The sequence below is a fragment of the Triticum aestivum genome, chromosome 3D (assembly GCF_018294505.1).
Source record: "Triticum aestivum cultivar Chinese Spring chromosome 3D, IWGSC CS RefSeq v2.1, whole genome shotgun sequence".
Lineage (NCBI taxonomy): Eukaryota > Viridiplantae > Streptophyta > Magnoliopsida > Poales > Poaceae > Triticum > Triticum aestivum.
The window spans coordinates 617,571,352-617,715,530 of record NC_057802.1 but is presented as its reverse complement, the minus strand read 5'-3'; the positions used below and the strand labels follow the sequence as shown (position 1 = coordinate 617,715,530).

The 144,179-nt window shown below is 47.2% G+C and overlaps 1 protein-coding gene across 1 annotated transcript; it reads left to right on the top strand.

Annotated features, from left to right (window-relative positions):
- Positions 1–74,003: 74,003 nt before the first annotated feature.
- On the top strand, positions 74,004–75,745 carry LOC123075991 (guanine nucleotide-binding protein alpha-1 subunit-like). Its single transcript, XM_044498467.1, has 6 exons — positions 74,004–74,126; positions 74,729–74,898; positions 74,995–75,088; positions 75,190–75,249; positions 75,351–75,433; positions 75,532–75,745. Exons 1-6 carry the CDS (start codon positions 74,004–74,006, stop codon positions 75,743–75,745), a joined length of 744 nt encoding a protein of 247 aa, XP_044354402.1.
- Positions 75,746–144,179: the final 68,434 nt, after the last annotated feature.

The following is a 144,179-nucleotide window of genomic DNA, read 5'->3' as shown; positions in this document are numbered from 1 at the left end:
TTTTTCCCTACTGCAAAGGAATAAATTTTATTTAACTGTCATGGTGATTGTTAAACATTGAGATGGTTGACAGCATCTCAATCCCAATTAAGTATCATCATTAACCCAACAAAATTAATTAAAGTAACATGGTGATGAGATTCACATGATAATCCAAGTACTAGATACTCAAGTTGTCCACTCTGCAGAGGTTTGCGCACTTTTCCCCACAAGACTCGATCGCCTCTGCTTGATTCTCGCACTACATGATGTTTGAGAAACGGATGACCGAGATACAGTCTTTCAGAAACAATAACTCTTTACTCCGGGTGGACAGTTACACCTACTTTCCCCTACATCTGCTAGCTCACCTCTTCAAGAGATCATGTAACCTACTCAACTATGCTAGAGCCCATAATAGCTTGTGGCTGCACACGGAAGTTTCAGCATGAATAATCTCATGATCCCTTTGAACCTGGGTGGCGGTCCTTAGAAAAACAGGCAACACTGGGTTCTTCAGGTGCCTCAATCCACCCAGATGTGAGTTTTAGTTGCCACCTTAAGTAAACCATTAATTAACAATCTCACATCTGTCGTGAATATCTCTCAAACCCAATCCACGTCTACTAGCATAGCATGACAATATAAGCAAACGTAAAAGTAACTCCCAAGGGTTTGATAATAAACAGGGCAATAGGTACTACCTCAACTACTTCCCAATACCCACAATTTAATTAGATCCTAACCATGCAATGTTTGAGGATTTTTCTAATGCAATAAAACTGGGTAGTAAAAGAGGTATGATCAAAGTGTTACTTGCCTTGCTGATGATCCGTGAAACTTAGCGATTCGAAGTAGCAAGCGGCGCACTCCGGGTACTCTATCGCAAACAAACAAGCATACAATAAGCACTCATCAAATGCACAGGTAAAACTCAAATGATGATCTAACCAGAAAGTTCAACTTAAGAACTCCGGTTTGCGAAAAGAATCAAATCAAACGAAGCAACGAAAGTCAAATGGCGAAAGAAACAAGCTTCGTTTACTAATCTGGATGTAGGTCAAATTTTACAGTAGCAAAAACTTGTTTGAGTGGGTTAAACGGAAAGAGAATTTCGAGACGAAACTCTAGGCGCTTGAATCGCCTGATTCCGATAAACGAGCGAAAAGATAAACGAAAACGAAAATCTGATCAGAAATCGCGATCTAGAATAATCGCGGAAAATCCGATGAAAAAAAAACTGACGAACAGTTAAACGAATGGACGTTCGTTAACAACGACTAACCGACGAACACGTTGGTTAAAACGAACGGGTCGGTGAACGTTCACTAATTAAATAAACCGATCGATAAAAAAAACTAGGGTTTCGAAAAAAATAAACCGAGGTTTTTTTTTGAAAGAAAAAAACCGGCTCGGCAGCGGCGGCTTGGCTACCTCGTCGGGCCGCTCCGGCGGGGTCGGTGCGGGGCTCCGGCGGGGTCGGACGGGGGCGGCGAAGGGCGGCGGGGCTGCGGGCGTCGTCGGGAGGCGGCGGGGCGACGAGGGCGGCGGCGTTCGGGGCTTCCCGCGGCGGCGGCGGCTCGGCTCCGGCGTCGGGCTTCGGCTCGGCGTTGGGCTCCTCGGGGTGGGGAACGGGGTGAGGGAGAGGGGGCGGGGTCGGGGGTACTTATAGGAGGGGAGTGGGTGGCGTGGAGGAGGGGGCAAGGCGGCGGCGGCGGTGTCCTAGCGGGACACGGCGGCGGCGGCGTCCGACTCCAGGAGGGAGACGAGGCGCGGGGCTGGCTGGGCCGTCGGCTGGGCTTCGGCCCAGTCGGCGCGCTCGGCGTTTTTTTTAAATAATTTCGCCGAATCTAAAAAAAATCATAGAAAAATAAATAAAAAACCAAAAATGCTAAAACAAACTTCCACCGTCTAATTAAAATAATTAGAACAAGATGAACATTTTTCTTGGCCCAAAATGCAGTTTTGAAAACGTGCAATTTTTCTAATGCATTTAAAATTGCAAATAAAACCTGAATAAAATCCAATATTTGATTTTAGTATTTTTCCTCCAATTTTTCAATTATTTTGGAGAAGTCATATTTTCTCCTCTCATTTATTTTAATATGAAATATTTTTTTTCGGAGAGAAAAATAATTAATACCAAAAATCCTCATTTTATTATTTGATAAAAATCAAATATGAAAACCCGGAAAAATCCCCAACTATCTTCGAGGGTCCTTGAGTTGCTTAGGATTTTCGAGGATTTGCGAGAATGCACTAAAATATGCTATGAATGATGATCTAATGTATAACATTTTAAATTGAAAATTTGGGATGTTACAGGCTCGCATCGCCTGCTCTCGTCGGGCCGAGGCCTCTCCCGATCTGGCACTCACCTCGCACGCTCAAGTTTTGGTCTCAGGCGCGCCTCGGCCCGATCTAGCTCGGGTCTCCTCTGCCTGACTGGCTGTTGACTTAAAAAAACAGAAAGCTCCTCATGTCTTCTTTGGGCTACGTCGTTGTTCCTTGGTGCTCGGTGATCTTTGATGGCACCAACTATGGTGAGTTGCTGGGTTTCATGGGTATCCATATGCACCGTCTTCTTTCATGGTGCGCTCTCTCTGGGGAGGTCCCCTGTCCGCCATACCCTGTTGCTCCCGTGGCTCCTACCCCGCCGGTGCTGCCGGTTCTTGCTTCTGATGCTTCCTAGGCTAATAGGGATGCAACCAAGGCTCTTGATGATACTACGCACTACTGGAATCTGGCATTTTGCCGTCTGCCAGCTGACGGCAAAGAGCCTCTTTGTCGTCCGCTTCCACAAAGCGGACGGCAAAGAAAGTGCAGATGGCAAAAAGGCTATTTGCCGTCAGCTGCTTCTTTGCCGTCAGCCAGCTGACGGCAAAGAGCTAGAACGCAGAGGGCAAGGAGACACGTGGGCCCCACAGGGCACGTGGTGGATAGGTCAGATTCTTTGCCGTCTGCCTAGTCTTCGTCGTCAGCCTTATGGACCTTTGTCGTCCGCCTGGCCCAGCTAACGGCTGTCTCCCCCTCCTATGCGCGCTCTCTGTCTCTCCGACCCCACCCCTCCTCTCTCCCCTCTCTCTCACCCCGCACCCCAACTCACCCGCGCCCGCGCCCGCACCACCGCCGGCGAGCACCGCCGCCCCACCCCGCCGCAGCACCACCCCGCCGCCCCGGCGCCTTGCGGCCCCGTCGCCACCACCGCCCGGCGCCCCCTCCGCCTGGCCAGCGCCGCCCCGCCGCCGCCCCCCACGCTGCCGCCGCACCACCCCGCAGCCCCGGAGCCCTGTCGCCACCACCGCCCGGCCAGCGCCCCTCCATCGCCGAGCAACCCTCCCGCCCTGCGCCCCTGGGCCTACCGCAGGCCGTCCCACCCTACCGCAGGGGTGAGCCCCGGCCGCACGCCTCTTCACCTCTTTTTTTTTCTATTTTTTTAGTTTAGATTACTTTTAGTTTTGTTTTAGATTTAGTTTAGTTTAGATTACTGTTAGTTTGGTTTTATATTTAGTTTAGTTTAGATTACTTTTAGTTTGGTCTTAGGTTTAGTTTAGTTTTAGGTTTATGTTTAGTAATGAAAAAAACTAAGAATAATTAGAAGAAGAGGAGGAGAAGAAGAATAGCTAGGTTTAGGTGTAGTTTTTTCCTGTTTTGTTTTAGGTTAATTAGTGCTAGGTTTAAGAAGAGGAAAAAGGAGGAGAAGAAGAAGAAGAAGAAGAAGAAGAAGAAGAAGAAAGAGAAGAGGAGGAGGAGGAGGAGAAGAAAGCTAGAGGAGAGGAGGAGAAGAAGAACACCACCGACACCCCGACCACCGACACCCCGACAGCTCACACCCCGACCACCGACACCGCGACCCCGACCACCAACACCCCGACCCCGACCCCGACACCCCGAGACCCTGAGACCCAGACAATCGACACCCCGACCCCCGACACCCTGACACCATACCCCGACCCTGACACCCTGACACCCCGACCCTGACACCCTGACACCCCGAACCTGACACCCTGACACCCCGACCCCGACACGACACCCCGACACGACACCCCAACACCCTGACACCACACCCCGACCGCGACCCCGACCACCGACACCCCCGACACCTGACACCCCGACCACCGACACCCCGACCCCGACCCCGACCACCGACACCCCGACACCCCGACACCCTGAGACCCCGACAATCGACACCCCGACCCCCCCCCCCACCCCGACCCCGACAATGATGATGATGCATTTAATGATCCCGGAGCATATATAGACGATTCGGAGTAATATTAGTAATGTGAGCTTTCAATTTTTTATTATGTTCATGATGATGATACACTGAAATTATATACATATTATTCATGTGAGGTATCCAAATTTTTTATGTTGTACTAATTTCGTTTACTTTTTGTCATTGCAGGTGTTGGCAGGATGGTGGGCAAGGGTCCAGAGCGCCCCGAACCTCCTGCGAGCGCTACTGGGAGGGGTGGTTCCATTATTCCAGCCCAGCCCCTCCGGAGAGCGCTACTAGACACTATGCAGACAGCTACGGCGGGCGCTTCTTCTTCGGCTAGGAGAGGTCGTGGGAGGACGAAGAAGGCTGTTAGAGGTGGACGTGGAATCGGGAGAGGTAGGAAGGCTGCTACGCCTTCCTCGCCGCCACCCTTAGCTGATTCACCCGACCACGTGGACCCGTCTCGGACTCGGGTCCACGAGCCTCCGGTCGCCGATCCTTCGCCCCACCACACTCGGGTCACCAATCCTTCTCCCCACCACACTCGTGTCGCCGATCCTTCGCCCCACGTGAGTCCGGTCCGAGAATCTTCGTCCCAGAAGGCTCCGGTCCCGGAGTCTTCGTCCCAGAAGACTCTGATCCCGGAGTCTTCTTTCCACGAGACTCCGGAGGCTAGTGGCCCTGATGATGGTAGCGAGGACATCTCTTCTGATGATAGCTACAACAACGACGAGATGGTTGAGAAGGGCAAGAAGGTTTACAAGCGTGGCTGTACAAAGCTCCCGCCCGTGCCGGCGACCCCCGACCAGAGGTGGTTGATTGCGCCTAAAGGGTTGAAGTAAGTGCATTTAACATTTTTTAACCTTTTGCCTTCATGTTCCTTCAAATTAATATCTAATGCGTTAGCCTTGTCATACTGCAGGGGCTGGGTACACCCCCGTGGTGTCCGCAGGCCCAACCAGGTCCTTGGTGTGATTTGCCAGCAGCACTTCCCTGGGTGGGTCACGTTGCCCGGTGAGGGTCAGTTTCCACAGCTAGCACTGAGCTGGGAGCTGTACTCGGTTGCCCCGGCCCCGCCGGGGGAGATGGTCGCCGGTGTCTTGTGCGAGACGGTGGCCGACATGGTGTTCCGTCAGTTTTGGGTAATTTCTCCTTTACACAATGAAAAGTCAACACTACCTAGTGATTACCTAGTGATTGTACTAATAAGTGTTTTCTTGTTTGATTGCAGACCTTCTACAGGGTTTCAGAGGAAGAGCAGGAGGCCACGTCTATGGTTGTCGAAACCGAGTGCAAGCGCCTACTTCAGAACTTACGGCACGAGGCTCGGGTGCAGGCCGTTCGAGACTACTACGCCTCGAAGGGTATTAGGAGGGCCAAGAAGAAGTGTCGCGGCAAGTTTCTGAGTAAGGAGAAGTACATGCAGGTAATTACCTATTCTTAAGGCCTTGGACTTAGTTTTCTTGATTTGATTCGTAGGCGTAGCGCTGAAATTTCTCTTGACTAACTTAGGTGCCCCCGAGATGGTGTGCGGATAAGATGGATTGTTGGGAGGCATTGGTAGATGCGTGGTGCTCTCCCGAATGGCTAGTCGAACACCAGAGGGCCAAGGATAAGCGTGACCAAATGGAAGGTGTGCCATACCATCAAGGGAGCGCTCCAACCTGTTTGAGTACGGGGATAACTGGGTATGTGGTTTGCTACATGATTCATGCAATTTCATTCTTCATGCTAGCATTTATCCCTTCCAAAATGACTTAATATGCTTAGTTAGTTAAAAAATGGCATAACTACCTTGGATAGTTCATTTATGACATATTTAGCTCCAAAATGACATAATAACCTTAGATAGCTCTATAAATGATTTCATATGCTTTAGTTGGTTAAAAAATGGCATAACTACCTTCGATAGCTCAATAACGACCTAAACTAATATTAGCTAGTTCATTCATGGCATAATTAGCTATAAAATGACATAATAACCTTAGACAGCTCTATAAAATGACTTAATATGCTAAGGTTAGTTAAAAAATGGCATAACTACCTTCGATAGCTCAATAACGACCTAAACTAATCTTAGCTAGTTCATTCATGACATAATTAGCTAAAATGACATAATAACCTTAGATAGCTCTATAAAATGACTTAATATGCTAAGGTTAGTTAAAAAATGGCATAATAATCTTGGTTACCTCAAAAATGACCTAAACTTAGCTTATTTTCCTGGAAAATGCCATAATAACCTTTCTTAGCTCCAAAATGACCTATTTACATAGCAATATCATTCTTCATGCTAGCTTGAGCCCTTAACTAATATTTTGTTCCTCTCTCTCACGCGCACCACCACAAGAAGCCTGTGCCAAATCTTCTCGACCTCTATGGCATGGCCCATATGGCCCCGCACAAGAAGGCCAAGCCATTCACGGATTCTGACGTAGATCATCCAGAGAGCTTCACGAACATCTCCTCCCACCACAAGCTTGTGAAGTTCAGAGACGAGGGGAAGACGAGGAAAGGGGAGGACTTTAACCTAGGCGAGGATCCTTTTGATACAGAGCTGGTGATGATATCTGGTGGTGGGAGGTCCCATGGCTCTCAAGCAATTGGTGATGGACTGATATGTTGTCCTAAGACTCTCCCGCGGATCAAGTAGCGCCTGAGTAGCTCTGATCCTGAGATAACGCCTCGTGCACTGCCCACGGAGCTCGCCATGGCGGTTAGTTATACGGACTCTCTCATCTTTCCTCCATTACAATGTGTGAGCGTCCGTCGATGATTACAATGCTAACGAGGAGTGGTGTGTTGCAGGCATTGGTTCAGAAAGAGAGATTGAAGACCCAGGCGCTTTTGGAGGAGGCAAAAAGGGAGGCGGCGGAGCGGGAGAGGGAGATGGAGGAGAGGACGGCTAAGCTGTTGGAGGAGGAGAGGAACCAGAACGACAGCGCTAACCGGGCCGTATACGAGCTCATCGTGGTACGTTTCTCATGCATATTCAGCCCAATCATGCACGTAATGTTCGCATTACTACCTAATATGAATGACTCGTGAGAACCAAATGTCCAGACCATGTGCGAGAAAAACGGTCAGGCCCCTCCGCCGATGCCCCAGATTGCTCCGGCGACCACGGTGAGTTTGATTTGAATGGTCGTTAGTTCCTACTATTCACATTTCAGTTTGCGAACTTGCTAATGAGAAATTATTGGAAATGATCTTTGGTGCAGCATGGCCCCCGACAAGCATCGCCCAATCCTTCTGCGTCTGCCAATGCCGGAACCCTAACCGGTCCTTCACCTCCGCCTGGCACTGGCGCAGCCCCGACCATTCATACACCTCCGTGATAATGGTATTTTTCTTCTTATTTAGCCTGTTTAGTCCATTTTTTACATAATTTAGCCTATTTAGTCCACAAAGGACATAATAAGATGAAGAAAAGAAGGAATAGGAAGAAAAGAAGAAGAAGAAGAATAAGACTAGAAGAAGAATTCTTCTTCTTCTAGTTTTCTTCTTCATCTTCTCCAAAATGAAGTTAGCTCTAAGTTATATCCAAATGGCATAATATTCTTAGTTAGGTAAAAAATGGCATAATTACCTAGGTAAGCTCAAAAATGGTATTTTTCTTTCTATTTAGCCTATTTAGTCCATTTATGACATAATTTAGCCTATTTAGTCCAAAAATGACATAATAAGATGAAGAAAATCCAGGAAGAGGAAGAAAAGAAGGAATAGGAAGAAAAGAAGAAGAATAAGAAGAAGAAGAAGAAGAAGAAGAAGAAGAAGAAAAGAAGAAGAACTTCTTCTTCTTTTCTTCTTCTTCTTCTTCTAGTCTTCTTCTTCTTCTAGTTTTCTTCTTCTTCTTCTCCAAAATGAAGTTAGCTCTAAGTTATATCAAAAATGGCATAATATGCTTAGTTCACTCAAAAATGGCATAATTAGCTAGGTTAACTCCATTTGACCTAAGTATGCTTACTTCTTCTTCTTCTTCATTTTCTTCTTCTTCTTCTGATTCTAGTCTTCTTCTTCTTCTAACTTTGTTTCCCATTTTGCAGATTTAATTCACTATATGGAAGCTTGCATGGATGGAGTGCTTGTTTCCCTTTTCTTTTTTTCATTTGTATCGATGCAAAATGTGGAACTTGTTATATGGATGCATGGAACAATGTGTTGGATGAACATTGTGACGTTACTGTAATATGTATGGATGGAACTCTGTTTCTTATGTATTTATGTTGTCATGGATGGAGCTATGTGTTGGATACATCACATGTCTGATGTGCATGTGAAAAAAAATATGTATATCTGTGTGTGAATTCTTGAGAAATTAAATGGATTCAAAGAAAAACAGGGGATATATATATAGCCTCTTTGCCGTCTGCTAGCAGAAGACGAAGCTCTTTGCCGTCTGCTAGCAGACGGCAAAGAGGACACGTGACAGCTACCTGTAGAAACTGGGAACACTGGCTGCCTATTTGGTCACTTTGCCATCTGCCAGCAGACGGCAAAGATTCAAATCACTTTGTCGTCCGCTGGCAGACGGCATAGCTGGCCACGTGGCAGCTTCCCAGTGCTGCCTAGCTGAGCTCTTTGTCGTCTGTTAGCGGACGACAAAGAGCTTTGAATCTTTGCCGTCCGCTGGCAGACGGCAAAGAGCGCCGTTAACCCCCTAACGGATCTCACCCCACCCCACTTCCATCCGTTATCTTTGCCGTCTGCTGGCCTCGGATGGCGGATGACACAATCCTTTGCCGTCCGTTTCTAATAAACGGACGACAAAGAAGGCCTTTGTTGGCACGTGTTCAGACGGACAGTTTGCCGTCTGCTGGCGGACGACATATAAATTTGCTCTCCGTGATCTATGCCTTTGCCGTCTACCATGATGAGCGGCAAAGAAGCTGATTCCAGTAGTGACGGTTGATGCTTATGATCAGAAGGTATCAGCTTATTCAGATGTTATTTCTGTCTACCGCGATGATCTGTCTGCTTTCACTCAGTGGTGCAATGATGATGCTCAAGCTGCTGTTGTTCTCAGTATGAGTGTCCTCCCTCAGTTGGCTTCGGAGTTCATGGCTTCATGGGCCTCGGCACCGTTGGAACGATATGGTCTTATCTTTGTCAGCGCTATCAGCCCTCTGGTGATGCTCTTTATTTATTTGTCGTGCGTCAGGAGCATGCTCTTCTGTAGGGTCACTCTTCTGTTGATGAGTTCTACACACAGTGGTCGGCCATCTAGCACCAGCTTGACTCTCTTCGGACATTTGTTTGTGGAGCTTGTCATTGCTGCCAGACTATGCACTCTGACTTGGAGTTTCAACGTGTTCATGATTTCTTATCTCGCTTCCGTTCCGAGTTTGGGCCTCGACGTGCTCACTTGCTTGCTTGTGGTTGTGTTCCTATCTCGGAGGTGCGTGCTGAGCTTCGTGCTAAGGAGGCCCGCCTTCGTTCTGCTGGGTTGCTTGCGGTTCCTTCTGTGTTGGCTGCTCGAGCTCCTGTGTCGTTTGCTTGTCCCACCGCTCCACCGCTACTGCCCACACCTTCCAGGGGTGGTCACCCTCCTTATGCGGAGAAGGGCAAGACGCGCCGTGACACCTTCTATGGCTACTGCTCCCGGCCAGGTTACCCATAGTCTGATTGTCGCCAGAAGCAACAAGACTAGAGGCGCTCCTCTTCCAGTGGGACTCATGCATCTTCCTCGACCCCATCACTCACTGGCCAGGACATCATGTGGCTCAAGCGGCAACTGGCTTCCTCCAGCTCTTCATCGATGGGTTCCATTGCCTCTGTGACTGCTGCCACCCCTCCAGCACTGCCAGCACCTACACCATCAGGTATATCTTCGTGGATTATGGATTCTAGAGCTTCTTTTCATATGTCTTCTGATTCTTCCACGTTGTCTTATCTTCAACCTCTTGATTCTCCTATTAATTTTCTCACTGCCGATGGCACACCACTTCCTGTTGCTAGTCGTGGCACTATTGATTCTCCTATTAATGTTCCACGTCTTACCATGAATCTTTTTTCCGCTGCCCAACATACTGATTCTGGTTGTCGTGTAGTTCTTGATTCCGACTCTTGTTCTGTTCAGGATCTCCGCACCAAAGCTCTTGTTGGTGCTGGTCCTCAGCGCCGTATGTCAGAGGGCCTTTGGGAGGTTGATTGGCTTCGAGTTCCTTCTGCTACCATGACCTCTGCCAGTTCCCATTCTCTTGTTGCCTCCTCTTCTGTGTCCTTCCAGCGGTGGCATCACCGACTTAGTCACATGTGTGGCTCCCGCATATCGTTGTGGGTGCGTTGGGGTGTCTTAGGGTCTGTCTCTAGAGATGTTTCTTTACATTGTGATGGTTGTAGACTTGGAAAACTGACCCAATCACCTTAAGCTAATAGTGAGTCGGTGTGTCGACATCCTTTTGATTTAGTTCATTCTGATGTATGGGGTCGTGCTCCCTTTGATTCGAAAGGTTGTCATCGCTACTATGTTCTATTTATTGATGATTTCTCTCGCTACACTTGGCCATACTTTATGAAATCTCGTAGTGAGGTTATCTCTATATACAAACCATTCACTGCCATGGTTCACACCCAGTTCTCCCAGATGCTGCATGTTTTCTCGCGGAACAGGGTACTCTTACCCAGTTCTCATGTCCAGGTCCCCATGCTCGGAATGGCGCTGCGGAACGTAAGCATCGTCAACTGCTTGAGACGGCTCATGCGCTGATGATCGCCGCTTCCCTTCCACCCCACTTTTGGGCTAAGGCCGTTTCTGCATCCACCTATCTCATCAACATTAAGACATCGACTGCCTTGTTGGGTGGTATTCCTATGGAGTGTCTCACCAGTCATTCTCCTGACTAGTCAGCTCTTCGTATGTCTGGATGTGTGTGCTATATTCGTCTTGCCCCGCGAGACCGCACCAACACTACTTGGGAAATGCCTATACACAGGAGCTTAGTAGTAGCTTTTTATAAGAAAACGCTACTACTACTTATCAGTAGTGCTTGTACATGGTAAGTGCTGCTACTATGTGCTACCTCTTGAGCATGCGTTGGTTTTCCCTTGAAGAGGAAAGGGTGATACAGCAAAGTAGCGTAAGTATTTCCCTCAGATTTTGAGAACCAAGGTATGAAACCAGTTGGAGGCCACACGCAAGTCCCTCGTACCTACACAAACAAATAAGAACCGTGTAACCAACGCGATAAAGGGGTTGTCAATCCCTTCACGGCCACTTGCAAAACTAAGATCTGATAGAGATGATAAGATATTATTTTTGCTATTTTTATGATAAAGATTAAATGTAAAGAAAGCAAAATAAACGGCGACAGAAATAGCTAGTTGACGGAAGATTAATATGATGGAAAATAGACCTGGGGGCTATAGGTTTCACTAGTGGCTTCTCTCAAGATAGCATAAGTATTACGGTGGGTGAACAAATTACTGTCGAGCAATTGATAGAAAAGTACATAACTATGAGAATATCTAGGTTTGATCATGTATATAGGCATCACGTCCGCGACAAGTAGACTGAAACGATTCTGCATCTACTACTATTACTCCACACATCGACCGCTATCCAGCATGCATCTAGAGTATTAAGTTCATAAGAACAGAGTAACACATTAGGCAAGATTGTTGGGGAAAGTAGTAATTTAAAAAAAAATCCTACGCACACACAGGATCATAGCAACGAGAGGGGAGAGTGTTGTCCACGTACCCTCGTAGACCGAAAGCGGAAGCGTTAGCACAACGCGGTTGATGTAGTCGTACGTCTTCACGATCCGATCGATCAAGTACCGAACGCACGGCACCTCCGAGTTCTGCACACGTTCAACTTGATGACGTCCCTCGAACTCCGATCCTGCCGAGCTTTGAGGTAGAGTTCCGTAAGCACGACGGCATGGTGACGATGATGATGTTCTACCGACGCAGGGCTTCGCCTAAGCACCGCTACGATATTATCGAGGTGGATTATGGTGGTGGAGGGCACCGCACACGGCTAAGAGATCAAGAGATCAATTGTTGTGTCTATGGGGTGCCCCCCTCCGTATATAAAGGGGGGAGGAAGAGGGGGACGGCCGAGGGGAGGTGGCGCGCCCAAGGGGGGGCAATCCTACTCCAAGTGGGTTTTGCCCACCTTTCCTATTCCAACTAGGAGAAGGGGGAAGGAGGAGGTGGAGAGAAGGAAGGAGAAGGGGGGCCGCCGCCCCCTTCCCTTTCCCAATTTGGATTGGGGCAAGGGGGCCGCGCGCCACCTCCTGGCCGCCTCTCCTCTTCCACCACTTGGGCCCATGAGGCCTAATAACCCCCGGTACTCCGGTATATATCCGATAACCCCCGGAACCATTCCGGTGTCCGAATATAGTCGTCCAATATATCAATCTTCATGTCTCGACCATTTTGAGACTCCTCGTCATGTCAGTGATCACATCCGGGACTGCGAACTTCCTTCGGTACATTAAAACACATAAACTCATAATATAACCGTCATCGAACTTTAAGCGTGCGGACCCTACGGGTTCGAGAACTATGTAGACATGACCGAGACATGTCTCCAGTCAATAACCAATAGCGGAACCTGGATGCTCATATTGGCTCCCACATATTCTACGAAGATCTTTGTCGGTCAAACCGCATAACAACATACATTGTTCCCTTTGTCATCGGTATGTTACTTGCCCGAGATTAGATCGACGGTATCTCAATACCTAGTTCAATCTCGTTACTGGGAAGTCTCTTTACTCGTTCCGTAATACATCATCCCTCAACTAACTCATTAGTTGCAATGCTTGCAAGGCTTATAGTGATGTGCATTACCGAGTGGTCCCAGAGATACCCCTCCGACAATCGGAGTGACAAATCCTAATCTCGAAATACGCCAACCCAACAAGTACCTTTGCAGACACCTGTAGAGCACCTTTATAATCACCCAGTTACGTTGTGTCGTTTGGTAGCACACAAAGTGTTCCTCCGGTAAACGGGAGTTGCATAATCTCATAGTCATAGGAACATGTATAAGTCATGAAGAAAGCAATAGCAGAATACTAAACTATCGAGTGCTAAGCTAACGGAATGGGTCAAGTCAATCACATCATTCTCCTAATGATGTCATCCCGTTAATCAAATGACAACTCATGTCAATGGCTAGGAAACATAACTGTCTTTGATCAACGAGCTAGTCAAGTAGAGGCATACTAGTGACAGTCTGTTTGTCTATGTATTCACACAAGTATTATGTTTCGGGTTAATACAATTCTAGCATGAATAATAAACATTTATCATGATGTAAGGAAATAAATAATAACATTATTATTGCCTCTAGGGCATATTTCCTTCAAAGATGACATCATGTAGAGGGATAAACTCAAGCAATATGATATAAACCCCATCTTTCTATCCTCGATGGAAACAATACAATACGTGTCGTTTCCCCTGCTGTCACTGGGATGGAGCACCGCAAGATTGAACCCAAAGCTAAGCACTTCTCCCATTGCAAGAAAGATCAATCTAGTAGGCCAAACCAAACTGATGATTCGAAGAGACTTGCAAAGATAACAAATCATACATAAAAGAATTCAAAGGAGATTCAAATATTGTTCATAGATAATCTTGATCATAAACCAACAATTCATCGGATCTCGACAAACACACCGCAAAAAGAGTTAGACCGAATAGATCTCCAAGAAGATCGAGGAGAACTTTGAATTGAGATCCAAAGAGAGGGAAGAAACCATCTAGCTAATAACTATGGACCCGAAGGTCTGAGGTAAACTACTCACACATCATCGTAGAGGCTATGGTGTTGATGTAGAAGCCCTCCGTGGTCGATTCCCCCTCCGGCGAAGCGCCGGAAAAGGCCCCAAGATGCGATCTCATGGGTACAGAAGGTTGCGGCGGGGAAATAGGGTTTCGTGGTGCTCCTGGATGGTTTCGGGGTATATGGGTATATATAGGAGGAAGAAGTAGGTCGGTGGAGCTGCGTGGGGCCCACGAGGGTGGGGGGCACGCCCAGGGGGCAGGCGCGCCTCCCTGCCTCGTGGTCGCCTCGCTTCTTTCTTGAAGTCCACTCCAAGTCCCCTGGATCACATTTGTTCCAAAAATAAATCTCCCGAAGGTTTCATTCCGTTTGGATTCCGTTTGATATTCCTTTTCTGCGAAACACTGAAATAAGCAAAAAAACAGAAATTTGCACTGGGCCTTGTGTTAGTATGTTAGTCCCAAAAATAAATATAAAAGTGTGTAATAAAGCCCATTAAACATCCAAAACAGATAATATAATAGCATGGAACAACCAAAAATTATAGATACGTTGGAGACGTATCAAGCATCCCCAAGCATAATTCTCGCTCGTCCTCGAGTAGGTAAATGATAAAAACAGAATTTTTGATGTTGAATGCTACCTAGTATAATTCTCAATGTAATTTTCTTTATTGTGTCATGAATGTTCAGATCCAAAAGATTCAAGATAAAAGTTTAATATTGACATGAAAATAATAATACTTCAAGCAAACTAACAAAGTAATCATGTCTTCTCAAAATAACATGGCCAAAGAAAGTTATCCCTACAAAATCATATAGTCTGGCTATGCTCTATCTTCATCACACAAAGTATTTAATCATGCACAACCCCGATGACAAGCCAAGCAATTGTTTCATACTTTTGATGTTCTCAAACTTTTTCAATCTTCACGTAATACATGAGCGTGAGCCATGGACATAGCACTATATGTGGAATAGAATGGTGGTTCTGAGAAGACAAAAAGGAGAAGATAGTCTCACATCAACTAGGTGTATCAACGGGCTATGGAGATGCCCATCAATAGATATCAATGTGAGTGAGTAGGGATTGCCATGCAACGGAAGCACTAGAGCTATAAATGTATGAAAGCTCAACAAAAGAAACTAAGTGGGTGTGCATCCAACTCGCTTGCTCACGAAGACCTAGGGTATTTTGAGGAAGCCCATCATTTGAATATACAAGCCAAGTTCTATAATGTAAAATTCCCACTAATATATGAAAGTGACAACATAGGAGACTCTCTATCATGAAGATCATGGTGCTACTTTGAAGCACAAGTGTGGAAAAAGGATACTAACATTGTCCCTTCTCTCTTTTTCTCTTATTTTTTATTTTTTTATTTGGGCCTTTCTCCCCTTTTTATTTTACGGCCTCTTTTTTTTCTTTTTTTTGTCCGGAGTCTCATCCTGACTTGTGGAGGAATCATAGTCTCCATCTTCCTTTCCTCACTTGTGACAATGCTCTAATAATGATGATTATCACACTTTTATTTTCTTACAATTCGAAAATTACAACTCAATACTTGGAAAAAAATATGACTCTATGTGAATGCCTCCGGCGGTGTACCGGGATATGCAATGAATCAAGAGTGACATGTATGAAAGAATTATGAATGGTGGATTTGCCACAAATACGATGTCAACTACATGATCATGCAAAGCAATATGACAATGATGAAACATGTCATAACAACGGAACGGTGGTAAGTTGCATGGCAATATATCTCGGAATGGCTATGGAAATGCCATAATAGGTAGGTATGGTGGCTGTTTTGAGGAAGGTACATGGTGGGAGTATGATACCGGCGAAAGGTGCGCGGTATTAGAGAGGATAGCAATGGTGGAAGGGTGAGAGTGCGTATAATCCATGGACTCAACATTAGTCATAAAGAACTCACATACTTATTGCAAAATTTTATTAGTTATCGAAACGAAGTACTACGCGCATGCTCCTAGGGTGCTAGATTGGTTGGAAAAGACCATCGCTCTTCCCCGACTGCCACTCATAAGGAAGACAATCAATAAAAAAATCATGCTCCGACTTCATCACATAACGGTTCACTATACGTGCATGCTACGGGAATCACAAACTTTAGAACAATTAATTCTCAAATTCACAACTACTCAACTAGCATGACTCTAATATCAACATCTTCATATCTCAAAACAATTATCAAGTATCAAACTTCTCATAGTATTCAATGCACTCCATACGATAGTTTCTATTATACCCATCTTGGACGTTCATCATACTAGGACTAATTTTATAGCCAAAGCAAACTACCATGCTGTTCTAAAAGACTCTCAAAATAATATAAGTGAAGCATGAGAGATCAATAATTTCTATAAAATAAAACCACCACCGTGCTCTAAAAAGATATAAGTGAAGCACTAGAGCAAAATTGTTTAGCTCAAAAGATATAAGTGAAGCACATAGAGTATTCTGATAAATTCCGATTAATGTATGTCTCTCCCAAAAGGTGTGTACAGCAAGTATGATTGTGGTGAACTAAAAATAAAATACTTAAATCATACAAGACGCTCCAAGGAAAACACATATCATGTGGTGAATAAAAATATAGCTCCAAGTAAAGTTACCGATGGACGAAGACAAAAGAGGGGATGCCTTCCGGGGCATCCCCAAGATTAGGCTTTTGGTTGTCCTTGGATTTTACCTTGGGGTGCCTTGGGCATCCCCAAGCTTAGGCTCTTTCCACTCCTTGTTCCATAATCCATCAAATCTTTACCCAAAACTTGAAAACTTCACAACACAAAACTTAACAGAAAATCTCATGAGCTCCGTTAGCAAAAGAAAACAAACCACCACTTCAAGGTACTGTAATTAACTCATTATTTATTTATATTGGTGTTAAACATTCTGTATTTCAACTTCTCCATGGTTCATAACCTCCGATACTAGCCATAGATTCATCAAAATAAGCAAACAACACACGGAAAACAGAATCTGTCAAAAACAGAACAGTCTGTAGTAATCTGTATCAAACGTATACCTATGGAACTCCAAAAATTCTAAAATAAATTGCTCGATGTGAGTAATTTATCTATTAATAATCTGAAAAAATAATCAACTAAATATCACTCTCCAGTAAAAATTTGTAGCTAATCTCGTGAGCGCTCAAGTTTCTGTTTTTTACAGCAAGATCAAAAAGACTTCACCCAAGTCTTCCCAAAGGTTCTACTTGGCACAAACACTAATTAAAACATAAAAACAAATCTAACCAGAGGCTATATCAAAGATTTATTACTAAACAGAACCAAAAATTAAGAAACAAAAATAAAATTGGGTTGCCTCCCAACAAGCGTTATCGTTTAACGCCCCTAGCTAGGCATAAAGGCAAGGATAGATCTAGGTATTGTCATCTTTGGCATGCAATCCATAAGTGGCTCTCATAATAGATTCATCAGGTAATTTTATTTTATTTCTAGGAAAGTGTTCCATGCCTTTCCTTAACGGAAATTGGAATCTAATATTTCCTTCTTTCATATCAATAATTGCACCGATCGTTCTAAGGAAAGGTCTACCAAGAATAATAGGACATGAAGGATTGCAATCTACATCAAGAACAATGAAATCTATGGGCACATAATTCCTATTTGCAACAATAAGAACATCATTAATTCTTCCCATAGGTTTCTTAATGGTGGAATCCGCAAGGTGCAAGTTTAAAGAACAATCATCAAATTCACGGAAACCTAACATATCACACAAAGTTTTTGGAATCGTGGAAACACTAGCACCCAACTCACACGAAGCATAGCATTCATGATCTTTAATTTTAATTTTAATAGTAGGTTCCCAATCATCATAAAGTTTTCTAGGGACAGAAACTTCCAATTCAAGCTTTTCTTCATAAGATTGCATTAAAGCATCAACGGTATGTTTGGTAAAAGCCTTATTTTGACTATAAGCATGCGGAGAATTTAGCACGGATTGCAACAAGGAAATACAATCTATTAAAGAACAATTATCATAATTAAATTCCTTGAAATCCAAAATAGTGGGTTCATTGCTATGTAAAGTTTTGACCTCTTCAATCCCACTTTTATCAACTTTTCCATCAAGATCTAAAAACTCCGAATCATTGGGACGCCTTTTAACTAAAGTTGACTCATCTCCAGTCCCATAATTATCAAGATTCGTATTGCAAAACAAAGATTTAATAGGAGACACATCAATCACTTTTAGATCTTCATCCTTATTTTCATGAAAACTAGAAGAACACGCTTTCACAAAGCAATCTTTTTTAGCACGCATCCTAGCGGTCCTTTATTTGCACTCATCAATGGAAAGTCTCATAGCTTTGAGAGGCTCATTGATATCATGCTTAGGAGGAATAGATATAAGTTTCAAAGAATCAACATCAAGAGAAATTCTATCCATGTTCCTAGCCAACTCATCAATCTTAGGCAATTTTTCTCCAAGCAAAGCATTGAAATTATTTTGAGAAATCATAAATTCTTTAACACTAGTCTCAAAATCATAGGGCATCTTATTAAAATTTCCATAAGAGTTGTTGTAGGAATTACCATAATTATTAGAGGAATTACTAGGATACGGCCTAGGATTAAAGCTTCCTCTATAAGCATTGTTACCAAAATTGTACCTACCAACAAAATTCACATCCATAGATTCATTATTATTCTCAATCAAAGTAGACAAAGGCATATCATTGGGATCAGAAGAAACACTCTTATTAGCAAACAATTTCATAAGTTCATCCATCTTTCCACTCAAAACATTAATCTCTTCAATTGCATGCACCTTTTTACTAGTAGATCTTTCAGTGTGCCATCGAGAATAATTAACCATAATATTATCTAGGAGTTTAGTAGCTTCTCCTAAAGTGATTTCCATAAAAGTGCCTCCTGAGTCCGAATCTAAAAGATTTCTAGAAGCAATATTCAATCCGGCATAAATTTTTTGAATAATCATCCATAGATTCAAACCATGTGTAGGGCAATTACGTATCATTAATTTCATCCGCTCCCAAGCTTGTGCAACATGTTCATGATCAAGTTGCTTAAAATTCATAATATCATTTCTAAGAGAGATGATCTTAGCGGGATAAAAGCATCTTTGCACTTATTCCATGAATCAATACTATTTTTAGGCAAAGACGAAAACCAAGTTTTAGCATGATCTGTAAGTGAAAAAGGAAATAGCTTTAAACAATATCATTATCCACATCTTTCTTCTTTTGCATATCACACAAATCAACAAAGCTGTTTAGATGGGTAGCGGCATCTTCACTAGCAAGGCCGGCGAATTGATCTTTCATGACGAGATTCAACAAGGAATCATTGATTTCACAAGATTCAGCAACGGTAATAGGAGCAATCAGGGTGCTAAGAAAATCATTGTTTTTGGTATTGGAAAAGTCACACAATTTAGTATTATCTTGAGCCATCGTGACAAGCAAGCAATCCAACACACAAGAAAACAAGAAGCAAGCGAAAAAGAGGCGAACGGAAAGAGAGGGCAAATAAAACGGCAAGGGTGAAGTGGGGGAGAGGAAAACGAGAGGCAAATGGCAAATAATGTAATGCGAGGGATAAGAGTTTGTGATGGGTACTTGGTATGTCTTGACTTGTGCGTAGACTCCCCGGCAACGGCACTAGAAATCCTTCTTGCTACCTCTTGAGCATGCATTGGTTTTCCCTTGAAGAGGAAAGGGTGATGCAGCAAAGTAGCGTAAGTATTTCCCTCAGTTTTTGAGAACCAAGGTATCAATCCAGTAGGAGGCCACACGCAAGTCCCTCGTACCTACACAAACAAATAAGAACCTTGCAACCAACGTGATAAAGGGGTTGTCAATCCCTTCACGGCCACTTGCAAAAGTGAGATCTGATAGAGATGATAAGATAGTATTTTTGGTATTTTTCTGATAAAGATTAAAAGTAAAGAAAGCAAAATAAACAGCAACAGAAATAGCTAGTTGACAGAAGATTAATATGATGGAAAATAGACCCGGGGGCCATAGGTTTCACTAGTGGCTTCTCTCAAGATAGCATAAGTATTACGGTGGGTGAACAAATTACTGTCGAGCAATTTATAGAAAAGTGCATAATTATGAGAATATCTAGGCATGATCATGTATATAGGCATCACGTCCGCGACAAGTAGACCGAAATGATTCTGCATCTTCTACTATTACTCCACATATCGACCGCTATCCAGCATGCATCTAGAGTATTAAGTTCATAAGAACAGAGTAACGCATTAGGTAAGATGACATGATGTAGAGGGATAAACTCAAGCAATATGATATAAACCCCATCTTTCTATCCTCGATGGAAACAATACAATACGTGTCGTTTCCCCTGCTGTCACTGGGATGGAGCACCGCAAGATTGAACCCAAAGCTAAGCACTTCTCCCATTGCAAGACAGATCAATCTAGTAGGCCAAACCAAACTGATAATTCGAAGAGACTTGCAAAGATAACAAATCATACATAAAAGAATTCAGAGGAGATTCAAATATTGTTCATAGATAATCTTGATCATAAACCAACAATTCATCGGATCTCGACAAACACACCGCAAAAAGAGTTAGACCGAATAGATCTCCAAGAAGATCGAGGAGAACTTTGAATTGAGATCCAAAGAGAGGGAAGAAAACTTCTAGCTAATAACTATGGACCCGAAGGTCTGAGGTAAACTACTCACACATCATCGTAGAGGCTATGGTGTTGATGTAGAAGCCCTCCGTGATCGATTCCCCCTCCGGTGGAGCACCAGAAAAGGCCCCAAGATGGGATCTCACGGGTACAGAAGGTTGCGGCGGTGGAAATAGGGTTTCGTGGTGCTCCTGGATGGTTTCAGGGTATATGGGTATATATAGGAGGAAGAAGTAGGTCGGTGGAGCTGCCAGGGGCCCACGAGGGTGGGGGCGTGCCCAGGGGGCTGGCGCGCCTCCCTGCCTCGTGGCTGCCTTGCTTCTTTCTTGACGTCCACTCCAAGTCCCCTGGATCACGTTTGTTCCAAAAATAACTCTCCCGAAGGTTTCATTCCGTTTGGATTCCGTCTGATATTCCTTTTCTGCGAAACACTGAAATAGGCAAAAAAAACAACAATTTGCATTGGGCCTTGGGTTAGTAGGTTAGTCCCATAAATAATATAAAAGTGTATAATAAAGCCCATTAAACATCCAAAACAGATAATATAATAGCATGGAACAATAAAAAATTATAGATACGTTGGAGACGTATCACTATGCACTTACCAGTAGCGTTGTGTTCATCAAACTCGCTACTACTACAACTCCCAGACCGTTGCCGGCAGGCCAGGCATAGTAGTAGCCCTTTTATGCAGAAAGCGCTACTAGTATTGAACGTAGCAGTAGTGCTTTCTACATAAAAGTGCTACTACTACGGGTTCCTTATCCAGACCAACGGCCCGCGCTCGACCTCACTCTCCCTCACACACTCTCACTCGCGCGCCTCCGCTGCGCGCCGTGGCTGCAGCCGTCCCCCGTGCCGGTCTTCTCCCGCCGACAACCCTCGCCCGCGCCGGCTCTCCTCCCCCGCTGGCCACCCTCCCCCGTGCTGGCCTCCTCCCGCGACGGCCGACCTCCCGTGCCGGATGTCGTCCCCCGCCGGCCGCTCCCCCTCCCCCCGCGCCGGATGTCGTCCCCCGCCGGCCGCTCCCCCTCCCCCCGCGCCGGTCGTCCTCCACCGAGAGGTACTCCTCCTCCCTCCTCCTCCCTCTAGGTTAATTAGGTTAACTAAGTGAACTAAGTGAACTAGCAACGTTAATTTGGTTTACTAACTAGGTTATAATTAGATGTTTTGTAATGCTCGGTTACCTAATTTGGTTAACTAAGTAGATGTTAATTAGGTTAGGGCACTAGTGGTACTGTTAATTAGATGTTTTTTAGTTAGGGAAGTAGGTTAGGTAACTAAGTAGATGTTAATTAGGTTATGTAACTAAGTAGATGTTAATTTAGGGTAACAGTGTTTAGTTTAGAGAAAAAAATCAATATAGTTTTTCCTGTTTTTTAGTAAGTGTTTAATAGAATTAGTAAGAAAATTAATAGAACTAGTTGAACAAGTTTATTTTTAGTAAGTACTAGTTTATTTTTATTTATAGTAACTGCTTAGTTGAACTAGTTGAATTAATAGAACTAGTTTATTTTTAGTAAGAAAATTTAGGTATATGAGATTCGATGATCTAATTAAAATTTTACTACAGAACTAGTTTATTTTTAGTAAGAAAATTAATAAAATAATTTAGTTTTTTAGTTAAAGCAATTATTCCTGCATCGAGGTCGACGATGCCTATCCTGCATCCTCATCGTCGACTCCGCTGAGGACACCTGCTTGATCAGAGGGGCCTTGTCCGAGACTGGGATCCGCCAGGCTGGTACTGGGAGGTGCTACCTTCAAGGGGGCGCAACTTGGTGAGGAGCCAGTCCGTCGTTGACCCGAACCTTCTTTGGTGGCGGTCGCGTGGGCCAGTGACGGTGTGGAGGCTTTCGTCCCCCGCGGAGGTGGTACATCACCGTGTCAGCGAGGAGGACGAGCACGTCCGTCGCTACATCATTGCGTTGGAGGGCATGTTCTCCAATACCTGGCAGGCTCTTCAGGCATCTCACTTGGTCTATGATCCTGTGATGGTTCCTTCTCTTTGGGTGTCCACCGCCTGCGCCGACACCCTTCGTTCGCTAGGGTTTTAGTTGTATTAGTGATGTTATATGTATGATACTATTCGAGATGTATTAGTGATAATATTCGACGATGTACGGACGCAAGAGATGATTTAGTTTTGCTTATTGAATGCATGGTAATTTTAATACTTATTTATTTTACGATTTGGTTTTGCTTATTGAATGCTCAAATTGGACCCCACTATGCAAGGAGTATGCATTTGATTAGTTGATAGCTTATAGGGTTTTTTGTTTTTGCATAAATCAAGGAGCCCCTCCATCATCCCCGCCGTCGTCCCCGTTACCGACCCCCTCTGACCTCGAGGTGATACTAGCCAAATCTCCATGTCAATATGAGTCCTATAAGATATTTTGATTTTTTTATATTTTCAACCATTGAAATGCAATGACCATCAAGTTTGAATGCTCTTATGATGTAGATATAAACATGTATATCTTGTGTTGCTCAAATAGGATATGTGCTTGCCAAAGTGGCCGGCCATGTTTGCAGGTTACACCTCCGAGTGGCCTATGTTTTGCCGGAGTGTTGATTAATTTCCGTTCCGGCAAATTTCAGATGCTCGATATGTCCTTTTTTAGCAAAGGTCATGCCGGATTTTTCTGTGAATGCTGGCATGACTTGTGCTAGAATATGTAGGAAATATCGAGTGGCCTGGATTTTCTAGAAAAATAATTAAACGACATTTCGGGTTGTCTTTACGTCTGTTGCGGCTCCATACATGACAGTCAACAAATGAGTAAGGGAGAAAGTCTACACCATATATGAAAGAAGAAGAATCCCGACTGTTGTCGTGGGGGTCGTTTTTCCTTCTTCTCCTTGTGCTAGACCTTTGTTATGCACTAGGGGAAGGAGGAATAAGGACCATCACCGACAGTCAACAAATCGGTGAGGGAGTGTATCCACCAAATATGGAGAGGACGAAGAATCCCGACTGTTGTCGTCGGGGTCGTTTCTGCTTCTTCTCCTTGTGCTAGACCTTTGTTATGCACTAGGGGAAGGAGGAGTAACGACAATCACCGACGATCGCAAATTCCAGAGAGGAATAAGTGAGTGAGAGTCTCCACCACATATGAGAGGACAAAAAATCCGGACTGTTGTCGTGGGGTCGCTTCTCCTTCATTCTCGTATGCTAGAAATTTTGGTGTAATGCACTCGGGGATGAAGGGAGGAGCGATCATCACCGACGGTCGAATATATACACCATGTGAGCTGACAGTTTTCAAGAAAAGACTCAACAGACCGATAGTCAACCCGTGATGAATAATAATGATCTAATTTAGTTTTTGTAGTACATATTTTTAATTGTACAAGTTTAATCTTTGAAATATATGAATCTAGGAAATGTCGTCATCGGACGACAAAAGTCTCCGGGGGGAGTGTGACTGGTGCAACGACGACCGGGGTCTGTGCGACAGACCTCACCTGGACGAAGGTCAGCTCTTCAGCATTAAGCTCCAGGAGACCTTCGATGTTGAAACGGTACGCAACGACGAAAAGTTTTTTTTCGTAATTAAGCACGACTTCTACTACTTCAATGTGTAATTTTCATCTTTTACAATTTGACTAGCTTATCACATGCCATCCAAGACGCTATGCCTTGGAGGGGCTGGATTTTGAAGATCATGAAACTATGGAAACAAAGAAATTTCACCTAAGGACCCATCATGGTATGGATTTTGAAGTAAATATGTACAATTCTGAGAGCGTAACCCATTTTGGTTGCACAAATTGGGAAGCACTTTGCAAGATGTATGGTTTTTATGAGGGTATGCTTGTCACCATGGATCTTGGTGATCCTGACATCGCCGAAGACAATTTGGACATTTGGGTCCTTGTTGATACGCTTCCAATTCTACTGCTATGTGAGTTTCTCAAACATAGTTATTAAGTAATTTATATTGTTTATTTCAAAATAGTTGACAGCTTATTTCCATTGACAGCTTATTTTCATTCTTCAAAGAATATGAGGAAGATGGTAGACAGAACCTACTACACCGATGGCTCAGAATTAACTTATTAGGAGAAAAATCATCAGATCGCATTTTGTACTGATCTTAAGAATTACAATATCTATTATCAAACTCCTCCACATTATGGTCGATACGTGCCACTAGTGCACGTGTTGAACTACGGTAACATCCATGGAGATGCCATGGTAAGAATTTTTACTATTACAACATGCGTGCATGTTTTGCATAAATTCTTCTAAAACTGAACTACATTGCTAATTACGAAGTCATTACTATGTTTTCAACAGAAAATCCCGAAGGATTGTGTGCCTCATCTGATGCTTCAGAATGGTTGCCTTGATGTTTCGAACATACGGCCAGGTCATCCTACGAATCACACCTGTCCATATCGAATTTCTAAAGGGATTTTTACATCTGTGCCCCTGGTTCCTTAGCTCTATTCATTCATACCCGCGCTCTTAAATTTTGCTCAATTTTCCCCACTCCCTTGCCAGAAACCCTCATAACTGGGCACAACGGACGTTGCCGTCGGGTCAAAGGCTTGACCATTAACTCTGACTAGTGGGGCCACGCTAGACTGTGCCGCGTTGGGTGGTGTCGCTGTTCTACCATTGGGCCGTGGTTTCGTTTGGGCGCCCCTTGCATTAAACGTCTGTGCGCGCCGCCAGGACAGAAGCCTGCTATGCATGCACCTAGCAAACCCTGCCTGCATGCGTCGATCGAGCCTGCATGCGCCGATGCCAATATGTAGCTTAAATATCCATAGTGCTACGTGTTATTTGGTCGTGGCAATAACGGGGTCAAATGTGAAGTTAGTAGCCCATTTTCAAACCAACCGCAGCATCGAGAGTGTACACGCGTGGGAAACGGTGGTTTCAAAAGAAGCAGAAAAATAAGCTAATTGCACGCGTGGGAATCTGTGGTCATACCCTATATTATATGAACAAAAAGAGACAATTTTTGAAGAGCTTGTGGCCATTTTGAATGATAAAAATAAATTTGGCCCTTAAAAATTTGGTCATTTTGCATGATAAAAAGAGATAGAGGGCTTGTGGCCATTATACAAATGCAAAATGACCCATTTTTTGATAGTTTGTGGCCATTTTACATGATCAAAATAAATTTAGCCCTTATAAATTTGGTCAGTTTACATTTGTATAGAACAAAAAGAACGATGCAAAAAACAGAGCAAACGATGCAAAAATACAGAGCCAGCACGTTCACAAAAAACAGAGCAAACGATGCAAAAAAAAAGACAAAATTCGACGGCCCAGAGCTTGGTTTCCTTTTGGGCCCAATAACAACTTTTTTTCACGGAGTCAGTGGTGGGCGAGCAGCCGAGCACAACCAATAGGATCGCCTCTCGTGGATCGCCCCACGATCCAACGATGTGGAGCCGTCCTTGTGATCCAACGGCGCGGAGCCTGCACACAGCAAGCCCACCTAGTTCCTTCTAGAAGGCCAGATCTGTGGGCTGTCGCTTGGCGCGAGGGTATGATCGGACGGCTGACATTGGGAGCTAGGGTTAGGCGAAACCCCGCGGGGTTTAGAGGAGTTTTGAACTGGTCAACGGGATTTCGAAGGCTTTGACTGAGCATAACTAATTTAAAAAAAATAGAAAAAAATTGAAACCTTCGCCTTTCGTCGTTTTATAAGACAAACTAACGAGGAAAAATACTAAACCTTGTCTATGGTCATTTTCATGAATAAACCCTAGGTGGCACGATTGAGGTCAAATGAGCACCATTAATTTAAAAAAATCAAAAAATATAAAACCTGCTCACAATGTTGTCTTATGTGACACATGTTACCAACCAAAAATCATAAACTTGCTCTATGGTCATTTTCACGAGAAAACCTTCACACATATGAGCTATCATGTACATGATTTCATAGAGTTCAAGGAGAGGAGGTGGTGTTACCTTCTGTTTTTGAATTTTTTTTTAAAAATCAAAATTAGTGAGACTTCGAATCTACACTATGGAAAGTGAATAATAAAAAAACATTTGGCTCATTTAGAGTAGATTCAAAAAAACTTGATTACAAATGGGCAGTTTACCCTAGCCTGGGAGCTCATTTGGAGCACATTTTCTCAAATTCAAATTTATTTGACCTTCTCTAAATCACTTCAAATTTGCGCCCCAAATGCATCGGTGCGGACGTCGAACGGACGCCACATGCGACTTCTCGCTGTCCGCCGTGTCCCCACCTGGCGGCCGCCCACTCGCGGTCAGCTTAATTTATGACCGCGGGCCCACGCGTCAGCGATGACGGTCGCCCTTTTTTAAGCCGACCGTGCGGTGGGGCCATCCTCATCAAAACTCGCCGTCCCCATATAGGCAAGCTCACTCCCCCATCGCTGGCAAACCCTGGCAAAAACCATATCCAACCCTAGCCAAATGGGCTCTTCTTCGGCGCCGGCAGCAGCCCGTCCCTTTCCCCTCTGAGTTCGTACCGCCTTCGCCGGCGTCGGCTCGCCGGCAGAGGGTGCGAGTGAGCGTGCCAGTGCACCAGGCGGAGTGGCACTGGCAGCACCGCGTCCCTCTGCTGTACCCCGACGTCACCCTGCCGCACGGCTGGCATCTAGATCCAAAGAGGATCCCAGTGCCGGCGGCGCGGCGGTCGACTAGGGCACGTGGAGGAGGTGCGGCGCCGGCGGGCAATGCTGACGCCGAAGCAGTGCCGCGATGCCACCTACGCCACTGACTCGCCTAACTGGGCGAGGTGGTTCGCCTTCGAGCACGAGGAGGCGAGGCGACGCGGCGTCACGCCGCCCCCGCTCGTCGTCCGGGAGGAAGACCAGGCGGCCCTTGAGGCAGTCTACCGCGAGAGCGAGGAGGACCAGCGGCGCAGGATGGAAGCGGTAGAGGAAGAGGAGGCTCTCTACGAGGCGGCCATGGCGCAGGCCCTCGCCCTCTCCGCGGCCGGCGATTGCGTCGTGCCGCCGGTGGCCCCGCCGTCCCCTCCCCGACGGCTCGTCAAGGCCGACCCGGAGCCGTAGCCGGAGCCCGAGCATGAGCCGGAGCCCATCGCGCGCTTCTCTTGGACGGGAGTGGTGCGCGAGTGGGTGTCCACGCCACCGGTTTGGATGGGGGCGACCCGGAGCATGAGGCGGCGTACCTTGAGATGTGGCGCCAGCGACGGCTCGCCAAGGAGTGCCATCACGGCGAGTACGAGGAGATGCTCGAGCACGACCTCGAGGAGGAGGCGCGCGAGGCTGAGGAGGAGGCGCGCCAAGCCGCGGCTGCACAAGCGGCCGCACAGCCCCCCGCGCCGCCAGTGCCCCCGCCGGAACACCTGCCCGCGGCCTACATCGCCGCCGCCTGGAACACGGCGTTCCCCTGGGCCGGCCCTGCGCCGACGCTCATCGACCTCACCCACCCCAACAACGACGACGACGCCACCTAGGGTGCGCTAGGTAGCGCGTCGCCTCGTAGTTAGGTTGTTTTTAATTTCTTTTAATGCTAATGTGGAATCGTGGACTCTCGCCGGCCTTCCTGGCCGGCTTTAATGTTTAATTAAGTTGTTTTTATTTTAAATATGCATGCACAGATTTTTTTGTCGACGCCGTCAAAATGGGTCGGGCCAGCGTTGGGCGCACGAGCCGACCCAAATGCGTTGGGCGCAGGGAGGGGATTTGTGGAAAATGGTAGGGGCGATGGAGGTGGTTGCCCTCTTTATATGATGTGCTACCCCACGACCGCGGTCTTGCATGCGCCCACCTATACACGGCCCCACAAGTCAGCTAACAGTCAAAGGCATAGCTAACATTCAAAGGCATTGACCCGACGGCAATGTCCGTTATAACCAGTTGTGAGGGTTTCGGGCAAGGGAGTGGGCAAAAGTGAGCAAAAGTTAACAGAGTGGGGTTGAATGAGTAGAGCTAAGGAACCAGGGGCATAGAAATAAAAATCCCATTTCTAAAACCGGTGAAGACATGCCAATCAAAGAATGGAAAAAATGTATGGTCAGTCGTAGTGAGCTACTTGGAAGCAACATTGTCCGAAAGGCAAGAATTGAAGACATGATAATCTCCATTCTCCATAATGGAGAGTCAGGGCCTATCTTGTTTTATGCTATTTTACCAAAGAGAAGGTAGTAGGTCCTAGCTAATACTCATATGATCATGTGCTAAGAACAACTAAGTGGATTAGTTAGATGACTATGGTGATGATGAGTATGACTTGTTATTATGGTATCGAGTAGAAGTTGTATGATCGATAATGATGTGTATGACTTGTTATTATGATACCAATGATGACTTATTTATTATTATGATCGATGATGCATGATGCTAAGTTGTTATATGAGTATGATGAGTTATTATATATATATATATATATATATATATATATATATATATATATATAGATGAAATGAATATGGATTAGATTCAAGTGGAGGGAACATGTGGTGCACATCGAAAGTACTACTAATCCAAACTAGATCAAGTTTGGATTAGTAGTACTTTCGATATGCACCACATGTTGCCTCCACATGAATCGACTTCACGTTCATTTCACCCACTGTTATATATATTAACTAATCATGGTCATAAAATCATATGATGAAAGTACTGTATATGAAACCACAACGAAAATAAGTTGTATTTTAAAAAATACAGGAAAAGTTAGCAGCAGCGCTTTTCAGAAGAAATGCTGCTGCTACTTACTACTATAAGCAGCGCTTTCCCAACAAAAGCGCTATTACTAACTAGGTATAGCAGTAGCACTCCCTTTCCAGCGCTACTGCTACTAGTTAGCTGTAGCGCCTTAGTGGTAGCGCTCTTACAAGCGATACTGCTAGCTATAAAATAAGCGCTACTACTAGGGTTTTCCCTAGTAGTGCAAACTGACTGCTCAGTCGCTTGAGTGTGTTTTTCTTGGCTACAGTGTTGAGCCCAAGGGCTATCGATGTTGGGATCCTGTTGGTCGTCGGCTGTGCATTTCGCATGATGTGACTTCTGATGAGTCTCATTCTTACTACCCGCATCCTTCCTCGTCAAGCTTCTATGTGGATGATATTTCTTTTCTTCTCCTTCCAGATACACCCTCCTATGTGCCTCATGCCTCCCTCCACTACTAGGGAAAACAGCTAAAGGTTAGTAGTAGCGTTTGTTCACCCGCGCTACTGCTTAGCGCATCCTGCAAAAGGCACTACTGGTAATTACTAGTAGCGTGTCTCGCTGCCCGCGCTACTACTATTATTCCGTATTCTATTTTTATTTATTTCATGTCGTATTCATACACCTTTATACAAGTTTTCATACAGTAGCAATTTATAGATTGTTTTTACATTATAATGAGTTATTAAATCACTAGGTGAAAGAACCGCAGATTAGTTTCAAGTGGATGGATCCTAAGTGACCAAGTCATGGATTATCGTGATAATCCATGACTTGGTCACTTAGGATCCATCCACTCGAAACTAATCCGTGGTTCTTTCACCCAATATAATAACTCATCATCATCATCATCATATTAATATAAAAACGCTTGGATCATATCATCACCAACAACACTAGCTAATGATCATCATAATCATTACCACCAACACTATTTAATCATCATAGCCATAGTGTAGCTATCTAATCACCACCAACACTAGCTAATAATAATCATCATAGTCATTACCACCAACACTAGCTATTTAATCATGATACTCATAGTGTAGCACATCATCATCTTCAAACTCATTCTAGCTAGTTAATCACTCCTGCTCCTCTCTCTCAGGTAAAATAGCATAGAACATGCGTAGCACTCCTGCTTCATCATATTGGAGCATGCAGATGAACCTGTCTCCTAATTGTGGGATGCACTTCTGATTGTTGCCCCCTAGTACTTCTCTGCGATCCTTCATAATTTTTCTCCAGTCTTTGACTATTAAGACTTGCTCGTTTTTAGAAATCCTAAATGCACTCATGTGCGATGTAGGATGTCTTGGTCGTAAGCTAACCAGTTTCATGCGACCTTTAGCCTCGATCCAATGAGGCACAACTATCATCGGGAGTCCCTGTTGAAGAACAACGTAGTAACATACTTAGCAATGAAGTTTAGCTTAAAAAACAACGTATGCAAAAGATGCACTGAGGTCAAATAGTAAAAATCTTACCATCTTTCCTAAATAGATGTGACCCTAGTTCAATATGTACCCTAGTGGTTGCACGTTTTGAGTATTAATATTTTGAAGTCCAGTATCCAGATCCTGAAGCCATGAAACATAATGACTTATCTCCTCGCAGTTTAGTTCAGCCCCGGGATAGTAGTAGGTCATGTCTACCAAGCGCCGGAAATAAGCTGTCAATAGAAATTAGTTGTCAACTATTTTTTAATAAACAATATCCAAGACATACATATGGTTGAGAAACTCACATAATGGTAGAACTGGAGGCGTCTCCACATCGACCCAGATGTTGATATTACCTTCAACTTCATGTTCTGGACGAATATCAAAGGTGATAAGCATGTTAGGGTCAAATGCATAAGCCTTGCATTGTGCTCTCATTTTTTGCATTCACAATAGGTGTAGGTGTCTGCATTGTATAATTTTACGGCAAAAGAATAACCATGCTCGGTCCTCAAGTGAACTCTCTTTACCTCCATAGTTTCCATAGTACTGAAACCAACCTTATCCAAGATATACATTCTTGCATGGCAGGGGATACGCTAGTAGAATAGTAAAAAAATAAAAATTATAAGTTGAAGCAAAAGAAGCAGAAGTCATGCTTAATTACAAAAAAAGACTTGTTGATGTGACTTACTGTATCCACTTCGAAGGTCTCATCTAGCTTGATGCTGAAGCGCCTACCACCAACTAGGTGAGGCTTGTCGCACAGGCCGCGCTCGCCTTCGCAGTATTCTCACATACCGAAATCCTTTTCGTCATCAGACATTTCCAATGTTCATAGTTGAAACATTAATTGAAAATCGATCAAAGGCCACTACCAGGAAACTCAACACACAAATCACTATTACTCAATATACAATGGGTTGACTTTAGGTCTGTCGAGTCTTCCTTCCTAAACTCTCATCTCACATATATGGTAGGCACTCGCTCTCTGATATTGCGACCATCGGTGATGGTCGCTACTCCTCATTTCCCTAGTGCATTACAAATATCTAGCACAAGGAAAAGAAAGAGAAGCGACCCCCACGACAACAGTCGACATTCTTCTTCTCTCGTATATGGTGGACATTCCCTCACCGATTTTTCGACGTTCAATGATGGTCGCTACTCCTTCTTCCCCTAGTGCATAACAAAGGTCTAGAACAAAGAGAAGGAGAAGCAACCCGCACGACAATAGTCGACATTCTTCTTCTCTGATATATGGTGGAGACTCTCCCTAACCGATTTTTTAACTGTCATGTATGGAGCCCTGACACACTTAAAGTCAACTCGAATTGTCGTTTAATTCTCTTTCTAGCAAATCCGGGGCACTCGATATTTCCTACATATTCTGGCACAAGTCATGCTTAAATTCACGGAAAAATCCGGCATGACCTTTGCTAAAATAGGACACATCGAGCGCCTGAAATTTGCCGGAGCGGAAATGAATCAACACTACGGCAAAACATAGGCCACTCGGATTTTCCCTGCGATACAAAGATGTCCATATACATACAGCGATGCTTAAACTTGCAATTCCATCCGGATCAATTATCATAAGCATTCGCACAAGAGCTCACCGACTAAATACCCTAGTTCTACTATATTAAACACACCGAGGAGTGGAGAAGGAGGAGGTGGACTGTTAGCTCACCGACTCGTGTGTAGAGGAAGTAGAGGTAGCTCGGATGACAATCACTCCAAGGAGACATGACTCTACAAAGCCTGCATATTCCACGAAGTAAAATTTTAGATCATCAAATCTCATATAGTATTATTTGATGACAAAGTGATAATGACCTAAAAATAATTAATTTTTCCAATACATTTTTATATTGAAAAAAAATAAAAAAATTCTATACCTAAATTTTCTTACTAAAAATAAACTAGTTCTATTAATTCAACTAGTTCCACTAAGCACTTACTATAAATAAAAATAATTAATTTTCTTACTAATTCAACTAGTTCTATTAACCACTTAAATTCTATGTACATTCTACAAAATTCTACCTATCTATACTATTGAAAAAACATAGATTCTACCAATCTATACTATCAACTAAATCAACTCCTGCTTTTTTTGTGTTTATGTGGTCGGGTTAATAGCTAGAAGTCCTTCCCGGGAACGGAAAGCATTGTGTATCCCTACTGATGTTCTACCAAGTCTCCAACCTCTTTTCTCGCTCGCCCGATCCTTCTTTTCTAAGTCAAGGGTTACCACAATGACATAATTGCTAAGGGAATGCTCTAAGCTGACAAGGTAGGTGAGCACATTAAATGCATAGTGATGTTTCAAAGTCTTCTATCTTCCGAGAACGAACTCCAGTCCTGTCACCCCCGCCCTTGGTGATACTATAGCATGGTGGCGCCACACATTGAGGTGGGTGGGCTAGTGAATCACCCCTAGCGACCGACGCATCTTCACAGCCCAAGCCGCGTGCTCGCAACATGACGCGACCGTCTTGACGAGGCAGAGCCGCCGCACCGCACATGGAAGAGCCTTGTTGGTGTGCCTTCGATGGTAAGGAAGCCCAACCATTGATGGAGGTTCTATTCCCGGCTCTTGGGTACTTGATGGTTTCGGCCAAGGAGAGAGCCACATGTGGTCCATGCGTGGTTGACCTTGTGAACCAACCATTCACGGCACCGACAACAGCATAGCACCAGTGGCCGACCAACGTAGCATCTGCTTGGTAGGGGGCACGGGGAGGAGCGTGTACGCCGTCGGCTCTCCATGGCGGCGATGAGCAGGTTGGGGTGCTTGGAGATGAGATGCTCGAAGCAGTGGCGGGAGGAGAAGTTGCTCGCAAATTAGGCCGCCGCCATGGTCGCCGTCCACAAATGAGGGAGAGGGGGAACAGGAGGTCGATGAGGGGAGAGGAAGAGCTCGCGTGTGATGGGATATATAAGAGATAACGAGGCTGGGAATGACCTCGCGGGTGAGGTGCACGATTGCGCCCTCGGACGTGTCCATGTGAAGTGTTTTCATCCCTGGAATCGCCCGCACAATGTCTATGTCCTAACCACCAGCTTGGCCTCCATCACTTTGAGTTCAATTCACATCCGCGCATCTTGGTCACTGAAACGAGCGCCCAGTTGGTGACGATGCATGTGACGCCGCCCTCCTTGACGATCGGGGCATAGATGGGGAAGGCATTGTAGAGCTTCAAGTTGGCCAGTGCGGCGTGCTTGATGTCGATATAGCGGAGGGGAGATAAAATGGGGAACGAATGGGGAGGAAACGCTTAGTCAGGAAAAGGGGGGTTGAGGACGGGGAGCATGGAGGGAAGCCCGGGGAGGTGCTAGTCTAGGAGCTTCCACACGACGGCAGCGTAAGAAACCCTAGCGTGTGCGGGTGTAATTAGGGAGAGGATCAACCCACGTGCGGAGAGAGAGGAGAGCGGCTCGTGCGCTCGGGTTCTTTGCGGGAGAGGGTGAAAAAAAAACGGTTGGACTTGAAGTGGAAAATGTCGGTGGGAGAAGATTAACTAGAGTGGAGGCGACGCTACCAACTCCCATTTAATATTAGAGATTCATGGCCCAATTTGAGATTTCAAAAATTGCACATGGGTTAAGCCCATAACTTCTAAGACCTAATACTACACATGAAATTGCTGAAACCATCTTGGTCTTTGTGCGGCGAGGAGGGTGTGACATAAAACTTTGCATACACTTCAGTTAAAAACAAGGTTCAGGAATGAAATGCAAAACGACTCAATCCCGTACGACGGAGCCATAGCCGACATGTCTGAACCGTACAATGCCGGAAAGGAATCGAACCGTGAAGGAGAGCTGCATGTGATCATTATAGGACTTATAGATGGTTCGAACCCTATAATATGCCGAATTCCGAAAACAATTTTTTACAGATATACAGATGCTTCACTAGTCTTATACCCGTAGTTTGTTTAAATTGAATGTTGTTGTCGGAGATGCGCGCGTGAAAGATAACTGTTCTCAATGGATGACTAAAAAGAGACCAAGGACCTTCGAGGCGCCCATAGAAGCAAGTCCCACCATGGTAAGGTCCCTAGCGCATTTAGGCTGACATCGCACTTCTGCTTCGCCACACCATTGACAATGGATGGATTAGATAGTACAAATGGCACAACATTCTCCCTCCATATCCGGATCAGCTCTTTCACATTGCTCGCATCCGAAAACACCTGGCTTTTTTGTTTTACTCCAACATCTCATAACAACTAATTGTACATACGTGGGTAACAATTGATTGAGGAATGACTTTTCAGATAAATAATAATTACTGAAATGCCTCGCTACTACCTCAGGACCACGTGCTTTCATCTAGTATAGCTATAGCTAGCCAACTTACTACTACAATATATTATTGAGTACAGGAAGAAAGATGCACACATTCCGATGGACTATATATATGCCAGCCAAATGCCGAGCTAAATCATCCGATATCCATGTACATTGTCATGAGTATTATCACTGCCCACCTAGCTGGATGCAGTTCGTTCATGCTTTATAGTGTAGTTTTCTCCTTCTCTTCACATGACGAATGCATGCATAACATCTGTGGCTCTCACTCGAAACGGACGCGCTGTTGCTGCTGCGTAGGTTTCGATCTCACAAAATTAACCATGCATTTTCATTAGAGTTTGATGTAATCAGAAGAGGAGCCGGTGCAGTGGCACGACAGATTTTTTTCCGGTGGTCATGCTTTGTCTTCGAATTATTTTTTCTTTGTCTTATATTTATTATTAGATGCTTTTCACATTATACCATACCAGGAGTATTAGTTTACTCTGTAGAATTAATCACCCCTAGTCTGCTTCATGCACGTACAGAACATGCATGCATGCATGCTGCGTGACTATTTCGACGGTACAGAACATGCATGCATTGCTTTTGCTGTTGCTTGGATCGGGGTCGTCCTGAAGCTTCCACTTCTAGGACCTCGTTGACTCCGCAACATCCCAGCATGTACATTCACGACAAGGAGCGACGAAACCATACAATTTTTGGTCGTTTTGTTCATTGAAGATTCGCAAAGCTGCATATCAGCGATGGAGACGCGTCGAGTTCGGGTTAGAAGGTGATCCATCATTTTTTTTCCGATGACTGTTGTGCTGGTGCTGGAGGCAGGTGACGTTGGTGTCAAGCTTAAAGACGTTCTGCTATTTTTTCAGTTTTGTCATATCGGTCTTTATGTGACTTATATTTTAATATTTGTGATATGAATGAAACAGATATTATCATGCAAAAAAAAAAAAAACTCCATCCATCCTATATCCGTGTGTGCAAGACACATCATATATATGTATGTATACCTACGCGCAGACAAGTACGTACCAAGCTAGCTGGTTCGTGATGCCAGGGAGCAACTAGCAGGTACCTACAGATCGACGTGCGTGCCTTGGAAGATGAGCAAGACAGTACCGTGTACCATGTACGTCTGGTGCTTCATACATATACTAGTACCCAACCAATGAAGCAAGCTAGCACGCACGATACGACAACCTCTGACCAGAACATGAGTATATCTACGCTAGCATGTACGTACGACCATCAAATGTCATGGTCCTTTTGAGGGAAAACTGAGACGCATACCCAGCTTTTGGTTTATTTCATCTACATTTTAATGTATGTCTAATAGGTAGACAAGCATGATTGGTACTCAGGCTGTTGCGCATGCATTGCATCATGTAATGCTTGTTCGGGATTTCTTAGGGGTGAGATATCGGAATGATCTCTGAGGAGCCCAAACCCACAAGCTCGCTTAAGGTAAGAGTCACACATATGTCGTGCATGCATGCATTCTTCGTGTAAACAGAACAAGTAAGCAATATAAAGCATGAACGAATTGTGTGCTGCGATATACGAATGACTAATATGCATAGCTATCGGATGTTCTAGGTAGGCATTTGGCTGGTGTGCATATATATAGTCCACTACAAGTGTACATCTTCCTTCCTCCCGTAAAAATACTCCCTCTGTAAACTAATATAGTCCATCACAAGTAGTAACAAGTCAGGTAGTTGTATCCTAAATTTAGATGAAAGCATGTAGTCTTGGAGTGGTAGATATTCCGATAAATTGCAATGAGATTCTGGAGTGAAACAAACAAGCCATGTGTTCTCCAATACAAGCAGGATTTAAGAGTTGATCATAGCACTCGCGAATGAGACCAAGAGTCCAGCGTTCTTGTCTTAAGCACTCCCATGGTGAGAGAGAGAGCCAGAAGTACTGCGGCAACCAAGTGTGCAGGAGGGACATGTCCTTTGGCAGCGACAAAGCGAGCCGCTGCTTCATCGTCTACAAGAACCACGACTGCTTCATCAAAGGCGGATAAGGACCTTAGTAGGGGGGAAGCTTCTTTGTCAACGAGAACCTTAATCGGCGGAGACTTTTCACGGTGCCCATTGGCGTGGTGCGGAGAGATTCTTCCCGAAGCCAATTGCACTGGGTTTCGACAGTAGCTCCGGGACTCTGTTAGGATGATGGAGTAATCTTCAGTACGTGCCATTAGGGAAAATTTCGGTAGAGCAGGCAGTTTCAACACTCTATTGCTCTAACGTCGCAAGCAGGGCAACAAGGAAAGCTATTAAGAAGTCAACAGGTAGTATCGCTATTAAGAGGTCAACAGGCAGTATCTATGCTACCAATATACATAGCATAGCAAAAACATAGGTTTCGATCTCACAAAATTAACCTTGCATTTTCACCAGGGTTTGTGGTGTAATCAGAAGAGGCGCCGGTGCAGTGGCGGGGTAGATTATTTTGGGTGGTCATGCTTTGTGTTTGAATTATTTCTTTCTTAGTCTTAGATGCTCTTAACATTATCGACATACCGGGAGTATTAGTCTACTCGGTCGAATTAATCACCCCTAGTTTGTTTCATGCATGTACAAAAAATGCATACATGCATGCTGCGTGACTATTTCGACGGCGCTGCGTTGCTTTTGCTGTTGCTTGGATCGGCGGTGGCCTGCACCTTCCACTTCTAGGAGCTGTTGACTCCGCAACATTCTAGCACGTACGTACACATCAAAGAGCTAGCAAACCTTACATTTGTGAGTGAAATCTTTTTTAAACCTTGAGGTTGTAGACCACGGCGCAAATGAACCCTAACGTCTGAATCCCTGAAGTCCACATCATATTCTCTTCAATCCCAGTCAATCTAAACCCTACACCGGTCTTATACCTGTTTGGATGTATAATCCCGATCGGGATGAACCGTTTCTCTCACCGTCCACACGGGCCTACGTGTCATATTTTATCTTCGTCCACAATCTTTGCTTCTCTCTCTCGTTGCCCTACTGGCTTAGCCCGAGCCCCTTCCCCAGCCACAGTACCATGGGGTTCCCCAAAGAAGGCTGGCAGAAGTGGTCTGCCGTCGCGCGGAAGTCGGGCATCAGCGCGGAGGCGCCGGAGCTGTTGTTGCTGCTGCCGGCCAGATTCTCTTGCCCTCACGGCCGCAACGACTGGAGCAGCGCGGCCATTAGCGTGCCTTCTCGCGCCACTGCAGGATGGAGAGGCTGAGTGTGAGGAAATGACACGAAGCAGCTTGCTGACCATGCGGCCGACGACCTGATCACGGGCACGGGGCATGCGCATGGCGCTGAGTTGGGTGCGCGGGTGGCCTCGACAGCACGAGCGTGAACTACTAATTGCGGAGGTCAAATTTGACGGACTACAGCACGAGCTTCACAACCAATGGCCGATCCGTGAGCTCGGGTGGCGGGCCTAGTCCATGTACCTCATGTATGCCAACACCATCGCCAACACCGTGCTTGTGACCTTGTGTTCGGTGTTGTGCATGGGCCTCGACCGACGTTGGCAACGTGTTCACGGCCACCGCTTTCAGGCTGAGCTGTCCGCACGCACGTGCTACTCTTATTTCTCTGCCATTGCAAATCACGCGAGCACGCATTTCTCCTCCCCTGCCCTCCGCAGGTCCGACAGCGTGTCGCCATGGGGGTTGCGCCGACAAAGGAGCTGTTTATCGCCTGCGCACACAGCGAAGATGCGCTGTATGAGTGCCTCGCAGCACCTAGGTGTAGTGGGGCTTGTATCCTGTAGATGACCGGGCAACGGGCAGCCGCAGCCGGCGTGGCAGCTTGAGGTAGGAGAAGTCGACAAGCCCAACACGGACGCCGGCGCCTCCTGCGGAGAGAGATAGAGAGATCGGGGATGGATTAGAAGATTAATATGACACATGGGCTCGGGCTGCCACTGACTGTGCAGAATGATCTCGGCCCGGATCTTTATTTTCCTGGTGCGCCAAATGGATGCAGGGTTTAGATTGACTGGGATAGACGACTACAAGGTACCGACTTCATTGAATTCAAAATGAAGGTTCATTCACGTCGTGCTCTATAACATTAGGGTTTAAAATAGACTTCACTCCAGCTGGCTTATGTAGTCGTATATGGGCCGATTACTACCTAGTAACTTTTTTGCGCATTTGGGCTGGGGGGGCCACGGCCCCCTCAGACTTCTATATAGCTCTGCCGGAACTTCCCTCCTTTCTCCGTTTCTCTTTTTATATTTCCATTTTCTCTCTCTTGTGTAGGCACTAGCTGCTTTGGTTTTGTTCGTGTGGAGACCGATCTAGGGAGACAGAGTGTCACTTGTGCTGCTCAATGAGCCCCTCGTACCCAAGGATGCCGAGCAAGACGGGCTGTTGAGGTCGCGAATGACTGCGACGATCGGGACGAGCGTGCCGGAGGCGGTTAGGAGCTGAAGCGCATTGATGGTGTTGGGATAAACCCGAAGCACGTAGTCGATCCGCCAAGGACCAAACAATTACACCAGAGACAAAATCAAGATTTGTTAACGAGGTTCACAGATATGGCTACATCCCAGGACATGATTACGGGCCACCTCCTCGTGACACCGTCACAATATCGCGCCCCAGGGCCCTGGGCGGCGGCACACGCCGCCACCGGCATCACCTGCGTGTCTGTGCTATTATGTTGGCATACGTTAGATCATGTGTCTTCCATGCATTATATGATGATACAAGTGTCCTACTAGGACACGACTCCATGCCCTGTAAACACAATACAACTCAAAGTCCAACTTTAACCTACTTTAAAAAAATATTTGACACAATTCTAACAAACTCCGCCTAGACGAATATTCTCCATCACATTGGATTCGTCAATGCATCAAACTTTCATGTATATTGGACTTGAGTTTATCCTGCAAAAACTCCATGTGGCTTCACCTGCAACTTGTAGTGTCTGCTTTTGTTGACCACAGTGAACGCTCGAGCAAAATTAAGTTCCTCTTTACTCTAGTTTGTGCTCCCAACTTCTAGAGTATCCGGTTAGTCCCATGACACACTGATCACTGACCTGCGTGAAAGTGAACAGCTCACATATTGGTGCCACACGTAAGAGTTATCTGAACTCAACATCACTGCTTTTTCCTTGACCACCTATATGAAATTTGAAGGAATTTCACCATTTCTTGTAGTCATCCGAAGTCAAATTCGCAGTTGGGGTCGCGAAATCACCTCACTCAATTCCCAGTGCAGAGTACCACCGATCATCATCGACCGACGACGAGTTTCACACTTCCATCAGACCATTGTGCTCCAATCCGAATCACGTGTCCCTCGCTTTTTCCGCTGAAATACCCTCCGACTCTACGAGCTGTTACGCCGTAGCCCATCAATCAACACCGAGTGAAGTGTTTCGTCCGACCTCAGCTTCACCTTCAACATGATTGCATGGTGGTTGTACCTACCACCCCATGCTTCGTTGACTCCAAGCTCTCATGTGCGCCGTCTTGAATCAACCCTGCATCATAGACTTATCGAAGCCACACAAACCCTCAGGCATGTGCCATGTGTTTCCAAGCCCAGAAGTCGGTCACCATCGGCATCACGTCCTATGTCATCGTCGCCAATCCCACCACCGTCTTCTACACAAACCGACATCCATGTCGATTTGTTAGACTATCTAGTCCGACCCAGTCGAAGCTTGTCCAACTGCACGATACGCTCGAGGCTCCCAAACAGTCTTCTGTGTATTTCCATCTGTCACATGATAATTTCATCTTAGCTGACATGAGTTCCCGCAACGCTTTCAAGCATTTCTATTGTGCCAACAAATCTTTCATGCTTGTCTGCCATAACCTCAAACCTGATACTCGTTGGTGCCATGGTCCTTTGTAACACTAAACTTCCAAAATAGTATTTGTGCTTTCCCGGAGATGCCCCAAGTACACAAGCAGACACTAGTAGAAAACAGGGCTTTCGTTCGGGCATGGCAAGCCCATTAGTCCCGGTTCAGTCACGAACCGGGACCCATGGGGGCATTCGTCCCGGTTCGTGAGCCCAGGGGGCCGACCGGGGCCTCGTGGGCATTGGTCCTGGTTCGTGTGGAACCATTTGTCCCGGTTCGAGGCACGAACCGGGACTAATGGGCCTCGCTCATGGCCCACAACCATTGGTCCCGGTTCTTCGCATGAACCGGGACAGAAGGCCCGGATTTTGTACCGGTTCTAGCCACGAACCGGGACAAATGAGCTGCCTATATATACCCCATCGCCGCAGCAGAGCACTCCACCGTGCTCTATTTTTTCTGGCCGTCGAGGGGAGGGCATTTGGTGCTCTAGCTCACCTCCTATGCACATGAGGTGTTCGATGAAATGTCTGAGCCACACTAGTTAATCTTTCTCCTCTCGAAACTCGACCTCCGAGCTCCATTTCCTCCGAGATTTGTCTAGGTTTAGCGGTCCGTCACGTCCCATTCCCGTCTTCAGCGCCGTCGATCGCCCGCGCCGATCTCGTCGCCAGCACCACTGTGGTGAGCCTCTTGTTCTTATCTTCTTTCTGAAAGAAAAAAAAATTCTTACTTCAGATAGATACTTGTCTAATTTTGTTACTTTTATTATTCCTTCTTATTATATAGTGCGATGGTTTTGGTATCCGCCCCCGTCGGCCCTCGTCCTGTCTATGATTCGGATGTGGTATATATTATCTTTATAACTATTGGTTCATTTATTGTTTATGAAAATTTTGCCGACCAACGTGACATAGATTTTATTTATCTAGGAGGTATGTGAACCGGAAATTCCAACCGACCCTATTGTCGAGAGGTTAAATTTAGTTGTAGAAGAAAACAATTTCTTGAAGGAAAAAATAAAAAAAATTGAGGAGGAGAAGATGATATTGGAGTTGCATGTTGCGGATGTCGTCGATGATCACAAGATCAAGATGGATGCAATGCGCTTGAAGATTAGAAAGATTAGAAAATATGCCATTCATACCGAGGCTTGGTATCATTATGCCGTTGGATCAATTGTTACCTTGGTTGCGATTATGATCGCATTTGTTTTCGCATTGAAATGTTTTACATAGTTTCAATGTATGGTATTATTAATTAGATGCTCTGGAGAGCTATATATATGTTGTTAGATGAGAACTATGTATGTACTTTGGTTTTAATGTGATGATGAACTTCTATTAATTTGGTCACTTAATTATCTATTCATGATGTTCTGTAATGGTTTTTGACACAGTTAATTATATATAATGCACGCAGATGAACCGGCAATGGATGTACGGTGACAGACACACCTCCGAGTACATTAAGGGCGTGCATGATTTTCTCGAAGTGGCTGAGGCAAACAAGCAGAATGGTTTTATGTGTTGTCCATGCCCTACATGTGGGAATACGAAGTCTTACTCTGACCGGAAAATCCTTCACACCCACCTGCTTTACAAGGGTTTCATGCCACACTATAATGTTTGGACGAGGCACGGAGAAATAGGGGTTATGATGGAAGACGGCGAAGAAGAAGAGGACGATGACAACTATGTGCCCCCTGAATACGGCGATGCTGCAACGGGGGAAGCTGCTGAAGATCAAGAGGGACCAGACGATGTGCCCAATGATGCTGCAACGGGGGAAGCTGCTGAAGATCAAGAGGAACCAGTGCCCGATGATGATGATCTCCGGCGGGTCATTGTCGATGCAAGGACGCAATGCGAAAGTCAAAAGGAGAAGCTGAAGTTCGATCGCATGTTAGAGGATCACAAAAAAGGGTTGTACCCCAATTGCGAAGATGGCAACACAAAGCTCGGTACCGTACTGGAATTGCTGCAGTGGAAGGCAGAGAATGTTGTGCCTGACAATGGATTTGAGAAGCTATTGAAAATATTGAAGAAGAAGCTTCCAAAGGATAACGAATTGCCCGACAGTACATACGCAGCAAAGAAGGTCGTATGCCCTCTAGGATTGGAGGTGCAGAAGATACATGCATGCCCTAATGACTGCATCCTCTACCGCAGTGCGTAGAAGGATCTGAACGCATGCCCAATATGCGGTGCATTGCGGTATAAGATCAGACGAGATGACTCTGGTGATGTTGACGGCGAGCCCCCAGGAAGAGGGTTCCTGCGAAGGTGATGTGGTATGCTCCTATAATACCACGGTTGAAACGTCTGTTCAGAAACGAAGAGCATGCCAAGTTGATGCGATGGCACAGTGAGGACCGTAAGAAAGACCGGAAGTTGAGAGCACCCGCTGACGGGTCGTAGTGGGGAAAAATCGAGAGAAAGTACTGGGCTGAGTTTGGAGCTGACCCAAGGAACGTATGGTTTGGTTTAAGCGCGGATGGCATTAATCCTTTCGGGGAGCAGAGCAGCAATCACAGAACCTGGCCCGCGACTCTATGTATGTATAACCTTCCTCCTTGGAGGTGCATCAAGCGGAAGTTCATTGTGATGCCAGTTCTCATCCAAGGCCCTAAGCAACCCGGCAACGACATTGATGTGTACCTAAGGCCATTAGTTGAAGAACTTTTACAGCTATGGAATGGAAACGGTGTACGTACGTGGGATGAGCACAAACAGGAGGAATTTAACCTGCACGCGTTGCTGTTTGTAACCATCAACGATTGGCCCGCTCTCAGTAACCTTTCAGGACAGACAAACAAGGGATACCACGCATGCACGCACTGTTTAGATGACACTGAAAGTATATACCTGGACAAATGCAGGAAGAATGTGTACCTGGGCGATCGTCGATTTCTTCCGACCAACCATCAATGTCGAAAGAAAGGCAAGCATTTCAAAGGCGAGGCAGGTCACCGGAAGAAGCCCGCCATGCGTACCAGTGATCACGTACTTGCTATGGTCAATGATTTACACGTAATCTTTAGAAAGGGCCCGGCGGACTAGCTGTTCCGAATGACGTTGAGGGACACGCACCCATGTGGAAGAAGAAATCTATATTTTGGGACCTGCCCTACTGGAAGGACCTAGAGGACCGCTCTTCAATCAACGTGATGCACGTGACGAAGAACCTTTGCGTGAACCTGCTAGGCTTCTTGGGCGTGTATGGGAAGACAAAAGATACACCTGAGGCACGTGATGACCTGCAACGTTTGCATGAAAAAGACGGCATGCCTCCGAAGCAGTATGAAGGTCCTGCCAGCTACGCTCTTACGAAAGAAGAGAAAGAAATCTTCTTTGAATGCCTGCTCCGTATGGAGGTCCCGACTGGCTTCTCGTCGAATATAAAGGGAATAAGAAATATGGCAAATAGTTCTAGAACCTAAAGTCTCATGACTGCCACGTGATTATGACGCAACTGCTTCCGGTTGCATTGAGGGGGCTTCTACCGGAAAACGTCCGATTAGCCATTGTGAAGCTATGTGCATTCCTCAATGCAATCTCTCAGAAGATGATCGATCCAGAAATCATACCAAGGCTAAGGAGTGATGTGCCGCAATGTCTTGTCAGTTTCGAGCTGGTGTTCCCACCATCCTTCTTCAATATCATGACGCACGTCCTAGTTCATCTCGGAGACGAGATTGTCATTCTGGGGCCCGTATTTCTACACAATATGTTCCCCTTTGAGAGGTTCACGGGAGTCCTAAAGAAATATGTCCATAACCGCGCTAGGCCAGAAGGAAGCATCTCCATGGGCCATCAAACAGAGGATGTCATTGGGTTTTGTGTTGACTTCATTCCTGGTCTTAAGAAGATAGGTCTCCCTAAATCGCGGTATGAGGGGAAACTGACTGGAAAAGGCACGCTAGGAGCGGACTCAATAATATGCAGGGACGGGCATTCTTGGTCTCAAGCACACTACACAGTTCTACAGAACTCTACCTTGGTGACCCCGTATGTCGATGAACACAAGAACAGTCTGCGCTCTAAACACCTGGAGCAGTGTGACGACTGGATTACATGTGAACACATCAGGACTTTCAGCAGTTGGTTGGAAACACGTCTCAGAGGTGACACCACTTTTTTTGATGAGTTGTACTCGTTGTCCAGGGGACCATCTTCGACTGTATTGACTTACAAAGGATATGAGATAAATGGGAATATATTTTACACGATCGCCCAAGATCAAAAGAGCACCAACCAAAACAGCGGTGTCCGCTTTGATGCAGCAACCGAGAGGGGAAAGGACACATATTATGGTTACATAATGGACATATGGGAACTTGACTATGGACATGATTTTAAGGTCCCTTTGTTTAAGTGCAAATGGGTCAATCTGTCAGGAGGCGGGGTACAGGTAGACCCACAATACGGAATGACAACAGTGGATCTGAACAATCTTCGGTACACTGACGAACCGTTCGTCCTAGCCAATGATGTGGCACGGGTTATCTATGTGAAGGACATGTCTACCAGACCGAGAAAAAGAAAATATAAGGAAGCGAATACATCATACGATGAGCCAAAGCGCCACATAGTTCTTTTAGGAAAAAGGGACATTGTGGGAGTGGAGGGCAAGACAGACATGTCTGAAGATTATGAAAAGTTTCATGAAATTCCTCCCTTCAAAGTCAAGGCTGACTCAAGCATCCTGATAAACGATGAAGATTATCCATGGTTACGGCGCAATAAGCAAATGACACAAGCGAAGAAAAAGTGAAGACTTTCTCCCGCAACTATTATGATGATACCATGCCAACTTTGTAACAGACGAGTATGATACCATTGTCTGTTTTGTACACGAAGTGCATCTAGTTTTTGCCGTAACCCTCTCAACTTTATTGCACATGCTATGTGGATGAAATGATGATACCATGCCAACTTTCAACCTTTTCAGAGTTCATTTGAAATGCTTTTCAATTTTAGGGTCTTATAGCTCAAAATAATTAGTAAATGCGTGAAAAATGGTGCATGAAAAATAAAAATAAAATAAATAAGTAATTAGTAACAAAATAATATAAAATTTATTAAAATATATAAGTAGAAACAAAATAAAATAAAATTTAATAAAATTTATGAAACTAAAATTAACAAGGTATTTTCTGTTCAAAACATTATAAGAAACCTCTAGTATTATTGAAACTAAAATCATATAAAATTGATGGAACTAAAATTATCGAAGTATTTTCTGTTCAAAATCATTAAAAGCAAAAAGAATTTTCATAAAGAACTTTTTTTGATAGAAACTTTAATAGCAAAAAGAATTATCATAAAGTAAAATAAATAAGTAATTAGAAACAAAATAAAATAAAATAAATAAGTATTTTGTTGTAAGTAGAAACAAAATAAAATAAATAAAGCAAAAATAAAACAAAGAAACAGGGAAAAAATAAAAAATGCCACCTACTGGGCCACCACGGCCTGAATACGACTAGAAACCCATCCATGGGCCAGGATTCAGGCCCGCAGAAGGCCCAGCAGGCCCACAGGCATGTACAGAGAGGGTAAGCCCGTAAGCCTGCTTTAGAGAGGAGCTCGACAGCTTAGGCGCACCGCACCTTATAAACAGGTGCGGCTCTCTCTCAGCTAGCGAGGTGGGACTAAACTCCCACCACCACGCCGCTGTGCAAGGCTTTCCGTCCCGGTTGGTGGCACCAACCGGGACGAAAGGGTGCCTTTGGTCCTGGTTGGTGGCACCAACAGGGACCAATGCCCCCCTTTAGTCCCGGTCGGTGCCACCAACCGGGACCAAAGGCCGCCGCTTCCCGTCCTTTGGGCTGCTGAAAAGAGGCCTTTGGTACCGGTTGGTGGCGCCAACCAGGACTAAAGGTAGCATTGGTCCCGGTTGGTGCCACCAACCAGTACCAATGCTCTTTGTATATAAGCAAACACTTAGCAGTTTCGACCAAATCCATCACTTCTTCACCCCCAACGCCCCTGCTCCTCCTCGCCGTCGCCGCCCGACGCCCCTGCTTCACGTTGTCGTCGCCGCCGCCACCGACGCCGTCAGGCTGCTCGACGTCGCCATCGCCGCCGCCACCGACGCCGTCAGGCTGCTCAACGTCGCCGCCGCCGCCGCTTTCGCCCTCTGCCCCGACGCCCATGCTCCTCCGAGTCGCTTTGACCGCCCTCTGCGGTCGCCGTCGCCCCTGCTCCACCGTGCCCCGCCGCCCCCTGTGAGCACCAGCCTGCTCCCGCGCCCCTCCCCTGTCCCGCGCCCCTGCGCCCCGCCCCGCCGGCGCCGGCGCCGGCCCCTCCGCCGTGCCCCTCCGCCCCTGCGCAGTGCACTTAGATGTTTTTACATGTTTTTTAAATTATTTTAGTTTATGTTTAGTTTAGTTTTAAGATTAGGAAAATTTCAGATGTGTAGTAATATTTATTTAGATGTGTAGTTAATTTAGATGTTGTAATTTGTTCATAAAAATTGTGCACTTTTGTATAGAAACTTTATTTTTTCATATGTACGAAAATGTAGAGTGAAATCGAAAACAAACATATAAGAAAAAACAAAGGAAAAAATGAAGAAGGAAAAGAAAACCGCCCGGCCCGGCCACCACCGCATTTTCATAGTGTTTCCACCGAGTCCACGTTGCACCGATCGAGCACCCCCCGCCGTCGCCATCGCCAGACGCCCCCGCTGTGAGCCGCCACGCCGGTCCGGCTTTGTTTTTATTTTGTATTAGATTAATTTTTTGTTCATATATATAAAATGTATATTTGTATGTATGTGGCTATATGTAAGTTCAGAGCATGTTTTTTATTAGATTAATTTCTTATTAGATTTATTACATTAATTTTTTTGTTCACAACATGTTTTTGTTCATATATGTATTTTTTGTTCATATGTGTATTAATGTTTTTGTTGTATATATGTAATTTTTTTTCAATGTATATATGTATGTGGTAGCTATATATGCATGATGGTCGATATACCCCCTCCCCGATAATTTCAACATGAGGGGAGGTCGATACCTCCTCCCCGATAACATTTTTTAGAAAAGTTTATATATCTAGCTAGGAAGAAAGGAAGAAGGAATGAACTAAGAAGAGGATTAAGAAGAAAAATAAGAGGAGAAGAAGAATTTTTTTCTTCTTCTCCACTTTTTTTAGCTTCTACTTCCTCTTCTTAATTTTTATCGGGAACTCCATTCCAAAATAACTTTGACATGATGGGCGGTCGATATATATACCCCCTCTCGACCGTGATAACTTATACCACGGGAGCACCCCCCGGCCCTCTCGCTCGACCAAAACTCTCGAGGACACCCAAACCCTAGGAAAAAATGATGTCGGTCTCCTACCCCCTGCCGCCGCGCCCCTACCCTTGAAGCGTTGCCGAGGCCACCCCAAACCCGGAATAAGCTAGGTCTACGTTTGCACTAATATATCCACCTGCTGTCATGTTTGTGTAATAATTGCCATGTTGTAATATTTGCAGAAACATATGAGCACGGACGAGACGAGGAAGCAGAAGAGGTGTTGGGGGACATAATCTTAGCCGGAGGTGATGTCTTGTCGTATCTTAACGACAATGATGGTCTGGAAGAATAGGGTGAAGAAGCAGGCTACGATGATCGAAGAGTGGAGGAGGAAAGTCATGATTATGATGGCTCCGGTGACCCAATGCTGGTGCAAGAAGGAGCCCGTGGTGACGGCTCCGGTGACCGAACAGAGTCCGGCCAGGTAAATATATTAGTTAAGCCTGTGCTGACTAGCTAATTGATGCATTCATTGTTTTGGTATGTACACATATTAATTAACTCTCGTCTTTCTTCTTTTTTCTAGCCCTCCGGATTGAGCACAACTTCGGTAAAGAGACGAGGCCCGAAGAGAAAGTTGCGCTCGGATGAAAGGTTTGAGTTCACAGCAATCGCGCGCGACGGCCAACCGATTGAACCCGTCCGGACAAAGGAAGCATTTGCTGCTCAGTGCGGGGTTCTTGTTAGGGACAAGATCCCGATCAGCATCCACCAATGGTATAAGCCTAAGAAGGAAGACCCTGAGGTGTCTTATGTCAATGATATGCAGAAAGATGATCTTTGGACTGAGCTTAAGGCAAATTTCACCCTACCGCCAGAGGAGGATCCGGAGAAGCCATTTAAAGAGCAATTAATCAAGTCTCATGCTCTTAAGAAGATGCCAGACCTATTCAGGAGGTGGAAGAATGAGCTGAAAACGTTTGTCGACAAAGAAGGGACACCAGAATTCATCGGCCAGTATGAGAAGATCAGAGATCACTAGCCCGCATTTGTGGCCCACAAGACATCGGAAAAGAGTAAGAAGATGTCAGCGACAAACAAGAAGAAGCTTCACCATCGCACGGGGTCAGGTGGCTACCTCAAAGCCCGGCCTAAGTGGGCCAAGGCTGAGAATGATCTGCTTGATAAAGGGATCGAACCAGTGACAATGAACTGGCCAGACCGTTGCCGGACTTGGTTCTTCGGGGCTGGCGGAAAATTGGACCCTGTATCAGGGAGGTGCGTTTGGACGGACGAGCTTTTGAGAATACCAGTCAAGAGGCTTCAGCACTATATCAATGCAGCGCAGCACGGGACGTTCGTTCCAAACAGAGGGAACGACGAGCTCACAATGGCCCTCGGGAATTCCGAGCACCCTGGACGGACACGAGGCACGCTAGGCTCCGTTCCGTGGAAGGCTGGTTTTCCGGACGCAGGCGGTTACAAAAGCCAGGAGAGGAGGAAAAAAGTGGAGCAGACCCAAATTTAGAAGCTGCACAAAAGGGTTCAAGCGCTAGAGGAACGAGACGCCAATCGACATGCCGAAACTACCCCGCCATCTCAGCAGAGAAGCAGCGTGGCTTCCACCGAGCTGCTTCTGCCGGAGCATGTCTTGACGGCTCCTGCTAGCTACCCCGTGGATGCTATCACGGAGTCTCAACATTGCCACCTTATGACGCAATGGCAGAACTTCAAAGTCAAGGCGGCTGTTGACTCTGTTTTCTGAACCCGGCGCAACCTACCACTGCCGGCCGATTCCAGAAGGATATGCTAGGGTGATGGTGGATGAAATAACGGAGGGATTTGAGGACCTCCGGCTTGACCACCCTACCGGTGAAGGGGAGACTCGGCTGGGTTCTGCTCTAAAGACTCCATGCCTATGGCGGAAGGAGCTCATCAACCTTCCGAACTGGACGCCTCCGGCGAGTAAGGGCACTCCGCCTCCTCCTTCGGTGAGTGATCAGGGCACTCAGCCTCCTTCTCCGGCGCGTGGTGGCACTCCGCCTCCTCCTCCGCCGAATGATCAGGGCACTCAGCCTCCTTCTCCGGCGCGTGGCGGCACTTCGCCTCCTTCTCCGCCTGCGCCGGCGCGCCAGAGCAGCCAGCCTCCTCCTTCTCCGCCTCGTCAGCAAGGGCGGAAGAGACCCGCCGCCGCTCCGGCTGCTCCGGCGCGTCATAGTCCTTCTCCTACGCCTCATAAGCAAGGAAAGAAGACAGCCGCAGCCGCTCCGTCTGCTCTGCCGGCGTCTCGCAGTACTGCCAGAGGCGGGAGGCAATACAGATTCGGTCCTTCTCTGAAGACTCCAGAGAAGTTACCATACGAGAGGACAGAGGAGGAAACCAGGAAGATCGTGCGAGCCGAAGTGACGAACTTCTTTGAAGGGGTGAAAGCAAATAAACATCCACCTCAGGAGAAGGTAGATCCGGTGAAAGCGAAGCGCACTCTGGCTGCCCTGACAAAACCACCAAAGTCTCCGCCGAAAGGCAACTATGAGCACATTATTGCAAAGACATTTGCCGAAGCGGAGCGGTCGGGAAGTACTGTCAGTGATCAAAGGTTAAAAGAACGACGAGCTGGGAAAAAATTGCCCAGCTCGGCGAACAAGTGAACCAATCATGCCCCCCGCTCAAGGTGTCTAGCGACATCGTCGCTAATGATCCGAGGATGGTGCACAGTTATAGCAATCTTGGAGACTACCTGCCCGACGATGTACATTATGATATCTTGGAGGTGGACGAACACAAATACCATTACGGGAAGCCTCTCGTCGAAGATGAAAGATCTCTAACAACGATGATGCGAAGATTACATGATTGGTACATGAAAACCTGCAGAGAGTCTGGGGGGAGGGATACTTTGACGCTGAGAGTTAAATCGGAGCATGACCTCGTTGGAATTGAACTGTTAAATGTTCCATTTGAGGACTTCTTCCAGTTTTTCAATCAAAAGGCCCTCGATAAATCAACGGTCACTTGCTCCTGTCTGTAAGTAGTACTACTTCTGTCATTAAGTCTCTCTATATAGGTCAGCTCTTTCATTGCATGTATTTATAATTATCCTCACAATATTATGCAGATTGAAGATCGCCGAATTGAAGAGAAGACAAATCGATGATATTGGGTTCATTAACACAAATCTCATAGATGCAACTGAGGTTAAATATCATGCCGAAAATACCGAGGCCAACTTGCTACGATTGTTGGTAATAAATGAAAACAAAGATATAATACTCTTTCCTTACAACTTCAAGTGAGTGTTACTGTCTTGTGCATATTCGGTTTTCCTTATTAGTCCAGGTTATAGTAATGTAATTGATGACTTATGCATGCGTGCGCAACTTCCACTATATTCACCTAGAGATTAAGCTTGAGCAGGCATTTGTAACCGTCTTAGACTCGAGACGAAAAGATCCCCAAGACTATGCGGACATGACTCAAATGCTCGAGAAGTAAGTTAAATCAATCATTATCCACCATATCAGCAACTTTGTTCATTTCCTGATATCAAGTAATTGTTTTCTTTGTTTGGCAGGGTTTGCAGAAAATTCACCAAAAAAGCTCCGGGACTGCCGAAGAAGCTGCAATTTAAACACCCGAAAGGAAGTACTATAGTAGCATGTTCCGCGCATCTCCTAGTGATTCAAGCGCTAGTTTCAGCAATACCATTTAGCATGCTTGCTTATCAGTTTGATTGACCTCTATTTCTTGTAAAGTGGTTGTGGCAGGAACCCGGGAATAATTACTGTGTATACTACGTTTGCGAGTCCATCCGCTACACGACCTGTGAGCGGGGCTACTCTGACGAACAATATGAAGTGCGTAAGTAATAATTTTCCCAATTTTATTTTATTACCATCATTTGTGTTGAGTTTCATTTATTCATATGTATATGTATTGACCCCCTTCTTCAAATTAGATGTTTCGGAAGCGGGATGAACTCCTAGCACCAGATCGTATGCGAGCAATTCAAGAGGGATTGGCGGCATTCTTCCTTGACCACGTGATCGCTGAAGACGGAGAATACCATGTGGACCCTGTGTTCTTACAATTTAATTAGGAGATTGTATTGTAAGAGATAATTATTGTATATATGTAGCCGGTAGTGTCGGATAGATATACGAGAACTTGTTGTTCGACCAATCTCTCGTAGAAGGAGAGGTGGTCGATATCACTTCTCTCTGTATGCATATGTTCATGACGATCTTCTGTTTCCTTCATTTGATTACTAGTTAGCGTGTCTAGTCCTCTCCATACGTATATAGTATGTAGCGTCGACCAAGCATGAAGATAAGAGAGGACACTTCTCTCTATTAATGAGCTAGCTAACAAAAGGTCCTTACCAACCGGACAATAGGCCCTTTTTCTACTAGGGTGAGCCACCGGTCCTCCAGGTAGCAATTCCAAATGTTTGGTCTTCACGTTGAATTTGCCTCCTGTCTTGGCTCAACCTCCCAATGCTAGCTACTATTTGATTTGCCATGTCGACCATCCCCTTTCCAATGGATGCGTATCTTTTGATGGATTTTTCTCTCCGCTAAATCGATCTGCCTCGTCTCTGTGTCACGTCAGGACTCGGCCTCTTTTTGTCTTCAAACAATTCTTCCTTGCCTTGCATATCCAGCAGCAGTCTTCACGTACACGCGAAAGGCCGGGAAAGGCCCGCTGCACCGCAGCCAGCAGCTGCCTTGCGCCACCGGCCTTGCTGCCTCGGCCAGCCCTTCGCCGCGCCCCCGCATGGCCTGCAGCTGCCTGCGATTCTATGCTCTGCTGCCCCCACGCGTCCGCTGTTACGATGCGGCTGAGAACCGTGATCGCCCACTGCTCCGATAATCTGATTGCTATTACGCCGCTTCCGAATAGATCTCGTTGCATTGCACCGTTTCGATCTGCCCGATTGGTTTCAACTCTATAACTGCGTTCTCTTGGCTTCGCTTCCTCTAGGTCAACAACCAACAGGGGCGGAGCCAGGATTTTGTGGGGGGGGGGGGGGGGGGGGGGGGGGCAAGATGACGATTTTCATACATTTTTTTAGTTAAATGACCATACAGGAGCAACACGAGATACTATATATTTTGTACATAGAAAATATGTATTATCAAAAAACGTCTTACATTATGGGACAGAAGGAGTAGATTTTTATTAGTTTGGATGTAGCACTAACACCAAAAAACACATGTAACAAATTCAGAATCTCATATTGTGAACTTTTTTTGAATTTTTTTGAATTTTATATTGTGAAGTTTGGATTCTAGTTTATTGTGCAATTTCTGTTTGTGCTAAATATTCGAATGGCAGTATGTATATAAACTAAATATATGATATTGGGGCTATTATGTATATAGACAATATGTATAATCTATAACCGACCAGACAAACGTTATCTAGCATCTAGCAGTTTTATACAGATCTAGTAATAATAACACATATCATCCAAGACATGAAATCATAATATGATTACCTTAGATCTAGCGTGAGTTGTATAGTGTTGTTCTGATTGTAAAATCTGAAGCGCGTGACACAGGGATATCACGAAATTGGCGCATAGACAGGCCGCAGGCTGCCGGACGTTGGCGATGCCCTAGCATACGCGGCTGACAGACTATGAATACACGCACCGCCGCCGGACGCTGGCGATGCCCTAGCGCACAGGGGAGACAATCAAGGAGCACAGGGATCGCCGCCACACGCTGGCGATGCCCTAGCGCACGGGGCCGACTGCTGGTATAGTCAACTAATCCATCATCATCACGTAGTGCAGGTGCATTCGGTCCAGAAGACAAAAGTTACGTATCCATCTAATGGGCCGACGTCGGTTGCTTCCTAGGCTTATACCAACTTATACCAAATAGTAATTACTTCGATGATATGGTATCTCTACTTTTAATGAAGCAGTTGGTAGCCTGTTACTCCGGTTTTATATTGGGACTGGTTTTATTTTCTTCCCACCTCCCACCATCCCTCCCACGCTGGTTTTCTTATCTATCGATTTATTTTTCTCTCCACTCTTTTATTGCGAATCGGCACTTTCCTAATGTATAAAAAAAATCATGGATCTAACTTTCCTAATTTATCCAAATAAACGATCCTTTCATTAGTGAAATTTATTTTAGGAAGCAAATAACAGAATTTCAGAAAACAAATAATCTCTACTCTACGTACGTCATTCGTTAGTTCCGTCCCTCGCACGACCATCTCACCTGCCGATTTTTTCCATCGATACCACCACCCGTTCTCCCACGCCGATTTTTTACGCCCCCAACTCTCACTTCCGATCTTTTTATACCTGGTTTCTTCCTCGTGATTTTCCTTCGCTCCCTATTTATACATCACCACTATTAGAGTATAGGGCTATTCGTATTGTAATCTATCTCTATTAGTCTAGTCTTTGATCCCAAGCTTTGTAATATATATATAAACAGCCCTTTGAGGCCCCAATCAATACAACAATTATTCTCCAAATATCTCCAACTATCATGGTATCCGACGCCTAGGTTTTCCGCATCAGGTATGGCATCGCCACCCGCACCGCCGCCCCGGCTGACTCGGCCCCTCTTCTCCATGGCCGAGTTCCGCGCCGCCGGTGCCCCGCCCTCTACCTCCTCCTCTACAACTACCCAAACAACTCCCGCTCCAATCCCCATGTTCTCCCTAGCTGACACTATTGCCGACATCTCCCCCTTCATACCGATCTCATTAGACCTCGGCATCCACAACTACTACCATTGGCGCCACCTCTTCATCATCCACCTCGGGCGCTGCGGCCTCCGCCACCATATTGACCCATCCTACCCTCTGCAGACCGCCAATCCTCGCTGGGTGAAAGATGATCTCGCCATCATCTAGTGGATTTACACACCATCTCCACGGAGCTCTTCAATCTGGTTTTCGACGATGATGCCACCGCCGCCGATATCTGGGCCTCCCTTCAACAGCTGTTCCAGGACAACTCTGACGCGCGCATCAACGCGCTCAACACCGAGCTACGCACGACCACCCAGGGAGATGCCCCAGTCTCCATCTTCTGCCAGCGAATCAAGGTTATCGGCGACGAACTTCGTGAACTCGACGATCACGTCGAGGATCGCACTCTCATCAACGCCCTCCTCGTTGGTCTCGGTGATCAATTCGAGAAGCAGCAGTCCTTCATCTACATGCTCAAGCCCTACCCCACCTTCAAGGAGGTCCGCTCCATCCTCCGGCAAGAAGAGAAGAACCAGGCTCGCAAGGCGCAACGGGCGCCGCAGGTGTTTCATGCTGTCGCTCCCTCTATTGCAGCTCTACACCGCCCCCAGGCTGGCGCCCGAGCCCCAACTACAGGGGGGAGAATCCCATCTACCGGCCTCCTGCATCTCGTTCTGCCGGACCTGCACCAGCCCCGTCATCTACTGCTCCGTTGCCACCAGCTCTGTCGCCATGGCCTCCTCAGCATGACCCTTGGACCGGCCTCGTACAAGCTTGGTCGATGCCCTGGTCGGCCCCTTGGCCGTACGGTGCCCCTCCCGCATACACGGGCACGTGGAGCCCAGGTCTTCGTCCAGCCACCGACTCTCCTAGACTTCTTGGACCCAGGCCCCCGGCGCACGTCTACACCGCCACTCCTACTCCGCCTCCCAGCACGCCAGGACTCCTGTCGCCCTACCACACCAAGCCGGCTTGCTACGGCACCATGCAGGCCCCGTCCGCATACTACCAGCCAGCTCTCCCCTACGTCAACATGCAAGCTCCTCGCTCCTCTGCTCCTCCACAATAGCCGGCTTGGGATCAAGCCGCCTTCATCAACGCCATGAACAATTTTACCATCAACGACGTAGGTACGGATTAGATTTTCGATTCCGGTGCATCATTGCATATGTCTTCAAATATGAATTTACTGTCAGCTTGTCTTCCTTCTGCTTTTTCCACGATCACCATTGGTGATGGCTCCACCATCCCTGTTTCCTGCACCGGTCACTCTTACATCCCTTCCTCTCCTGCCAATTTTCTTATACGCAATATTCTTGTTGTCCCTTCCATAAATAAAAATCGTATTTCTGTTCGACAATTTTGCAGTGACAAAAAAAGTTGATCTATGGCATCGTCGTCTCGGTCACCCTAATAAAACCACTTTGTCATCTTTACTTCAAGAATTTTGTATCCCTCACGCTAGTACTCCTCATAATCCCTCTCTCTGTAACGCCTGTCAACGCGGCAAACATGCTAGATTACCTTTTGGAACCTCTACTACCATTAGCACATTTCTGTTTGTGTTACTTCACTGTGATTTATGGACCTCTTCAGTCCCTAGTGTTTCTGGTTATAAATATTATCTTGTGATCTTGGATGATTATTCTCATTATACTTGGACTTTTCCTATTCTTGCTAAATCTGAAGTACATGCAATCTTTCTCAATTTTCGACAATATGTACTCACAGACTTTGGCTTGCAAATTCGGTTCATTCAATGTGATAATGGTCGTGAATTTGACAACACTCAAAACCGCAACTTTTTTCTCTCTCAAGGCATTCTTCTTCATTTTTCATGTCCTTATACATCTTCTCAAAACGGTAAAGCTGAACGCTCTCTTCGCTCCATTAATGATGTTCTTCGCACATTGCTTTTACAAGCTTCTCTTCCTTCCCGTTTTTGGGCTGAAGCCCTTCGCACCGCCACACTACTTCTAAATATTCGACCAACCAAAACTTGCCCTCTTTGTTCGCCTTTTCAATCTCTTTTTCTCTCCCACCCCGACTATTCCTTTTTGCGTGTCTTTGGCTTTCTATGCTTTCCCAACATCGCTTCTACCGCCTCCAACAAACTAGAACCATGCTCACTACCTTGCATTCATCTTGGTCTTTCTGATGACCACAAAGGAGATATCGTTGCTTTGATCCATCTTTTGGTCGCGTCCTTGTCTCTCGTCATGTCACATTCGATGAAAATACTTTTCCCTTTTCTGTCACTACAACCACAACACCAACTCCACCACAATCCGCCCACAACCAAAACCTCTCCCCTAGTTCATCCTTCGGTCATCTCTGCTGCCATGAACTCTTGCCCCTTTTCTCAGCCTGGGCTGCCTACCGCTGTAGACTTTTCCTCCACCAGCTTTGTTACGGCAGACCACTCTCCTGCCCGTCCCCCAACTCTGCCGCGACTACAGCCTCTCCCGCGGCCGTCTCCCCTTCACCACATCCTACCACGGCAGCCAACTCCACACCCACCCCCTCTGCTTCTTCTTCCTCACCATCTCCTCCATCCGAACCTCCCCTCCCACCCAATGTCGTACTTATCCCACCACCCACCAATGATCATGTCATGTGCACCTGTGGAAAACGAGGATTTCTTCTCCCCACAAAATGTCTCAATCTTACAGCCACCCCAACCATCTGTCCTATTCCTACCACTTCTAAACAAGCTCTCCTTGAACCTCTTTGGCTTTCCGCTATGCGCGATGAATTTGAAGCTCTTCAGCAAAATAATACATGGACTCTTGTTTCCAAAACTCATGGTGTTAACATTGTTTCTGGAAAATGGGTTTTTCGCCATAAATTTCATTCTGATGGCACCCTTGCTCGTTACAAAGCTCGTTGGGTGTGTCGTGGTTTCTCTCAGCAACATGACATTAACTTTGATGAGACTTTTTCTCCCGTTGTTAAACCGAGCACTATTCGTGTTGTTCTTACTCTTGTTGTTTCCCCCTCTTGGCCCATTCATCAACTCGATGTTAAAAATGCTTTTCTTCATGGCACTCTCAACGAAACAGTTTATTGTCAACAACCATCTGGTTTTGAGAATCCCTCCTCTCCAAATTTTGTTTGTCTCCTCAACAAATCTCTTTATGGTCTTGAACAAGCTCCTCGTGCATGGTTTGAACGCTTTGCTACTTTCATTCAAACAATAGGCTTTATTCCCTCCAAATCCGATTCTTCTCTTTTTGTTTATCAGTCTCCTACTCACACTGCCTACCTCCTGCTTTATGTTGATGATATCATTCTCATGGCTAGTTCTGACTCTTTTCTCCAACATATAATCTCTTCTCTCAATCGTGAATTTTCCATGACTGATCTTGGTCCTCTTCATCATTTTCTCGGAATTACTATTTCTCGCACAAAGTCTTCACTTTTTCTTTCTCAACGATCATACCTTTTAGACTTGCTTTCTCGTTCCGGCATGTCTGATTGTCAACCCGCTCATACTCCAGCCGACATTGGTGCTAAATTGTCGGCTGATGGTGCTCCTGTTTCCGATCCCACTCTATATCATAGCATCACTGGCGTCTTCAATATGCCACTCTTACTCGCCCTGATATTTCATATTCTGTTTAGCAAGCCTGTCTCTTTATGCATGTCCCTCGTGCTCCCCATCTTGCTCACGTCAGACGCATTCTTCGCTATTTAAAAGGCACTCTTGATCACGGCCTACTTATTAATTCTTCTTCTCCAACAAGCTTGACAGTTTATTCTGATGCAGACTGGGCAGGTTGTCCAGATACTCGATGATCTACATCCGGATTTTGTGTTTATTTGGGTGATAATATTGTTTCTTGGTGTTCTAAAAGGCAGGTAACAGTTTCCAGGTCTTCTGCTGAGGCTGAGTATAGGGCGATTGCTCATGCTGTGGCTGAGGCGGTGTGGCTGCGTCAGCTTCTCGTTGAACTTCATCGCCCACTTGAGCGTGCTACAATAGTTTACTGTGATAACATCTTTGCAGTCTACATGGCTTCCAATCTAGTTCAACATCGTGGCACCAAGCATATTGAGATTCACATTCACTTTGTTCGTGAGAAGGTGGCTCTTGGCGAGGTTCGTGTTCTTCATGTTCCTACCAATGCCCAATTTGCTAAATTTTTTCCCAAAGGACTTCCAACTGCATCGTTCACCGACATACGCTCCAGTCTCAACATCGTTTCTCTTATTGTAATCTATCTCTATTAGTCTGGTTTTGAAGCCCAAGCTTTGTAATCTATATAAAAAGCCCTTTGAGGCCCCAATCAATACAACAATTATTCTCCAAATATCTCCAACTATCAACCACGCTACTAATTTTCCCTCAAACGCACAAACCCCACCCCACGCCCTCCCGTGCCCTTCTGGAGTCCACCCCATGCCCTTCTAGAGTCCACTAATGGACTCTTTTTCCATCTCAGCTCGGATCAAGGGTAGCAACGGTGACATCCCTCGTACTCGTTTATCCCGCTGCGGCTCTACACGGGGCGGCCAGTGCGCGCGCGTGGCCCCAACCCGACGCTGAGCAGGGGCGCCGGCATGAGACCGGCCTCTCGCAGCGACGACCGGAGGGTGATCACAAGCGACGATGAGCGGGCGATGGCTAGAGTGCTGGACGGCTCGACAAAGAGGGCAGGACAACATCTAACTTGTATTCACACTCCCACATAAACTGTCTCTAACTTGATGCAAAAGAAGCACAATAGTTCAGTGATGATTAGGTTCGTTTTTTCCTTGTTAAGAATTTCAGCTTGTGTGTGTACACTGTCTCTAGCAAAATAACCATGTACATGTTTATATGGGGAAAGTTGGGATATAGATCGTGGTCATCAATCGAGTTCACTTTTTGTGGTGTATAAGCATGGACATTAGGCAGTAAATTTAGCCAAATATAAAAATTCCTATTAGGTTTACAAAAGGAATATAGAAATTCACATAGCATTTTAGTTGTAATTATGCAAACCGCCGAGTGAGGTTAAGTACGAAACATTATAATATTCAAAATATGCAGCGACATGGCTAATGCAAAAATTTCTGTAGTGGCTTTCCTGCTTGCCTTGACAACAAAAAAAAAATCACATTTTCTGGATTTATTGGTAAGTTTGGATGTTTTGGACTGATCCACTTTGCTAAGTCATGCTTGCCTGCAAGCTGATGAATTTTATGCATATACCAATATATGGAACCATGGCGATGGGTGGCATATCTATGGTGGTTACGAGGTAACCTCCGGACATAGTAAGTTGTATTATGATGGTGTACACATGTTGCATGCTAGTATCGTGACTATTCATGTCTCGAGTAACATGCTCATGCCATGTTCATCTGATATTGTTCTAGCGGTATTTTGATCACCATGTTCATGCCATGTTGTTCTAGTTGTATCATGTTCATCTTTGTTTAACCTGTAAATGCCATGCTATTGTTTTTCTTGATTGCTTTGAGCTTCCGAGTACATTTTAAGTACTCACTTGGCGTGTCATGCCAGTTTTTAGGTCATGCCGTGATTGCTAGTTTGTTGAGGATCCGGAGTTGCGAGCTAGGATAAGCGTTCTAGCCAGAGTACCTGCGGAGTGGAGTCCACACTAGTAGAAAACTAGGCTTTGTTCACAGGGCAATACTCACATTAGTCCCGGTTCAGTCACGAACCGGGACTAATGCGAGCATTGGTCCCGGTTCGTGCGGCCAGGGGCCTGCCGGGCCTCGTGGGGGCATTGGTCCCGGTTCGTACGGCCCCTTTGGTCCCGCTTGGTGGGACAAACCGGGACCAATGGGCCACGCTCCTGGCCCACCACCCTTTAGTCCCGGTTCATACCACAAACCGGGACTAAAGGGCTGGTCCTAGTTGCGGCCAGTGTTTAGTCCCACCTCGCCAACCGAAGGGCGCTCACACCAGTTTATAAGCCCGTCCCTCTCTGCCTTGTTGAGCTCCTCTCAAAGTGAAAAAAGATGCCCTTATACAGGGAATTTGACCTAAATTCACAGTAAATTTCTTTGAATTTAATAGAAATTTATTATGAATTTAGGTTGAATTTTCTCTATAGGCGCATCTATGTTCATTTTCTATAGTAAATAAAATAAATAAACCTTAATAAAATAAATAAAAATAAATAAACCTTAATAAAATAAAAGAAAATAAACTATAGTAACTAAAATAAATAAACCTTAATAAATTAAATTAAAAATAGTAGCAGTAAAATAAATAAAAATAGCAGTAGTAAAAGAAATATAAATAAAATAATTAAATTAAAATACATAAGTAATTAGAAATAAAATAAATAAGTATTTTGTTGTAAGTAGAAACAAAATAAAACAAATAAAGCAAAAGAGAAAACAAAAAACAGAGAAAACAATTATGCCACCTACTGGGCCACCACGGCCTGAATACGACTTGAAACCCATCCGTGGGCCAGGATTCAGGCCCGCAGAAGGCCCAGTAGGCCCCACAGGAAAAGAGAACGGTTAGGCCCGAAAGCCTGCAGTTGAGAGCAGCTCGAGAGGGTGGGCGCAGCAGCGCTTATAAACCACTCTCGAGCCCTCTCAACTAGCGAGGTGGGACTAAACTTTTGACGCGGGGCAGCACAAGGCCTTTGGTCCCGGTTGGTGCCACCAACCGGGACTAAAGGGGGCATTGGTCCCGGTTCGTGGCACCAACCGGGACTAAAGGGCCTTTAGTCCCGGTTGGTGCCACGAACCGGGACCAATGAGTTCCCTATATATACCCCATCGCCACGGCAGAGCACTCCACAGTGCTCTGTTTTTTCTGGCCGGCGAGGGGAGGGCATTTGGGTGCTCTAGCTCACCTCCTATGCACATGAGGTGCTCGATGAAATTTCTGAGCCACACTAGTTAATCTTTCTCCTCTCGAAACTCGACCTCCGAGCTCCATTTTCCCCGAGATTTGTCTAGGTTTAGCGGCCCGTCACGTCCCGTCCCCGTCTTCACCGCCGTCGATCGCCCGCGCCGATCTCGTCGCCAGCACCACCTTGGTGAGCCTCTTGTTCTTATCTTCTTTCTGAAAGGAAAAAATTCTTACTTTAGATAGTTACTTGTCTAATTTTGTTACTTTTATTATTCCTTCTTATTACATAGTGCGATGGTTTTGGTATCCGCCCCCGTTGGCCCTCGTCCTGTCTATGATTCGGATGTGGTATATATTATCTTTTTATAACTATTTGGTTCCTTTATTGTTTATGATAAATATACCGACCAACGTGACATAGATTTTATTTATCTAGGAGGAGGTTGTCGAGAGGTTAAATTTAGTTGAAGAAGAAAACAATTACTTGAAGGAAAAAATAAAAAAATTGAGGAGGAGAAGATGATATTGGAGTTGCATGTTGCGCATGTCGTCGATGATCACAAGATCAAGATGGATACAATGCGCTTGAAGATTAGAAAGATTAGAAAATATGACATTCATACCGAGGCTTGGTATCATTATGCCGTTGGATCAATTGTTACCTTGGTTGCGATTATGATCGCATTTGTTTTCGCATTGAAATGTTTTACATAGTTTCAATGTATGGTTTAATTAATTAGATGCTCTGGAGAGCTATATATATGTTGTTAGATGAGAACTATGTATGTACTTTGGTTTTAATGTGATGATGAACTTCTATTAATTTGGTCACTTAATTATCTATTCATGATGTTCTGTAATGGTTTTTGACACACTTAATTATATATAATGCACGCAGATGAACTGGCAATGGATGTACGGTGACAGACACACCTCCGAGTACATTAAGGGCGTGCATGATTTTCTCGAAGTGGCTGAGGCAAACAAGCAGAATGGTTTTATGTGTTGTCCATGCCCTATATGTGGGAATACGAAGTCTTACTCTGACCGGAAAATCCTTCACACCCACCTGCTTTACAAGGGTTTCATGCCACACTATAATGTTTGGACGAGGCACGGAGAAATAGGGGTTATGATGGAAGACGGCGAAGAAGAAGAGGACGATGACAACTATGTGCCCCCTGAATACGGTGATGCTGCAACGGGGGAAGCTGCTGAAGATCAAGAGGAACCAAACGATGTGCCCAATGATGCTGCAAGGGGGGGAGCTGCTGAAGATCAAGAGGAACCAGTGCCCGATGATGATGATCTCCGCCGGGTCATTGTCGATGCAAGGACGCAATGCAAAAGTCAAAAGGAGAAGCTGAAGTTCGATCGCATGTTAGAGGATCACAAAAAGGGTTGTACCCCAATTGCGAAGATGGCAACACAAAGCTCGGTACCGTACTGGAATTGCTGCAGTGGAAGGCAGAGAATGCTGTGCCTGACAAAGGATTTGAGAAGCTATTGAAAATATTGAAGAAGAAGCTTCCAAAGGATAACGAATTGCCCGACAGTACATACGCAGCAAAGAAGGTCGTATGCCCTCTAGGATTGGAGGTGCAGAAGATACATGCATGCCCTAATGACTGCATCCTCTACCGCGGTGCGTACAAGGATTTGAACGCATGCCCGGTATGCGGTGCATTGCGGTATAAGATCAGAAGAGATGACCCTGGTGATGTTGACGGCCAGCCCCCCAGGAAGAGGGTTCCTGCGAAGGTGATGTGGTATGCTCCTATAATACCACGGTTGAAACGTCTGTTCAGAAACGAAGAGCATGCCAAGTTGATGCGATGGCACAGTGAGGACCGTAAGAAAGACGGGAAGTTGAGAGCACCCGCTGACGGGTCACAGTGGAGAAAAATCGAGAGAAAGTACTGGGCTGAGTTTGCAGCTGACCCAAGGAACGTATGGTTTGGTTTAAGCGCGGATGGCATTAATCCTTTCGGGGAGCAGAGCAGCAATCACAGCACCTGGCCCGTGACTCTATGTATTTATAACCTTCCTCCTTGGATGTGCATGAAGCGGAAGTTCATTATGATGCCAGTTCTCATCCAAGGCCCTAAGCAACCCGGCAACGACATTGATGTGTACCTAAGGCCATTAGTTGAAGAAATTTTACAGCTGTGGAATGGAAACGGTGTACGTACGTGGGATGAGCACAAACAGGAGGAATTTAACCTGCACGCGTTGCTGTTTGTAACCATCAACGATTGGCCCGCTCTCAGTAACCTTTCAGGACAGACAAACAAGGGATACCACGCATGCACGCACTGTTTAGATGACACTGAAAGTATATACCTGGACAAATGCAGGAAGAATGTGTACCTGGGCCATCGTTGATTTCTTCCGACCAACCATCAATGTCGAAAGAAAGGCAAGCATTTCAAAGGCGAGGCAGATCACCGGAAGAAGCCCGCCATGCGTACCGGTGATCACGTACTTGCTATTGTCAATGATTTACACGTAATCTTTGGAAAGGGTCCCGGCGGACTAGCTGTTCCGAATGACGCTGAGGGACACGCACCCATGTGGAAGAAGAAATCTATATTTTGGGACCTACCCTACTGGAAAGAGCTAGAGGTCCGCTCTTCAATCGACGTGATGCACGTGACGAAGAACCTTTGCTTCAACCTGCTAGGCTTCTTGGGCGTGTATGGAAAGACAAAAGATACACCTGAGGCACCGGAGGACCTGCAACGTTTGCACGAAAAAGACGGCATGCCTCCGAAGCAGTATGAAGGTCCTGCCAGCTACGCTCTTACGAAAGAAGAGAAAGAAATCTTCTTTGAATGCCTGCTCAGTATGAAGGTCCCGACTAGCTTCTCGTCGAATATAAAGGGAATAATAAATATGCCAGAGAAAAAGTTCCAGAACCTAAAGTCTCATTACTGCCACGTGATTATGATGCAACTGCTTCCGGTCGCATTGAGGGGGCTTCTACCGAAAAACGTCCGATTAGCCATTGTGAAGCTATGTGCATTCCTCAATGCAATCTCTCAGAAGGTGATCGATCCAGAAATCATACCAAGGCTAAGGAGTGATGTGGCGCAATGCCTTCTCAGTTTCGAGCTGGTGTTCCCACCATCCTTCTTCAATATCATGACGCACGTCCTAGTTCATCTAGTCGACGAGATTGTCATTGTGGGGCCGTATTTCTACACAATATGTTCCCCTTTGAGAGGTTCATGGGAGTCCTAAAGAAATATGTCCGTAACCGCGCTAGGCCAGAAGGAAGCATCTCCATGGGCCATCAAACAGAGGATGTCATTGGGTTTTGTGTTGACTTCATTCCTGGCCTTAAGAAGATAGGTCTCCCTAAATCGCGGTATGAGGGGAGACTAACTGGAAAAGGCACGCTTGGAGGGGACTCAATAATATGCAAGGACGGATATTCTTGGTCTCAAGCACACTACACAGTTCTACAGAACTCTACCTTGGTGACCCCGTATGTCGATGAACACAAGAACAGTCTGCGCTCCAAACGCCCGGAGCAGTGTGACGACTGGATTACATGTGAACACATCATGACTTTCAGCAGTTGGTTGGAAACACGTCTCAGAGGTGACACCACTGTTTGTGATGAGTTGTACTGGTTGTACAGGGGACCATCTTCGACTGTATTGAGTTACAAAGGATACGGGATAAATGGGAATACATTTTACACGATCGCCCAAGATCAAAAGAGCACCACCCAAAACAGCGGTGTCCGCTTTGATGCAGCAACCGAGAGGGGAAAGGACACATATTATGGTTACATAATGGACATATGGGAACTTGACTACGGACATGATTTTAAGGTCCCTTTGTTTAAGTGCAAATGGGTCAATCTGTCAGGAGGCGGGGTACAGGTAGACCCACAGTATGGAATGACAACAGTGGATCTGAACAATCTTGGGTACACTGACGAACCGTTCGTCCTAGCCAATGATGTGGCACAGGTTATCTATGTGAAGGACATGTCTACCAGACCGAGAAAAAGAAAAGATAAGGAAGCGAATACATCATACGATGAGCCAAAGCGCCACATAGTTCTTTCAGGAAAAAGGGACATTGTGGGAGTGGAGGGCAAGACAGACATGTCTGATGATTATGAAAAGTTTCATGAAATTCCTTCCTTCAAAGTCAAGGCTGACCCAAGCATCCTGATAAACGATGAAGATTATCCATGGTTACGGCGCAATAAGCAAATGACACAAGCGAAGAAAAAGTAAAGACTTTCTCCCGCAACTATTATGATGATACCATGCCAACTTTGTAACAGACGAGTATGATACCATTGTCCGTTTTGTACACGAAGTGCATCTAGTTTTTGCCGTAACCCTCTCAACTTTCTTGCACATGCTATGTGGATGAAATGATGATACCATGCCAACTTTCAACCTTTTCAGAGTTCATTTGAAATGATTTTCAATTTTAGGGTCTTATAGCTCAAAATAATTAGTAAATGCATGCAAAGTAACAGGCCAAAAATTAAAAATTATGCCACCTACTGGGCCACAACGGCCTGAATACGATTAGAAACCCATCCATGGGCCAGGATTCAGGCCCGCAGAAGGCCCAGTAGGCCCACAGGCATGTACAGAGAGGTTCGGCCCGTAAGCCTGCTTTAGAGAGGAGCTCGACAGCTCAGGCGCACCGCACCTTATAAACAGGTGCGGCTCTCTCTCAGCTAGCGAGGTGGGACTAAACTCCCACCACCACGCCGCTGTGCAAGGCCAGTGGTCCCGGTTGGTGGCACGAACCAGGACCAATTCCACCCTTTGGTCCTGGTTGGTGCCACGAACCGGTACTAATGAGGCTGTGGCCCCACGAGCACCTTTAGTACCGGTTCGTGGCACGAACCGGTACTAGAACTTTTTTTGATAGAAACTTTAATAGCAAAAAGAATTATCATAAAGTAAAATAAATAAGTAATTAGAAACAAAATAAAATAAAATAAATAAGTTTTTTGTTGTAAGTAGAAACAAAACAAAATAAATAAAGCAAAAAAGAAAAAGAAAAAACTAAAAACAGCAAAAAGAATTTTCATAAAGAACTTTTTTTATAGAAACTTTAATAGCAAAAAGAATTATCATAAAGTAAAATAAATAAGTAATTACAAACAAAATAAAATAAAATAAATAAGTTTTTTGTTGTAAGTAGAAACAAAACAAAATAATTAAAGCGAACAAAAAAAACTAAATACAGCAAAAAAAATTGTTGGGGCGCTGCCCGCTGGGCCTTCCAACCCTCGGGTTTGCAAATACAGGCCCCGAAGGGCTAGAAGGCTCAACGGGCAGCACGCCAAAGTTAGGCCTAGAAGCCTGCTATAGAGAGGAGTTCGAGACAGCAGCCGCGCCGGGGCTTTTAAACTGGTGCGGTCGCCCCTCGGCTAGCGAGGTGGGACTAAACTTTTGGCCCCGACGCGGCAACAAGAGGCCTTTGGTCCCGGTTGGTGCCACCAACCGGGACTAAAGGTGGGCATTGGTCCCGGTTGGTGCCACGAACCGGGACCAATGCCCCCCTTTAGTCCCGGTTGGTGCCACCAACCGGGACCAAAGGCCGCCGACCGGGACCAAAGGCCGCCGCTTCCCGCCCTTTGGGCTGCTGAAAAGAGGGCTTTGGTCCCGGTTGGTGGCACCAACGGGACTAATGCCTACCTTTAGTCCCGGTTGGTGCCATGAACCGGGACTAAAGGCTTTGCTATATAAGCAAACACTTAGGAAATTTTTCAGAGTTCATCTGCAGTTTGCCCCGATGACGCCGACGCCGCCAGGCTGCCCCGACGCCGCCCGCCGCCCCGACGCCGCCAGGCTGCCCCGACGCCGCCCGCCGCCCCCGCCGTCGCCGTCGCCGTCGCCCGTGCCCGTCGTCGCCGTCGCCGTTGCCCGCGCCCTCGCCGTCAGCCGCGCGCCGCCCCGGCCGGTCCCCGTCGTCGCCGTCGCCCTGCCCCGCCCTTCGCCGCCGTCGCCCCCTACCCCGAGCGCGCGCCCACTGCCTCGTCGCCATCCTTGCCGCCGACCCCGCGGTCCTCCTCACCTTGGTCCGGCCGGCGCCCTTTTTTCATATATATATGCTTGTTTTTTTCATATATATGCTTGTTTTTTTATATATATGATGATATGTTCATGTATGAGTATATGTGTTCTCTGTGTATATATATGTTCATGTATATATGCAAAAGATAGATTTTTAGAAAAGTTAGGATTTTGTTCTGTTCATAGATTTTTTTGCTGATATTAATTATTGTAGAATATGCAAATGTTCGTATATTCATATGAACAATGCATTAGGCAAAACTTTTACTTTTTTCGAAATTTTCTATTTGAACTTTTTTATGAATGAGAGGAAAAGGTAAAATAAGAAGAGGAAGAAAGGAGAAGAAGAGGAGAGGAAGAAGAGGAGAAATAAATAAGAAGAGGAAAAAAGAAGAAAAAGAAGAGGAGAAGAAGAAAGGAATAGAAGAGAAGAAGAAAAAATAGAATTTCTCTCCTCTATTCCTTTCTTCTTCTCCTCTTTTTTTTTGCTGATATTAATTATTGTAGAATATGCAAATGTTTGTATATTCATATGAACAATGCATTAGGCAAAACTTTTACTTTTTTCGAAATTTTATATTTGAACATTTTTTATGAATGAGAGGAAAAGGTAAAATAAGAAGAGGAAGAAAGGAGAAGAAGAGGAGAGGAAGAAGAGGAGAAATAAATAAGAAGAGGAAAAAAGAAGAAAAAGAAGAGGAGAAGAAGAAAGGAATAGAAGAGAAGAAGAAAAAATAGAATTTCTCTCCTCTATTCCTTTCTTCTTCTCCTCTTTTTTTTCTTCGATCTTCTCCTCTATTCCTTTTCTTCTTCTCCTCTTTTTATTTCTTCTTTGTTTTCTTATGTTTTATCGGGTCTATCGTCGTCAATATACCCCTCTCCCGATAACTTCAACACGAGGGGGGGGGGTCGATATACCCCCTCCCCGATAATATTATTTTCCCATGTACGTATGTCGTCGCTGTCGATATAACCCCCTCCCGATAACTTCAACACGTGGGGGGGGGGTCGATATACCCCTCCCCGATAACATTATTTTCCCATGAATGTATGTCGTCGTTGTCGATATATATAACTCCCTCCTAGATAACTTCGACATGATGGACGGTCGATATTTATACCCCCTCTCGACCGTGATAACTTATACCACGGGAGCACCCCCCGGCCCTCTCGGTTGACCAAAACTCTCAAGGACACCCAAACCCTAGAAAAAAATGATGTCGGTCTCCTACCCCCTCTCGCCGCGCCCCTACCCTTGAAGCGTTGCCGAGGCCACCCCAAACCCGGAATAAACTAGGTCTATGTTTGCACTAACCACCTGCTGTCATGTTTGTGTAATAATTGCCATGTTGTAATATTTGCAGAAACAATGGAGCAGGGACGAGACGAGCAAGCAGAAGAGATGTTGGGGGACATAATATTAGCCGGAGATGATATCTTGTCGTATCTTAACGACAATGATGGTCTGGAAGAACAGGGTGAAGAAGCAGGCTACGGTGATTGAATAGTGGAGGAGGAGAGACATGATTATGATGGCTCCGGTGACCCAATGCTGGTGCAAGAAGGAGCCCGTGGTGACGGCTCCGGTGACCGAACAGAGTCCGGCCAGGTAAATATATTAGTTAAGCCTATCCTGACTAGCTAATTGATGCATTCATTGTTTTGGTATGTACACATATTAATTAACACTCGTCTTTCTTCTTTTTTCTAGCCCTCCGGATCGAGCACAACTGCGGTAAAGAGACGAGGCCCGAAGAGAAAGTTGCGCTCGAATGAAAGGTTTGAGATCACAGCAATCGCGCGCGACGGCCAACCGATTGAACCCATCCGGACAAAGGATGCATTTGCTGCTCAGTGCGGAGTTCTAGTTAGGGACAAGATCCCGATCAGCATCCAGCAATGGTATAAGCCTAAGAAAGAAGACCCTGAGGTGTCTTATGTCAATGATATGCAGAAAGATGATCTTTGGATTGAGCTGAAGGCAAATTTCACCCTACCGCCAGAGGAGGATCCGGAGAAGCCAGTTAAAGAGCAATTAATCAAGTCTCATGCTCTTAAGAAGATGGCAGACCTATTCAGGAGGTGGAAGAATGAGCTGAAAACGTTTGTCGACAAAGAAGAGACAGCCGGTATGAGAAGATCAGAGATCACTGGCCCGCATTTGTGGCCCACAAGACATCAGAAAAGAGTAAGAAGATGTCAGCGACAAACAAGAAGAATGCTGCGAAGAAGAAGCTTCACCATCGCACGGGGTCAGGTGGCTACCTCAAAGCCCGGCCTAAGTGGGCCAAGGCTGAGAATGATCTGCTTGAAAAAGGGATCGAACCACAGACAATGAACTGGACAGACCGTTGCCGGACTTGGTTCTTCGGGGCTGGCGGAACCTTGGACCCTTTATCAGGGAGGTGCGTTTGGACGAACGAGTTTTTGAGAATACCAGTCAAGAAGATTCAGCAATATATCGATGCAGCGCAGGAAGGGACGTTCGTTCCAGACAAAGAGAACGACGAGCTCACAATGGCCCTCGGGAATCCTGAGCACCCTGGATGAACACGAGGCACGCCAGGCTCCGTTCCGTGGAAGGCTGGTTTTCCGGACGCATGCGGTTAGAAAAGCCAGGAGAGGAGGAAAAAAATGGAGCAGACCCAAATTCAGAAGTTGCACGAAAGGGTTCAAGCGCTAGAGGAACGAGACAGCAATCGACATGCCGAAACTACCCCCGAAGCTACCCCGCCATCTCAGCGGAGAAGCAGCGTGGCTTACACCGAGCTGCTTCAGCTGGAGCATGTCTTTACGGCTCCTGCTAGCTACCCCGTGGATGCTATCACGGAGTCTCAACATTGCCACCTTATGGCGCAATGGCAGAACTTCAAAGTCAAGGCGGCTGTTGGCTCTGTTTTACCTCCTGAACCCGGCGCAACCTACCACTGCTGGCCGATTCTAGAAGGATATGCTAGGGTGATGGTGGATGAAATAACGGAGGGATTTGAGGACCTCCAGCTTGACCACCCTACCGGTGAAGGGGAGACTCGGCTGGGTTTAGCTCTGAAGACTCCGTGCCTATGGCGGAAGGAGCTCATCAACCTTCCGAACTGGATGGCTCCGGCGAGTAAGGGCACTCCGCCTCCTCCTCCGCCTCCTCCTCCGGCGAGTGATCAAGGCACTCAGCCTCCTTCTCTGGCGCGTGGCGGCACTCCGCCTCCTCCTCCGCCTCCTCCTCCGGTGAGTGATCAGGGCACTCAGCCTCCTTCTCCGGCACGTGGCGGCACTCCGCCTCCTTCTCCGCCTGCGCCGGCGCGCCAGAGCAGCCAGCCTCCTCCTTCTCCGCCTCGTCAGCAAGGGCGGAAGAGACCCGCCGCCGCTCCGGCTGCTCCGGCGCGTCGTAGTCCTTCTCCTCCGCCTCGTAAGCAAGGAAAGAAGACAGCCGCAGCCGCTCCGTCTGCTCTGCCGGCGTCTCGCAGTACAGCTGCCAGAGGCGGGAGGCAATACAGATTCGGTCCTTCTCTGAAGACTCCAGATAAGTTACCATACGAGAGGACCGAGGAGGAAACCAGGAAGATCGTGCGAGCCGAAGTGACGAACTTCTTTGAAGGGGTGAAAGCAAAGAAACATCCACCTCCGGAGGAGAAGGTAGATCCGGTGAAAGCAAAGCGCACTCTGGCTGCCAAGACAAAACCACCAAAGTCTCCGCCGAGAGGCAACTATGAGCGCATTCTTGCAAAGACATATGCCGAAGCGGAGCGGTCGGGAAGTACTGTCAGTGATCAAAGGTTAAAAGAACGACGAGCTGGGAAAAAATTGCCCAGCTCGGCGAACAAGCGAACCAATCGTGCCCCCCGCTCAAGGTATCAAAAGACATCGTCGCTAATGATCCGAGGATGGTGGCCGGTTATAGCAATCTTGGAGATTACCTGCCCGATGATGTACATTATGAAATCATGGAGGTGGGCGAACACAAATACCATTACGGGAAGCCTCTCGTCAAAGATGAAAGATCTCTAACAACGATGATGCGAAGATTACATGATTGGTACATGAAAACCTGCAGAGAGTCTGATGGGATGAGTACTTTGACGCTGAGAGTTAAACTGGAGAATGACCTCGTTGGAATTGAACTGCTGAATGTTCCATTTGAGGATTTCTTCCAGTTTTACAATCAAAAGGCCCTCGATAAAACAACGATCACTTGCTACTGTCTGTAAGTAGTACTACTTCTGTCATTAAGTCTCTCTATATAGGTCAGCTCTTTCATTGCATGTATTTATAATTATCCTCACTATATTATGCGGATTGAAGATCGCCGAATTGAAGAAAAGACAAATCGGTGATATTGGGTTCATTAACACAAATCTCATAGATGCATATACGGTTGAAAAACATGCCAAAGAAGCCGAGGCCAACTTGCTACGATCGTTGGTATTAAATCAAAACAAAGATATAATACTCTTTCCTTACAACTTCAAATGAGTGTTACTGTCTTGTGCATATTCGGTTTCCCTTATTAGTCCAGGTTGTGGTAATGTAATTGATGACTTATGCATGCATGCACAGCTTCCACTATATTCTCCTAGAGATTAAGCTTGAGCAGGGAGTAGTAACCGTCTTAGACTCGAGACGAAAAGATCCCCAGGACTATGCGAACATGACTCAAATGCTCGAGAAGTAAGTTAAATCGATCATTATCCACCATATCAGCAACTTTGTTCATTTCCTGATATCAAGTAATTGTTTTCTTTGTCTGGCAGGGTTTGGAGAAAATTCACCACAAAAGCTCCGGGACTGTCGAAGAAGCTGCAATTTAAACACCCGAACTAAGTACTATAGCAGCATGTTCCGCGCATCTCCTAGTGATTCAAGCGCTAGTTTCATCAATACCATTTAGCATGCTTGCTTATCAGTTTGATTGACCTCTATTTCTTGTAAAGTGGTTGTGGCAGGAACCCGGGAGTAATTACTGTGGATACTACGTTTGCGAGTCCATCCGCTACACGACTTGTGAGCGGGGCTACTCTGACGAACAATATGAACTGCGTAAGCAATAATATTCACAATTTTATTTTATTACCATCATTTGTGTTGAGTTTCATTTATTCATATATATATGTATTGACCCCTTTCTTCAAATTAGATGTTTCGGAAGCGGGATGAACTCCTAGCACGAGATCGTATGCGAGCAATTCAAGAGGAATTGGCGGCATTCTTCCTTGACCACGTGATCGCTGAAAACGGAGAATACTATGTGGACCCTGTGTTCTTACAATTTAATTAGGAGATTGTATTGTAAGAGATAATTATTGTATATATGTAGCCGGTAGTGTCGGATAGATATACGAGAACTTGTTGTTCGACCAATCTCTCGGAGAAGGAGAGGTGGTCGATATCACTTCTCTCTGTATGCATATGTTCATGACGATCTTCTGTTTCCTTCATTTGATTACTAGCTAGCGTGTCTAGTCCTCTCCATACGTATATAGTACGTAGCGTCGACCAAGCACGGAGATAAGAGAGGACACTTCTCTCTATTAATGAGCTAGCTAACACAATATATGAAAAACCTAAATTAACCCCCCAACCCCCCCCCCTTCAAAAAAACAAAAAGCCCAGCCCCTGAAATGCTGACGCGTGGATGCCTATTGGTACCGGTTGGTGACACCAACCGGGACAAAAGGCCCTGCCTATTGGTCCCGGTTGGTGGCACCAACCGGGACCAAAGGCCCCCCTGCCTGGGCTGGCAGCAGCGGCCACGTGGAGGACCTTCTGTCCCGGTTCGTGTAAGAATCGGGACTAAAGGGTTAGGGCTTTAGTAACGACCCTTTAGTCCCGGTTCAAAAACCGGGACAAAAGGCCCTTACAAACCGGGGTAAAAGCCCCTTTTCCTACTAGTGCCATTACTGTCGTCGTCGTTCCGCTACTAGAAGTTATTCCGCTGCTAAGAGTGTTCTGCTGCTAGCATAGGGCAACCTTGGCAGATGTATTGTCGCCGTGCCGATGTAATTCCCTATTATATCGGAACCCTTGTATCCATATCTATTGTAATAAAGAGCTGATTTGTTCTATGCCAAGCAGTGTTGTATTCCAGAAGACTTGATCTTTAGGATGGAATACAGGGTATTCCGGTCTCTCTAAGCCCGGGTGCCACAACAGTTCGAAAGAAAAGACATTCTTGTTGCCCACACGGGTCTTCTCTGTGAATCCAGCCGAGATGCGTGAGGGAATCATCCTAGGGTTTGGCGTTAGTGACCGAGGAGGTGGAGGCGCCGCCGATGGTGCGCAAGCCGTGCACGAGGCCATGGCGACTCCACAAAGACTGCTCCGCTCTCCAGAACCCTCAACCACGTGCTCTCCGACCACCACTCCCTCCTCCGCTCCAACTTCGCTGCATCGCTGCGCTCCACATCACCATGCCAACGATGTGAGTTTCACCACTCTGACACTCTCTCAGGCCTTTTCCCATCCCCTCTCCTTTTCTCCTAATATTTTTGGCAGTATTTGTGGTTGTTTGATTAGGAATGAGGTTAGCTGATGAGATGATAACATGTTCAGAATTATTGACTATATTAATGTTGCTCACATATGAGTATATGACATACGATGATACTCCTTGTTCTTTCGTAAATTGTTGGAAGCTAATATTTTGAAATTGAATATTTAACGGAGGAGCGACCATTACACTGTATAACTAGGGTCAGTAGAATGATGAGCACCAAATAAAGAAACTAAACTGTAAACCGTCGATCAAAAGTAAGTTGTTCAGATGATGAACACCAAACTGCTGATCAGAACCTTTACACTTCTGCTTGTTCAATGATGAACACCAAATTGCCGGTGGATGTTCTGCTTTTCTTACTCAAGGATACATCTGCAGTATTTCTCTTTTTAACATTTTAAGATATTTTCCAGGAGGATGTGCTCCATGCAAGAGTACGGACGAATGGGGTTGTAGAAATTCAGTTAGGTAATATGCTTACCTGAGGTTTGCATATTTATCTCTCTCGATTCGATACAGAATGACAGACTGAAGTTAAGCGGGCAGTTTGTCTCTCTGTGCACACCCCATGGAGAGACAAAATAGGCGGAGAGGTGTACAGGCTGTACGACGTAGGGGGTCAAAGAAGTGAGAGGAGGAAGTGGATTCATCTCTTTGAAGGTGTTAACGTCGTTATAACTTGTGCAGCCATTAGAGAGTAAGTATGGTTTCGAAATTACACCGAATGCTCGTGCATGCGAACACATGAGTGCGTGCATCCTTTCGTCTAAGGTTTGGAGGCTATTACTGTCAGGTACGATCATTTGTTACTTGAGGACAAGACGCCGAACAGAATGATGGAGACCAAGGAGCTGTTCGACTGGGTGTTAAAGCAAAGATGTTTGGAGGTCTGTGTATATAGTACATGCATCCGTCCATCGCAAATTTTCCATTTTAACCTCAAGCTATTTTCATTTCTGATCCTACTTGATGCGATGTTGCTTTCCAGAAAACATCATTCATGCTGTTCCTCAACAAATTCGACATATTCGAGAGGAAAATACAAAAGGTATATAATGAGAGCACCTTTTTCATACCTTCTTCAGGCGGAGTAATTAATGTGAGCATAGTAGGTAATACTCGAGCTACTTTGCACGTTTGCATATGTAGGTCTCTTTGACCGTGTGCGAGTGGTTTAAAGACTATGAGCCGATTGCGCCTGGCAAAGTACAGGATGTGGAACATCCCTATGAGTGAGTGCTTGCACCCCTGCCACTTTTACCACATCAGAAATTTGTGAGCTACCTAGCTTATGGTATGGAGGGATGTGTTGTGTTTTACTCAAGTACAGGTTTGTGAAGAAGAAGTTTGAGGAGGTCTTCAAGAGCAGCAAGCACGACCATATTGACCGGGTGTTCAAGATCTATAAAACGATGGCGTTGGACCGGAAACTTTTAAAGAAGACGTTCAGGCTGATCGACAAGAGCATGAGACGCTCAAAGGAGGGAAACAGGAGCGTGATTGATCATTCTGTGCTTAAATTTAAGTGGAACTTTTCTCACTAATAAATGATACAGACAAAGCATCAATAGACAGATTATCACTGAAGCAGAATTGTCACTTCTGAAAGAAAGGCAAAAGTGAATAATTGAGCAGTGGGAGCGTGAGAAGTCAGCGATGACAAGAATTCAATCTATTAAGGAAGAGGTATTATGTAGATTGACACGTACGGTTGCTGTTGCCAATTGATCTGACTTGCATTTAACTGTTGCAACTTGCAACTTGCAACAGATTGTCAGGTTAAATGTGGAGATCCAGCAGTCGTGCGGCTGAACTCAAGTATGGTAGTCTGAATGCATTGCAGCGGCATTTTCAAATAACTGAGGATGAGCTAAATGAACATCAAAGTTCTGCGAAATCCATGCTAAAGAAGAGTTGCTCCAAGCCAAGATGATCTCGCATAGATGGTGAGCACGTGGACAGGCATTCCAGTTTCCAAGTTGAAGCAATCTGACAGAGAGAAGCTGCTGTATCCTGAGAACGAACTGCACAAGCGTGTGGTGGAGCAGGATCTTGGAGTCAAAGCAGTTGCAGAGATCCTGAGCTGGTTTTTCAGATCCAGACCAGCCCATTGCCAGCTTCATGTTCATGGGACCTACATGATCCTTCATGTTCAACACTGAGGACGCTGTCGTCAGGATCCACATGAGGACTGACGAGAAACACTCGGTGTTAAAACTGATCGGTGCACCACCGTACCAGGTTATGTTGGGTATGAAGAGGGTGGTCAGCTCACAGAGGCCTTATTCTGTGGTCGTGTTTGATGAGATTGAGAAAGCCAACTCAGACGCGTATTGAGTGTCTTCCTTCAAGAAACAGTATCATCATCATGACATCCATAACCCTTTTCAATTTCTTCTAGGTTTTGCAAGGGAAACTTCGTGTGGTTAATGGGCATTTTAGACCTATCAATCATTGGAATTTAATCATGATGATCAAGGCAGCATGGAAATTCTTCTTCCTATGTCGTTCTTCGTTTTACATAATTAGGCGTTAATGCTATCTGCTAGCCATTTGCCACTGTACACCTCATATATATATATGAAATGTAAATTTATAGCCCATACAGTAACCACATATATACACGGATCCATCTGTTGTCTTGAGATGGTTTGTGTTGCTGAATTACTCTTTTATTTGGAATATGAGATGCATACAGCGGAAATGCATGATATCAGGAGAGATGCATGTTTTGCACATGACTATTCTTCTGGACCCTATTCTTTTTTTTTGCGAGAAAACTTCTGATTTATTCATCAATTGTCATGGTAGTACAAAGAACACCAGAAGTAAAATTTACATCTAGGGCCATAGAACATCTAGCGACAACTACAAGCACTGAAGCGAGCCGAAGGCGTGCCGCCGTCCTCGCCCCTTCCTCGTCGGAGCCGGGCAAACATTGTTGTAGTAGACAGTCGGGAAGTTGTCGTGCTAAGGCCCCATAGGACAAGTGCACCAGAACAGCAATCGCCGCCGATGAAGCGAAGCATAGACCGGAAGGATCCCACCTGCAGATACACCAACGTAGACGAACGAAGTGCGGATCCAGTCGGATCCACCGAAGGCAAACGCCGACCGGATCCCATGAGATCCGCAGGAGACCAACCTCCACACGCCTTTCGACGATGCTTGAAACATCACCGGGAGAAGGGCTAGGCGGGGAGGACCTTATTCTATCTTCAAAAAGCTGCCGCCGCCTCGTCTTCTTGAGCATGGCACAAACCCTAACAAAACTCAGAAAAACATCCAAAAATGGAGCCCTCCAGCCGGCAAGGGCCGGGATCCACCGTGCCTCCTCATCAAATTTGAGTCATTCAACATAGGAGATGAGGCGGACCGGCGGCGCTGGCGAGAGGCAAGGAAACCCTAGATGAAAGTTCGCACGTGGGCAGGAGCAAAGGGTGAGGGCGTATCCTCTGAACCCTATTCTACAGTGCTAGAAAAATTATCTAAATTACTACCAGCAAATAGGAAGACAAACGAAATGTTGATTGACTCAAATTTTGTATGGAATTTGCAGATAAATAAAGGAATAGTTCACTGGCCTATTTCACTATCCAAATCTTGTAACATGGCCACTTCATGCTACACAAACATTGATATTATCATGATTATCTAATTTGTCAGCTCTAACCAAATTTGATGAGGCTTTTTTCTCAAGAACTAACCAACAAGGTGCAAATTAAAAACAAATCAGACGTATCACAGGAGCTTGTCACATCCTGTAATGCCACATATATTTACAAATACATAGCATTATATTGTTAAAATAGATGGGCGCGTCAACGCGTGCCATCAATGATCTAGTCCTGTACTACGGCTACCAGCAATTTCTTTGGTGTGAGAAAGCGCACACGAGTCCACATATTCACCATATCAATATACCACTATGGATCCACTTCAAGTTATCTATGAACAATGTAAGCTTTCCAAGTAGTCCATATCCGCGGACGCGGCTATTCGAATAGATCATATTACCCTGCAGGGGTGTATATCTTCACACACGCTCTCACCACTTATCGCCGTTTACATGATATGCACTCGGCAACCTTCAAGCGGAAGCCCAGCGAAGGTGTCGGCCACGACTTGACTAACCACACAAGACTCTAGTCCAGGTTTATCGCCTATTTGAGTTACATTCGCAAGGAAGTCCGACCGAGGCTTCCACCATGGCCCCAAACGATGAGATCAGGGTTCCCAAGAGCACCATTCGGGTGTCATCCCGATACATCGTGCCTTGTATCTCTACCGCATCATAGCCCACCCTAGGGTCAGCGCTACGCACGGCCTCCAACACAGGTCCTACAAACACCAGAAAGTAGTTGCAACTCCTGGACAGAGATCAAGGTGATTAATAAGTCGAGAGGCTCAATTAAGTATCCCAAAGCGTGGTAGTAGCTGTCTTGGATCACAAACACAGAACTCAGTTCCTAAGGACGGTCCCAATGAGACAACCCAACATGTACTCCTACATAGCCTCTCATCACTACCTTTACCAAATCGTGTTCACACACTTAGCTCTCAACAGTAGGACATGTTCACACCATTCTAATCCATCCCGATGGATCAGACCTGACACAACTCTAAGCATAGCAAGCATAACAAACAAGGATGAATGAGTAGGCACATCATGGGTCAAACAACTCCTACTCATTATTGTGTAGTATTATACCCATGCCTACATAGATGCCTATTCGATGATCAAGACACTAGAGCCAATAACTGGTTCAGGAAACAAATTTGATAGCCATTCATTACATTAAGTAGTGGGTTTGATTAACTCTTACCTTTTTACCTCCCGTTTGGGACACACATGTTATGTGTGCAGCTGGAGTGAGGTGCAGTAATATACTCATGACTACATACATAGCATTTGCATGATTTAGGCATGCAGCTTCTATATATAAAGTCCCCCAAAGCAAAGCGATAGTGGCATTCCTTCCTCCCGTAACAATTCTATTAAGTCAGCTATGGCTATACATAGCTTTAGACAAAAGCTTGTCCATGGATCTTGACTAGCTAGAGTATGAATTTTCCCGTTGTAATTAGTTCTTACTTCTATCGAAATCATTATTCTGTGATCACGTTGATTATTAGCTGTCTACTACAAACCGACTGCTATGAGATACTGGGGTGAAACAAACAAGGGCTGTTTTTTCCTATACGAGCAGTGTGAAAGAGTCAACCCGACAACAAAGAGAGACCTCCGCCGTATCATCGAATCCATAAAATTGTGATTCCGTGCACAGGGTCCAAAGACGGCGTGGTTTACTGTCACAACACGCAAAATCGTCCATGTGTCCACATTCAGCCCAGCCAGCTACCCGTCAGCATATTAAATCCAGCTAGTTGCAATTAGTTGTCTATTTCTATTTAATTTAAATTAGAGGTTCTGACGGATATGGTCGCTCTTCATTATTTTTATCAGACTCTTCCACTAAGTATAAAGCTGCCTTGTTATTATGTGCATGCAATATGATGTATCTGATAATTGGTATATTACTAGTTATGGATTTCCCTCACATTTTGTGCTGGTACGTATTTTTATACCACTTTGTGTTGCATTGCCTCACTTGTACGTGTGGCAAGTGGATTTTTGTGGTGTTTCTAGACTTTGATATCACACACAAAAGAGCCTTCCCGACGAGTGGGAAGCCTCTACCTCTCCAGCTACTCTCCATGTCCACCATTGTCGCTTACGTCCCTCGAAGTCAACTGCCCCCGGATTTGGCAGCAGCTCCTTGTTCGGATTATGGCATCGAGGGTTGACCCACTCAAGCTCGCTCACTTCCTGCTTAACTAATTAGCATATGGTTTAAGCGTGAAATTGATAGTTCGTTGACTTGTTTTTATCAAACTAACTAGCAAATTGGCCTGAGCAAATACCACAACTAGAACTGAGCAGTGCACTTTGCCGACGGCACACGGCAAATGAACAAAATCTGTCTGGAAAATGGTTAGCTGACTTGGCACTCAACAAACAAGATTGGGTAGGAATTCTCTCCTAGAAAAGGCAAGTTTGCTGAGTTTTTTGGGATAATTAATTTTATGCCCCTAGTTGTGTCCCAGTCAGTTGTTTTACCCCTAATTTCCAAAAACCCTCGGTTCTTCCCAAACCACTTCCCTCCTCTTATGCTTTTGCCCTTTGACTGTTTGACCATCACTTTGAGAACTTCATAACAAATTCATACTAGCTCCCACAAATGCAAATAAGATATTAAAATGTTTAGAAAAACATTACCTATATGTGCTTGTCATTTGCATACATGAAAAAATTATTGAAAAAAATGAGTGGGCGACGGTGTCTAGCAGGCGTCGAGGAACTAGAGAAATTGAAAAAACGTGAATACGAATGAGTATTGGCGTGACACTATAGAAGAAGAGTTGAGGTCGATGCACGACTACAATGCATGGGAGCTTGTGGATCTTCCGAACAATGAAAAAGTCATGGATCTCAAGTGGGAAATCAAGATGAAGAAAGATGCTGAAGGGTCAGTGAAGCACAAAACGAGGCTACTAGCCAAAGAGTACATGCAAGAGGAAGGTCTGGATTTCGAAGAAGTGTTCATTCCTGTTGCAAGGATGGAATCGGTGAGATTACTCATCGCTCTTGCGGTTCAATAATCATGGAAGACAAATCACATGGATGTAAAATCCACGTTTTTGAACGGAGAGTTAGAAGGAGAGTTTTATGTGAACCAACCACAAGGATTCATCAAAAGTGGAGAAAAACACATGGTACTAAAGCTACACAAAGTCTTGTATGGGCTACGGCAAGACCCTCGGGCATGGAACAACAAACTTGATCAGACATTGATTTCTCTTGGATTTGACAAAAGCCCCACTAGAGCATCCAATGTACAAGAGAGGTGAAGGAAGGGATCATCTACTAGTTGGCATCTACGTCGACGACCTATTGATAACTGGAGCATATGAAGAGGTTATTGCAAAGTTCAAGCTGCAAATGAAGGACCTTTTCAAGATGGATGACCTAGGTCTATTGAGGTACTACCTCGGGATCGAGGTAAAGCAAAAGCCAGAAGGGGTCACGCTATGCCAGAAGGCATATGCAAGAAAGGTACTTGAAAGTTGTGGCATGGAGATTGCAATTCAATTGATGATTCAATGGAACCTTGTCTTGAGCTGAGCAAGAAGGAGATGGTGAAACTACTCGGCTATAGTGAAAGTGACAAGGAAGGAATTGTTGATGACCATAAGAGTACCTCGGTCGTGGCATATATTCTTGGTGGAAGCATAGTAAGCTGGCTATCACGAAAGCAGAAAGTGGTGACATCGACTTCAAGTGAAGTAGAGTGTCAAGGTGTGTGGCTAGGGCGGCTACATGACGATCTCATGAATCGAGATCCGGAACAAGTGGTGCTCAACGATGACAGTGACTATAACATTCCTACCAGAGAATCCAGTGCGACAGGATAGGGGCAAGCACAATTATACGATCACTACATGAAGGACGGCATGGAAGAAGCTAAAGCATAGGTCAACTACATTAGCACCGATAATCAGCTGGCGGACATCCTGACCAAAGCTTTGCATCGGAAGAAGATCACAAAGTTTCGAAGAAGGACCGGGGTCAAACTGTAAAATTACGACGTCGTGTTTAGGGGGTAATTGCAGGAAATAACCACGGCGTATGTGGTGCCGTGTTCGGCTAGGATACGGATACACCCATCGAGTAGAGGATTAGAAATAGTTTTAATCGAGTAGGTTATTACTCCTACTGCTATATATACATCTCTCTATATATATATACCTATACTAATTAGGCACTCCCTAGAAATTCCCACATTAATCAATAATTAGTGGCCCCTAATCCGGTGGGACCGAGTTATTATACAGTGGTGATTTATCTGGCGAACAGTCAATTTGCATCATTATTTTTTTCTTTATCCAGAACTATTTGCGTCATGCATGTGCCTTCTATAGCCCGACCCAACTTTAGCAGGCTGGTTCATCTCTTTCGCACAGGATCACCAACCTGGCGAAGGCCCAATTTAACTCCCACATGTTCCATTTGTCCTTCTAACGATAGAGCCACCACTAAAAAAAATCTATCAATACAGCCATGCACAAGATTGCATCGCCGGTCTGCCTTTCATCGCTTCCAACTTCCGGCTATCACAACCTGCAGGATCTCTCGGTCAAGACGATCAGAGGCAGCACAACACGTCGGCCAGCGCCAGCGTCTACCGAGGAAATTAGATATGGGAGGAAGTGCAGAAGTGCAGCAGGGGCCGAGTCAGCCGGTGACGCCGACGGCCGCTACAGGAAGGGCAGCCATTAGGTATGTTAATTAAACAATCATTTTTTGTCTAAGTTTGTAGACTGCAAACCAGAAAATTACCAATCTATCTTCGAGCTTTGATTAAGACATGCATGACTGGAAACGTCAGAACTGAATCATGTCTTGCCTCAAGGAGTACTGAACACGGACGTGTGAACAGTGAAGCCATGAGGACAGTACTGCATGAGGATGAGTGCCGGTCAGCTCGACGACACCTGTTGTATGTCGTTCCATGCCGCCGACTCGGTCTTGCGTCTTTGAAGTAATGCCAGCGTCCAGGTTTGATCTATACAACTCTATAAACGTATACGCATGCTAATGCAAAATCTGAAAACGTTGGCTATTATTCTGCTTTACTTTCTTGCTTTTTGCGTGGGTTTCAGTTGTTTTGTCGTATGTCTCATCTCTTATCCCTCCCTACACTGAAACCCTAGGTTTCATGGCCAGAGAGAGCAACTTATTACAAGCATTGCGATACCATCAGTTGTACGGATGGCCATCAAGCACACGGACGAATCAGACATCGAAGGCGAGGGTAACCCAACTCTCATTCTTTTCAGGGGCTAATTGAGATCCACAAGAAGAAACAACAATTTCTGGACATCAAAAAGTTTGAAATGAAATTTTAACTGTGTGCCCAGATATTGTTCACATTCTATGTGAAATGACCAAGTATATGTACAACATGGACCTGCTGTACTAAACAGCAAATACGCACGTGGTAAGAAATCCAATCTATTTAAAAAATAGTAAATACACATGGGGTCATTAGCACGCAGACCTTCATCACGTTGGTGTTGCGAGCCAAAATTAGTCGCAAAGCCAGACCTGATTTCTAATAGTCTTCAGCCTTTTAAGTCTCTGAGGCGGCGTCGGCGGATCCTGGATGTGCTGGTTGTGGTTGGTGAGCTGGAGTTGTCCCCGGCCGTGGGGAGGTGGAAGCTGGACTGCGTGTCCTCGGCGTGCAGGGTGTTGGTGTTCAGTGCACTTTCATCACGATCGCGAGGTGCTGCGGCCACGGCGGTTTGTTCCAGCACTGACAATGGCCTCAATTCTTCGCGAGGGGTGGGAGGTGGCTGACTCTACGGATGAAAATCCTGCCCGTCTTCGGTCGGTGTTAGCGGCGGCGGCGCTTGTGGGCATCGTTTCCCTCCTTCTCCTCCAAAAAAGGGTTTCCCTTCGCTCTGTATTCCAAAGCAACCGACCGATACATCACAGTCACGTCCAAAAGAAACGGAAAAGAAAATACAAAAGAAAGGAATGACAATAGAATCGGATCAACGAAAACAATGATGATGCGCAACCACTGCGCCCTTCGAAGAAATCCACCACACTCCTAGCGCCTCGGACCAACGCGTACCAAGCAACACCTTCAAGAAGGAATGCGATGATGATGACGCTGCTGCCCGGAGAGGTCCTAGGGTTTCCCCCGGTACGCGAGAGGGGAGTGGGTGAGGGGGATACCCGACGCCCTTCAGGAAGGAACGACGGCGCCCACGGGCGTCACTGCATCAGTGCCGGCCAAGCCAACCGGGATTTCTCCCGTCCACCACACACCCACCACCCGACCGATTCGGCACGCTCCACCAAACTCGCCGCCTATCCAACATGCGCCACCACGGTCTTGGAGCCACCACCGTTGTCTCTCCAGGGGGAACGAAGCGGGACCGACGGGATGAGAGGGAGCAGCCGGGAACAAGGAGCGGCAGAGTCAGCCGTGACGCGGGAGGGAACCACCTCCACCGCCATCGGCGGTCACCGACCGGACGCAGCAAGAGGAGCACACCAGACACAAAGGCCCGGCCGAACTTGAAATCGCTCGTGAAGCTCCCGTCGCCGCGCTGCAGTAGGCGTGCCACCGTCTCCGCAACCCCCCTGCACGAGCCACATCTCCATCCATCGGAGCTAACACAGGCGATGGCCGAGCCAGGCCCGCGCCCCGAAGGGCCCAGATATGGGCCCGGAGGGCGCCGCCGCCAGCCGCCGCGCCAGCCCGCCACCAAGTGGCCGCGCCACCGCACCGTCACCACCCGAGGCTGCGCCGCCCGAAGAACCGCGTCGCTGTCGGAACCACCGTTGCCCGAGCAGACCCGCCGCACACCTACGACGGGAAGATCCATCCGCCGCCGCCGGGAGCCCGAAACCGGACCCCAACCGCCGCCCATACCGCCCTCAGCCCGCGCCGCCTGGCTACAGATCCGCCGCCCAACGCCACCGAGCCGCTCCCACGCACGCACCACGGGAGAGCACCGCAGCCCTCGTCATCCGCCGGCCAGATCCAGTCGCAGCCCAGGCATGCCCCGCCACCGACGGTGTCTGCCACCGTGCGCAGCCGCCACGCCCGCCCATCGCTACGCCGTCGCGCCCACCGCCGCGCCACGCTCCGGCTCAGGGGAGCACGCCCGCGGTGCCCTGCCACGTGGGTGGACGCAAGGGCCCCGCCGGTGCCGGCGCCGATCGGGCTTCGCCGGGCCATGCCCTGTGGCGGCGGTGAAGCACGGGAGGGGAGGAGGGGGGAGACGCTCGCGGCGGATCTGGTCGCCCTCTCGGTCGCCTCGCGGGGGCGACGCGAGAGGGAAGGGGGGATTTCCTCCGTGGTTTTCCATCATTTCCCTCCTTGGAGGCGGCGCTTAAGTGTGTCGGCATCTCTCCCTCTTGCTTGGTTGTGGTCTCCGGGCGAAAGCCTAGGTCTTGGACTAGCGATGGCGGCGTTCTGGCACCGTTTCTCTGTTGGGAGCATCGTGGATGGAGACATGGCTTGTTCGGTGCTGCGGTCCTCCGGTGGGTGTCGCTCGTCTGAGTAGAGGTTCTTGGGCGCAATGTACGTCGACGCCGGTGAGTCCAAGACGGTGGCTTTCGCGGGGCCAACCGAGTCCCTCCACCCACTCGCCATCTCCTTGCGGCAATCAAGGGTGGTTGGTCCGTCGGCAAGGGAAGTGCTTTTAAAGCTGCCCCTCTTCGAGAAGATCGGTGTAGGTCGAGACGCGGCCTTGTTGCTCTTCAGGACAACTTCCTTTGCGTTGTGTTTGTAATGTGTGCGGAGGCTTCTCTTCGGATTAGCTTGGTGTGTTGTTGGTACTACACTTGTTGTTTGCAACGAGTTGTAGTCTCTGCTAATTGTCTTCTGCCTTCTATAAAAATATGGTACGCCTTTGGCGTACTCTTGAAAAAAAAGATGTACAACCATCTGCTCATGCTGCAGAGACATGTTACAATGCCCTGGGTTATATGTAAAATTTTAGTTAGCTTATTTGTGTTTAAATCTTCAAGAAAATTATGTTATTATCTAAAATATATTATAAAGAAAAAATGTAGAAAGTAGTGTGAATTCCAGTTAGCTCCGTTATATCTTAAAAAATTATACTGCCAAGATTGCAGGTAGTAATTTGGGATTTAAATAGTAGCTTGGCAGTACAGTATTTCCTATATCTGCATTGGGATAAATTTCATAAAGCTCTACAATTAGAATTGCATATGCTTATACTATTATCTGTCAATATTTACCATCCTATATATATTCGACTACTACATTTTTATTATCTTTTTGCTTCAAAACTATTCATTTTAAGTTTTCTACCCCTCACACTATTATATTGTCGTTTCAGGTGACAAGAGGCTGCACATATTGTAGTGAAACCAATAGAATTTACTGGTGGTGAAAACTACTAAGAAAATCACTAGCCCGTGCAAATGCACGGGTTGACGACTAGTGGATATAACCCTTGTACTTTGAACCATGGAAAGCAATACAAAGAAAACAACACGCACTAGACGTAAAGCACTTCGTCGAGTTGGTCGGCGAACTTTGTTCGTCATCGTCGTTCTATTAGTCGTTGCCGTCACTGCAAAGTACTCGGCGTCAGGACAGGGCTAACATGTGTTTTCCTTATGCTCATCTATTATTATGGTAGGCCACTTCGTTTTGCTCCCTCACTTCCAGTGAATAACGCGCGTACTTATCCCAAGATGCAACGCCGGTCGTGCATATAGCGAGAAAAAACAACGCTTTTGTGTGGAAGTCCGAGCAAGCGCCTCTCCGGTAGACGAACTCGCACACGAAGTGCGAGAGCAATAGGACAAGCGTGCCATCTGTTGGAACACGCCACAAGCTCTTTCACGTACAGCAGGATAACGCCTACGCCCTGGTCTCTAGGATCGCTAACAGCATCTCTGCATGAGCACGTTCGTCCCGCATGTATAGCAGATCGTGGCCTTCGTGCCGTTGTATACTCTCTCCCTCTCTTGTACTTCTCTCTCGTGTATGTATATAAGCGCGCCCACACTGTGAATACAATCAGGGTCAGAGTTGCATAACCTAGCTTGGTATCAGACGCATTTTCCGATCCCCTCTCTCTGCTTCCACCATCAACCGCCTTCTCCGCCGCACCCGCTCGGCGGACCTCGACTCACCGCCGGCAAACCCGTTCGCCCCGATCCCCGCTCGCGTCGCGCCCGCCACACCGGCAGCCGCCACCCCGACCTCAGCTCCACCCGCGCCGCGCCGCTCGTCCGTCGCCGACCGCGGCAAGGCCGACGTTCCCGCGACGGCCGTGGCCCCTTCTTCGTTTTCCTCGGGCTCGCGCGTGGTCCTCCCCAACCCTCCGCCTGACGCGGGGATCCTCCGGACCGCGAGCAGCACTCCCGTTCGCCGCCTCGCACTCGGCGGCGCCAGCGGCGCCCTTGTCCCTCACCTCGGGCACGGCAGCACCGACGCCGGCCCCTCCTCCGCGGCCGGTGCCCTGCCGCCCTATGTCGTACACTACTTCTCGTCCAAGCTTCAGCTCGAGTAGGGTAACTAGTCTCGGTGGCGTCGGCTCTTTTATGTTATCGCCTGCAAATACGAAGTTCAGCACCACCTCGACGTTGCCACCGAGCCACTCGTGCAGAGTGCCGTGTGGCGAAGCAGCGACCTCACCGTCGTGCTATGGTTGCACGGTGTGGTCGATGAGGAGCTCATGGACGTCGTGGCGTCCCCAGACGGCTCCGCCTACGACATCTGGTCGCAACTGCACGTCCTTTTCATGGACAACCTGCCCGGGCGTGCAGTTGTTCTCAGTGCCGAGTTTCGCAATCTCGTCCAGGGCGATCTCACGATCGCCGAGTACAGCCGGCGGCTCAAAACGCTCGCGGACGCGCTCAAGGATGTGGGTGAGCGCATCTCTGATCAAACCCTAACCCTGCAGCTCATTCGCGGTCTCAACCGCAAGTTTCATGTCATGGTGACGCTGCTCCCGACGCAGTCGCCGTTCCCCAACTTCGTCCAGGCTCGCTCCCGGCTTCTCATGGAGGAGATCTCCCTCAACGAGTGGGCCCGCCTGGATGGGCGCCCGAAGGACACCGCTACCGCCCTCACCATCAACTCGGTCGCTGGCGGCGGGTCTACCCCCTCCGACCGCCTCTCCTCCGACAAGGGCAAGACTCCGGCGCCCTCCAACAATGGCGACAGGGGCGGCCGTGGGTGCGGGCGTGGTCGTGGCCGCGGGTCCTCCTCTAGCTGCGGCAGTGCCCCTCCTCCCGCACAAGCACCACAGACCGGCTACTTCGCTCCCTATGGCGCCATGACCTCGGCCCCGACGCTTCCCCAACCACGGGCGCCATGGGCCGCGCCGAACGCAGCCGGCGTCCTCGGGCCGCGCCCACCCCCAGCCCATTAGGCGTACCACGCCGCGGCTCCTTCGCCAAACCAGCAGCGGGCCTACCTGGGAGCAGTACAACCAACTCTATGCCGCACTCCAGAACCTATCAATGCAGCAGCACACTGCCGGTGGTTAGGAATGGTTCCTGGACACGGGTGCCCCTTTGCATGTGGCTGGTAAGACAGACCTCCTCACTAAGTTTTGCTCTCCGTCTTGGCATCACACCCAGGGCATAGTAGTTGGCGATGGTTCCCGTCTCCCTGTACAGCCGTTGGTTCCACCTCTCTCTCTCTTCGTTCTCCCTTAATGATGTTCTTCTCTCACCCACCATCATCAAGAACCTAATCTCCGTTCGTCGTTTTACTATCGATAATTCTTCTAGTGGAGAATTTGACCCCATTGGTCTTACCGTGGAGGAACTAGCCACTAGGCGGATCATCATGAGGTCCAGTAGCCACGGCGATCTGTGCCCCTTCTTCAACAACTCCAAGATCCAGGTGGCGCTCTCGGTGGTCGGTGACGTTTGGCATCGACATTTGGGGCATCCCAGCTCCAAGACTATTTTCGTTTTAGCTCGTGATTTCCTTCATCATGTAATAATGGCACGACCAAGACTCATGTTTGTTCCTCATGCCAATTAGGCAAGCAACCCAAGCTGCCATTTTCATTATCGCGTTCTAAAACTACTGCCCCGTTTCAATTACTCCATTGTGACTTGTGGACTTCTCCCGTTTGTAGTTTTTCGGGGTTTCAATATTATCTCGTCATTCTCGACGACTACACCTAGTACTCGTGGACCTTCCCCCTACGACACAAGTCCGACACCGCGGATGTCCTACACCGTTTCCATACGTACGTCTACACACAGTTCCATGTCCACATACAATGCGTCCAATGAGACAATGGGGGTGAATTTCTCACCACCTCTCTTCGCGACCTCTTCTCTCGATACGGCGCCTAGTTTCGACTGTCTTGCCCACATACATCCGTGCAAAACGGCAAGGCCGAGCGCCTCATACGCACCACGAACGACATTCTTCGTGTCCTTCTCATACACACGCATCTTCCACCTCCTTTTTGGGTGGCAGCCCTTCATACAGCGACACATCTCCTCAACCGATGACCTTTTACGACCATCAACTAAGAATCCCCATACTTCCGCCTCCTTGGCCAAACACCCTCCTATGATCATCTGAGAGTCTTTGGGTGCCTTTGTTTTCCCAATGCCCTAGCCACAAGCCCTCACAAACTCTCTCCCCGGTTGTCTCGATGTTTTTTCCTCGGGTACCCCCTCGAACACAAAGGCTATCGCTGCCTCGATCTCACCACCCGCAAGGTTATTATCTCTCGACATGTTGCGTTCGATGAAACACAATTTCCCTACTTTCCAGCCGCTGCCACACACCACCCAACACCACAACCAGCCACAGCTAATCCTGGCGTCGAGATCCTCCCCGAGCCACGCGCCATACCTACCTCGTACCCGTCCCACCCGCGATCTTCAGCCGGATCCGAGCGTCTCGGATCGCCCACCACCATGCTATCCGCTTCCTCGGGTGTCCCATCGGCACGGCCCACCACACCACGTACGCCATGCAAACCCATGCACGTCCCCCGCGTGCCTTGCACGCCACACGCCAGTCTGCCCAACTCCCCTCAGCCGGCCCGCTCCAGGGGCCCCGCGCTTTCGGCGCCCACCAGCAGCGGCCCCACCTCATCCCGAGCCGCCCGTCGCTCCCCTTCCTCCACGCGCTGTCGCTGTCAACCCTCCAACCAACCTGCATGGCATGCACACTCGTAGCAAAACCGGTTTCTCCCAACCAAAACCGATCGTCTCCCTCCACGCCTCCTCTTCTATGATCAGCCCTATTCCTTCTTCCTACCGAGCGGCCCTAAGACCCGAAGTGGTACAACGCTATGCTCGAAGAGTTTAATGTACTGACGCGGAATAAAACTTGGTGTCTAGTGTCTCATCCTGCAGGTGCCAATGTTGTTACAGGGAAGTGGATATTCCGGCACAAATTCAAACCCGATGGCTCCCTCTCTAGGTACGAAGCACGGTGGGTGCTCCGCGGTTTCAATCAGGAGGCTGGGGTGGACTACGGCGAGACTTTCAGTCCGGTTGTCAAACCGACCACTATCTGCACCGTCTTGAGCATTACTGCGGGGCAGTCATGGCCTATCCATCAGCTCGACGTGAAGAACACCTTTCTTCACGACCACCTCGCCTAAACCGTGTACAGTCACCAACCGTCCGGCTTCGTCGACTCTACCTCGCCATCTCATGTGTGCCGCCTGAACCGTTCCTTGTACGGTCTCAAGCAAGCACCACAGGTGTGGTTCACCCGGTTCGCCGCCTACCTCCGCACGCTTGGCTTCGTCAACTCGCGGGCTAACTCGTCGCTCTTCATCTTGCGACACGGGAACCAGCTCGCGTACCTGTTGTTGTACGTGGATGACATCATCCTCACTGCCAACTCGCGTGCTGCCCTCGACTCCATCATTCGGGCTTTGCAACGTCAGTTCGCCATGATGGATCTCGGAGCCCTTCATCACATTCTAGGGATTAACGTCACAACCACCGACCGTGAGTTGTTTTTCTCCCAAGAGAAGTATGCACTTGAGATCCTTGATCGGGCCGGCATGCTCAACTGCAAGCCGATTTCTACTCCTATCGACACTCTCGCCAAGATCTCCATCAACACCGGGGAGCTCTTCCACGACCCGTCGCTCTACCGCAGTTTGGCCGGGGCGCTTCAGTACCTTACACTAACCCTCCCTAATCTATCCTACGCCGTCCAGCAGTATTGCCTCTTCATGCACACTCCTCGCGACTGCCACTTCCAGCTCGTGAAACGGATCTTACGGTACCTTCGCGGCACCACGCACCTTGGACTCCCGCTTCATCGCGCCCCCACCGCCGAGTTGGTGGCCTACTCCGACGCTGACTGGGCCGGGTGTCCTGACACACGCAAATCACCTGGTCGTCGAAGAGACAACACACCGTCTCACGTGCTAGTGCGGAGGCCGAGTACCGAGCGGTCACCCACGCCGTCGCCGAGTCCGTCTGGCTTCGTCAACTTCTCAGCGAGCTCCATCATACCCTGTCACGTGCTACGGTGGTCTACTGTGACAACGTGAGCGTTGTGTACATGTCAAGCAAACCCGGTGCAACATCAACGCACGAAGCATATCTAGATCGATCTCCACTTCGTGCGTGACTAATCCTTGAATTGTCAGTTTGGTGTAAAGAAACTTCACCACATGTCTTACTAGTACTAGGCTGCTGAAGGCTAACCCCTCGGGTGGAGCAGATAAGTCACACTCCTGGCCTATTCATGAGCTTACTAGAGATCACCCAATCTCATAGACTGTGACCAGCAGTCGGCCTCACATAGGTGTGCTCCTCCAAAGATTGCTCTGTAGGATAGCATCTTGCTTACATAAGCTTCGGAACACATTAAGATAGTAGTCATCCTACCATACTTTATCGAGAGTATTGCATCTCCAACGGAGTGGGTTAGTATAGTTACTCTCCTCAGTTCACCACTGGCTTGTTTTCCCAGGTCCTACTTCACGGGATCTCCGATCACATAAGTTGGGTTACCACCATGGCAACTCAGGTGGGTCTCATACCCATCTCCCTCGATGCATTATCTATCACAACACCTGATAGGCCTTTTGTAAAGAGATCTGCCAGATTCTTAGCCGTATGGACATACTCCAACGCTATCACTCCGGAGTTTCTTAATTTTCTGACAGCTTTTAATCTCAATCTTATGTGTCTTGGACTTCATGTTGTCCTTTGAACTCTTCACCTTGGTGATGACAGTCTGATTGTCACAATTCATAAGGATAGCCGGAACCGGTTAATCAACCAATGGCAAGTCTATCAAAAGATATCGAAGCCATCCTGCTTCGACACCAGATGTATCTAATGCTGTTAATTCTGCTTCCACTGTCGATGTCTTTAAGATGGTTTGCTTGCAAGACTTACAGGAAACAGCGCCACCTCCAAGAGTAAGCATATACCCAGTTGTGGCCTTCATCTCATAAGCATCAGAGATCCAATTTGCATCACTATACCCTTCAAGTACCGACGGTTATCCGGTATAGTCAAGTCCATAGTTCATAGTACCTTTTAGATAGCACATAACTCTTTCAATAGCATGCCAATGTACATCACCTGGTTTGGAAACAAACCGGCTCAGTTTGCTCCCAGCAAATGCGATGTCACGCATCGTTGCGCTTGCTAGGTACATGAGTGAACCAATGATTTGAGAGTATCTCAGTTGTTCTTTTGCCGTGCCTTCAAATTTTCGAATCAACACGCTAGGATCATATGGTGTTTGAGATGGCGTGCAATCCGAATATCCAAAACGACTCAACACCTTCTCAACATAATGGGATTGCAGAATTGTAATCCCACCGTCATCATCTCTCAGTAGCTTGATGTTCAAGGTAACATCAGCCACACCAAGGTCTTTCATCTCAAGGTTCTGAGACAGAAACGACTTGACCTCCTCAATGACTTTGAGGTTGGTCTCGAATATCAGTATGTCATCAACATACAAGCACAATATAACTCCTTCGCCCCTGGCGATAGTATACACATTTGTCAGCTTCATTAACAACGAAGCCAATAGATATCAGAGTTATATTAAACTTATCATGCCATTGCTTAGGTGCTTGTTTCAGGCCATATAAAGATTTTAGCAACCTACACACCTTTCTTTCCTGACCATCAATCACAAAGCCATCTGGCTGTTGAATGTAGATTTCCTCGTTTAGCTCTCCATTCAGAAAAGCCGTCTTAACATCCATCCGGTGGACGAGAAGTCCATGCGAGGCCACCAATGAGAGTAATACTCGAAGGTGGTCAGTCTGGCCACAGGTGAATCAGTATCGAAGAAATCTTCATCCTTTTTCTGTTCATAGCCCTTGGCCACAAGCCTAGCCGTGTACTTTTCAATCGTACCATCGGGCCTAAACTCCTTTTTGAACACCCACTTAGATCCCAATGGTTTGCAACCATAGGGACGCTCTGTGATCTCCCATGTCCCGTTAACCATGATGGAATCCATCTCGCTACGGACCACATCCTTCCAGTAGTCAGCTTCTGGAGAGGCATACGCTTCTGAAATAGAAGTGGGAGTATCATCCAAGAGGTACACGAAGAAATCATCACCAAATGTCTTTGCAGTCCTTTTTCTCTTGCCACTACAAAGGGTTTCCTCGTCATCCTCGTCAGGATTTTCATCATGTGTTCATTCATAATATTCCATAGGAATGGCAGGCTCAGGAGTCTCCTCAGATTTCTGTCTAGAAGTGCTTTGCATATCTCTCATAGAAAAAATATCCTCGAAGAATGTAGCATCCTTAGACTCCATAATTGTACAAACCTTCTGGACAGGTACCTCAAATTTCATTACTAGAAATCTATATCCAACGCCGTTCTTACCGTAGCCCAAACTAACACAGTCGACAATCTTGGGTCCAAGCTTACGCTTTTTGGGGATCGGCACATTTACTTTCCCCAAACAACCCCAAGTACGCAAGTACGAGAGTGTTGTCCTTCTCTTCGCCCATTTTCTCATAGGGACTGATCTCATTATCCTTTGTCGGAACTTTATTCCGGACATGACATGCCATCAATATAGCCTCCCCCCACCATGCCTTGGATAAACCCGATGTATCTAACATGGCGTTAACCAAATCAGTTAGAGTACGGTTTTTCCGCTCGGCAACCCCGTTGGACTGTGGTGAATAGGGAGGCATCCTCTCATGAATAGCATGTAGAAGAGAAACCCTTATAAAGAGGTCGAACTCCTTCTCCACTAGCGGGGTGGGAATAACTTCCCACTACACCTAGTGCCACATAACTAACATGGGCCCTTAGAGATTTTCTGAAATTGATGGATGGGCCTAAGGCCCACCCCATATTTCAACACGTCCCTCATGTCTTGCGGCAGCGGCAGAGCCGCTTCTCCGGTGAGATGCGAAAGGAGAGAGAGGAGGACAAGAGAGCGCTTTGGAGAGAGAACGAGTGGAGGAGGTGCTGCGGCTAGAGATAGGAAAAGGGGAAAAGTGGGATAAGCGGTAGATGCTCCCACTGGACGCGTGTCGGGGAGCTCCTATTGGACGCTCTTTGCGTCAAACTGGCGTTGTCACGCACAAGGGAGGTAGCGAGGCCGAGGTGCTGCGGCTAGATATAGGAAAAGGGGAAAAGTGGGATAAGCGGTAGATGGTCCCACTGGATGCGTGTCGGGGAGCTTCTATTGAAACTGAACAATTTTGAAACTCCTGGAAAAATGAAAACATGCACATTTTTTAAATTTTCGAACAATATTTTAAAACGGGAAAATGTTTTCAACTGCCCGAACATTTTTTGAAAACTGTGAACAAAAAAATGAAATTGAACAATTTCGAAACTCCTGAAAAAAATTAAAACATGCACATTTTTTAAATTTGCGAACAATTTTTTAAAATGGGAACATGTTTTGTACCGCCCGAACATTTTTTGAAATTTGTGAACAAAAATTTGGAACTGAACAATTTTGAAACTCAAAACGAAAATGTGCAATTTTTTTTTGAAATATGCGAACAATTTATTTAAAACGGGAACATGTTTTGAACCGCCCGAACATTTTTTGAAATTTGTGAACCAAAATTTGAAACTGAACAATTTCAAAACTCCTGAAAAAATGAAAACATGCACATTTTTTGGAATTTACAAACATTTTTTTTAAATGGGAACTATTTTGAAACTAGAACAATATTTTAAAATGGAACATTTTCTAAATTTATGACCAAAATTTGAACTCACAAACAAATTTTAAATTTGAACATTTCTAAGTCTTTGGAACTTTTTTTAAAATGTGAAAAAGTTGAGGAAAGAAAAAAAAACTCAAAAGAGATAAGGGAAATAAAAAACAGAAAAAAGGAAATAGAAAGGAGAAAAAGAAACTGAAAATGACAAAAAGAAAAAGGGAAAAAGGAAAAAACATAAATTAAAAGAAAAACCGGTCAGAGAAAATAAACCGGTTCATGGAACCTTCTGGAATGTTTCTAAAACCAGATGATATAGTACAGGAAGTCCGTACCTATATTGGGCCGGCTCATCGCGTCGCTCTGTGCGAAGCGCCGACAGCTTGACGCAGCGCGCATCTACCCGCGTGTCACTCGGGCGATGCGGCTGGCGATGGGGATGCTTGCATCGGGCTGAATATAAGTAGTTTCCTATAAATATGCAGAACCAACCGACCCAATACAAAGCCTATCGTACACGGATTTGCTTTTGGATTCCAAAAGCATACACGGGCACGCCAAACAATACCAATAACTTGGACTCCTAATCTCGTACACGTACCTGACTCATGAGCTGACTCACGGAAACTTGCCGGACTAGTACAGGGAAATAGCCACGTACATAACGCACTAGTACTCGAACTGGACTCTGACGCTTCGGCGAGAAAACTTTCATTCTATTCATCTTGAATCATGGCAGTAGAATAAACACAAGAAATAAAAATTACATCTAGATGATAGGCACCTAGCGACGACTACAAGCACTGAAGCGAGCCGAAGGCGCGCCGCCGTCATCGCCCCTCCATCGCCGGAGTCGGGCACAACTTGTTATAGCAGACAGTCGGGAAGTCGTCGTGTTAAGGCCTCATAGGACCAGCACCCCAGAACAGCAACCGCCGCCGATGAAAAATAACATAGATCGGAATGATCCAAATCGAAGACACACGAAGGTAGACGAACAACAACGAGATCCGAGCAAATCTTTCAAAGATAGATCCGCCGGAGACACACCTCCACAAGCCCACCAATGATGCTAGACGCACCGCCAGAACGGCGGCTAGGTGGAGAGACCTTTATTCCATCTTCAGGGAGCCAGCGCCGTCTCGCCTTCCTGAGCAGGACAGAAACCCTAGCAAAATAGGATAAAACGACTAACAACGGAGCCCTTCTGCCGGCCCTTGCCAGGATCCACCGCGCCTCCATGGCCCTATGACCATCGGAGACGAGGTGGACCAGCGCCGGTGCCGACGAGAGGCACGAACCCTAACTTTCTTTCTTGGAGAGCATGCTAAACACTACTTAATCGTCAAGATTACTCTAACACACGTTAGAAATAACGTCTAAAAGTAATATTCTTTCCTCCCAAGTGTGGCTTAGTAAATATTTGGCCTCTAAAGTCAAATAATTCTTGCCATGCTCATACCCTTACTAGTTGTTAATATTGAATATTCAAAAATTCCAAGCCTCAGTCTGTGACCTCTCACGATGATGTGGACATTAGGGAAGTTGGTAATAGACTGAGTCTCTTAATGAAGCCCCTTGCGTTGTTCCAGTGGACGCAAGAGTGGTAGAGTGAATACTTGTATTAATGGCAATGTTTTAAATAGCGGGCTATGGCATTTAGCGGCAGCCCTTAAAAACAGCTATAGCTGGGCTATAGAGGGCTGTAGCGGCAAATTGTATATGAAATCATTTAGCGGCAACACCCTCAAACAGCTATAGCCGGCTATTTAAAACTATGATTAATGGCAGTAGGATCATATGATCCAACGACTTCTGTTACTCACTAAATAACTTTGCTCAAACTGAACTTCAACAGAGTACCCACTTACATCACTTAAAGCAAAAACTAGAACTGAAACTGAGTTTTTCACAGCATTGTCATTACTTAAATAAAGTACTTAATCTGACATTACACAAACTAAAGGTTCCTGCATAACAAACTGACATGTTGCACCCTACCCTCCATACGGTCATTGAGTTAACTAAGCACTGACAAAGCCATGCACTAGTGGAAAAAGGGCTAATGTGAAACTCATTAGTCCCGGTTTGGTATTGAACCGGCACTAATGTGACCATTAATGCCGGTTCCAACGGCCAGGCGGGCGGCGCTCATTAGTACCGGTTCGTGGTGAACCTTTAGTACCGGTTCGTGCCACAAACCGGTACTAAAGAGGTGGTGGCCTTTAGTACGGGTTGGTGGCTCCAACCGGTACTAAAGACCCCCCCTTTAGTACCGGTTGGAGCCACCAACCGGTACTAAAGGTGGTGCGCTGCCACCCACAGTGCACAATGTTTAGTCCCACCTCGCTAGTTGAGAGAAGCTCGCACCGGTTTATAAGCCCCGCCGCGGCTACCGTGTCGAGCTCCTCTCTAAGCAGGCCTTTGTGGGCCTATTGCAAGTCTTCTGCCCTGTGGGGCCTACTGGGCCGCACAGGCCTGCATCCTGGCCCAACTGGAGATTGGGTTTCTAGTCGTATGCAGGCCGTGCCGGCCCAGTAGGCTGACTGTTTTTGCTTTATTTCAAAAATAAAAATAAAAAAAATCCTTACCAACTTTTAGTCCCATTTTTTAGTACCGGTTCCAGAACCGGTACTAAAGGTCCTTACAAACCGGTATTAAAAGTCGTTTTTCTACTAGTGATGGTCAATAGGCCCAGTGCCTTCGAATCTTGCGGCGGGGTCATGTGTATTTGTTGGACGATGCCTCGAGATGACTCCCGGTGAGTAGATATCAACTATCAAGCACAATGGAGCAGGCTTGTCTTGTGGGGGTACATGGAAGCTGGCCGAGGGTATGTGAGATGGTGTACAAATGTATAATGGCTGCTCCTATGCACTGTCTCTGTATGGCTCAAGACAAGCTTCACGAGTCCCAAGCTTTACTGCTTATGGCTGATGAAAGGGGTGAGGAAGGCGACTACTCGCGGTGGATGGTGCATGTGGAGTTTCCTATTGCTGAGATATCCACGCGCAAGCGGAGAGGAGAAGAACCACTTCTGAAGTTCATGCGCCCGTGTTCTCAGCCACTGGGTGGTCAACCCAGGTGACCCGGAGAGACAGAGCGGTGGGGCAACTTGTTAAGCGCATCGGGCATAGGAAGAAGCTTGAGCCAAGAAGGTATGGAACTGCATTGTTGTTACTCATGCTAGAAAAGTTTTGCAACAATGCATGTTCCCTTCCAATCTCCTGATGATTGTGTGAACTTTTAGCTGACTTGACCGTTGCTTGCTCTATTCTGCTGAAACAAAATTGCACCACCAACAATGGCGAGCGGGAGGGTGGTATGGTATCTACTAAGTCAGCGACAAGGGCGCCATCATGGAAGAGTAGTAGTGGATATGTGCATTACTTGGTTGGCCATTTGTATTGCACAATTGGCTGTCGTATCTAGCCAAATTTGTGAATTATTGGAAATCATTTTTCTCTTAGTGTTTTTTTTTTCAAATTCGTGGACTTTTACATTCCCAAAAAATTTCAAAAAGCCTCAACCTTTTTGTATCCGTATACTTTTTCCAAATTGCTGAATGTTTTTTGTATTCACAAACTGTTTTCAGAATTTGGAGAAGTCATTGACCAACAAGCTCAAACGGTCAGTGATCAATGATAAAACAAGTTATCTTCGTGATTGAGCGAAGTGAGCGCTTGTGCTTAATTAGCCGGGCCAACCACCTCACACTTGAACGCCGCATAACACACTTATTAGGAGATCTCAACCCACATTCGAAGAAGTTGTTATTTGGTTGGAGAAGGAAGGAATGTGCCTTGTTGGTCGGCCTGAGCCAGGACAATTACCACTTCTGTGTGCGTGGACACATTTAGTGAAGGCAACCCGACGACGCGCCGTAGGCACTTGTGACCCCCATGTCCGCCGGGATGTGATTGCTTGTATCCGTGTCAGTATTTTTTCCAAAGAGGAAGAGTTGATACAGTGCAACTACGATAGATATTTTCCTCAGTTATGGTACCAAGGTATCAATCCAGTAGGAGGACCAAGTCTGGTTATGTAAACGGTACCTGCACACAAAGAACAAATGCTTGCAACCCGACGCGCACTAGTGCAGAATTGAGATTTAGCACCGGTTTGTGAGGCCCTTTAGTGCCGGTTCTGTAACCAGCACTAAACGGTGGGGACTAAAGGTCCCCGCCTTTAGTCTTGTTTCAACACGAACTGCCACCAATGGGACACCACGTGGCACGAGCCCGTGCCGGGGGCTGGGAGAGCTTTAGTACCGGTTGGTAACACCAACCGGTACTTACCAGTTGGTAACACCAACCGGTACTAAAAGGTTTACGTGGTTTTGGGTTTATGATTTATTTTTCCTTTAATTTTGTCTTTTCCATTTAATTCTTTTTCATTTGCTGGTATTTTATGATACTACATATTGTACACGTTATGCATATATATAAATAGAATTTCTCGTATAACCGACCATATATATATATATATATATATATATATATATATATATATATATATATATATATATATATATATATACAATTTCTCCTACATATATGGAGGCATTACTGCGGTAGCGGGTAATGAAATTCTCATTTGGGATCTATGATCTGGTCGAGCAAAAATCTCGCTATTTCCTCTTGAATTGCTCGTACGCGATCCGTTGGTAGGAGCTTATCCCGCATCTCCGAAAACTTTAAAGAAGGAGATCAATATGCATGTATTAGTTGTGTGTATATATATTAGATAATGATGTAAAAATTGTGAATAGTATTCTAGCAAACATACCCACAGCTGTCTATCAGATAAGCTCCTTTCGGACGCCATCATGCGAGGCAAACGTAGTATGCACATAAATCAGTCCCCGACGCCTGCTTCAGGGCCTTTACGAGAATAGAATTTAATCAGATAATAATTAATCAAGCATGATAATTAATGTTATTGAATCTAGAATTAAAGAGATGGTAGCTAGCTAGTACTACTTAATTATTTACCTTGGGTCGATACCAATACAACTTTTATTTCCATTGACCTGGAACCTGTTTGATGAACTTTCCCCAAGCCCTGCCCGCCGGCAAAGAAAATGAATAAAGGAGTTATTAATTAGTTGATCAGGAAATGACGAATTAAAGAGGCCGACATATAGTTCGATAATGATTGAAATTACCTGTCGACCATCCCCTTCACAATTGAGTACTCAGTATCTTGTTTAAATAGTGAGTCCAGTACTTCAACTTCAATGATTAACAAGATCCAGTGGAAACTGCATGCGCACACGTTTGCATGTATAAATTAAGTGGGCATGTGCGTAACACTCATCAACTACCCTATACACACTTATTAACATCTAGCTAGTAAGCAAGAACATAATTTGTAGTACAAGACAGTGTGACTCACTTGAAATTATAAGGAAGTAATATATCTCGATTGGTATTTAGGCGCTTCAAGAACTCTAGCAAGGTTTCCTCTGTGTCTTCTTTCGACCATTCTTGTGACCATGTCTCTTGATTAATGGTATTTGGATCAATGAACCCAATGCCATAGCGTCCAACTTTTTTCTTTCCATAGATCTTCATTCTGCATAATACCACAGAAAAGAATATTGTGAGGATAATTACAGGCAATGATCAACGAGCACTACAGCTAGCGTGAGACTTAAATTACAGAAAGAAATCACTTACAGACAATAGCAACTCAAGATAGATTTGTCGAGTGCGTCTTGATTGAATAACTGAAATAGTTTTGTAAACTCAACATACAGAGCATTCACATTGTAGTAATGCTCTGACTTGACTCTCACCATGAGGGAGTCTCGATTGGTAGTCTTGGCAATTTTCATGTACCATTCATGCAATTCATACATTCTCGTTGAGAGCTTCTTGACCTCCTCAGGCTTGACCAGAGGTTCGCCGCGGGCATATTTCCATTTTAGTTCCTGCTCTGTAAACTTTTCCATGGGCTCAATATCTAGGAGTTGTTCTTTAGTGCATCCGATCTCTGCAACCTGCCTTCTACGATCGCTGGTTATTACCAGCTGATTGGCGCCGGTACTCATGTGTGTTGGTACAATGAGCGGGGATATCGATTGCACCGCTTGTTCTCCCAGCTAGGGAACATTTTCCCTTCTTTTGGTAGCTGATTGGCTCGAGCTCGACTCCTTCTTTTGTTGTGCTTGATATGCCTTCCTGATTTGGCGCTCATAGTCTGAGTCAATAGGCTTGGAAGCTGGTTCGGAAGCCATACGAATAAAGTGGGCAATGACATCGTCAGGCACTTTCTCCTTTGGCGGCGGTTGCAGTTTCGGTCCAAAATGGGCCCTCGGTTGGGCTTGCACTTCGGCTTCGTTTTCCTCCACAGTCATGTCGTAAGGCCACTTCAGAAGAGGCACGAGGCTTGGGCCAAATTGGAATCTTTTGCGTCATTTACTTGTACCGCTAGTCGTCATAGCTGCGGTGGCTCTCTTCTGCATTTGCTTAGGCGGCGAAGCCCGCTGAGGCGGCGGAGACGACTGACACGGTGCCTGACTTGGAGTAGGAGGACTGGGCTGACACTGAGGTGGAGGAGACGGCTGACGCGGTGCCTGACTTGGAGGAGGAGGACTGGGCTGACGTGGGGCCGGACTTGGAGGAGGAGTGGGCTGAAGCGGTGCTGGACTTGGAGGATGAGGAGTGGCCTGATGCATTGGCGGACTTGAAGGAGAAGGACTCTGCTGAGGCAGTGGCGGATGACTTGGATTAGCGGGAATCTGCTGACGCGGTGACGAACTTTGAGAGGTGTCGGCTGACGCGGTATCGGTGGCCTTGGAAAGATGATGCAATCCTTACTCCATAGAATGATACGATGTATGGCCTCTCCCAGTGTGTGCTCGTCGTCACCTCTAGAAATGTCAAGCTCAAGCCCCGAATATTGTGCCACCACGTCATTAACCACGACACGAGCATAGCCAGCTGGAACGGGTCGCAATGGAAGGTTGCTTCAAGGGGATTTGTATAAGGAACGGCGTCCGCCACCTTCATGGATATGTTCTTCATTTTAAAGTGTAGCTCACAATTAGTGTTATCCATGATGTCATCCACAGGGTATCTATCCAGCAGTGCGTCATCGCCTGGGGCAGAAACCACGCTGCTTCTCGGCATGGATGGGATGGTCCTATCCAATGCTGGATCCGCTAGCTGCTGCTGCTGCTGCTGCTGAGCCCCCGTTTCCTGGCTAAGTGAGTCGATCTGCTGCTGCTGCTGCCGCTGGAATTGGAGTGCCAACTCCGCGTGCCTTGATTCTAGGCCTTGAAGGCGTTCTGCTTCCTGCTTCCTCTACTCCTCCTCCAGCTTCCTCTTCTTCTCCTCCTCCATCTTCTTTCTCGCACGGCTTCTGTAGTCGGCGTTCCAGTCCGCAAACCCCTTAAACCACGGAACAACGCCTTTGCCTCGTGTTCTTCCCGGGTGTTTAGGGTTCTTCAGGGCTCGCATAAGCTCGTCGTTCTCTCTATTGGGCGTGAACTCCCCTGTTCGAGCCTCTTCTATTGCAACAATTATATCGAGGTCAGCTCCCTTAAGACTTGCCCACTCCAAAACCTAGCCTGTCTTTGGGTCCAACGTCCCCCCATGCACATGGAACCAAGTCCAGCACCTGGGGGCCTGCTCAATGTAACTGGAATGACCCCTGCATCCATCATCTCTTGCTCAGCCTTATCCCACTTAGGCCGGGCCACCGCGTAGCCACCTGGCCCCAACCTACGGTAATGCTCGTTTTCCGTGGCATTAAGGTTATTTATTCCCGACCGTTTCTCAGCTGATTCAGATTCCTTGAATTTCAAGAAAGCGGGCAGTGATCTCTTTGCTTCTCCAGTGTTCCCGTGAATTTTGGAATATTCTTTCCTCCTTCAACGTACTTGGCCCATATACTTTTCTTGTGGTTGTTGAATGCAATCGCCATCTTCCTAAGAGCAACGTCCTTGACTTCCTGCACATCTGCATCTGTGAAATGACCTGGTAAGATAAAATGTGACATAAGAGATTACCAAAGCAGATCTTTTGCTCTTTGGTCAACAAAAGTGAGATCTGGACGTTCCTTTGTTGGCTTTTTCCATTCTTGAATGGAGATCGGGATTTGGTCCTTCACAAGAACTCCGCACTGACGAACGAACTATCCCGCATTCTTCTTAGGCTCGCTTGGTCCGCCATTAGGTTTGATGGCATCGCTGTTGTACTTTACGCCATCCTTCAACTTTTTGGACGGGCCTCGCACTGTCCTGCTGCCTGTAGAAGATTTGCTCGATCCGGAGGGCTGAAAGAAGAAAGATCGATTCGTTAATATATATATATACACACACACACACACACACACAAATCAATTAAAACATGTGTGATCACCAGATGCCTGCTTTATATAAATATACCTCGCCGGTCTTTGTTATTTCAAGATCAACATTTTCTTCGTCATCATAGTTCTGGACTTCATCTATTCGTTCGTGTTCATCAAATATAATAGCCTCACTGGTAGGGGTCAGATATTGCGAGCCGTCATCTTCTTCAAAATCATCTGGGTTAGGGGATGAGTGTATGATGTTGAACAGGGCCTCCTCTCCTTCTCTGCTGGTATTTTCCTTAGCTTTTATTTAACTAATCTAGAAGAAATATAAAACAATTTATTATTCAAATTAGAATGCTTGTATGCAATCAATAAGGAAAAACTGAATCATAGTACATAATATATGCATCATCGAAAATAATCTCGAATACATCGTCTCGAATATTATTGAATAATATATATAATCTCGAATACATCGTCTCGAATATTATCGAATACATCACTAGCTAGCTAATACAGATCGAATACTATCAAATAATCTAGTTCACTCGCGGTTCCTGAGGCACGGGCGGTGGACATCCAAAGAGAAGGAACCATCACAGGATCATGGCTCGGGTGAGATCCCCGAAGAACCATGTATTGGAGAACCTGACGTCCAACGCAGCCATGTAGCGATGGACGTGCTCGTCCTCATCCCTGACACGACGACGTACCACCTCCGGCGGGGCCGGCTCCCTCCGCACCGAAAGTGGCCCACGCGAACGCCACCAAAGGAGCTCCGGGTCGACGACGGGACCCGGGTTCCTCACAAGTAGCGCCCCTGAAGGTAACACCTCCCAGTGCCAGCCCGGCGGAGCCCAGTACCGGACATGGCTCCTCTGAAGCAGGACATCGTCGCGAACGGGTCGACGGCGGGGATGCGCGCCAGGCATATCGTTGACTTCGATAACAAATTCAATCTGTATGCAAATGCAACATTTTCTAAATGATTGGCGATTGTGATTACTTATATACAAATTCTATATGCAAATGTAACATAACGGATTTTCTTAACATTAATATGTATATCTAGCTAGCTAATTCATCTAACATTACTATATATCTAGCTAATTCATCTAACATTAATATATCTAGCTAATTCATTTAACATTTGATATTAATCTAATTAATTCATCTAAAACCTTTGACACACACACACACACACATATATATCTAGCTAATTGATCATGTAACATTTCTATAACAAAAAATATAAAAAACTAAAAAACAGAAAAAATTAAAAATATAACATCTAATTCATGTGTGTGTACCGTACATGTGTGTGTGTGTGCGGGCTTGGGAGAGGACGGCCGGCCATGGCGGGGGTCTCACAGCGGGGCGAGGGCCGGGGCGATGAGGCGCCGGGGGCGGCGACGAGGGCGGCGAGTCACCGGGGACGGCGACGAGGACGGGCCGGCGGCGGGGGCGGCGAGTCGACTGGGACTTGCCGGGGCGACAACAGGGACGGGGGCAGGGGAGGCGATGGCGCGCGACGGGGACGGGGGCGGCGACGGGGGGCGGCGGCGATGTCGATCGAAGAAGCAGAGGAGACGAACAAAGAAGAAGAAAGTGAAAATTTTCATAAGTGTTGTATATATAGGATGGACCTTTAGTACCGGTTGGAGCCACCAACCTATACTAAAGGTCAAATTTGGACAGGCCAAGCGGCGGGAAGCGACCACCTTTAGTAGCGGGTCGTGACTGCAACCGGTACCAAAGACCCCCCTTTAGTAACGGTTGGAGCCACCAACTGGGACTAAAGGGGTGCGCTGGCGCAGGTGCGGTGCGGGCATGTTTAGTCCCACCTCGCTAGCCGAGGGGTGCCCGCACCATATTATAATTCCCCCCGCGGCTGCTAACTCGAGCTCCGTACCTTTGCCGCGATGCCCTGTTGGGCCTACTGGGCTAGCGGGCCTGCATCCTGGCGCAACTACAGGTTGGGTTTCTAGTCGTATGCAGGCCGCTATGGCCCAGTAGGCAGGCTTTTTTTATTTAGTTTTTTCTTTTCTGCTTTATTTATTTTTATTTATTTATTTCTGAGTTGTTTTTGCTGTATTTAGAGTTTCTTTGTGAATATTTTTGCTTTAGGTACAAAAAATTACAAACTTTCTATTAGTGCCAGTAGTTTTCAAATTTGAATAGTTTAAATTTGAATTATTTGAAATTTGTGTGAATCAGTAGTTTGTGAATAACTTTACTTTAAAAATAGATTTTTCAGTGATTCTTTTTTTCTTATGTTTAATATTAGTGTGTTTTATCATTATATTCAATTTGGTAAAACTTAGGTTATTTAAAAATTCAAATGCCTTTGTAACAGATGAGTTTTCGTCCGAAACCCTGATACTTCGAAAGAGATTGTCCATTTTGTACACGAAGAGCATCCAGTTTTTGCCGTAACCCTCTCAACTTTTTTGCACCTGCTATGTGGGTGAAATAATGATACCATGCCAACTGTCAACCTTTTCAGAGTTCATTTGTAGTGCTTTTCAATTTCAGGGTCATTTAGCTCAAAAAAATCAGTAAATGCATGAAAAATAGCAAATGAAGTCACAAAGGGTTAAAAGTGATGATGTGGCTTTGAATGGTGCATACTAAACGCACAAAAAGTCTGCAGTTCAAATAAGAAAAATGAAATGCCGTTGTAACAGATGAGTTTTCGTCGAATCCCTGATACTTCGAAAGAGATTGTCCATTTTATACACGAAGTGGATCAAGTTTTTGCCGTAACCCTCTCAACTTTTTAGCACATGCTATGTGGGTGAAATGATGAAACCATGCCAACTTTCAACCTTTTCAGAGTTCATTTTGTAGTGCTTTTAAATTTCAGGGTCATTTAGCTCAAAAAAATCAGTAAATGAGCTGAAAAATAGCAAATGAAGTCAGAAAGGTACATGTTTATCCGAAGCACAAAAGTACATGTTTCAAATGCCAAAACACATAAGCACCCTAACTATTACAAAGATTCCCTACGGTTTGTCAAAAGTGGGACTTTCCAGATATGTATGTCCGGAAATTCACTAGAGAAGAATGTGATGACAGTGAAGCCGGTCACATCCCAGAGTGGGATCTTTGGGTGTGAAACTTTTTCTTCGCGTGTGTCCCTTTCCGCCGTAACCATGGACAATCTTCTTCATTTAACTGGATGCTCATCAATATTCACTGTGAAGGGAGCAATTTCATGAAACTTTTCATAAATCTTCTGACATGTCTGTCTTGTCATCCACTCCCACGATGTTTCTTTTCCCTGAAAGAACTATGTGGCGCTTTGGCTCATCGTATGATGTATTCGCTTCCTTATCTTTCCTTTTTCTCTGCTTGGTAGATATGTCCTTCACATAGAAAACCTGCGCCACATCATTGGCTAGGACGAATGGTTCGTTTGCGTCCGGAAGATTATTGAGATCCACTATTGTCATTCCGTACTGCGGGTCATCCGTTACCTCGCCTCGTGTCAGATTGACCCATTTGAACCGAAACAAAGGGACCTTCAAACCACGTCCATAGTCAAGTTCCCATATCTCCTCTATGTAACCATAATATGTGTCCACTCCCCTCTTGGCTGCTGCATCAAAGCGGACACTACTGTTTTGGTTGGTGCTCTTCTTATCTTGGGCGATCATGTAAAATGTTTTCCTATTTATCTCATACCCTTTGAAAGTCATTATATTTGAAGATGGTAACTGAAGCAAGTACAGGTCATCTTCAACAGTGTCGTCATGCATAGCACGTGTCTGCATCCACCCGGTGAAAGTCCCCGTTTGTTCACATTTAATCCAGTCGTCAGAATGCTCCGGGTGTTTGGAGCGTAGAATATTCTTGTGTTCCTCCATATACGGAGCCACCAAGGCGAAATTTTGTAGAACTATGTAGTGTTCTTGAGTGAGAGAATGCCCGTCCATGCATATTATTTGTTTCGGTCCTAGCATACCATTTCCACCCAGTCCGCCCTGATGCCGCGATTCAGGAACACCAATCGGCCTAAGGTCAGGAATAAAGTCAATACAAAACTCAATGACCTCCTCATTTTCATGGGCCTTGGAGATGCTTCCTTCTGGCTTAGCACAGTTATGAACATATTTGTTGAAGACTCCCATGAACCTCTCAAAGGGGAATATATTGTGTAGAAATACAGGACCCAGAACGTTAATCTCTTCGCATAGGTGAAATAGGACGTGCGTCATGATGTTGCAGAAGGATGGTGGGAACACTGTCGGTGTCAAAACCGGCGGATCTCGGGTAGGGGGTCCCGAACTGTGCGTCTAAGGTCGATGGTAACAGGAGACAGGGGACACGATGTTTACCCAGGTTCGGGCCCTCTCTATGGAGGTAATACCCTACTTCCTGCTTGATTGATCTTGATGAATATGAGTATTACAAGAGTTGATCTACCAGGGGATCGTAATGGCTAAACCCTAGAAGTCTAGCCTGTATGACTATGGTAATGAATATCTTCCCCTCCGGACTAAGCTCTCCATTTTATATAGACACCGGGGAGATCTAGGGTTACATAGAGTCGGTTACATAGAAAGGAATCTTCATAGTTGACTTGCCTTCCACGCCAAGGAGAGTCCTATCCGGACACGGGTGCAATCTTCGTCCTTCGTGTCTTCACAGCACATCAGTCCGACCCATGGCTAACAGGTCGGACACCTGAGGACCCCTTAGTCCAGGACTCCCTCAGTAGCCCTTGAACCTGGCTGCAATGAAGAGGAGTCCGGCGCGCAGTTTGTCTTCGGCATTGCAAGGCAGGTTCCCCTCTCCGAACTCCAAGATAGTCTTCGGATGTAATGATTGTATCCGGACCTGTACACACAACCGCAGAGAGTATAATATTCCACGATTCCAATCCGCTGACAACTTTTTGGTAACATGGCATCACGCCTGCCCGGTCATAATTTTCGAACCGTTGGCTAGCCTGTCGTCCCACGTTTCAAGACGTGGTTGCCAATGACACGTCCCGTCAAAGCAAAGATCGTGTCCCCTTTTTAAGGGATCTCATCAACCCGGACGTGGGTAACCCAACCGTCGCTCGGGTATAAATCCTTGGGAATAGGCAAGTCTAGAGGCCCAGGAGGGGACGTTCGATATTCGCAGCCTTTATATAGGGGTACAGACCCGTCTTTTTCTTTTACGCTCGCTTCTTCCTCAACCCTTGCTACCTTGAGTTCCAACACCCATGTTTCCATCGCCACAAGCCTTTGCCATGTCCGGATCCAGCCGTCAAGGCCGGTGGGCGGCTTCTTCTGTCATAGTGGAGGATATTGCAAAGCTTCGGGCGGCAAGATATCTGACCGCAGAAATCCTCCATCGGCTTCCTGCTGAAGGGCAGGTTATCCCTACCCCCAAATCCGGCAAGAGGGTCGTGTTCGTCTCCCACTTCCTTCGAGGGCTAGGGTTTGCCCTTAATCCCTTCGTCCGGGGGCTCATGTTCTATTTTGGGCTACATTTTCACGATCTGGCCCCGAACTCAGTTCTTCTTATCTCGATGTTTATCACCGCGTGTGAAGCCTTTCTCTGGACTCCTCCGCACTTCGGCTTGTGGCTCAAGACCTTTAATGTGAAGCCTCAAGTGATAGAGGTGGAGCAGGCGGAGTGCGGTGGTGCCGCAGTGAGCAAGCTCTCTAGCGTTATTTGGTTAATAGGATCCTTCACAGAATCTTCTGACTTATGGTAGCAGGAGTGGTTCTACATCACCGAGCCCCGTGGTTCCAAGTGGGCAGCTGCGCCTGCGTTCCGATCCAGCCCCCCAATTCAGCTTGCATCATGGATAAATAAGGGGTTAGACTGGGGATCGGTTGATGAAGTGCGGACTCTGCAGAGTCGCATCCGAAGCCTCATTGAGAAGGACATCGATCTCGTCAACGTTATGTAAGTAATGCAAGTCCGCCGGACCCTGCCGTGCCAACGACAGCCTCCCCGTATGTGGGAGTTTAATCCAGAAGGGCCACGGACTCTTCAGCACTTCCTCGGCACTACGCACGAAGGAATGTGGAAATTATTTTTCGGGAAACGAAAACAATGGCCGGACACCACCGAAGATATCGGCCTTGATTGCAACCATCCGGACACCCCGGTAAGTATTCGATTTCCGAGCACCTTTTAGTCAAGCATCCTGTAATAAGATACTGAGTAAACCATTCCTTTCCAGGGCTGGGTAAAGAAAGTGGAACGAATCAGGTGTCCGGCCCCCCTTCCCGAAGACTCAGCGGACGCCGTGCTGACGAGGAAGCTGGCCCGGACACCATATCAGGTGCCTACGAAGGAGGGCGAGAACAGGGAGACTAGAGGTGACCCTTGTTCCGGAGATAGACTAGACACTGTGTCGGGGGAAACCGAAACTTCTTCAGCCAAAGGCAAAGGTGCAGGAGAAAGGAGCATCCCTTCTTCCCATGGCAAGAAAAGGGCCGCCTCCGAAAATCGGGAGGGGAAGTTTCCCAAGAGAGGCAAAATGCCATTGTCGGGCAGCGCGGGCCTAGCTAGGGACATCGCCATACAGCTCCATCATGAGGACAAGCCTCTAGTCAAATCGTAAGTGGAGCAGGGTGCTTACCGAAGTAACATCTGATACATATATATATATATATATATATATATATATATAGTTTGGCGCACAACTCTCCTCAACAATCCTCTTCCTCAGGATATCTTCTCCCGGAGATGATGGAGAGCGATACGCCTCCCATGGACTCTTCGCCCGACAGGGCGGACGACTTCGAGGTGTCGTCGCAGAGGGATTCTCCCGACCGACAGGCGGAGCGGGGTGTGAAGAAGACATTACCCGAAGGTAGTCCCTCTGTCGCCCAGGGATCGGGGGCAAACAATGAAGGCCCCGGACTATCCGGTTTACAGCCGGAGATGATTCTAGAGATGAGTAAACGGATTCCTTCAAAGGAAGGCCGTACTCCTGCGGCGGCTTCCGAAGATCTAGAAGCGCCAGACATGTTGACGGACATACTGCGCCAAGCGTCCGTCTCAGAGGAACACCGTACCCTGATGGGTACGGTGCTCGAGAGGATTCTGTCCGCGAAGAGCGGATTGAATGAAGCCTTTACGAGCCTGCTAAGAGGCTTCGAGGTTTGTGATATAATTTTTCCAACTGTAATTTATTCGCAAAATGCACCTATGTATAGATAGTAGCCCCTGAGACTTGGATTGCCTTTCCAAGGGAGGCGATCGGAGGATCAAAAAGATATGCTCAGGTAATAATGTGATGGAACTGGAACACAGGCTGTTTCCCCCCTGACGACAGTCCGAACTATAGAAGTAGCCGAGCTGCGGTGAAAGCTTGATGTGGCGGGGGATGACATTGCGTTGATCGACAGTCGTCTTGACGAATCGCAAGGTATGTATTTGGAACAATCCTTACACAGATGTGCTTATAATATAAGCTTCACGCTGAAAATTGTATACTAGAAATGCATCATTGCAGATGGTGCTGCCACAGTTGAGGTTCTTCGGGTAGAGCTAGCCCGGGCCAAGGAGCAGGTCCAGTTTAGCAATGCGGCTGCCGAAAAGGCATCGGCCGAGTTAATGGCCGAAAAGGCTGCTCGGCGCCAAGACGAGAAGATATCTCAGATGGCGCGTGAACTAAAGGATGCTGCCAGCCGCTGTGAATTCCTCGAGAAGGATAATGAAGCCAAATCGGCTGATCTTGAAAAGGCCTTACGAGAGGCAAAAGAGGCGCGGTCCGAATCTAGGGCGGCCCGAGAAGAGATCCGGCAAGCTGGAGAGTTTGCGGCTGGTAAGCATTTTTATTGCAGACTAAGTTCGGCGATCCAAATTATGCTCAGCTTAATCAAGTATGGAGTTCTCCAGATGTGTTTTTGGATCTGCCGAAGAGTTCTTCCAATGCAGCGCAATTTTACCAAGCGCAAGAAGGATATGCAATGGAGAAGCTTTTCTGGTCGCAATTTGGTGCGTCAAAGCATCTGCTACTGAACGAACAGATGTCTCAATGGGCCGAGCTTCACAAGATATCCGGTGGTGCTATGAAAAATGTCGTAATCTGGCTATGGCTGAACGAGCCAATTCCGAGTAGTTATTTCGGTTTGGTGCGGCGACTTGTTGAGGCAGTGCCCCGTATTGATGCTGCTAAACGGTCGGCGTGCATTGAAGGTGCACGGATGGCCTTTTCCCATGTGAAGACATACTGGGGGAAGGATGCAGGCCATCGATGTTGCAGCTAAGGGCCCACCCAAGGGCAAGGACCGGCACGCGCCGGAGCATTATTTCGAGGATGTCTTAGAAGCTTCCCGCTTGATAGAGGGTCAATGTTCGAAAGACATAATATTCGAGTGAGGTGTATGGGCATTGTAAAAGACGATGTTATAATCAATCTATTTTTTATGTTTTGCTTGAAAGCTTTTGTTCCTCCTGTGCGGCCGTTTTGTATATAATCTGAAAGTTTTCCAGTCGTCGGCTTCAGCCCACTCGTAGTAAGTACAGGGATGTTCGCAAAAGCATTTGATCACTCTTGACCCAACGTCTTGGTCCATGAAGGAGGTGACAATGCGGCGAACCAGGCAATCGGACTATAGGGCATTAACACTTCCACTTAGCCATAGGAGTTTTATGGTGGGTCTACGATATAGCCCCTGGTATGTACGCGACTTGTATGATGCGTTACATATTTGATCTGAAAAAGATCCTTCGTATGACACAGAGGGAATCGCTAAAGATTCCGGTAAGTCAAGTGGTTGACCAGATCTCGCCACATCATGACAGTCAGTTTTCGGCTTTCTCTACTGAGGTGTTTGACCAGATGAACCGGAAGCACAATCGCAGTAGTTCTCCCTTTACTACCCTAGCCGATAGAGCGGAACGTAGGGTAGCAAGCACAAGAGCCGGGCAACCCAACTATTGACCCAAGACATGATTCGGAGCTGATGCATATAAGGCCAAACTTGCGATGCCGAAGTACGCTATAAAGCTATTCGGACTTGTCGGCAACTCAATTGTTCTCATACCGAGCCCCTGGCAAATTACGCCGAGGTGTATGTATAAAATAACCACAGGAGCAAAAATTCGGGTCGTTTAGGAAAAAGTGAATACTAGGCACTGGTTACCTTTACTGGGAGCTGAGAGATTTGCCAATTATTATTATATAGATAACAAAGCCGCAACCCTGGCTATTTGACATGCCGGGGTCGAAGGCTAAGGAAAAAGGCATTTTACAGGCTTGAAATAGAGAGTGCGGTCTACAAAAAGTTATTTTGGACCTCCTGTCGCACGTCTGCGCCGCCTGTCCTCGGTCTGTCCTCGGTTATGGGACTCCTTGACCGGAATAACCCTTAGGTGATTGTACGAACCCGAACTCTTATGGAGTCCGCGGGATGACCGGCCCTTGAGTTACCTGTAGAGAGGATAATAAGAAGAAAAGGGCAATTAGAAAAATAGGGAGGGGGGGGGGGCTATGGTAGTACTTGCAGGCCCACCCGTATTGTTCTTCCGCCGATGCCCAGGATATTTTAAGTGCATAGTTACGTATGCGCAGTACCCACTTCGAAGGCATATTAGGCGAACGGTGGAAGCCGAATTGCTAGTCCAATATGGACATTGAGCGGTCATGTTGGATAGAGACCGGCGGCTTAATAGCCGATGAGGTATGCGGGGTGATTAGGTCGCGGTGCAGTTCGGCTGAGATAGCCGTAGTATAATCTCTAGTACGAAGGGAGTGTTCCGTGCGCTCACCTCTAGGGGTGTGTGTCACGGACACCATGTTTACTGTTTTTACTTTGGGGGGGAAACTGTTTCTGACCCCCGTTGTTCGGTTGGTGGGTCTCTTCGTCGTCGCTATCGCCGGGTGGCCTCTTCCCCTTGTGTTCGGCATTTAACTTGCCGGCCTGTTTGAAGACCCAACAGCTTCGATTGGTGTGGTTAGCTGGTTTATTGGGGTGGCCATGAATCTGGCAGGGCCTATCCAATATCTTGTCTAGATTGGATGGTTCATCTCTATTTGCCGTGGATGGCTTTTTCCTTTGGCCGTGTTTGGGGCCGCTGAATCCGGCATTGACCGCCGTGTCATGTGTTCCCTCATTGTTGTTGTGACGTTTGTTTCTATCGCGTCGTGGATTCCCATTGCCGTCCCGGACTTCGGAAGTGCCTGGATTGCTGGCACTATTGCTTCTACGAGCTAGCCAGCTGTCCTCTCCTGAGCAAAAGAGGGTCATTAGGGTCGTAAGGGCCGACATTGTTTTTGTTTTTCTTGGCCGAGGTGGCGGGCAAGCCATTCGTCCCGGACACTATGTTTGAAGGCCGCTAGGGCTTATGCGTCCGGACAGTCTATGATTTGGTTCTTTTTAACTAAGAACCTAGTCCAGAGCTTACTGGCGGACTCTCCGGGCTGCTGGACAATGTGACTTAAGCCATCGGCATCTGGCGGCCGGTCATATGTACCTTGAAAGTTGTTGCGGAATGCATCTTCGAAATCCTCCCAGCTGCCAATTGAGTTTTCAGGCAAACTGTTGAACCAATGCCGAGCTGGTCCTTTAAGTTTTAGCGGGAGGTATTTGATGGCATGAAGATCGTCTCCATGGGCCATATGGATATGGAGAAGAAAATCCTCAATCCACACCACAGGATCTGTTGTTCCGTCGTATGATTCAATATTTACGGGTTTAAACCCTTCAGGGAATTCGTGGTCCATCACTTCGTCAGTGAAGCAAAGAGGGTGTGCGGCACCTCTATATGGGCACGTCGCGACGTATCTCCGATGGAGTCCGTATGCGGTTTTCGGCCCGGGCTTGACTAGGTTTGTCGCGTCCGAATAGATGGCCGTCGTCGTGCGTCGAGGAATGTCCTCGCGATCCGTAGATTGATCTGGTGTGTCCTGCTCTACTGTCCAGGTCCTGCCGAAGGTTGTGTGTATAATCCCGAGCTGTTTTGTCTCTGTTTTTACATGGCGGTAGGGCGGGCTGCTGTTCGGCCTGAGTTGCCGCTTTATCACGACCACGTGGTGGTCGGTACGCCGCACTGTCCCGACCGCGCGGTGGTCGGTTCGCCGCATTGTGTGAGGGAGGTATAGACTTCGGTGCCTCCTCATCGAACTGAGTTAGCAATTTGCGCTTCGGGTAGCTTTTGGCTGGGCGCTTGAGGCTGTTTTCTTCGGCTGCCAGGACATCAGTCCATCTGTCGTTGAGCGCATCTTGGTCAGCTTGAAGCTGTTGCTGCTTCTTTTTCAGGCTCCTTGCAGTAGCTATTAGCTGGTGCCTGAAGCGTTCCTGCTCGAGAGGTTCCTCCGGTATGATGAAGTCCTCATCGCCGAGGCTTACCTCATCTTCGGAGAGCAGAAGGTAGTTATCGTCCTCCGAATTTTCGTGTGTGGCCTGTTCGTCGGGGCTAGCTTGCCCATTTTCCCGTTCCTCCTGTTCGGAGGTTACCTCAACGGGGTCTTCGTTGTTTTCGGCGTCTTCCGGAGGATTATTTTCTCCGGTGCCAGTGTTGCTGTCTTTTGAGCGACGTGACTTAGAACGGCACCGAGGACGCCGGCGCTTAGACGGAGGTTTATTCTCAACTGGATCTTCTTTGTCATCGTCGTTGGCTTCTTTAGGTGTATCAACCATGTACACATTGTACGAAGATGTGGCCGTCCAACGTCCAGTGAATGACGGGTCTTGGCCTTGCTCCTTATCGGCATCGTCGTCCGTACCGTCGATGTCTTCGGAGCCATAATCAAGCATGTCGGTTAAGTCCTCGACAGTGGCTATGAAGTGGGTGGCGGGTGGGAAGAAAAATTCTCCATCATCAGCCCCTAGTTTGAACCGGACATAGTTCGGCTGTGAGTCCTCCGCCAAGGACAGGAGTTTAGCACATCGCCCAAGGGCGAGTGTTGGAAGATGTTTGCGGCGCTGAATTCAAAAATCGATAACCGATCAAGCTCGGTGTTCGTAGATGCACGTGGTTCGGAACTTGCAGCCGGAAACGAGTCCGGAGTTCCGTTGGCACAGATATTGCATGAGGCCGAGTCTGTGTTTGGCTCCGATGCCGCGGAATCTGTGGCCTCGAATGGCGCGATCTGCTCCGGATCTAAGGCCAAAGTAGTTATAGGAACCATCTCCTGGATGTGGTCCGAGGACAGATTTAAGTCATGTTCATTGGGGTGACACGGAACGGTCGCCGCGGTCTCGAATCTGGTGAAGATCAAGTCTCCACGGATGTCCGCAATGTAATTCAAGCTTCCAAATCTGACCTCATGGCCAGGGGTGTAGCTATCTATCTGCTCCAGATGGCCAAACGAGTTGGCCCGCAGTAGGAAGCCGCCGAACACAAAAATCTATCCGGGGAGGAAGGTTTCCTCTTGGACAGCGTCTCTGTAAGGCCATTTTTATCCCTTAGTTGGTTTTGGTGATTGATCACAATACTTTTGCGGACTAATCATGTGCATCGAATATTTCAGATATATATTGACTAGGCACAAGATGATTTGGTTCCCCTCGAAGGTTATGGAAGACGTCGTTTCTCTTCGTTTCTTTTCGGTGGTATTGAGTCGTAAGGAATCCGTACTATTAAGAGGGGGTCCGCGTTGGAAAGGTTGGGTGGATTGATCACATACACATCTTCCTTTGCACCTCCTTTCTTCTAGCCTTTGGAGCATCCTATGTTTTCCTTGTCTATGCAAATATATCTCATGCTTGCTGAACTAGGGCATGCACTAGTACTGCTCCTTAGAGCGGTAGTACCACAGGCCCTTGCGGTAGTACCGCCCGCTGGCGCGGTAGTACCGCAAGCGCCCACGGTAGTACCGCTTCTAGTAAGCGGTAGTACTGTGGCCGTAGTCCAGATGTTGCCATACTCTCCCTAGTGGGTGGCACCCATCACGGTAGTACCGCGCAGAGGGCGCGGTAGTACCGTGGTATCTGGCTTAGTTCCGCAAGTACGCGGCAGTAAGGGGCGGATGTAATTTTTTACATCCGCGCCTCGCGCGGTAGTACCGCTGCTGGCTTATGGTACTACCACGTCGGGTTTTTGCATCGACTCCAACTCTGCGGAAGTAGCCACGGATGTAATTTTTTATATCCGTGACTTCCCATCTCTGGACAGCCCCTGCCTTGCGGTAGTACCGCAAGGGGGCGCGATAGTACCGCGCCAGCAGTACTACCGCCCTCTGCTTTAGTGCATTTTGGGCTGTTCTGGTCTCTGCTGCGTGGGCGGTAGTACCGCGGGGCCCTGCGGTAGTACCGCGTGCCCCTGCGGTAGTACCGCGCCTCAGGTACGGTAGTACCGCATTGCGCAGGCTGAGTTGGTGGATAACGGTTGGATTTGTTCTTCCACTATATAAGGGGTGTCTTCTTCCTCTAGTTGACTACCTCTTCCACCTCCAAGCTCCATTGTTGCTCCAAGCTCCATTTTCGCCCGATCTCTCTCCCTAGCCAATCAAACTTGTTGATTCTCTAGGGATTGGTTGAGAAGGCCCCGATCTACACTTCCACCAAGAGAAATTTGAATCCCCCCACTAATCCCTTGTGGATCTTGTTACTCTTGGGTGTTTGAGCACCCTAGACGGTTGAGGTCACCACGGAGCCATAGTCCATTGTGGTGAAGCTTCGTGGTGTTGTTGGGAGCCTCCAAAGTTGGGGAGATTGCCCCAACCTTGTTTGTAAAGGTTCGGTCGCCGCCTCCAAGGGCACCAATAGTGGAATCACGGCATCTCGCATTGTGTGAGGGCGTGAGGAGAATACGGTGGCCCTAGTGGCTTCTTGGGGAGCATCGTGCCTCCACACCGCTCCAACGGAGACGTACTTCCCCTCAAAGGGAAGGAACTTTGGTAACACATCCTCGTCTTCACCGGCTCCACTCTTGGTTATCTCGTGCCTTTACTTGTGCAAGCTTATTTGTGTTATATCTCTTGCTTGCATGTGTGCATGTTGTTGTTGCATGATATAGGTTGCTCACCTAGTTGCATATCTAGACAACCTACTTTGATGCAAAGTTTAAATTGGTAAAGAAAAGCTAAAAATTGTTAGTTGCCTATTCACCCCCCCACTCTAGTCAACTATATCGATCCTTTAAGTCTCTATGGACGTTTGAAGGAGCCATCAAACCTATTGAGGACTGCACAGTGGAACTCTCAATGAAATCACCAATGTGCGTCTAAGGTCAAAACTGGCGGATCTCGTGTAGGGGGTCCCGAACTGTGCGTCTAAGGTCGATGGTGACAGGAGACACGAAGTTTACCCAGCTTCGGGCCCTCACTATGGAGGTAATACCCTACTTCCTGCTTGAGTGATCTTGATGAATATGAGTATTACAAGAGTTGATCTACCACGAGATCGTAATGGCTAAACCACAGAAGTCTAGCCTGTATGACTATGGTAATGAATATATCCCCCTCGGACTAAGCTCTCCGGTTTATATAGACACTGGGGAGATCTAGGGTTACATAGAAAGGAATCTTCATTGTTGATCGCCAAGCTTGCCTTCCACGCCAAGGAGAGTCCTATCCGGACACGGGTGCAATCTTCGGCCTTCGTGTCTTCACAGCCCATGAGTCCGGCCCATGGCTAATAGGCCGGACGCCCGAGAACTCCTTAGTCCAGGACTCCCTCAAACACCAACTGGAAACTGACAAGACATTGCACCAAATCATACTCTAACCTAGGTATGATTTCTGGATCGATTACCTTCTGAGAGATTGCATTGAGGAATGCACATAGCTTTACACTGGCTAGTCGAACGTTTTCCTATAGAAGCCGCCTCAATGCAACAGGAAGCGGTTGCGTCATAATCATGTGGCAGTCATGAGACTTTAGGTTCTGCAACTTTTTCTCTGCCATATTTATTATTCCCTTTATATTCGACGAGAAGCCAGACGGGACCTTCATGCTGAGCAGGCATTCAATGAAGATTTCCTTCTCTTCTTTGGTAAGAGAGTAGTTGGCATGACCTTGATGAATGCCGTCTTTTCCGTGCATACATTGCTGGTCCTCCCGTGCCTCCGGTTTATCTTTTGTCTTCCCATACACGCCCAAGAAGCCAAGCAGGGTCACGCAAAGATTCTTTGTCACGTGCATCACATCGATTGCAGAGCGGACCTCTAGGTCTTTCCAATAGGGTAGGTCCCAAAATATAGATTTCTTCTTCCACATGGGTGCACGTCCGTCAATGTCATTCGAAACAGATTGTCCGCCAGGACCCTTTCAAAAATTACCTTCAAATCCTTGACCATATCATGTACATCATCAACAGTACGGTGGCGAGGCTTCGACCGGTGATCTACTTCAGCTTTGAAATGCTTGCCTTTCTTTCTTACGGGATGCCTGCTCGGAAGAAATCGACGATGTCCAAGGTACGCATTCTTCTTACAGTTATCCAAATATATACTATCGGTATCATTCAAATAGTGTGTGCATGCGCGGTATCCCTTGTTTGTTTGTCTTGAAAGGTTACTGAGAGCAGGCCAATCATTGATGGTCACAAACAGCAATGCATGTAGGTCAAATTCTTCCTGTTTGTGCTCATCCCACGCACGTACACCTTTTTCATTCCACAGCTGTAAGAGTTCTTCAACTAATGGCCTTAGGTACACATCAATGTCGTTGCCGGGTTGCTTAGGAACTTGGATGAGCACTGGCATCATAATGAACTTCCACTTCATGCACAACCAAGGAGGAAGTTTATACTTACATAGAGTCACAGGCCAGGTGCTATGGTTGCTGCTCTGCTCCCCAAAAGGTTTAATGTCATCTGCGCTTTGACCAAACCATATGTTCCTTGTGTCACCTACAAAGTCCTCCCAGTACTTTCTCTTGATTTTTCTCCACTGCGACCCGTTAGTAGGTACTCTCAACTTCCTGTCTTTCTTACGGTCTTCTCAGTGCCATCACATCAACTTGGCATGCTCTTTGTTTTGGAACAAACGTTTCAACTGTGGTATTATAGGAGCATACCACATCACCTTGGCAGGAATCTTCTTCCTGGGGCGCTCACCCTCGACATCGCCAGGGTCATCGTGGCTGATCTTATAGTGCAATGCACCGCATACCGGGCACACATTCAAATCCTTGCACACACCATGGTAGAGGATGCAGTCATTAGGGCATGCATGTATCTTCTACACCTCTAATCCTAGAAGGCAGACAACCTTCTTTGCTTCGTACATACTCTCGGGCAATTTGTTGTCCTTTGGAAGCATCTTCTTTAACATTATCACCAAGTTTCCAAATCCGTTGTCAGATACACCAGTCTTTGCCTTCCATTGCAGCAATTCCAGTGTGGTGCCTAGCATTTTCTTGTCAGCTTCATAATTCGGGTACAACAATTTCTTGTGATCCTCTAACATGCGCTGCAACTTCTTCTCCTTTTCACTTGCGGAGTTTCTCTTTGCATCGGCAATGGCCCGACCTAGATCATCAGTGGGCTCATCTGATGCCTCTTCTTCAGCTTCTTCCCGCATTGCCGGCTCAGCTTCTTCCCCCATTGTTGTACCATCCTATTCAGGGAACACATTGTCGGTGTCAAAACCGGCGGATCTCGGGTAGGGGGTCCCGATCTGTGCGTCTAAGGTTGATGGTAACAAGAGACGGGGGACACGATGTTTACCCAGGTTCGGGCCCTCTCTATGGAGGTAATACCCTACTTCCTGCTTGATTGATCTTGATGAATATGAGTATTACAAGAGTTGATCTACCACAAGATCGTAATGGCTAAAACCCTAGAAGTCTAGCCTGTGTGATTATGATTATTCCTCTACGGACTAAACCCTCCGGTTTATATAGACACCGGAGGGGACTAGGGTTGTACAAAGTCGGTTACAGAGAAGGGAATCTTCATATCCGAACGCCAAGCTTGCCCTCCACGCCAAGGGGAGTCCCATCCGGACACGGGACAGAATCTTCTGTCTTGTATCTTCATGGCCCATGAGTCTGGCCCATGTTGCATAGTCCGGACGCCCGAGGACCCCTTAATCCAGGACTTCCTCAGTAGCCCCTGAACTAGGCTTCAATGACAAGGTGTCCGGCGCACAGATTGTCTTCGGCATTGCAAGGCGGGTTCCTTCTCCGATTATTTCAACACAGTCTTCGAACACAACGAACGTGTCCGGCTCTGCAAAACAAGTACCACACACGACCGCAGAGAGTATAATATTTCACGAGTCCAATCTGCTGACAACTTTTTGTTAACGTGACACCACGTTTCTGCCCGGTCATTATTTCCAACCGGTTTTTAGCCTCCCGCTCCATGTTTCGAGATGCGGTTTTATTGGCACGTCTTCTCGAAGCAGAGATCGTGTCCCCTTATTGCGGGATTCTCATCAATACGGGTGTGGGTAATCCAACCGCGCCATCTGCACAGCCCTTGGGAACAGGTGAGTTTTGAGGCGAGTGGGGAGGCGCTTGATATTCAATGCCTCTATAAAGAGATAACGATTCACTCCTTTCACCCACGCCTTCTCTTTCTCTGCCTCTCCATTCTCGAGCTCCAGCGCCCAAGTTCTCATCTTTTCGCCACAAAGAAGCACCCCGACCATGACCGGATCCGGAGTGCAAGGCAACTAGATGGCCTCCTCCGTCAAGGAGAAGGACATCATGAAGCTCCGGGAGGTGGGCTATCTGGCCAAGGAAATCGTCCACCGGCTTCCGGCCAAGGGGCAAATCGTCCCCACCCCGGAGCCCAACGAGAGGGTGGTGTCCAGCCCCCACTTCATCCGTGGGTTAGTGTTTCCTCTCCACCCTTTCGTCCGTGGACTCATGTTCTACTATGGGCTAGATTTTCATGATCTGGCCGCAAATTCTTTCCTGAACATCTCAGCATTTATTGTCGTGTGCGAGGCCTTCCTCCGCATCCCACCGCACTTCAGATTGTGGCTAAAGATCTTCAATGTGAAGCCAAAGGTGGTGGGTGGCGAGCACGCAGAGTGCGGAGGCGCCATTGTGAGCTAGATGCCCAACGTCACATGGCCCAAAGGTACCTTTGTGGACACCGTCAAAGGTGGCAATAGCAATGGTTCTACGTTACGGAGCCCCGCGAATCTACCTGAGCCGCAGCTCCAGAATTCAAGTCCGGGGCCCCAATGCAGCTCACCTCCTGGCTAGAGAAGGGCCTGGACTGGTCCTCGTCGGACGAGCTGACAGTTCTACAGATGCGTATCAAGAGCATGGATGACAAGAACATCAAACTTGTCAACGTGATCCAGGTGATGCTTTTTCGACAGATCCTTCCATGTCAAAGCCGGACTTGCCAATTGTGGGAGTTCGATCTGGCCAAGCACCAGACCCTACAACAGTTCTTCGGCACTACACATGAAGACATCTGGAAGGTGATCTTCAAGGCCAACGAGACGTGGCCGAAGACGACCGAGGACCGCGGGTACAACCTGACCCATCCCGCCAGTCTAGTAAGTTTTTCGTATTTCAAGGTGTATCCCCATTTGTTTTTACAGGGCTGGACAAAGAAGGTGGAGGAGATCAATTGTCCGCCTCCACTGTCCAAAGACCCAGCAATTCCACTTGTGGACGACACCGCGCCGGATACCGACAGCAGCTCGGAGTGTCGCCCTAGGGATAAGCCCCTGGCTGAATCGTAAGTACTCGAAGGCACTAACGCACTTATATGTCCCACTCCTTTACTTTGTAGTTTTAATGTGCCGAATCATGCACCGCAGTCCGGCTCATGACAGCCCCCAGCGATCTTTATCTTCGGGGGGTTCGCTGGATCCAACGGCCATGGATAGCGGGTCACTGCTGGGGGCCTCCTATCCCAAGTCCACAGACGACGCCGAGGTACTATCCCAAAGGGGCATCCTAGGCCAGGGAGAGACGCAGGAGGCCGTCGAGGTGGCGCCGGAGGGTGATACCTCGGCGGCCGGACACACGGGGGAGCAGATCCCTTTGGAGACTGGCGATGGGAGCCATATCCAATTCGGCCCCCAGCCGAGTACTATTCTGGAACCCAATATGGCTCCGGATTCACGCAAGCAGCCTCCTCCGAAAGAAGGAGGTGTGCCTATTCCACCGGTGACCTCTGTCCAACCCGAGGCACCGGACACTCTAATGGAAGCGCCGCGAAGTGCTTCCATTGTTGAGGAAAACCATACCCTTATGGGTACAGTGGTTGAGAGGGTTCAGTCCGTTAAGAACGGACTGGCCGAAGCCTGCACCAGCCTTCTAACATGCTTTGAGGTAAGCAATGCAATTATGTAGAAAGAATGTCACATTATAGACAGTAGCCCCTGAGACACCGTCCGGTGTTCGAAAAGAAAAGCCGGACAGAGGATCGACCAATTTTCACAGGAGACTAACCATATGTGTTCATGTGAATAAGCAGGCGTCGTTGCTGGCTGCAACCTCTCAAGGTGCCGAAGTCTCCGAACTGAAGCAGAGTCTGGAGCGGGCCAAGGAAGAGCTCGGCTGTGTAAAAAAGCAGCAGGAGGAGAAGCAAGGTATGCCATGACCTTCTGTATATAAGAAAGGATAGATGATTTATGTTGATAATAGCGCCATGATATTTGTAAGAGCTGCGACAGAGGTGGAGAACCTCAAGGCCGCGCTGGCCGAAGCACAGAAGAGAGCGGCGGAGGAAGAATCCGTCCGCGAAAAGAACGAGGCCAGGGTCGGTGAGGTCCAACAGGAGCTCGAGGACGCTGTAAAGAAATGCGAGTCCTTGGAGCGCAAGATTGCGGATCAAGAGTCCGAGCTTGCTAAGGCCCACCCATTCACACACGAGGCCCGGGTTGAAGCCCAAGGCACCCTCCAGGAAATCCAAGAGGCCAAGAAAATCACGGAGGGTAAGGCCTTTATAATGCAAAGAAAATTTGTGAAGAAAAGGTACCTCTTACTGACCCAGATTTGGAGTTCTCCTGGAGCGTTTGCGAATCTACCGCGCAGCATTGCTGACGCTGCGGATTTCTTTCGAGCCGAAGAGGGGAGCTCAACGGAGAAGCTGTTCTGGTGGCAATACCTTGCGCCAGAACATCCGGTGCCCTTTAGCGATCAGTTAAAACAGCTGGTCGAACTGCATAGGGTGGCCAAACTGGCCATGAAGGATTTGATAATCCGGCTGTAGCCTGGCGAAGCCATACCCAGTAGCTACTTCGGGCTCGTGAAGCGGCTGGTCAATGCCTGCCCTCGGCTTGACGCCATCAAGCGGTCGGTCTGCATCGAAGGTGCGCGGATGGCCTTCGCCCGTGTCAGGATACAGTGGGTGAAGAGGGACCCCGTCAAGCTTGCGACCGAGGGACCGCCCGCTGGCAAGGAGCACCACACGCCAGAGCGGTATTTTAATGATGTCCTCCAGGGATCCCGCATTGTAGAGGGCTAGTGTGCAAAAGACATTATCTTCGAATGAATACATTCATGTTATCTTGTCTTGTATGATGAAACAAAGTCGTTATGTAATATATTGCTTGTTTACTATTTGAAATATTTCCTCCTGTGCGGCCGTTTTATTAAATCTGAGAGTTGGCCAGTCATCGGCTTCAGCCCCCACGTAGGTAGTACGGGGGTGTTCGGGATGGAATCTGATGTCCAACGCAGCCATGTAGCCATGGACGTGCTCGTCCTCATCCCTGACACGGCGACGTACCACCTCCGGCGGGGCCGGCACCCTCCGCACCGAAAGTGGCCCACGCGAACGCCACCAAAGGAGCTCCGGGTCGACGACGGGACCCGGGTTCCTCACCAAGTAGCGCCCCTGAAGGTAACAGCTCCCTCTGCCAGCCCGGCGGAGCCCAGTCCCGGACATGGCTCCTCTGAAGCAGGACGTCGTCACGAACGGGTCGACGGCGAGCATGCGCGCCAAGCATATCATTGACTTCGATAACAAATTCGATCTACATGCAAATGCAACATTTTTAGATGATTGGCGATTGTGCTTACTTATATACAAATTCTATATGCAAATGTAACATAATGGATTTTCTTAACATTAACATGTATATCTAGCTAGCTAATTCATCTAACATTTGATATTAATCTAATTAATTCATCTAAAACCGTTGACACACACACACACCTATATATATATATATATCTTGCTAATTGATCATGTAACATTTCTATAACAAAAAATATAAAAAACTAAAAAACAGAAAAACAGAAAAAATTAAAAATATAACATGTAATTCATGTGTGTGTGTGTGTGCGGGCTTGGGAGAGGGCGACCGGCCATGGCGGGGGTCTCAGAGCGGGGCGAGGGCCGGGGCGATGAGGCGACGGGGGTGGCGACGGGCCGGTGCAGCGACGAGGGCGGCGACTCGACGGGGACGGCGACGAGGACGGGCCGGCGACGGGGGCGGCGAGTCGACTGGGACAGGGACGGGGACTGGCCGGGGCAACAACAGGGACGGGGGCGGCGACGGCGATGGCGCGCGGCGGGGGCGGCGACGGGGGGCAGCGGCGATGTCGATCGAAGAAGCAGAGGAGACGACAAAGAAGAAGAAAGTGAAAATTTTCATAAGTTTTTTATATATAGGATGGACCTTTAGTACCGGTTGGAGCCACCAACCTGTACTAAAGGTCAAATTTGGATAGGCGAAGCGGCGGGAAGCGACTACCTTTAGTATCGGGTCGTGACTGCAACCGGTACTAAATACCCCCTTTAGTAACGTTTGGAGCCACCAACCGGGACTAAAGGGGAAGGGGTGCGCTGGCGCAGGTGCGGTGCGGGCATGTTTAGTCCCACCTCGCTAGCCGAGGGGTGCCCGCACCATATTATAAGCCCCGCCGCGGTTGCTAACTGGAGCTCCTTACCTCTGCCGCGATGCCCTGTTGGGCCTACTGGGCTAGCGGGCCTGCATCCTGGCCCAACTACAGGTTGGGTTTCTAGTCGTATGCAGGCCGCTGTGGCACAGTAGACGGGCTTTTTTATTTAGTTTTTTTTCTTTTCTGCTTTATTTATTTTCTTTTATTTATTCCTGAGTTGTTTTTTGCTGTATTTAGAGTTTCTTTGTGAATATTTTTGCTTTAGGTACAAAAAATTACAAACTTTCTATTAGTGCCAGTAGTTTTCAAATTTGAATAGTTTAAATTTGAATTATTTGAAATTTGTGTGAATCAGTAGTTTGTGAATAACTTTACTTTAAAAATAGATTTTTTAGTGATTCTTTTTTTCTTATGTCTAATATTAGTGTGTTTTATCATTATATTCAATTTGGTAATACTTAGGTTATTTAAAAAATCAAATGCCTTTGTAACAGATGAGTTTTCGTCCGAAACCCTGATACTTCGAAAGAGATTGTCCATTTTGTACACGAAGTGCGTCCAGTTTTTGCCGTAACCCTCTCAACTTTTTTGCACATGCTATGTGGGTGAAATGATGATACCATGCCAACTTTCAACCTTTTCAGAGTTCATTTGTAGTGCTTTTCAATTTCAGGGTCATTTAGCTCAAAAAAATCAGTAAATGCATGAAAAATAGCAAATGAAGTCACAAAGGGTTAAAAGTGATGATGTGGCTTTGAATGGTCCATACTAAACGCACAAAAAGTCTGCAGTTGAAATAAGAAAAATGAAATGCCGTTGTAACAGACGAGTTTTCGTCCGAACCCCTGATACTTCGAAATAGATTGTCCATTTTGTACACGAAGTCGATCAAGTTTTTGCTGTAACCCTCTCAACTTTTTAGCACATGCTATGTGGGTGAAATGATGAAACCATGCCAACTTTCAACCTTTTCAGAGTTCATTTTGTAGTGCTTTTAAATTTTGGGGTCATTTAGCTAAAAAAATCAGTAAATGAGCTGAAAAATAGCAAATGAAGTCAGAAAGGTACACGATTGTCCGAAGCACAAAAGTACATGTTTCAAATGCCAAAATACATAAGCACCCTAACTATTACAAAGATTCTCTACGGTTTGTCCAAAGTGGGACTTTCCAGATATGTAAGTCCGGAAATTCACTAGAGAAGAATGTGATGACAGTGAAGCCGGTCACATCCCAGAGTGGGATCTTTGGGTGTGAAACTTTTTCTTCGCGTGTGTCCCTTCGTGCCGTAGCCATGGACAATCTTCATCATTTAACTGGATGCTCATCAATATTCACTGGGAAGGGAGCAATTTCATGAAACTTTTCATAAATCTTCTGACATGTCTGTCTTGTCATCCACTCCCATGATGTTTCTTTTTCCTGAAAGAACTATGTGGCGCTTTGGCTCATCGTATGATGTATTCGCTTCCTTATCTTTTCTTTTTCTCGGCTTGGTAGATATGTCCTTCACATAGAAAACCTGCGCCACATCATTGGCTAGGACGAATGGTTCGTTTGCGTACGGAAGATTATTGAGATCCACTATCGTCATTCCGTACTGCGGGTCATCCGTTACCTCGCCTCGTGTCAGATTGATCCATTTCAACCGAAACAAAGGGACCTTCAAACCACGTCCATAGTCAAGTTCCCATATCTCCTCTATGTAACCATAATATGTGTCCACTCCCCTCTTGGCTGCTGCATCAAAGCGGACACTACTGTTTTGGTTGGTGCTCTTCTTATCTTGGGCGATCATGTAAAATGTTTTCTTATTTATCTCATACCCTTTGAAAGTCATTATATTTGAAGATGGTAACTGGGACAAGTACAGGTCATCTTCAACAGTGTCGTCATGCATGGCACGTGTCTGCATCCAACCGGCGAAAGTCCCCATTTGTTCACATTTAATCCACTCGTCAGAATGCTCCGAGTGTTTGGAGCGTAGAATATTCTTGTGTTCCTCCATATACGAAGCCACCAAGGCGTAATTTTGTAGAACTGTGTAGTGTTCTTGAGTGAGAGAATGCATGTCCATACATATTATTTGTTTCGGTCCTAGCATGCCATTTCCACCCAGTCCGCCCTTATGCCGTGATTCAGGAACACCAATCGGCTTAGGTCCGGAATAAAGTCAATACAAAACTCAATGAACTCCTCATTTTCATGGGCCTTCGAGATGCTTCCTTCTGGCTTAGCACGGTTATGAACATATTTCTTGAAGACTCCCATGAACCTCTCAAAGGGGAATATATTGTGTAGAAATACAGGACCCAGAACGTTAATCTCTTCGCATAGGTGAAATAGGACGTGCGTCATGATGTTAAAGAAGGATGGTGGGAACACTGTCGGTGTCAAAACCGGCGGATCTCGGGTAGGGGGTCCCGAACTGTGCGTCTAAGGTCGATGGTAACAGGAGACAGGGGACACGATATTTACCCAGGTTCGGACCCTCTCTATGGAGGTAATACCCTACTTCCTGCTTGATTGATCTTGATGAATATGAGTATTACAAGAGTTGATCTACCACGAGATCGTAATGGCTAAACCCTAGATGTCTAGCATGTATGACTATGGTAATGAATATCTCCCCTCCGGACTAAGCTCTCCGTTTTATATAGACACCGGGGAGATCTATGGTTACATAGAGTTGGTTACATAGAAAGGAATCTTCATAGTTGATCGCCAAGCTTGCCTTCCACGCCAAGGAGAGTCCTATCCGGACACGGGTGCAACCTTCGGCCTTCGTGTCTTCACAGCCCATCAGTCCGGCCCATGGCTAGCAGGTCGGACGCCCGAGGACCCCTTAGTCCAGGACTCCCTCTGTAGCCCCTGAACTAGGCTTCAATGACAAGGTGTCCGGCGCACAGATTGTCTTCGGCATTGCAAGGCGGGTTCCTTCTCCGATTATTTCAACACAGTCTTCGAACACAACGAACGTGTCCGGCTCTGCAAAACAAGTACCACACACGACCGCAGAGAGTATAATATTTCACGAGTCCAATCTGCTGACAACTTTTTGTTAACGTGACACCACGTTTCTGCCCGGTCATTATTTCCAACTGGTTTTTAGCCTCCCGCTCCATGTTTCGAGATGCGGTTTTATTGGCACGTCTTCTCGAAGCAGAGATCGTGTCCCCTTATTGCGGGATTCTCATCAATACGGGTGTGGGTAATCCAACCGCGCCATCTGCACAGCCCTTGGGAACAGGTGAGTTTTGAGGCGAGTGGGGAGGCGCTTGATATTCAATGCCTCTATAAAGAGATAACGATTCACTCCTTTCACCCACGCCTTCTCTTTCTCTGCCTCTCCATTCTCGAGCTCCAGCGCCCAAGTTCTCATCTTTTCGCCACAAAGAAGCACCCCGACCATGACCGGATCCGGAGTGCAAGGCAACTGGATGGCCTCCTCCGTCAAGGAGAAGGACATCATGAAGCTCCGGGAGGTGGGCTATCTGGCCAAGGAAATCGTCCACCGGCTTCCGGCCAAGGGGCAAATCGTCCCCACCCCGGAGCCCAACGAGAGGGTGGTGTCCAGCCCCCACTTCATCCGTGGGTTAGTGTTTCCTCTCCACCCTTTCGTCCGTGGACTCATGTTCTACTATGGGCTAGATTTTCATGATCTGGCCGCAAATTCTTTCCTGAACATCTCAGCATTTATTGTCGTGTGCGAGGCCTTCCTCCGCATCCCACCGCACTTCAGATTGTGGCTAAAGATCTTCAATGTGAAGCCAAAGGTGGTGGGTGGCGAGCACGCAGAGTGCGGAGGCGCCATTGTGAGCTAGATGCCCAACGTCACATGGCCCAAAGGTACCTTTGTGGACACCGTCAAAGGTGGCAATAGCAATGGTTCTACGTTACGGAGCCCCGCGAATCTACCTGAGCCGCAGCTCCAGAATTCAAGTCCGGGGCCCCAATGCAGCTCACCTCCTGGCTAGAGAAGGGCCTGGACTGGTCCTCGTCGGACGAGCTGACAGTTCTACAGATGCGTATCAAGAGCATGGATGACAAGAACATCAAACTTGTCAACGTGATCCAGGTGATGCTTTTTCGACAGATCCTTCCATGTCAAAGCCGGACTTGCCAATTGTGGGAGTTCGATCCGGCCAAGCACCAGACCCTACAACAGTTCTTCGGCACTACACATGAAGACATCTGGAAGGTGATCTTCAAGGCCAACGAGACGTGGCCGAAGACGACCGAGGACCGCGGGTACAACCTGACCCATCCCGCCAGTCTAGTAAGTTTTTCGTATTTCAAGGTGTATCCCCATTTGTTTTTACAGGGCTGGACAAAGAAGGTGGAGGAGATCAATTGTCCGCCTCCACTGTCCAAAGACCCAGCAATTCCACTTGTGGACGACACCGCGCCGGATACCGACAGCAGCTCGGAGTGTCGCCCTAGGGATAAGCCCCTGGCTGAATCGTAAGTACTCGAAGGCACTAACGCACTTATATGTCCCACTCCTTTACTTTGTAGTTTTAATGTGCCGAATCATGCACCGCAGTCCGGCTCATGACAGCCCCCAGCGATCTTTATCTTCGGGGGGTTCGCTGGATCCAACGGCCATGGATAGCGGGTCACTGCTGGGGGCCTCCTATCCCAAGTCCACAGACGACGCCGAGGTACTATCCCAAAGGGGCATCCTAGGCCAGGGAGAGACGCAGGAGGCCGTCGAGGTGGCGCCGGAGGGTGATACCTCGGCGGCCGGACACACGGGGGAGCAGATCCCTTTGGAGACTGGCGATGGGAGCCATATCCAATTCGGCCCCCAGCCGAATACTATTCTGGAACCCAATATGGCTCCGGATTCACGCAAGCAGCCTCCTCCGAAAGAAGGAGGTGTGCCTATTCCACCGGTGACCTCTGTCCAACCCGAGGCACCGGACACTCTAATGGAAGCGCCGCGAAGTGCTTCCATTGTTGAGGAAAACCATACCCTTATGGGTACAGTGGTTGAGAGGGTTCAGTCCGTTAAGAACGGACTGGCCGAAGCCTGCACCAGCCTTCTAACATGCTTTGAGGTAAGCAATGCAATTATGTAGAAAGAATGTCACATTATAGACAGTAGCCCCTGAGACACCGTCCGGTGTTCGAAAAGAAAAGCCGGACAGAGGATCGACCAATTTTCACAGGAGACTAACCATATGTGTTCACGTGAATAAGCAGGCGTCGTTGCTGGCTGCAACCTCTCAAGGTGCCGAAGTCTCCGAACTGAAGCAGAGTCTGGAGCGGGCCAAGGAAGAGCTCGGCTGTGTAAAAAAGCAGCAGGAGGAGAAGCAAGGTATGCCATGACCTTCTGTATATAAGAAAGGATAGATGATTTATGTTGATAATAGCGCCATGATATTTGTAAGAGCTGCGACAGAGGTGGAGAACCTCAAGGCCGCGCTGGCCGAAGCACAGAAGAGAGCGGCGGAGGAAGAATCCGTCCGCGAAAAGAACGAGGCCAGGGTCGGTGAGGTCCAACAGGAGCTCGAGGACGCTGTAAAGAAATGCGAGTCCTTGGAGCGCAAGATTGCGGATCAAGAGTCCGAGCTTGCTAAGGCCCACCCATTCACGCACGAGGCCCGGGTTGAAGCCCAGGGCACCCTCCAGGAAATCCAAGAGGCCAAGAAAATCACGGAGGGTAAGGCCTTTATAATGCAAAGAAAATTTGTGAAGAAAAGGTACCTCTTACTGACCCAGATTTGGAGTTCTCCTGGAGCGTTTGCGAATCTACCGCGCAGCATTGCTGACGCTGCGGATTTCTTTCGAGCCGAAGAGGGGAGCTCAACGGAGAAGCTGTTCTGGTGGCAATACCTTGCGCCAGAACATCCGGTGCCCTTTAGCGATCAGTTAAAACAGCTGGTCGAACTGCATAGGGTGGCCAAACTGGCCATGAAGGATTTGATAATCCGGCTGTAGCCTGGCGAAGCCATACCCAGTAGCTACTTCGGGCTCGTGAAGCGGCTGGTCAATGCCTGCCCTCGGCTTGACGCCATCAAGCGGTCGGTCTGCATCGAAGGTGCGCGGATGGCCTTCGCCCGTGTCAGGATACAGTGGGTGAAGAGGGACCCCGTCAAGCTTGCGACCGAGGGACCGCCCGCTGGCAAGGAGCACCACACGCCAGAGCGGTATTTTAATGATGTCCTCCAGGGATCCCGCATTGTAGAGGGCTAGTGTGCAAAAGACATTATCTTCGAATGAATACATTCATGTTATCTTGTCTTGTATGATGAAACAAAGTCGTTATGTAATATATTGCTTGTTTACTATTTGAAATATTTCCTCCTGTGCGGCCGTTTTATTAAATCTGAGAGTTGGCCAGTCATCGGCTTCAGCCCCCACGTAGGTAGTACGGGGGTGTTCGGGATGGAATCTGATGTCCAACGCAGCCATGTAGCCATGGACGTGCTCGTCCTCATCCCTGACACGGCGACGTACCACCTCCGGCGGGGCCGGCACCCTCCGCACCGAAAGTGGCCCACGCGAACGCCACCAAAGGAGCTCCGGGTCGACGACGGGACCCGGGTTCCTCACCAAGTAGCGCCCCTGAAGGTAACAGCTCCCTCTGCCAGCCCGGCGGAGCCCAGTCCCGGACATGGCTCCTCTGAAGCAGGACGTCGTCACGAACGGGTCGACGGCGAGCATGCGCGCCAAGCATATCATTGACTTCGATAACAAATTCGATCTACATGCAAATGCAACATTTTTAGATGATTGGCGATTGTGCTTACTTATATACAAATTCTATATGCAAATGTAACATAATGGATTTTCTTAACATTAACATGTATATCTAGCTAGCTAATTCATCTAACATTTGATATTAATCTAATTAATTCATCTAAAACCGTTGACACACACACACACCTATATATATATATATCTTGCTAATTGATCATGTAACATTTCTATAACAAAAAATATAAAAAACTAAAAAACAGAAAAAATTAAAAATATAACATGTAATTCATGTGTGTGTGTGTGTGCGGGCTTGGGAGAGGGCGACCGGCCATGGCGGGGGTCTCAGAGCGGGGCGAGGGCCGGGGCGATGAGGCGACGGGGGTGGCGACGGGCCGGTGCAGCGACGAGGGCGGCGACTCGACGGGGACGGCGACGAGGACGGGCCGGCGACGGGGGCGGCGAGTCGACTGGGACAGGGACGGGGACTGGCCGGGGCAACAACAGGGACGGGGCGGCGACGGCGATGGCGCGCGGCGGGGGCGGCGACGGGGGCAGCGGCGATGTCGATCGAAGAAGCAGAGGAGACGACAAAGAAGAAGAAAGTGAAAATTTTCATAAGTTTTTTATATATAGGATGGACCTTTAGTACCGGTTGGAGCCACCAACCTGTACTAAAGGTCAAATTTGGATAGGCGAAGCGGCGGGAAGCGACTACCTTTAGTATCGGGTCGTGACTGCAACCGGTACTAAATACCCCCTTTAGTAACGTTTGGAGCCACCAACCGGGACTAAAGGGGAAGGGGTGCGCTGGCGCAGGTGCGGTGCGGGCATGTTTAGTCCCACCTCGCTAGCCGAGGGGTGCCCGCACCATATTATAAGCCCCGCCGCGGTTGCTAACTGGAGCTCCTTACCTCTGCCGCGATGCCCTGTTGGGCCTACTGGGCTAGCGGGCCTGCATCCTGGCCCAACTACAGGTTGGGTTTCTAGTCGTATGCAGGCCGCTGTGGCACAGTAGACGGGCTTTTTTATTTAGTTTTTTTTCTTTTCTGCTTTATTTATTTTCTTTTATTTATTCCTGAGTTGTTTTTTGCTGTATTTAGAGTTTCTTTGTGAATATTTTTGCTTTAGGTACAAAAAATTACAAACTTTCTATTAGTGCCAGTAGTTTTCAAATTTGAATAGTTTAAATTTGAATTATTTGAAATTTGTGTGAATCAGTAGTTTGTGAATAACTTTACTTTAAAAATAGATTTTTTAGTGATTCTTTTTTTCTTATGTCTAATATTAGTGTGTTTTATCATTATATTCAATTTGGTAATACTTAGGTTATTTAAAAAATCAAATGCCTTTGTAACAGATGAGTTTTCGTCCGAAACCCTGATACTTCGAAAGAGATTGTCCATTTTGTACACGAAGTGCGTCCAGTTTTTGCCGTAACCCTCTCAACTTTTTTGCACATGCTATGTGGGTGAAATGATGATACCATGCCAACTTTCAACCTTTTCAGAGTTCATTTGTAGTGCTTTTCAATTTCAGGGTCATTTAGCTCAAAAAAATCAGTAAATGCATGAAAAATAGCAAATGAAGTCACAAAGGGTTAAAAGTGATGATGTGGCTTTGAATGGTCCATACTAAACGCACAAAAAGTCTGCAGTTGAAATAAGAAAAATGAAATGCCGTTGTAACAGACGAGTTTTCGTCCGAACCCCTGATACTTCGAAATAGATTGTCCATTTTGTACACGAAGTCGATCAAGTTTTTGCTGTAACCCTCTCAACTTTTTAGCACATGCTATGTGGGTGAAATGATGAAACCATGCCAACTTTCAACCTTTTCAGAGTTCATTTTGTAGTGCTTTTAAATTTTGGGGTCATTTAGCTAAAAAAATCAGTAAATGAGCTGAAAAATAGCAAATGAAGTCAGAAAGGTACACGATTGTCCGAAGCACAAAAGTACATGTTTCAAATGCCAAAATACATAAGCACCCTAACTATTACAAAGATTCTCTACGGTTTGTCCAAAGTGGGACTTTCCAGATATGTAAGTCCGGAAATTCACTAGAGAAGAATGTGATGACAGTGAAGCCGGTCACATCCCAGAGTGGGATCTTTGGGTGTGAAACTTTTTCTTCGCGTGTGTCCCTTCGTGCCGTAGCCATGGACAATCTTCATCATTTAACTGGATGCTCATCAATATTCACTGTGAAGGGAGCAATTTCATGAAACTTTTCATAAATCTTCTGACATGTCTGTCTTGTCATCCACTCCCATGATGTTTCTTTTTCCTGAAAGAACTATGTGGCGCTTTGGCTCATCGTATGATGTATTCGCTTCCTTATCTTTTCTTTTTCTCGGCTTGGTAGATATGTCCTTCACATAGAAAACCTGCGCCACATCATTGGCTAGGACGAATGGTTCGTTTGCGTACGGAAGATTATTGAGATCCACTATTGTCATTCCGTACTGCGGGTCATCCGTTACCTCGCCTCGTGTCAGATTGATCCATTTGAACCGAAACAAAGGGACCTTCAAACCACGTCCATAGTCAAGTTCCCATATCTCCTCTATGTAACCATAATATGTGTCCACTCCCCTCTTGGCTGCTGCATCAAAGCGGACACTACTGTTTTGGTTGGTGCTCTTCTTATCTTGGGCGATCATGTAAAATGTTTTCTTATTTATCTCATACCCTTTGAAAGTCATTATATTTGAAGATGGTAACTGGGACAAGTACAGGTCATCTTCAACAGTGTCGTCATGCATGGCACGTGTCTGCATCCAACCGGCGAAAGTCCCCATTTGTTCACATTTAATCCACTCGTCAGAATGCTCCGAGTGTTTGGAGCGTAGAATATTCTTGTGTTCCTCCATATACGAAGCCACCAAGGCGTAATTTTGTAGAACTGTGTAGTGTTCTTGAGTGAGAGAATGCATGTCCATACATATTATTTGTTTCGGTCCTAGCATGCCATTTCCACCCAGTCCGCCCTTATGCCGTGATTCAGGAACACCAATCGGCTTAGGTCCGGAATAAAGTCAATACAAAACTCAATGAACTCCTCATTTTCATGGGCCTTCGAGATGCTTCCTTCTGGCTTAGCACGGTTATGAACATATTTCTTGAAGACTCCCATGAACCTCTCAAAGGGGAATATATTGTGTAGAAATACAGGACCCAGAACGTTAATCTCTTCGCATAGGTGAAATAGGACGTGCGTCATGATGTTGAAGAAGGATGGTGGGAACACTGTCGGTGTCAAAACCGGCGGATCTCGGGTAGGGGGTCCCGAACTGTGCGTCTAAGGTCGATGGTAACAGGAGACAGGGGACACGATATTTACCCAGGTTCGGACCCTCTCTATGGAGGTAATACCCTACTTCCTGCTTGATTGATCTTGATGAATATGAGTATTACAAGAGTTGATCTACCACGAGATCGTAATGGCTAAACCCTAGATGTCTAGCATGTATGACTATGGTAATGAATATCTCCCCCTCCGGACTAAGCTCTCCGTTTTATATAGACACCGGGGAGATCTATGGTTACATAGAGTTGGTTACATAGAAAGGAATCTTCATAGTTGATCGCCAAGCTTGCCTTCCACGCCAAGGAGAGTCCTATCCGGACACGGGTGCAACCTTCGGCCTTCGTGTCTTCACAGCCCATCAGTCCGGCCCATGGCTAACAGGTCGGACGCCCGAGGACCCCTTAGTCCAGGACTCCCTCTGTAGCCCCTGAACCTGGCTTCAATGACGAGGAGTCCGGCGCCCAGATTTGTCTTCGGCATTGCAAGGTGGGTTCCCCTCTCCGAACTCCAAGATAGTCTTCGGACGTAATGATTGTATCCGGACCTGTACACACAACCGCAGAGAGTATAATATTCCACGAGTACAATCCGCTGACAACTTTTTGGTAACATGGCATCACGCCTGCCCGGTCATATTTTTCGAACCGTTGGCTAGCCTGCCGTCCCACGTTTCGAGACGTGGTTGCCAATGACACGTCCCGTCAAAGCGGAGATCGTGTCCCCTTTTTAAGGGATCTCATCAACCCGGACGTGGGTAACTCAATCGTCGCTCGGGTACAAATCCTTGGGAATAGGAAAGTCTAGAGGCCCAGGAGGGTACCTTCGATATTCGCAGCCTTTATATAGGGGTACAGACCCGTCTTTTTCTTTTACGCTCACTTCTTCCTCAACCCTTGCTACCTCGAGTTCCAACACCTAGGTTTCCAGCGCCACAAGCCTTAGCCATGTTCGGATCTAGCCGTCAATGCCGGTGGGCGGCTTCTTCTGTCACAGAGGAGGATATTACAAAGCTTCGGGCGGCAAGATATCTGACCACAGAAATCCTCCATCAGCTTCCTGCTGAAGGCAGGTTATTCCTACCCCCAGATCCGGCGAGAGGGTCGTGTTCGTCTCCCACTTCCTTCGAGGGCTAGGGTTTGCCCTTAATCCCTTCGTCCGGGTCCTCATGTTCTATTATGGGCTAGATTTTCACGATCTGGCCCCGAACTCTGTTCTTCTTATCTCGATGTTTATCACCGCGTGTGAAGCCTTCCTCCGACTCCTCCGCACTTCGGCTTGTGGCTCAATACCTTTAATGTGAAGCCGCAAGTGATAGAGGTGGAGCAGGCGGAGTACGGTGGTGCCGCAGTGAGCAAGCTCCCTAGCGTTATTTGGTTAAAAGGATCCTTCACAGAATCTTCCAACTTATGGCTGCAGGAGTGGTTCTACATCACCGAGCCCCGTGGTTCCAACTGGGCAGCTGCGCCTGCATTCTGAACCAGCCCCCCAATTCAGCTTGCATCATGGATTAATAAGGTGTTAGACTGGGGATCGGTTGATGATGTGCGGACTCTGCAGAGTCGCATCCGAAGCCTCATTGAGAAGGACATGGATCTCGTCAACGTTATGCAAGTAATGCTAGTCCGCCGGACCCTACCATGCCAGCGACGGCCTCTCCGTATGTGGGAGTTTAATCCAGAAGGGCCACGGACTCTTCAGCACTTCCTCGGCACTACGCACGAAGGAATGTGGAAATTATTTTTCGGGAAACGAAAACAATGGCCGGACACCACCGAAGATATCGGCCTTGACTGCAACCATCTGGACACCCCGATAAGTATTCGATTTCCGAACACCTTTTAGTCAAGCATCCCGTAATAAGATACTGAGTAAACCATTCCTTTCCAGGGCTAGGTAAAGAAATTGGAACGAATCAGGTGTCCGCCCCCCCTTCCCGAAGACTCAGCGGACGCCGTGCTGACGAGGATGCTGGCCCCGACACCATATCAGGTGCCTACGAAGGAGGGCGAGAACAGGGAGACTAGAGGTGACCCTTGTTCCGCAGATAGACTAGACACCGTGTCGGGGGAAACCGAAACTTCTTCAGCCAAAGGCAAAGGTGCAGGAGAAAGGAGCATCCCTTCTTCCCATGGCAAGAAAAGGGCCGCCTCCGAAAATCGGGAGGGGAAGTTTCCCAAGAGAGGCGAAATGCCATTGTCGGGCGGCGCGGGCCTAGCGAGGGACGTCGCCATACAGCTCCATCATGAGGACAAGCCTCCAGTCAAATCGTAAGTGGAGCAGGGTGCTTTAAACACATCCAACTCCTTTCCTGTTACCGAAGTAACATCTGATATATGTATATATATATTCGTAGTTTGGCGCACAACTCTCCTCAACAATCCTCTTCCTCAGGAGATCTTCTCCTGGAGATGATGGAGAGCGATACGCCTCCCCTGGACTCTTCGCCCGATAGGGCGGACGACTTCGAGGTGTCGTCGCAGAGGGCTTCTCTCGACCGACAGGCGGCGCGGGGTGCGAAGAAGACCGTACCCGAAGGTAGTCCCTCTGTCGCCCAGGGTTCGGGGGCCAACAATGAAGGCCCCGGACTATCCGGTTTACAGCCGGAGATGATTCTGGATACGAGTAAACGGATTCCTTCAAAGGAAGGCCGTACTGCTGCGGCGGCTTCCGAAGATCCAGAAGAGCCAGACATGTTGACGGACATACTGCGACAAGCGTCCGTCTTAGAGGAACACCATACCCTAATGGGTACGGTGGTCGAGAGGATTCTGTCCGCGAAGAGCGGATTGAATGAAGCCTTTACGAGCCTGCTAAGAGGCTTCGAGGTTTGTGATATAATTTTTCCAACTGTAATTTATTCGCAAAATGCACCTGTGTATAGATAGTAGCCCCTGAGACTCGGATTGCCTTTCCAAGGGAGGCGATCGGAGGATCAAAAAGATATGCTCAGGTAATAATGTGATGGAACTGGAACACAGGCTGTTTCCCCCCTGACGACAGTCCGAACTATAGAAGTAGCCGAGCTGCAGTGAAAGGTTGATGTGGTGGCGGATGACATTGCGTTGATCAACAGGCGTCTTGACGAATCGCAAGGTATGTATTTGGAACAGTCCTTACACAGACGTGCTTATAATATAAGCTTGACGCTGAAAATTGTATACTGGAAACGCATGATTGCAGATGGTGCTGCCGCAGTTGAGGTTCTTCGAGCGGAGCTAGCCCGAGCCAAGCCGCATGTCCGGATTAGCAATGCGGCTGCCGAAAAGGCATCGGCCGAGTTAAAGGCCGAACAGGCTGCTCGGCGCCAAGACGAGAAGATATCTCAGATGGCGCGTGAACTAAAGGATGCCGCCAGCCGCTGTGAATTCCTCGAGAAGGATAATGAAGCCAAATCGGCTGATCTTGAAAAGGCCTTACGAGAGGCAAAAGAGGCGCGAACTGAATCTAGGGCGGCCCGAGAAGAGATCCAGCAAGCTGGAGAGTTTGCGGCTGGTAAGCCATTTTTATTGCAGACTAAGTTCGGCGATCCGAATTATGCTCAGCTTAATCAAGTATGGAGTTCTCCAGATGTGTTTTTGGATCTGCCGAAGAGTTCTTCCGATGCGGCGTAGTTTTACCAAGCGCAAGAAGGATATGCAATGGAGAAGCTTTTCTGGTCGCAATTTGGTGTGTCAAAGCACCTGCTACTGAACGAACAGATGTTTCAATGGGCCGAGCTTCAATAGATATCCTGCGGTGCTATGAAAAATGTCGTAATCTGGCTATGGCCGAACGAGCCAATTCCGAGTAGTTATTTTGGTTTGGTGCGGCGACTTGTTGAGGCAGTGCCGCGTATTGATGCTGCTAAACGGTCGGCGTGCATTGAAGGTGCACGGATGGCCTTTGTCCGTGTGAAGACATACTGAGGGAAAGATGAAGGCCATCAATGTTGCAGCAAAGGGCCCACTGTCGGTGTCAAAACCGGCGGATCTCGGGTAGGGGGTCCCGAACTGTGCGTCTAAGGCTAATGGTAACAGGAGGCGGGGGACACAATGTTTACCCAGATTCGGGCCCTCTCGAGGGAGGTAATACCCTACTTCCTGCTTGATTGATCTTGGTGATATGAGTATTACAAGAGTTGATCTACCACGAGATCGTAGAGGCTAAACCCTAGAAGCTAGCCTATGATTATGATTGTTCTTGTCCTACGGACTAAACCCTCTGGTTTATATAGACACCGGAGGGGGCTAGGGTTACACAGACTCGGTTACAAGGGAGGAGATCTACATACCCGAATTGCCAAGCTTGCCTTCCACGCAAAGGAGAGTCCCACCCGGACACGGGACGAAGTCTTCAATCTTGTATCATCATAGTCCAACAGTCCGACCAAAGTATATAGTCCGGCTGTCCGAGGACCCCCTAATCCAGGACTCCCTCCACCCACCCAAGGGCAAGGACCAGCACGCGCCGGAGCGTTATTTCGAGGATGTCTTAGAAGCTGCCCGATTGATAGAGGGTCAATGTTCGAAAGACATAATATTCGAGTGAGGTGTATGGGCATTGTAAAAGACGATGTTATAATCAATCTATTTTTTATGTTTTGCTTGAAAGCTTTTGTTCCTCCTGTGTGGCCGTTTTGTATATAATCTGAAAGTTTTCCAGTCGTCGGCTTCAGCCCCCTCGTAGTAAGTACGAGGGTGTTCGGAAAAGCATTTGATCACTCTTGACCCAATGTCTTCCATGAAGGAGGTGACAATGCGGCAAACCAGGCAATCAGACTATAGGGCATTAACACTTCCACTTAGCCATAGGAGTTTTATGGTGGGTCTACGATATAGCCCCTGGTATGTATGTGAGTTGTACGATGCGTTACATATTTGATCAGAAAAAGATCCTTCGTATGACACGGAGGGAATCGCTAAAGATTCCGGTAAGTCTTCAAGTGGTTGACCAGCTCTCGCCACATCATGTCAGTCAGTTTTCGGCTTTCTCTACTGAGGTGCTTGACGAGATGAACCGGAAGCACAATCGCAGTAGTTCTCCCTTTACTACCCTAGCCGATAGAACGGAACGTAGGGTAGCAAGCACAGGAGCCGGGCAACCCCACTATTGACCCAAGTCATGATTCGGAGATGATGCATATAAGGCCAAAATTGCGACGCCGAAGTACGCTATAAAGCTATTCAGACTTGTCGGCAACTCAATTGTTCTCATACTGAGCCCTGGCAAATTATGCCGAGGTGTATGTATAAAATAACCACAGGAGCAAAAATTCAGGTCGTTTAGGGAAAAGTGAATACTAGGCACTGGTTACCTTTACTGGGAGCTGAGTGATTTGCCAATTATTATTATATAGATAACAAAGCCGCAACCCTGGCTATTTGACATGCCGGGGTCGAAGGCTGAGGAAAAAGGCATTTTACAGGCTCGACATAGAGAGTGCGGTCTACAAAAAATTATTTTGGACCTCTTGTCGCACGTTTGCGCTGCCTGTCCTCGGTTAAGGGACTCCTTGACCGGAATAATCCTTAGGTGATTGTACGAACCAGAACTCTTATGGAGTCCGCGGGACAACCGGCCCTTGAGTTACCTGTAGAGAGGATAATAAGAAGAAAAGGGCAATTAGAAAAATAGGGGGGGCTATGGTAGTACTTGCAGGCCCACCCGTATTGTTCTTCCGCCGATGCCCAGGGTATTTTAGTGCATAGTTACGTATGCGCAGTACCCACTTCGAAGGCATATTAGGTGAACGGTGGAAGCCGAATTGCTAGTCCAATATGGACATTGATCGGTCATGTTGGATAGAGACCGGTGGCTTAATAGCCAATGAGATATGCGGGGTGATTAGGCCGCGGTGCAGTTCGGCTGAGATAGCCGTAGTATAATCTCCAGTACGGAGGGATTGTTCCGTGGGCTCACCTCTAGGGGTGTGTGTCACGGACACCATGTTTACTGTTTTTACTTTGGGGGGAAACTGTTTCTGACCCCCGTTGTTCGGTTGGTGAGTCGCTTCGTCGTCGCTATCGCCGGGTGGCCTCTTCCCCTTGTGTTCGGCATTTAACTTGCCGGCCTGTTTGAAGACCCAACAGCTTTGATTGGTGTGGTTAGCTGGTTTATTGGGGTGGCCATGAATCTGGCAGGGCCTATCCAATATCTTGTCTAGATTGGATGGTTCGTCTCTATTTGCCGTGGATGGCTTTTTCCTTTGGCCGGGTTTGGGGCCGCTGAATCTGGCGTTGACCGCCGTGTCATGTGTTCCCTCATTGTTGTTGTGATGTTTGTTTCTATCGCGTCGTGGCTTCCCATTGTCGTCCCGGACTTCGAAAGTGCCCGGATCGCTGGCACTATTGCTTCTACGAGCTAGCCAGCTGTCCTCTCCTGAGCAAAAGTGGGTCATCAGGGTCGTAAGGGCCGACATTGTTTTTGGTTTTTCTTGGCCGAGGTGGCGGGCAAGCCATTCGTCCCGGACACTATGTTTGAAGGCCGCTAGGGCTTCTGCGTCCGGACAGTCTATGATTTTGTTCTTTTTAACTAAGAACCTAGTCCAGAGCTTCCTGGCGGACTCTCCGGGCTGCTGGACAATGTGACTTAAGTCACCGGCATCTGGCGGCAGGACATATGTACCTTGAAAGTTGTTGCGGAAGGCATCTTCCAAATCCGCCCAGCTGCCAATTGAGTTTTCAGGCAGACTGTTGAACCAATGCCGAGCTGGTCCTTTGAGTTTTAGCGGGAGGTATTTGATGGCATGAAGATCGTCTCCGCGGGCCATATGGATATGGAGAAGAAAATCCTCAATCCACACCACAGGATCTGTTGTTCCGTCGGATGATTCAATATTTACGGGTTGAAACCCTTCTGGGAATTCGTGGTCCATCACTTCGTCAGTGAAGCAAAGAGGGTGTGCGGCACCTCTATATCGGGCCACGTCGCGACGTATCTCCGATGGAGTCCGTATGCGGTTTTTGGCCCGGGCTTGACTAGGTTTGTCGCGTCTGAATAGATGGCCATCGTCGTGCGTCGAGGAACGTCCTCGCGATCCGTAGATCGATCTGGTGTGTCCTGCTCTACTGTCCAGGTCCTGCCGAAGGTCGTGTGTATAATCTCGAGCTGTTTTGTCTCTGCTTTTACATGGCAGTAGGGCGGGCTGCTGTTCGGCCTGAGTTGCCACTTTATCACGATCGCGTGGTGGTCAGTCCGCCGCACTGTCCCGACCGCGCGGTGGTCGGTCCGCCGCATTGTGTAAGGGAGGTATAGACTCCGGTACCTCCTCATCGAACTGAGTTAGCAATTTGCGCTTCGGGTAGCTTTTGGCTGCGTGCTTGAGGCCGTCTTCTTCGGCTGCTAGGACATCAGTCCATCTGTCGTTGAGCGCATCTTGGTCAGCTTGAAGCTGCTGCTGCTTCTTTTTCAGGCTCCTTGCAGTGGCTATTAGCCGGTGCTTGAAGCGTTCCTGCTCGGAAGGTTCCTCAGGTACGATGAGGCTTACCTCATCTTCGGTGAGCGGAAGGTAGTTATCGTCCTCTGAATTGTCGTGTGTGGCCTGTTCGTCGGGGCTAGCTTGCCCATTTTCCCGTTCCTCCTGTTCGGAGGTGACCTCAACGGGGTCTTCGTTGTTTTCGGCGTCTTCCGGAGTATTATTTTCTTCGGTGCCAGTGTTGCTGTCTTTTGAGCGACGTGACTTAGAACGGCACCGAGGACGCCGGCGCTTGGACGGAGGTTTACTCTCAACTGGATCTTCTTGGTCATCGTCGTTGGCTTCTTTAGGTGTATCAACCATGTACACATTGTACGAAGAGGTAGTCGTCCAACGTCCAGTGAATGACGGGTCTTGGCCTTGCTCCTTATCGGCATCGTCATCCGTACCGTCGATGTCTTCGGAGCCATAATCAAGCATGTCGGTTAACTCCTCGACAGTGGCTATGAAGTGGGTGGCGGGTGGGAAGCAAAATTCTCCATCATCAGCCCCTAGTTCGAACCGGACATAGTTCGGCTGTGAGTCCTCCGCCAAGGATAGGTTCTTTAATGAGTTTAGCACATCGCCCAAGGGCGAGTGTTGGAAGATGTCTGCGGCGCTGAATTTGAAAATCGATAACCGATCAAGCTCGGTGTTCGCAGATGCACGTGGTTCGGAACTTGCAGCCGGAAACGAGTCCAGAGTTCCGTTGACACAGATATTGCATGAGGCTGAGTCTGTGTTCGGCTCCGATGCCGCGGAATCTGTGGCCTCGGATGGCGCGATCTGCTCTGGATCTAAGGCCAAAGCAGTTACAGGAACCATCTCCTGGATGTGGTCCGATGACAGATTTAAGTCATGTTCATCGGGGTGACAAGGAGCGGTCGCCACGATCTCGAATCTGGTGAAGATCAAGTCTCCACGGATGTCCGCAACGTAATTCAAGCTTCCGAATCTGACCTCATGGCCAAGGGCGTAGCTATCGATCTGCTCCAGATGGCCAAGCGGGTTGGCCCGCAGTACGAAGCCGCCGAACACAAAAATCTGTCCGGGGAGGAAGGTTTCCTCTTGGACAGCGTCTCTATGGACGTTTCAAGGAGCCATCAAACCTATTGAGGACTGCACGGTGGAACTCTCAATGAAAGCACCAATGTCGGTGTCAAAACCAGCGGATCTCGGGTAGGGGGTCCCGAACTATGCGTCTAAGGTCGATGGTAACAGGAGACAGGGGACACGATGTTTACCCAGGTTCGGGCCCTCTCTATGGAGGTAATACCCTACTTCCTGCTTGATTGATCTTGATGAATATGAGTATTACAAGAGTTGATCTACCACGAGATCGTAATGGCTAAACCACAGAAGTCTAGCCTGTATGACTATGGTAATGAATATCTCCCCCTCCGGACGAAGCTCTCCAGCTTATATAGACACCGGGGAGATCTAGGGTTACATAGAGTCGGTTACATAGAAAGGAATCTTCATTGTTGATCGCCAAGCTTGCCTTCCACGCCAAGGAGAGTCCTATTCGGACACGGGTGCAATCTTCGGCCTTCCTGTCTTCATAGCCCATCAGTCCGGCCCATGGCTAACAGGCTGGACGCCCGAGGACCCCTTAGTCCAGGACTCCCTCAAACACCAACTGGAAACTGACAAGACATTGCACCAAATCATTCTCTAACCTTGGTATGATTACTGGATCGATTACCTTCTGAGAGATTGCATTGGGGAATGCACATAGCTTTACAATGGCTAATCGAACGTTTTCCGATAGAAGCCCCCTCAATGCAACATGAAGCAGTAGCATCA

Excerpts from the sequence above, each read along its gene's own strand:
- LOC123075991 (XM_044498467.1), top strand. The coding sequence starts at position 74,004 with ATGGCGACTCCACAAAGACTGCTCCGCTCTCCAGAACCCTCAACCACG. Across the intron at positions 75,089-75,189 it reads TAAAGCAAAGATGTTTGGAG|AAAACATCATTCATGCTGTT; the intron begins GTCTGTGTATAT and ends GTTGCTTTCCAG. Across the intron at positions 75,250-75,350 it reads TCGAGAGGAAAATACAAAAG|GTCTCTTTGACCGTGTGCGA; the intron begins GTATATAATGAG and ends TTGCATATGTAG.